Raw genomic sequence first — 144,179 nt, forward strand, 5'->3', positions numbered from 1 at the left:
CCCCTGGATAGCTCGTTCCTTTCCCCAGACGTATCCATTGCCATATTTTTTATATCCTTGTGAGGTACTTTATGAAAAGCTGTTATTTTGGAAATAGCGAGGCTCTGGCATCCAACATGCTTCACATATTCGGCTACTTGAAGTCAAATAGCATAAAAACTGTTTTAGATTTCTAATGCAAGTAACTCTTGGTCAAATCACTAACTTCATTTTCCACCTGCTTTCAAGAAAAGAGGCCAAAGAAGTATCTCGGAATAGTGGACGAGTACTGGCAGGGACTGAGGTAACTGGGGTCTGCCATGAAGTAGCAGAAATGAGCCTAGCTTCCCACCTGAAAACCGCAAGATTTCTAGACAATGTCCAAGTTTCCTTACAAAGGTAAGGGCCACAAGTCTGCTAAACAAGAGACTGATCACATCTCCTTTTCTCAAATCGAAGTGTAAGATAGGTACCCGATACATCTACAGGACCGTACATCGAAACTGACACTCCCATAGCCCAGGTGCTACCCACAGTCTGAGATTCTATGACATAGTCAGTGCAGTTATGACTCATCAGATCTTACTTTATTTTTTGAAAATTGGCAAACCTTCAATCAAATAGATATAGAAACATAAATCAGAAAAACATCACATCCCAAATATTCTTGATTAATCATACCTTATACATTATGCTCAAAGTCATGAAGAACTGGTCAGTTGCATCAATTAATTGTTCAGTAGTGCAATTAAGCCTTAAGATGTTGCCCATCCTTGCTATGTAGCGTATCAGTTCTTGACAGTTACATGTAGTTTTACAGTACGGTTATGGGTTCTAAAGCAAGCCTGCAGAGTTGAGTGGGACGATTTATAGCAAACTCACAATTGCAGATTTCCGAGTTCGCTCCCTGTAAGATTTATCCATCAGATCTGGGGTGAGGATTGAGAAGCACTCTCTCTTCACAAACTCTTAAATCAGTGGCTGCCCAAGCTGACTGACTACACATTGGCATCTCTTGGGGAGCTTTAAAAGTGCTGATTCCTGGGTTCCAGGCCCTTAGATTCTGACATCACCGGTATGGAGGTTGGCCTGGGCACTGGATTTCCCAGAGCCGCCCTGCTAATTTCGATGTGCCGCCGGGATCAAGAACCACTGCTGTAGATCTTGACCAGGACTGCCTGATTCTGGAAATCTCTTTGGGTCATCGGAAATCGTTTCCTTCTCTCATTTGGAAATGGTGTCATCTTCTCCCACATCAGCACTACTCTTTGCATGAAAACGAGGCCCAGTTGCAGGCTACTCAATGTTGATCTAGAGACCAGCAGCATCCACATCACCTAGGTACCTATCCCCTCACCAACTGAAACAGAATCTGCATTTCAACAAGATCCCCAAGTGTTTCATGTGCTCATTAAAGTTTAAGGAGCACAACAAAGAGGCCTCCAAGGATGCATTCTAACAACCTCCTGGGTGCGGTGACAGCCCACAGTGGCAAGGATCTCAAGCACTGAGCCCAAGATTTTTCAGAAAAAAAAAATATGGGAGACACTTGTTCTGTACTTCACGGGAAACCTGAATTGCACTCTCTGGGAACCTACCTTTAGAACAGACTGCTCATTCCCAGGTGATTATTTACATGAAAGGTTGATAACCCAGTGAAGCACATCCAACTTTTTCCCAGAGTAGGAGATATTTTCTCCTTGGAAAAGCCGCCAGATCTAATTGTTTAAGCGCTCTTCTGCATTTCACCTAAATTGGCTTAGAGGAAACAGTATTACTCTCTGAAGAAAAATAAATTGTCTCTTCCTTAGCCCTGCAAATAGCTGAAGATAATCTTTCCCCTACCCAGATGATCTTCGTAGTCAAGTTTAGATTTCTCAACAAATGCTCCTGTCTCTGTTTCCTACTCTTCTGGTTATCCCTCCAACCCTGCATTGGAAACCTAGTTTAGCACAGCCCTCAAAGTAAGCTAGTTCACACCAGAGAAAACCTCCAAAGTGAGCCACATAATATATAAATCGGATTGTCATCAACTCTGACCAGAACATTATATATTTTTTTTAATAATGCAGCTTGGGTTTCTTTTGGGGGTAGGTGGAAAGCTATGTATTATATTAACTCAATATTAAGCTTCTGTTTAACCCTAACTTCCATGTCCCTTCCCCTTGTATCATCAAAAGATGCTACCCCCTTCTTACACTTCCACAATTATTCATTGAACTTAATTAAGTATAAGGCTTTCTTTATAAGCCACATACATTTCATCACTGTGATCTCTGTATCCACGGCTTCAGCCTGACAAAATATTTCTGGTTATCAGTCCTGAATAAACGCTTTTGGATTCAGATTCAAGTCTGATCTCTACCACTCTGTTGTAGAGCCTTAAGCAAGTTCCTTAGCCTTTATAAGCCTATTCTTCATCTATAAAATGGGTACAATAATAGTACCTATCTTAAAAGGTGGTTATGAGGTTTCAGTGAGATATTGTAAAAGTCACTTTGTAAAGTACAAAGCTGTAAAGGTTAAGAAAATAATGATCTCCAAGCTAAAAGTAACTTACAAACTTAATAACTATAACACTGATTTGTTTTCAAGCCCCACAAAAAATAAGTCGCAGTCTCCAAATCCTCTGAAAAACCCATTTGTCTCCTTCCCTCCCATCACCGACCTATCCTAGTTTGTTTCCCTTTTGAAGAGTTTCTGTCTTCTGTTCACAAAAGAGGAAGGGAAACCTGGCCTGAGAACCATAAAACCACATACCAGAATTGTTCTCTAGAAACCAGCCACATGGGAGTGGATGAAAGCAGAAGACCCCTTCAATGTCCCTGACATGGGTGTCAAAGTGTCCAGACAGGGCACTCACTTCCAGTTTCTCACCGAAAGAGGAACTCAAAATTGCTGATGTCCCGGCCACTGGAATTCTATAGAGCCAGGGTTCCCAAGCTAAGGAGATATGATAACATATAATAAAAAAATAATATATATAATATGATGTAATACATCCATCATCATGAGACTTTACCTTACCCTATTGCCCAGAAAGCCCCTTGAAGTTACTCAGGGGCAATGAAGTTTCACACAGAAGCCTGTGAACTTGTACAGACCCCCTCCACCACCAACCCCCCTGGCCCCCGCGAATGGTAAAATTCCTAGATGGAAATGAGTAAGAATACACTCCAGGACCTATGTCATCGTTTATACCTCTCCACCTCCAAATCCTCTTTTCTTAAAATAGAGACAAAATAGGAGCCTAAGATTTACCCCCAAAAGACTAGGGAATGCTTGGTCATCTCTAACCCTTGGTCATCCTTCTCTCTGAATTTCCAAATACTCTTCCAGACACAAAGCTCTGCGAATCTGCATGATTCACAGGTCAGAAATGCAGAGATTTTTAGAATACACACATTTTTTCCAAGAGGCTAACCAAAGAGTTGTAATTTGAGCACATGTACAAGGCTAGTAGTAAATACACTCAAACTACTCAAGTAACAAACACCTAATATTTATTAATAAATTAGTACACTTGAAGGCATTTTTTCTGCTATCAGTCCCTCCCCATGACCCACAAACCCCGCCCACACAAAGGGAGTCCACGCCACCTTTGCATTAGAGTCTGGCAACTGAGCGTTATTAGAGAGCATGTTTATAAACGGGAGCAGAGTTGCAAATATATCAGACAAGAGCTCTTACAGCTGCAGCCACTTTTAATTAAAGTGATTGAATGACAAAGGACACCCACCAAGACCAAGGCCTCGAGGGCAGACTGGCAGACTGGACCTACCGACTACGTGTGTATAAAAAAACAAGACATCTTTTAAAGCAAAACTGAGCAAATCCCCTATGGAAAAAGGTGCCACGGGCACTCAGTTGTGACTTTCCAAAGTGCAGCAATACGTTCCAGAATAGCTCAATTCCTAAAAGATGAAGTTCAAGTTCTTTGGTGGCCCAGGTGTCAAGCCACTTAAATAGCAAGGTCTGATGGCTTGAGGATTTCATGTCTCCAGCCCAGAGCATCATTAGCATAAGAGGGGCACAAGTAATCAGGCATTCTACACGGTGCCCAAGTGAAAATCATACAATCAGCAACAGTGTGGTCAAGTTTCAGCCATGAATATGAACTATACAACAAGGCATATTAAAACGATAACTCAAAATCTATTGCATTACAGTAACGCAACGGGGTATTACACTTCTTTAACCCTTAAGAAAATTTGTAAATTACAAATAATAATAAAAAAAGTTACAATTAAAAAATAAAAAGCTGATGTGGATGTCGAGATACGAAGACTGCGTATAGAATTCACAAGATGCCATTACACTTTTAAGAAGTTCAGAGCCTCACAATCCAGTGTGCAGGAAAAGCCACACTGCATTTGTGGTACATTAAGTGAATTTAAAGTGCACAGAACAATTTTGAAAACACATAAGAAGTTGAAACAGAAAATATGGAACCTAAAAAACTTTAGTGGTGGGTATTTTTCAACAGTGACACCTTGAGTAAGGCTTATAAACTAACTTCCTAGAAGGGTTAAAAAAAGAAAGAACTCAAAACACTGGCCGTATACTCTGTTACACACACACACACACACACACACACACGCACACGCACGTGCGCGTGCACATGCACACACACGCAACTAGAAAAACAGAAACAAAACAAACAAAAAACCACCCTGCCACTAAATTGAGTAATTTCCAGAGTGCGGTATCCCTCATGGTCTACAATAGATCGGGAAGATGGCTATACACAGAGTCCAAGAGGGTCTGGCTGGCTTCCTGACTCTTGACTCCAATAATCTCAAATAGCCGGTCCAGCTTGTCCTCAGCCTGAGGAATCTCTTCAATCACCCGCAGCTCCTCAGGATTCAGAATGTGGAGCATGTCGTCAAAAATAGGCTGTAAGTCACAGGGGTCCAGGCGTACCTGCCGCAACACCGTGTCCTTCTTTTCTGCAGGGAGGACAGGGAAGGTAAGGGGCGGTCAAGGGACTGGACTGGGGAAACAGAACAGCGCTAGGAGGGGCAGTTCCCCTCTCCCAGGCCGTCCCCACCCCCACCCCAAGGTGTGTGAGTGAACCCCTGGCACATTTTAAACGATACAATAGTTTTTACTTGCATTGCGCTTAAGATAATAAGATCTGCCTAACAGAGAGCAGACAAGGAACCACTTGCATGGGTTGTTGACTGTCCTTAGCGCGACTTTTGTCTAGACCTAAAAGACTTCGGGATTCTTCTATAACTCAGCAGAATGCTGAAATACTTAGAGAAACTTAAGGAAACAAAACAAAAAAACCACTTTTCCATCTGCAATGTGTTTACTAAACAAAGATCAGTCCGCCCTTTTCCCCTCAAAAATTCCAAGTCCATGTAATCTGCTTATCTGACTTTCAAATTACATTGCCACATTTCAAAACTAAACTACAAGGGCAAAAGCACACAAATAAGAAAATACTGCTTCTTGGATCACACCTTACAATGAGACAAGGGACTGTAACGTATTTATTACTCCTCTAAAAAGCTTTCTCAAAAATATAATATGTAGCATAAAATACAAACTAAAATATAAATCTTTCCTATAAATATAAAATAGATAAATGTAAATAGGTAAGGTATATAAGAGAGAACATATTTTATAAACATAAACTACAACATAACATGCCTGCCATGAAATATCCGAAAGTGGGAAATTATTTACCAAAAGTACCAATCCTCAATGTTTAAAACCTTGTTCTCTGCAATGATTCTGAAGAGAGTGCATTTTAATTCGAGTCACTGAAACTTACACTTCTGACCCCCAAGATAGGTTAGACTCTAAATCCTTGGATTCTGCAAACCCGGTCTGGTAAATAATTTTCAAAAAAACCTGCCAGACAACATTTTATCGGACCTTCCCCAAAACACCTTCGATAGCATCATGAGGATAAAGGGCGACCAATGCAGGCTCTCGGCCAGATCAAAAGAGCCGTAAAGACTTCCTGGGTGGGTCCCCGCTGTCTGATGCCTCGGTTCCTCTGGGGCCAGCCTCACCTTGGGGTCTGTCATAGGTTTTCCTGGGCAGATCACTCCCGTGAGGCAACTATCTGGCTGTGAGGCTGGCCAGGGAGAAACCCCGGGGGCTCCTCTGGGGGAGGCTTAAACAATGAATATACCCCGCTGCCGTTCTGCCAACGTCTGTACCTTTGGTAATAAAGGAGCCCGTCCTGCTCAGAGCCGAGGAGCCGCTGGATGTGGAGTCACAGCGAAGAAGAGGCTCCGACTCATCCACGAAGAAGCCCTTGTTCTTGTCCAGCGGGGAAGGCTCCACCGTCAGCAGGGTGGAATTCTCAAGTTTCGTGTTGGGGCTGGGGATGGGGCTCGGGCTAAGTGGGCTGGGGCTCATCGGGAGGGCCAGTTTGTCAGTTTCCAGCTGTGAGGGGAAACAAACAAATAAAAATGTTTCTTATTATATACTTCAAAAACTGTAGAGGAAAACAATGAAAGCAAAACACCCTCTCAGATGCTATTTTTGTTCCATTTACTATTTTATAGATGAATTCTGCCATTCTGACAGCCTGTAACTTACATTATTGCTAGACACACATACACACACGCTTTTTAAACCGTCAAGAATATACGTGGTTCTGGCTAAGCGTTAAGCATTAAAAATTAGGAAGCATGTGCACGAAGCCATTACCTCACAGGAACGGAACTGGACAAGGGAGTGAACAGGAAGATCTCCAACTTAGAAAAAAATGGATTGAGCTGGTGTAGGTCTTAGATAACATCTAGTATGCCCCCTCTGTATGAGTTGAATTATGTCCCCCCAAATTCATGCTGAAGTTGTAACTTCCTGTACCTCAGAATATGACTGTATTTGAAGATGGGGCCAACTAAGTAAGTTTAAAAAGAGGTGATTAAGGTATAATTGGGTTCTAATCCAATAGGACTGGTATCCTTAGAAGAAGCCTTTAGAAGAGGCACACAGCAGAAAGACCATGTAAGACACAGGGTGATGGTTACCGTCTTCTACAAGTCGAGAAGCCTGAGGACACCTCAAACTTCTAGCCTCCAGAACTGTGACAAGATAAGCGTCTGCTGTTTAAGCTTCCAGTCTGCGATACTTTATTACGGTAGCCCTAGCAAACGAACACATCCTCTTTTTATAAGTAAGGAAACTGAGGTCTAGAGAAATGACATGACTTTCTTAATTATGGGCTCCCAAAGAGTAAGGGGCAGAGCTAAGACTCATTCCCATTTCAAAGCAGCTCAGGAGAACACCAGAGGCCAAAGCAGCTGGAAGAGAGTGAGGACCACCCCACTGGGGCCAGTATAGAGCTCCTAAGGACTTAATGGAGCCAGTGAAGCTTGCATTCTGGAGGGGAGGGTCAGAAAGACAAAAACAAGGAAGCAAACAAACAAGATGGTTTCACATGGAGATGGTGAGCTTCATGCCCATTGGCTGGTATGCAGAGAATGGATTTTGGGGGGCAGGGGAGGGCGGGCAAGAAACAAAAGAGAGAGCCCAGTTAGGATGCTGCTACAGTGGCCGGGTCAGGTAAAAGCATGGTTTGTACCTAGGTGTGCAGTGGGGAAATGATAGGCGATATCACCCCGTTTTACAGATGAAATGACCAAGGTCCAGAGAGGGGACACAGCCCTTGGGAGAAGGCCGGTGCTCAACTCAGGTCTGCTTAATACCTCTACTTAGCTTGTCATCTGACACTCTGCTTTAGAACTCTGGCAGGCATTTGTGGCATCTCTTAGTCCATTGACTTGAATCTTTTTATTGGCTCTTCTGGCATGGATGAAAATCTGGGGGCCAGGGGGCCAGATCGCACAGGGCAGGGTTCAGGGAGTGCTAATCACCACTTCTTAGAACCCTCATGACTTCACTCAGACACGACAAGCAAAACATTGTCAAGTTCCTCAATCAGGAAGACACTGACCCTCATTTCAAAGTATTGTGCTGAAGGGCTGTAAAACGCACAAGGCAAACACAGCTGCTTCTTTTACAACCTGTAAGGCCTGAGGAATTCTTGCAACTGACTGGAGATTCCAAAGACCACGGATTACTGCACCTGCCCACTGTTCCAACAGCAGTTTTCCTCTGCACAACCACCCACACCCTGCTTCTGCTTCCCAGTACAAGCTGAAGACTTGCATAACGCATTCCCAGCTGCCCCCTTTCTGATCCACAGACAAAATTTTATGTTTCTGCTTTTACACTTTTAATTCAATAGGCCTTGGCATGTGCCCCTCCTCTCTGAAATGCACATGGCCATTCATGCCAATACACATTTTTTATTCACTCAATTAGACAAAGAGCACTTGTCTACACTCTGGTTCTCAGGGACCACATTACATTGGACGACATGGTCAGTCAATATAGTGCACTGTTCTTGCTTAAAAAAAGAAATTCCTGCCCACAAATCACATGCCAACAGACTAAGGAGTCCACCCACCTATTTCCTGAACTTAGCTCAAAACTTTAAATATTTTATTTTTCCCCCACTTTGGCCAAAGGATCCTATCAGTGGAAATTAAGTACGTGATTTCCAACACAATTCAGTGAGACAGAATGCTGCAGTGATGCTCTCTTATAATCAACGATGAGTCCAGCGAATAAGAAAATGTCCCTAAGAGTGGTTTTACCGTCATCACCGTAGGGCTAACAATCACAGCCAAAGCCAGAGCTCATGTGACAATCATCTTTCTAGAAAATCTATTCAGCTACTAAATATAGGTATCTCTCCCTTTATGCAGGATACACAGCAGCTGGTTGATTTCCAAATTTCTCTAAAATTATTTGCACTTTTCCTATAAGGAAAAAAAAAAACGCTGCTCATAGAAAATTAACTTCTTTCCTCCCTTTACCTTACTATTTACAATATCCATCAACACTGGGTTACAACACAGCAACTCAAGCATTGTATTACCTACGATACCTATTAGATAGCTCTAAATGGAAATTAAGTCATTGAGGGTCACCTGGGTGGTTTAGTCAGTTAAGCATCTGACTTCAGCTCAGGTCATAATCTAGCGGTTCATGCGTTTGAGCCCCACATCAGGCTCTGTGCTGACAGCTCGGAGCCTGGAGCCTGCTTCAGATTCTGTGTCTCCCTCTCTCTCTTCCCCTCCCCTGCTCGTACTCACTCTCTCTCTCAAAAATAAATAAAACGCTTAAAAATTTTTAAAAAAGAAAATTAAGTCATCGGGATATGTGGAATAAATTAATTATTAATTCAGAAAGTTCATGTTCATTGTTGAGTTGATAGCAAATAAAGAATACTTATTAATAAGATTTAGATACTAAAAGACAAACACTCTAAACAAGAAAGCCAGAAAAGGGTCCTCTTGTTAAATCTTTAAGCATACACTTAGCCAAATATTCACAAAATAGATTATGAGGGACTTAATTTTTTCCTTATGCATCTTTGGGTCTTCCAAATTCTCTACAGGGACATATCAACTTCTATAACTATAAAAACAATACAAGTTATTTTTAAAAGAAGTTACCACAATGGGGCGCCTGGGTGGCTCAGTTGGTTAAGCAGCCAATTTTGGCTCAGGTCATGATCTCACGGTGTGTGGGTTCGAGCCCCACATTGCGCTCTGTGCTAACAGCTCAGAGACTGGAGTCTGCTTTGGATTCTGCGTCTCCCTCTCTCTCTGCCCCTCCTCCATTCTCTCTCTCTCTCTCTCTCTCTCTCAAAAATAAATAAAATACTGGGGTGCCTGGGTGGCTCAGTCGGTCGAGCATCCGACTTAGGCTCAGGTCATGATCTTGCAGTTCATGAGTTCGAACCCCGCATCAGGCTCTGTGCTGACAGCTTGGAGCCTGGAGCCTGATTCGGATTCTGTGTCTCCCTCTCTCTCTGCCCCTTCCCTGCTCATGCTCTGTCTCTCTCTGTCTCTCAAAAATGAATAAACGTTAAAATTTTCTTTTCAAATAAATAAAATATTTTTTAAAAATTTTAATAAATAAAATAAAAGCAGTCACCACTGATAAGTATATTTTCTATTTGCTAACTTGGAAATATTATGGCTACAGTAGCTCTTATTTATTTATATTGGTAGCCGAGGAACAGGACCACCTTGGAAGATCACCTACTTGGCAGAGCACCTCGCTATACTTCCGTTAAGTGTCCACAGGCACAAAAGGGTAACATTACCCTCCAATTCACTGCAGTGAGGTAGACACTCGACTTAAAAGAAAGGCCTCTGGAGAAATCTGGCCAATGAAGGCAATATATCCACCGGATATTTGAAGTCCTTTTGCAGAAACTTTAAAAATACAATTCTTTTTGCCTTACAGCCAGGAGACAAATCATGCTAACTTAGAAGACTCACTTGAGAAATGAGGTAGAGACGGTAAGACACACGGAAGGGGGAGGCAGCAGGGATAATGAGGGGAGAGCTCCCCAAGCAGCCAAAACCAGAACGGTTCTATTGTGCGGACTTCAAGAGCGTGCAATTTACTTTCGCCAAATGAGCCCCAAATCTCCTCCTGATGAGTTTCTATGCAAGTACACTTAGTCCTGCCAGATACTGTATTTATTAGTCCCAAGTGATAGGGGAAGGGAGATAGATAAATGATTCACCTACTCAACAGCTGAGTCACACCTAAAGGTCCACTGCTGACCTGATTGCTTTCCTTTCTGATTAGCAGAACCACCGAGTACAAGATACCATCCAAATGGATGAGGGAACGAAGGTATTGATTGAAATTGGTGGGCTTGACCATCCCGGGGCTGTAGAGGTTTGTAGCAGCCTTTGTAAGAACAGTGATTTAACTTGTATTTGGGCTAGACCGGGATGAGCCATTCATTTCCAGCTGTGTCTTTGCGACCCTCCACTCCTACGGCATCCAAATGAGCACCCACTCTGGGTGCTCAGCTCAACTACAACCTGAAACTGAAGCTCAGAAGTAATTCCTCTGTTTTAGCATCAAACCCCAAATCGCTTTCCTTGTTGACTAGCCTTGGGGATGGCGTAGCCAGGGATGGTAAAGGAAAATCCTTCCAAGCCTCAGTCATGGCAAAAGTGGTTTATAAATGAAATGAAATAAGGTTCCAAGACTACTCCCAAATATAGTCTGCAAACAGGAATCGGCCAGAGAATGCCAGCCTCAGAGGCTGTCTTTCCAGCATGCATTTCATGTGCCCCACAGTCAACTCCTCAACATCAAAATCATTAACATCCTGGAAATTCCACTGCAAGAGAGGAAAGGAAATCGACTTCCAACTAGCTGTGTGGTCTTGGAGAAATCACTTCCCTCCTTAGACCTATTTCCTCATTTCTGAACAAAAAAGATTAGACTAGGTCATCTCTGTTGAAATTATGTCTTATTTATTGTTTGCCATACTATGGCTATTTCTTTCTCTCCCCTCAACCCACCCACCCCCAACTCCCTTTCTCCTTCCAAGTTACCCCTAACTGGTTCACTCAACGAAAGTTTACCACTGAGTTATTTTCAATTACTACCCAATTATAATCTCCCTGTGGTTGCACAATCTGTTTTCATAAAACGAATTCACAACTTTGATGCATCAATGACCCCCTGAAATGAAGCATTAATTACCCAGCCTAGATGCTCCTTGCCAATCTGCTAAAATGGTTCAACTTAACCCCTTGGCTCCTGGCACTAGCCAGTTGGGATTCCACAAGATTTCATATCCCACCGATATGCCCGACAGCCTCAAGAAGAGAACTCCTCACAATCAAAAGCTACCCTTTCAGCTGAACTTTCCCTCCAGGCCTCCTCCAACACTTAGAAAGATGGGAGAATCCTATGTCACATTTGCGACGTTTTCCATCACTTTAATAATGGTGTTTAAAAGCCCATTTGCTAAATTCAATGAAAACTAATTGCTATTCCATCTGAGTTGACCAGCTTGTCACTCAGATCCAGCAAACAACAGGGACTTTAAGAAATAAACCATTACCAGTACTGTGCTTAAATGATTCAGTGTGAAATACACATATTCCATTTGCTGTGAAGGTAGCTCTTAGGGGCTTCATTTTACAAATGAAAAAACTGAGGCTCTAAGAGGTTTGACTACCCTGCCCAAGGTCATGGAGCCAGGATTCAAGATCAGGTCTTTCCAGTTTCAAAGCGACCCTCTTTGCTGAGCCATGTCACTTCTCTGTCTGGACCCACTACGTTTACAGAAAAATGACAAACCCCGTAACCTCAGTATGAGCAACCACATGACCACAAGGAGGTGCCCTGGCTGCTGAGCCAGAAGGAAGAAGCAAAAGGCGGGGTCTGCAAGGATCTGTAACTCAGTGGCAGAGCTTAGACTCCGGCTGGATGATGGCCCTGAGATAAAGATGAGAGAGAGATTCTGTAAATATCAGACACCTCAACGGTGGACCAATGACTTGCATTTGTATTTGAAAATATTTCCGATCCGACAGACCAGGGGCTGTTTAAAAAAAACAAAACAAAACAAACAAACAAAAAAAACACGTAATTTCCACTGAAGTTTTATCTCAAAGGAATTACAGTCACAAATAAATACATAACTAAAATTATTTGAGGATTATGATATTATCTCAAGCTTGTTTCCCCTGCTCTCCCAGCTGCTCGTGTAATCAAAATCAAATTAGATTTCATGACGTCCTATAGGTCTGGTAGATATGTAAGCCGGGGCTCTGATAAAAGCAAGTGCTATCTTCCCCGCCCATATAAGCATCTAGATATCTGAATCTTATGCAGTCCCTTTGTTTAGAGAACAGGAATCCAGATGATAAGGAAACCTTTGTCATCTAAATCTATGTGGTTCCAGGATTTCATATATAAGTAAGGTTCAGATAATGATGGTTACCAGCTGTCTCTCAAAAAACTTATCTGAATCTATTCAATTCCTAAGTTCAGATACTGAAGAAAACCTGAGAAATACAACGATTTCTCTCTTTAATAAATGAAATACGGTGGTGATCCCAACAACGAAAAAGAGAAAAAATGGGTGGGACACAATGGCTTTATTCTTCTGAGTGTGAGTTCTTATTAAATTCACTCAGAGTAAAGGTGTTGGCAGGAATAATCCAAATTTACACCTAGTAAAATTATAAAATTTTCTTTCCACAAACAAAAAGAAAAAAAAGGAAATGGGAAGATGCTGATTCCTCAGCCTTTAAAAGAAGTGTTATCAGTTGTTAAGAAATTTGGAGGGAAGTCTTAGAAATGGGAATATGACCCGGAAATATACATTCACGTATATAGATAAAGCAAAGACATTAAAATGTGAGTTAATTGTTAAATCTAGGTGGTTAAGCTTATGGGTATTTGTTGTACTGTGTTTTCAACTTCTCTTTGTTTCATAAGCCTTATTTTCTTAATTGGGAAAATAAATTTTAAACAAGGGCTAAGAGCCAAGTAACTATAAGACAAAAATTCCCCAAACTTTTCCTAGGCTTCTGATTTTTTTTTTTTTAATTTTACTGATTTTTGAGACAGAGAGAGACAGAGCATGAATGGGGGAGGGGCAGAGAGAGAGGGAGACACAGAACTGGAAGCAGGCTCCAGGCTCTGAGCCATCAGCCCAGAGCCCGACGCGGGGCTCGAACTCACAGACCGTGAGATCGTGACCTGAGCTGAAGTCGGACGCTCAACCGACTGAGCCACCCAGGCGCCCCTAGGCTTCTGATTCTTTAGTCTGTTGTCATTCCGTCTTTCTTCTCTTGCCCAGCCCCTGTCCCAGGAAAGGGAAACAAGAGGGGGCTTCCGTTGCATAAGCAGGGAACAGGGCTAACACTTAAATCTAAATCATCAGTTGGCAAGTGGGCATTGCTGGCCTCATGCTGTCTAGATCCCCCTAGGGCCACCGGAGGTCATGGGATGGAAGAAGGAACAGGAGTGCGATGCCAAAAAGCCCTGCTCGTCTTCCCTGGAAAGCCCGATGCCAGCCCACAGCAGTAGCAGAGCTCAGTGGACGCAGAGGTGTGCACTGTCCCCGAGAGCTGGGGACCAACAGCAGGACCTACAGTACTCATCCTCGGGAGGCTCATAGGATTAACTTGGCCCAAGAATGGCAAAGCCACCGGGAAATTATTTTAAAAGACACCTCACACCCACCCTAGATCTGTCCAAGCATAGCATCATGAAAGTATTTTGTATCGACTGCAACCTCAGTTAAGCCTATATTGAAACTGCATCCCAGGTTAGCTGGCCATAGTGTGTTTCTCCCTTAACTACGCCAAGCCCAAGTCAAGGCAGTTGCTACAGTCTTGTGTGTATATGTCATTTCTAAGAGTTAATTTCTAAAGGGAATCCCAAAGGCTACAAATCCACCCACATTTATGTGAAGGTGACTAATCCTTGCCCTAAGCAAGAGAACTGTTCCTCTCCTGAATGCAGAGGGGAAAAGCCACAGGAAGCCACAAGTAGTGCTGTATGAAGCTGCCAGAGCTGGTAAGAACCAGCTGGCTCTGGAAGGAGAAGGAAGGGAGGGTGAGCCCCGCCCAGCTGCTGGCGCTGTGTCTGCAAGCTGTCCAGCCTGCTGACATCAACGGTAACATTGCAGCCCTGAGCTGACTCACTGACTAGCTTTCTCGAAAAAGGAAGCGATGACAGAGAGAGTAAGTGGGTTCTCTTGGTTCCAGGCTGGAGCCCACTCACATCCAAACATACTGCTGAGCCTTACAAGAGCTCGGCCCCGTGGACACATGAGGAGGTCACGCTGCCGGGAATGACGTGGGTTTCCCTACATTTCACTCACTGAGAACCCATGAGGAAGCCTTTCCCACAAAAAAGTCTTTGACCAATTCTAACCATGAAAAGGAGGTGCATGAATCTGACAAAGCTTGCCTTAAGGCATTGTGGAAGACAGAAAGTAATTTCACAGGAAACTCATGATCTTGAGGTAAGAAGGCTCAAGCTCATCTCAGTGACTCAACTGTTTTGAACTTGCTAAGTTTGATTAAATTAGTGTTATTTAATAAAATCATTAGTTGGATGCATGCCATTAGAATTGGAATATACCTGGTACATAATTCCAAAAGGAGCTACTGTGAAAAATACTTCTCCCTTATTAATCTCTGACTCACAGTTCTCATCTACTAGGTTCCCCTGCGGGTGGTGATTCTTACCAATTCCTCGCGTGTTCTTCCTCCCAGTCGATACTTACACCAATAAAGAGGTATTATATAGTCTCTACCCTTCCCCACCTCTTCTTTAGTTGTTACTATTTTTCTCATTTTACTTTTTTTTTTTTTTAACACAATACTCGCTCCTCTCGACAAATGCATGCTGTTCCACTGTCCGGGCGTTCCACAACTTCTACAACCAGTTCTCTGTTGAAGGTCATTTATGCTGCCTCCACTCCTTTATTACAGATGACGTTACAAGGAATACTTTACTTGGGACATTCTACACACATGGCAGAGGCACGTGGGACTATTCGTAGGACATAGTCCTGGAAGTACCAGGTCAATCATCAACTGCCATATACTTTGGTAGATAATACCAGATGGCTCTCCATAAGGGTTGGGCTCACGTACACACACATCGGCAACAGACAGTATCCCTTTTTCTCTGTACTCTCACAACACAAAAAATGGTGTCATACCTTCTCCTCCTTACCAATCTAAGAAGTTAAAATTGTATCTCTGTGCAGGTTTCCATTTTAATTTTTCTTGTTCCGAGCAAGGCTAAAAAACCTGTATACCTTTAGGAACCCTCACGATTTCCTTTTTTGTGAACTGTCTTGTTCACAGACTGCCCAATTTTCTTTTGGGTCCTTGGTCTCTTCATTAATTTGTAAAAGCTCTTGATTTTTTTAAGGTTGTTAACCCTATGTTGCAAACAACTTCTCCCAGTTATTATTCTTTTGATTTACCTATGATGTTTTCTGGCTTATCCATTTATTGTTAAGTAGTCGAATCTTACTGGTGTGACTTCAGTGTTTTCTATCCTTCTCAAAAGAGACTGACCTACTGTTGGGATAATAAGAACAAAGAAAAATTCCCCCATGTTTTTTTCTAGTACTTTTTTGGTGACAAGTCATGTTCATGGTTGTTCACTGCAGACTGTCCCCTGACAAAGTCCAACTGTGGGTAAATCAAAAGTTTCTCTGAAAAAAAAAATTTTTTTAATGGGAAAGTCAGGAGTGAAAGCTACCTCTCCCAAAGAATATGAAGAATTAAGCATTGAAAGTGTTGAACTGAAATTAACTGGTATACAATAAAACCTACTGCTGGCCATGATGCAATTCCTCACCAGCACGTGTACCTGCGATTGGTACATGTGTGATAACAGAACAAGAGATAGTCTCATAAACATAAAATGGAGAAACTGGACCCGAATTGGAAGCTACTAAGCTTTATCAAGATATGAGTTTTGGCTTTAAAAATAAATTAAAAATATGATATCCAGCACTGGTAATTGATGGAGAAAATAAGCTTCTTTTCACCATATTGATTCTGATTTCATTTCAGTGGATTCTTTGAGAAAGCCAGTGAAGGTGTGGATTAAGAAATGGAAAATGTCATCAACTAATAGACTGCCTTTTCTGAACATGGAGATACCGTGCCTCTGGAAAAAAATAAAAGCCCACTTCAAGTCTACAGAATATCCTTTAACGTGGGGCTCAAATACCTACCCCTCCTGTAAAACTGTCAGCAACTTGAGGGAGGATTCCCAGGTTTTGTGTTTTATGTGTGTCTTATACGTAAATGTTTCCATCTAGTATCTCCAGTGTTGGACACAGGGCTCAAAACATAATGGGCATTCCATTAATGTTTACTAAATAAGTCGGTTATGTTAATCCATCTATCCTCAAAAGCAGTTTTAAAAAGAAAAAGAAAAAGCATGTGCAAACACGTGTTGGGAGAGAAAATGTATCAATCTCAAGATCCCCAAGAAGCTCCTTATAAACTATACACCTCAAGCTCAACTACCATACTGGATTAATCCTACGATATATATTTTTTCACATTTTAACATCTCTCAAATAGGGATAAATCTTACAACTATAATTGGCAGTGTTTTAATTGCTACCTTGGTAGTATATGCAATAATGGTGCATCTTACAATGGACATGGCCTTGAACTAAATACAAAATGATGTCTTAATTCTCATACCTACCTATACCCTGCAGAACGATGAAGCTTGCTAGATAATCACAGATGTAAAGCACCCAGACAGCATTTGGGACACAACAGATACTCAGCAAATGTTGGCTCCCTTTCTCCTTAATGTGCATTTATTGAAAGTAGAGTGGTATCATTTGCTCTTGAGTTAAAAACGGAAGAATATAGACTTTAATTTCAACACAGAAGATAGTAGCAAAACTGTATTGAGCCCCCACTGAATGGCAAGTGCAGGACTGGGTATTTACACTCCTGATCTCTAGTATACACACTCTGGTTCCAATCTTCCCCAGATCCTTAGAAGACAGCCATGAATTCACGAAGCTGAAAGTCAATTTGTTGGATCCGCCAATTAGTTCTATTAGTTCTTAAAGATTCAAAGTTCGAACTTCAGCACTTCCATGAAGTGGGGCATTGGAAACTTATTTATGTACCTTTAACATTGTGCAACAGTGAAAGCTTTCTGAACAGCTTGCGACGGAGCAAAACAAAACAAGGTTCTCAGTAAAACAAGTGTTCTTTGCAGAGTCAAAAGCTTGAGAAGCCCTAAGTGTGATTAGGTAGGGCTTCCTCAGCAGAAACCAGACAGAAAATCTCGGGGAAGAGGACCAAAATCCAGTCTTGAAAGAAACTACAGTCTGTTTTTTTAAGAGTGCCTTTTTTGGGGGGCACCTGGGTGGCTCAGTCAGTTAAGCGTCCGACTCTTGATTTCAGCTCAGGTCATGATCTTGCAGTTGGTGGGTTCGAGCCCCATGTCAAGCTCTGTGCTGACTTCGCAGAGCCTGTTTGGGATTCTGTCTCCCTCTCTCTCTGCCCCTCCCCTGCTCATTCTGTCTCTCAAAATAAATAAACATTAAAAAAAAAAAAAAGAGTACCTTTTTTTCCTTATTTATTTTGAGAGAGAAAGAGACAGTGTGAGTGGGGGAGGGGAAGAAAGAGAGAGAAAGAGAATCCCAAGCAGGTTTCACACTGTCAGCGCAGGGCCCAACGTGGGGCTCAAACCCACGAACGATGAGATCATGACCTGAGCCAAAATCAAGAGTCAGATGCTTAACTGACGAAGCCACCCAGGCGCCCCTAAAAATGACTTTTTCAAGTGGACAAATATACGTCTGCTATTGTTTTCTGTATTTTTGGGTAGGTCAGTACCCCTGCCTTCTGCTACAACCTTATAATTTCCTGTGTACCCTTCTGTTATAACATTTGCTTATCACACTGAATTGCACATTATTTGCACAAGAGTCTTCCTCTCGGTGACCGAGCTGCTCAAAGGCCTAGAGACCACCTTTCTTCTTTACAGAGTACCAGACACACAGCTGGTGCTCCACAAAAGGTTGTTGACCAACTGAATGAAACCCTGGAATGTGATAATAAGTAGAATGGCCTGAAATGACATTAAAAACCTAAAAGCTTATTCACAGAGCTTGCTTCTTTATACGCGATGGCCACCCTAAACACAAGCACCACGAAATGTACCTAAGCCTATCGTGTGGCAACAATCCCTTTATAAAGTCCCCTTGTCACCACACAGGGGTGTTCCCCAGAGCCCACAGTCACACCCTGCAAATTAAGTGACTTGACCTTAAATGACCCTCTATGCTGTGGTAACACGGCCGGCCAAGGGCAGGCGCGAGATACAGGCTGAGTTCAGCTAGCGTCTTAGGGCCTTGGGATAATAATCCCTATCTTCTCAGAGATGACCAACTGGTAAATTAAAGAAGAAGACAAATCTGAATGGCCAAAAAGCCAACAGTTGAACATACAGCTGGTATTCGCCTTGATTCGCCCTCACTATGTTAAGTGTCTGAAAAGAGCTGGTCTCAGTCAGACCTTAGGTAAGGACAGCTGCATCCTGCAGCTGGTTAACAAAAAAAACCCCCAGCAACTGTAGTTCCCTCCGCCACAGAAACAGTGGCAAAATCAGAATGCCCAGTGCTGTCCCCAATGCAGAGACTGTCCCAGTTGATTATACAAAGCAAAGCCATCCAGTGTCCAAACAGCGTCGACTATAGTTGGGGGCCGGAGGGGGGGAAGACTCTGCCTCTGGGACGCAGGTCTCCTGCATGGTTTCTGGAAGGGATCGAGAATGTCTAACAAAGAGTCATTCTATTACCCAGCAGTCCACAACAACAGCACTGGCTTCAAGTCCACTAGTTACATTACAGCATAGTTTTGATCGGTCTTATCTAATGGAAGGCGGGCAGGAGGGGTAAGGTACCCAACTCCCCTGCTGGATTAGCACCAGTTCTTTACATTTGAGGATCGCTGGTCAAAGCAGAGAGCTGAAGTAACACTTTACATTATTTTCAATTGTTGCAGGTCTTCTTAATATTATCATTCTGTAAAAGGTGCATAAAATCCCTTTTTCTATCCTTTATCAAACTGAGACAATAAAGGAATACTGAAATTCCAATCACAATTACTGTCGAACCTAGCCAGTAAGCATTGCTTTACTATGTCACTTTCTTACATCCCGCAGTTAAGTAAACAGTACCTCATTCAATTTTGATAACCACTCGATCTTCCATTTTAAATAGAAAAATCTGGGGCCTTCAGAAAAATCTGAACCCCGTGTCGGGCTCTGTGCTGACAGCTCAGAGCCTGGAGCCTGCTTCGGATTCTGTGTGTGTGTGTGTGTGTGCGCGCTCAAGTGCACGCACCCCTCCCCCACTCATGCTCTGTCTCTTAAAAGCAAATAAAAGTTAAACAAAAAAAAAAAAGAAAAATCTGAGAGGGGAGGACAGAGAGAGAAGTTGAAGGGAGGGGAGGGGTGAGGAGGGGTGAGAGTAAATCTAGAGATTCAGTTGCTCAATTTTGTTTCCCTTTTTCTGACAGCCACTGAGAAAGCAGACCGTTATCTTCACACATACCATCACCTTTGTTTCTTCGCTAGAGAAAACATCCCCAGCCTAGGAACATTCGCTCAGGCAGCAAGGAATAAATATTTACCATTAGTGGAATTTCCAGTTCTTGGGCACTGAACCCAGATGGCAACCTGATGCTCAACCGCCCACTTTAACCAGTGTTGGAATGGGAAGTACCTCCCCACCCGACACTAAGTGGATGGATTTAAAGGATCCATTATGTGTATGAGTTGGAGCTACTTAGGAACACTTTTTCCATCTCTCTTGCCTCTAGAGCCCGGGGAATAATGGCAGCCATGAACAGTAAACATTCACGAAGTGCTTACTGTGGGGGCACACTCACCTAGCTCTCACAACACCTCATAGGACAGGCACTAATGGCGCTCCCATTTCCTCAGGAACAAACTGAGGCAGAGAGGCCAGGGTTCCCCGCGACGTGCTGCCAGGGCAGGAACTTCACCTGGCACACATCTCCACACTGAGGCTCCGATCTGGAGCCTTACCGGCTGATTAGCTGTATATCCAGCAACCCCTCCTCCCACCCTTGTGGATTTATTCCCTCACACTCCCTAAGTATATAGAAGTTTCTCCCATTGAACCGTAAGCTTCCTTGACCGCACTGACTCTGTCTAAGACTGGTCTTTGCATTTGCCCCAAAAGTCCGGTATAATACTGCACATCTAGTCTGTTAGGTAATAGAGATTTGAACATAAAATCACATCATCTCCTTTGCTCTTTAGCAGAGGAAACTTACATACAGACATGAGAGCACTGGAAAGAAACAACGGTCCCACTAAATTCTCTTTTCCAGCTATCCTTCAAAACCAAAGGGCAAATAATGCAATTTATTTATTGAGTTGGCATTTTCCAGACACAGAAAAACAGAATTTATTGCCGGAAACCTACCCTAAGTATTCTTGGGGCCAAAGAAAAATGATCTCAGGTAGAAGCAGACGCTGCAGAAAGGAACAAGGAACAACAGAAAAGATCAAGATGCAGGTGTTATCCATGGGAATCCTGACGTGAAAAATCGTAATAATTGTGCCTTTTGGGGGCTAAGAAATGTGTGGTGTTAAAATTCAAGACAATAAAAAACATAATGCAAGAGAAGGATAAATAGAATTAAGGTCTCCTAAGGCCGTTGTGCTGTTTAGAAATAGTAAGAAGTACACACTTATGAAACATCTCTCATAATTTAAGTTGTGATCTCTACGGTAACCATTAAAAGTACAGTAAAACATGTGTAACTAGCAAGCTAAAAAAGGAAGAGAAGTAGAATCATAAAAAATACTTGATTAATCCCAAAGAAGGCAAGAAAGAGGGGGAGAAAAAGAGATAAGACAAATACAAAACAAATAATCAGATGGTTAGATTTAAACCCAAATACATGAGTAATTACATTAGAAATGTAACCACACTAGAATTCTCTAATTAAATGACAAAAAGCTGTCGGACTAAATTTTTTGAAACCTTAAATATATGCTACTTACATAAGACTTTCTTTAAATAATGCCACAGGGGGGGAAAATCAAAGCAAAAGGTTGGGAAAAAAGAGATAACATACAATTTGGAATGCTGTATTGGGGTTTTTAAATAGCTTTGGCAAAGTCCCAATAACTTCCGACTACAGCCCCACTGCTGCTTCTACCAAACGCTGATGCCCTGGAAGGGAAAAATAGATCCGATTCTAGAAGGCTTTAGATGTTGAACTCCAAGAAGAGAGTACTGAAAAACAACTCACACCTTAGATAAAGAAAGAGTCAGGTAGCTGAATGGATTAATAAACTGGTACAACTAAACACTGGAGTATTATTCTGGGCTAAAAACAAATGAGCTATCGAGTCATGGAAAGACACGATGGAATCTTAACTGTATATTGCTAAGTCAAAGAAGCCAATCTGAGAAGGCTACATACTGCATGATTCCAACTATATAACATTCTAGAAAAGGAAAAACCATGGAGACAGTAAAAAAAAAAAAAAAAAAAATAGTGGTTGCCAGGGTGGGTGGGGTAGGAGAGAGAGATAAACGGGCACAGCATAGAGGATTTTAGGGACAGTCTAAATACTCCACATGATGGTATAATGATGGATATGTACCATTATACACTTGTCCAAACCTGTAGAATAGACACTTAGTGAACCCTAAGGTAAACTATGGACTTTGGCTGATCATTGTATGTCAATGTAGGTTCCTCCTTGGTAAAAAATGTGCCATTCTGGTGAGTGATATTGACAATGGAAGAGGCTATGTATATGTCGGAGGAGAAGGTATATGAGAAATCTCTGTACCTCCCTCTTGATTTTCTTTTAAACCTACAACTGCTCTTAGAAACTTAAGTCTTAAAAAAAAAAAAAAAAAAAAAAGAACACGCCAAAAAGTGAATTTTATTATGTAATTTTTTTAGTACATAAAAACAATTTTTTTTAGGTCAGACTCTGGATGTGTTTAACTAAAACATGGCTAATAGGCCACCATGGTTAATAATGGCCCAGCTGTCCTTGCCAGAGGTAACTAAAAGGTACACCAGGCTAATCCTTTGAGTGGAAGCTAATGTGGGTGCTCTCGGGTTCATGAATAGCAAAAACTATTAACCATTTTTCAACATACGCACGCATAGTCATTTTTACACATTAAGCTTCCATTAACTCCTAGGGCAAAGTCTCAAGTCCCCAGCAGTTACCACAATACACCAAGAATACAAATCCATCATAAAGTGGGAAGAATAAGTCTCAGTTATGCCCCCTGCACTCTGTGTCTTGTTTGACTCAACTAATCTCAGAGATAAGCCGCAGACAATTATATACTGTGTGATTAATAAAGGCTGGCAGCCAGAAATCCATGCTCATTGGCTCTTAAAATGAGAGTCAGAGCTGGGTCCACAGGGTTGCTAGACAATGATGGCCATTATGAAAACACGGAACAAGAAGCTTCATATTGGCTTCTCAGACTCCATCATCACACATAGGCTACCCCAGAACTACAGGGAAAGCTAGGATGTGTGATGCCACTGTTCCTTAAAAAATAAATAACAAAATAGATATTAGAATCTTGTTGGATATAGAGGAGATAGAAGAAAAGCACTCAAGGGTACAAGAGTCTGGCACTTCGGGACTCAGTATTTTGTTTTGTTTTCGGATTCACTGACTCAGTGATTTTTGTTACAAATCACTCTCCTTGATACACAAACACAGTTGCCTCCACAGAAACTTTGGGGCCTACCTCTCCCAACACCTGTGACAGTGCCTGGAATAAAGTAGGTGCTCAAGAAACATTTATGGACCTCAACGGAATCATCAGAGAAACATCCAAAGGTCATTTTTTATAGTCAACACCCTACCACCATCACCACCACCCCCAAAAGAGAATTACCCTGAAGATTAGGACTGAGTTTTCTAAGTGATTGCTGAGTATGCACAGAGAAATGAAACAGACTTGCAGAAATCAAAAAGCGAAATAAGTCTCGGCGATTTTTTTGGCAAATCTAACCCAACATCACAAACCTCAAGTCAGTCCTTGTAAACATTTACAAGGAAGATTGTCACACAAATATGGTCACACTGTCTACTCTCCCTAAACTGAAACAGGATGGCCCTCCCTCTCTCAATTCAGCAGTCAAACAAAGCCCTACCTACCCTTTCACTTGTGCCCTTTCAGCTCAGTCATTTAAAAAATATTTTAATGGGGAACTTGAGACCAGAGAGGTTTAGTAATTTGTCCCAGATCACACAGTGGGTAAATTGAGGATCCAGAATTTGGACTCTACACAGACTGATTCCAGAACGTACTTTCTTCAAATCTATACCAGCGACACATCTTTCAATTGTATGATTGGGGGTGAAGAGTGGGTATCACTTGATTTATGAAATCAGTATGTGAGGATAACTTGAATATAAATAAGTCACATTTGGGGTGCCTGGGTGGCTCAGTAGGTTGAGCGTTCAACTTCGGCTCAGGTCATGATCTCACACTCGTGAGTTCAAGCCCTGCGTCAGGTTCTGTACTGACAGCTCGGAGCCTGGAGCCTGCTTCAGACTCTGTGTCTCCCTCTCTCTCTGCCTCTCCCCCACTTGCACTGTCTCTCTCTCTCTCTCTCTCTCTCTCTCAAAATAAGTAAATATAATTTTAAAAACTTAAATAAGTCACATTCTATTTGCCATTTAAATAAATAAACTTTAAATCACAAAAGTAATGTGTTTTCATTACAGAAAAAAATAAACAAGAAAATTCACTTCTCACTGTACCACCTGGATTTAATGACATAACATTAATGCTTTCTCATTTCCCTATGTTTATATTTTCCTACGCTTGCATTTTTTTTTCTAATAAGACACCTTCTTTTCCCTTAAAAATTCATCATGATCATCTTTCTACTTTACCAAAGATTCCACTCGACCAAATGCTAACATTGCATCGATCACAATTTACGTTTCTTGTAGGGATCATGGAAAAACCTAGAGGCTTATTCTCCAACATCTAAATCCTCAAGTCTCCTGCTTGCCCTGCCAGCTCTTTCCCTGAGTCAATATCCCAAGGAAGCCCGTTCATGTTTGCCTCTCAACTCCCTTATTCGAACGGCAGTCATTTCATCCAACTAGAGATTAAACATCTTCCTTTCCTTTCCCGCAGATCCAGCTAACTCGAAGCCAGCTTTAGTTGTGAGCCATACTTTTGGTCTCATTCTCAGGAAGTCACAAGACACTACTGTGTGCCTTTGAATGTTTACCACTGCATCTGTTCATAATATTTTTTTCTGGGGGCACCTGGCTGGCTCAGTCAGTTAAGCATCTGACTTGATTTCAGCTCAAGTCATGATCTCATGGTTGGTTCATGGCTTCGAGTCCCGTATTGCCTCTGTGTGACAGCACAGAGCCTGCTTCGGATATTCCCTCTCTCTCCCTCTCTCTCTCTCTACCCCTCCTCTGCTCACTCACACTCTCTCTCTCTCAAAATAAATAAATAAATAACAATAAATAAATAGATACTTTTCCTGAAATTCCACATTTCAAAGAAGCTAAAAATATATGAGGAGTTTAAAGACCACCTTCAGTACCAATTAGCACCTATAAATTTTATCCACTCGCTTCGATAAAAGAGCCACCTCTTGACTGTTTACTTCAATGGTGAAGAAAGACTACACTGTTAGTACAAAAAAATAAAAGCACTTGGACCTCTTGGATATATAAAATTGAGTCCCTTGATACACAAATTGGTACAGAACAGTAATGAGTTAGAGTTGATGGGGGGAAAAACTCTCTCCAGCTCTTTAGGTAATGAGTTTGGAGCACTGGAAAATAACATCGACACAATGGCCTTTTAAATTTTAAGTGGGTTTTATCAGGTCTCGGTGGCAACATTTTCTTTACTTTGGGAATACATTCAGAAACTTCAATCAAAGTTTGTGAGAAACAGAAGTCAATACTCAAATTTGTACTTAATTCACGGCCTTTCAGGGAAGCATATTATGATTAAAGGAAAGGCTAAGTAAAATCAGGTATGTTATGATCATAACTACCATTTGTAGAACATCTTCAACATATCAGGACTTCCATATACTTTATTTCTAATCTCAATTAGCCCTATAAGGCTGGCTTACAAATGAGAAAATAGAAGTAGAGAAAGGTGAAGTAACTTGCCCTTGGTCACCCAGATAATAAGTGTCACAGCCAGGATTCAAATCCAGCGCTGCCTGGCTCCAAAGCCAGAACTCAGTGACCAGTGACTATAAATAAGTCACACTCCTGGGTCCCCTCTGTTCCCGTCTGATGTACAGACTGAACAAGCCCAAGAAGAAGGATTGATCAATCCTGTTACCTACTGCTGTCAGCACCACGTGCAACCTCAGAAGGTAAGATTGAGTCCTCCTAAACTACATCACAAAAAATATCCCGGGGGAGGGTTGGGAAAGGGGAGAATAGGGGAAAAAAAAAAAAAAAGTCCTCCTTCTTGGATTTGTTCAGGTGTGTTGTGCAAAATGAGACCATACATGGGATAACGAGATCTGGCTGCGTAGTCTGAAGGCAGAACGTACCCCCAACACGATGATTCTCAACTCTGCGCCTCCAAATTAACACCATTTGGAGAGCTTTTTAAAATACTGATTTCTGGGGTGCCTGGGTAGCTCAGTCGGTTAAGCATCCAACTTCAGCTCAGGTCATGATCTCATGGCTTGTGAGTTTAAGTCCTGCGTCAGCTCGGTGCTGATGGCTCAGAGCCCGGAGCTTGCTTCGGATTCTGTCTCCCTCTCTCTCTGCCCCTCCCCCGCTCACGCACACTCTCTCTCAAAAAAAAAAAAAAAAAAAAAAAATTAAAAAAAATTTTTTTTTTAAATACTGATCTGTGGTGCTCCACCTACAGATTCTGATACGACTGGTCTACAGTAGAATCCAAGTACCAGAAATTTTTTAGAGTTCTCTAGATGATCATAACGGACAACCACCGAGAACCACACGGTCCCAGAAGGGGAGTGCGTGTGACCCAAACACCCAATATCCGTATTTTTCCTTATTATATACACCTGGTAAAATCTGAACACAGGGACCCAAAAGTTAGTTGGAAAGACCAACAACCCAGGGACATTACCTGGGCCGTATCTTCCATCAGTCCCCGAATCTTCTCCACGACATCGTTGCGCCGGTGCTGGCGCAGGGCACTGATAAGCTGGGCGAGGCTGGCCTCAGGCCCCCGGATGGTCCAGTGCTGCAGAGCTGCGTAGGCCCGCTCGTGGTCGGCCGTGTACCCGTTCGAGAAAGCGGCCACCTCCCGCTCACTGGCATTGCACAGAAACTGATAGATATCCTTCCACTGGCTTCCCACTTGGGCTGCTACGAGCTTCAGGATGTCAATCCCTAAACCAGAGAGAAAATAAAATGAAAAACAGACACAGGCACACGAGGGAAGGTCTTTATATATGGCGACTGTTTTAATGACCTAAAAGAAGCATGCTCTCCCCTTGTAATAACATCCAAGGGAGTGGACTGCCTTCTATAAGCACTTAACATACACAGCCCCTCCTAGGGACTAGCCAGGTACCCTCCTATAAATTTCACTTCCTGAGTATGGAACCAGAAGAAGGCACAATCCTGGAAGTACAATAAATAGCCCCCAAAACGATGTTTTGAAAGCCAAATCCAAACAAAAGAACCAGGGACTCCTTTGTTACTGCTAAAAACAAGTGCATCCACAGCTCCTGAGTGGCTCAGCTGCTTACGCGTCTGACTCTGGTCATCACGATCTTGCACGGGTTTACGGGTTTAAGCCCCATATCAGGCTCCATATTGAGAGTGCCAAGCCTGCTTGAGATTCTCTCTCTCCCCCTCCACTGCACACCCTTTCTCTCTCTCTCAAAATAAATAAATAAAACTTAAAAAAAAAAAAGTGTAACCAGAGGCCCCCGGACTAAAAAAGTGGTGAAATTAAGAAATTAAGAAATTCATGAAATTAAGAAAAAAGTAAGCCATGGATTAAAAGCGCAGTGGACTTTATCCAGCACCATCTGGGTAGAGTGTTCAGATTCTGGAAATAATGTCCTTTATGTCAACTGACGGTATGCCCAGCCATTCCAGCCCAATGGAGGCACTCCTTAAGAACCTCTGGCTCCTTGTGCTCTAATCCTATGCTCAGCAAGCAATTTTTTCATCTATTATTCAGTCTCCGAAGCTGACTTGCACAGTTAAAATGGAGACAACAACCAAAGTGAGACTATAATAACAATAGCTATTATCTCCCCGGTTTTATGTCTCAGGCACTAGCTCTTGGAACATCTTTATAAAGCGTTAACATTCCAATCACACGGATAAGACCACAGCACCTAGAAAAGTTAGACAATCTGCCCAACAGCACAAAGGCAGCTGGGTCGGAACTGAACCTGACTCACTGGGTCACGTATTATATGGTCACTCTGGCGGATCGGTCACTTGTAAACTCCGTCAGTGTGGGTCTACGGGACCCAGATCTGATGAACGCAGGGTGAAATGCTGAGTCAAATCCCGGCAGCTGCAAGCTCGAGGTGAGTGCCTGACATTGACCCTCTGTGAGGTGTGGCTCTCCCTTAGCAACACGCTTTGGTGTCTTCCTGTACACAGCACCTTCTCTCGGCATTTACACGTTGGCTTTGCCCAAATTGATCCACGGCATTACAGAGAACCTCACAGTTGGGGACCTGGCAGGCAGGTTTACCACAACAGGGGGTGAGCCCTCTCAGCCAGTACCATGTCTTTGAATGAGGCCATGCTCCCATGCCCAGATACCGGAGGTATTATAGTTAACTGTTATGTCTTTAAAACACTAACTACTCAAAAAAAAAAAAAAAAAAAAAAAAAGGAGTCAAGCTCCCACGTGAAGCTTAGGGGAAAAAAAAGAAAAGAAGAAAAGAAGAGAAGAGAGGGAAGATTCCTGGGATCGAGAACTGAATTTTTTAATTAATTAGAGGTTAACCAAGGGGAAAAAGTCTTTTTTTTTTTTTTTTTTTTGATTCAGTCAGTTCTTGGGGAAAATAATTATAAAACTAGCTCTCAATGTTTGCCTAAGAAAAGAGCAACACTAATTCCAGAAGTTTCTTTGAAAATGGAGAGCTTTGTGTTTCCTCGATGTCAATCCTTACTCTGCCATGCAAACCTATAGAGGCAGATTTATCTGCAAGATTGCATACATATCCTGAACCAACCCCCTGCAACTGGCTTTTAGAAATAAGTTCCTGGTAGAAGGCTGCTTTCTTGTCAATTCTAAGAGTAGAATGCCACAAATCGAGGCATTACTGTACTTTCCACACGATTTTCCCTGGGCAGTGTGAAATACACTTGAACTAGTTGCTTTTCAATTTTCATGGCAATGTTTAGCCAGATACAGAGCTTTTGATTTCAAGCAACAGACACCTAAAAAAAAAAAAAAAAAAAGTCTATGTCCTATTTAAAACCCTGCAGGTAACTTTAAGGAGACAGCCAGCTCTTTGTGATTGATGCGGTAGGTTCTTCCAAATACCAAGAGGCTTGTTCATCCCTGAATCTTAATTTAGGTTAATTTGACTAAGGCCCACAGTGTCTTACACGAAAACATGACTGCATTTTCTTGTACATGGGACTTTTGCCTAAATCTTCATAATGCCCGTGACAGTGTGGCTTTGGGCAAACCACTAACTGTCATGTCCATTTCCTCATTTGTACAATGGAGATACTCACTAGAGTCCCTGGGGATGGGCTGATTAACATTTTCTATAGAGTTGATTTATTTTTGGAAGCACCCCGTCATTATAAATGCTCCATATGCTAAACACTAAAACTTAAGACTAAATGCATTTCTGATGCAAATACACAGCCTTTATAGAGTAATTACAGAGTTTAAAAGGCTCAAACCTAACAACAGTTCCCTCTCCCCAGACCCAGTATTTATACTTTGTTTCAGTCACAAAACAAAGAAAAAGGAGGAAAAAAAGAAAAACACAAAGAATGGATACAATGAAACTTTCCTTCAACTAACTGACTGGAAGCTAAATTTAAGGCCCACCGATCAGGTCTCATTTTATTTCTTTATTTATTATTTTTTTAATGTTTGTTTATTTTTGAGAGAGAGAGAGAGAGAGCGTGAATAAGGGGAGAGAGAGAGAGGGAGACACAGAATCAGAAGCAGGCTCCAGGCTCCAAGATGTCAGCACAGAGCCCAACACAGGGCTCAAACTCACAAGCGGCGAGATCATGACCTGAGCCAAGTCGGACGCCTAGCGGACTGAGCCACGCAGGCGCCCCTCATTTTTTTTTTTTTTACCGTGAGAAAAAAAGAGAGTCAATGCACATGAGCTGCTCTGGGTCAGCAATGTTCTTCCCCACCACCACCCCTCCCATTGCACAGGGGATAGATCTAAAACAGCAGCCTTTCCACACCACAGGGGATCACAACCCAGCAGGAGACGGGCCAGTCTGAACTGGCCCAAGAGCCTACGGCCCCTGGTCCCCATCCCCACAAAGGGGAAAGAAAAACCTGTGGAGTATTTCAAGAATATTTGCTGAGCGGCCACTGCGGCTTACTGTGTTTGCTGGACTGATGACCCCTACAGAATTTTAATGCAGAAAGAATGATATCGCCAAGAAAGTGAAGTAATGCCAATGAAATGGAAAGTGTGATGGGCTCTGGAAGTGCTCTTTACTTAGAAAGGAGTTTTAGGCAAAACTAAGCCATACAACTATAGAGAAAAGCAGTAGGATAACTAAACCACATTGAGATAGTTACGTGGGGGCTGGAGGAGCGAGGCGGAGGTTACCGGGTAACGAAACCAGAAGGGACTTCAGAGGTAGTCACAAGGTTCTCTTTGTCAAACTGGATGCCGGGGAAATGGGTCCTCTTTTTATCTTGTTACTTTATTATTGGTTCGAGATCAGCTAGCCAGTTAGTAGTACCTCTACTGTTAATAGAGAACGTGGTGTAGGACAGGAGCTTTATTATATGCTGAAATTATGAATGCACTTGGGGTTGGATACAGTGTGTATGCTTCTTCCCGGCCTGTTATTACTGACCAAGCAGATGCTGGGAAAGTTTTCTGTGGGGCTAGTAAATTTATTTCTTTTCTTTAAAAATTATGGTGCCCTTAGGGGGAAGAAAAGGGAGGTCAGCACAGGTTTTCCGTAAAGGACAACAGTAAATATATTAGGTTTTGAGTACCGCCATGATCTCTGGCTGAGGTCTCTTCCTCGACTCTGTTGTAACGTGAAAACAGCCATAGATGATACACGAGTGTGCCTATAAGAACCTTTATTTACAAAAACTGGGGGTGGCCTATGTATGGCCCACACACTGTACTTTGCCACCCCCTGAAGCAGATGCACTTAAAAGGGACCATAGCTTGGGGCGCCTGGGTGGCTCAATCGGTTAAGCGTCCGACTTCAGCTCCAGTCATGATCTCACAGTTCATGAGTTTGAGCCCTGCATCGGGCTCTCTGCTGTCATGATTGAGCCTGCTTCGGATCCTCTGTAACCCCCCGCCCCTCCCCGACTTTTTCTCTCTCTCTCTCCCTCTCTTTCTCAAAAATAAACATTTAAAAAAAAAAAATAAAGGGAACATAGCTAGATTATCAAATGGCATAAAGATTTAGAAAAACATCTTGTTAAAAGAAACACCCTGCCGACACACACACAAGACAATGAGAGTTCTCGCCCCAATCATTAATGTGAAATGGGGGTAACTGAAAGAGAGACCAACCCTGGTCCTGGTCACCTGTCCTATCCAAGTCCCAAGTTTCTATCTATCCTGGAGACAGAGGAGCTGAATAGATGGGACTCATTTAGCTGAAAGGGATGCCACATCTCATTCCTTAGGTTGAAAAATAACACATCCCTCCACCCACGGAAGTGCTGACAAGGGTGTGAAGCTTAACTTTGCTCTTCCTGTGATGTCAGGTCCCAGAGCTCAGAGAATGAAGCTTCTAAAGAAATCAGCATAGGAGTCAAACAAGCCCTTAACTGCCAGATAGTTGCTAGGGGCTGTGTGTGAGAAGGTGGCCCTGGCCCCAGGACACGGCTTTTGAATTTTGAGGAGCAGGTAGCGGAAAGATCATGAACTTAGTCATCACAAGATACGGTTTCAAATGCCATGACTTGTTAGTTGTGTGACCTTGGGCAAATGACCACCCCTAAGATTCCAGGGTCCACATCAGTAAAATGACAATGCCACCTCTGATCTCATAGGGTAGGTAAGGAGATTTATGGGATCGGGTAGTAAAACCGTCAAGCCGAGAGCTTGAGTGCACATCGGTTTCGCTTCCTCTGTCCCCTCCACCTCTGCACAGACAGGTCGTCGGGACAAAGGACCTGAAAGGTGGCAGGGGTTTTGCAGAGACCTAGGGATTATAGGTCTACTTGACAATGAAGGCGAGCACCAGCATCCTGGCTTCCTGTGCTTTTTGGAACCTCACTGGCACATACCAGAAGGGGCACCGCCACACAGAAGGGCACCATCCACAGAAAGGCAGATGTGAAAGAAAAATGTTTCTGCCCCTGCAACATGCAGGGCATCCTATCAGTACTCACTGCTGACCTTGCCCAGATTGGCCACCAGGGAACTCAAGAACAGAGGCATGAAGGAGGTCATTGACTGAGCTATTGTGGAAGCAATGGCATTTTTCTAGTGCATCCTAAAATCCTGAATCAGATATCATCTGGGTGACAACATTAATTTGAGGCTCATTTTGTTAAGCCCAATGTCAGCTCCAATATGAAAAAAAAAAAAAAAAAAAAAAAGAGTTCCACCTCTTTTCATAAAAACCTGAACTGACCTTTATAATCAGAGAAGGTATTAAAGCTCTTTCCTTTTAGAGATAAATAACTGAAATGAGTGCCATCATTAAGAACCCACATTAAAGCCCCCCCGGACGAGGTATGAAGGACAGTGATGATGGAAACAAAGGCCATCTGTAACCCACAACACAGCACCTGGTTTCATGCCGTGCACCCGGCTTCAACAGAACGGGTGCGTGGAAAAGATGAGTAGGTTACAAGCTTTGTGATGGTACCAAATTCTCATCATTTAAAAGATTCGAGCATTCCCACTGCATCTCCCATACTTGTGAAATGTAATGTCTGTTCTCATTATTCTTCTTAGAAAGAGAGGTAGAGCGACAAATAATGAGAAAATTCCCATAGAGGCAATTAATACACAACTTCCTCCTCCCTGGACAGATAACTCCATAATTATCTCTATGCTGGTTTCTCTACACACAGCCATCTCCTGCGATGTAGACACACGAAAGAAAGAAGGAAAGAAAGAAAGAAAGAAAGAAAGAAAGAAAGAAAGAAAGAGCAGGAGAAATGAGCTCAAGATTATCTCCCTTCTACCATCATCCTAATTCCTACCCCCCCCCCCCCACATTACTCTTTATCAACACATGCTGTGACCTCAAGCTTACAAACTGCAGGTACGGGGGCAAAGATGGATACAGCATGTTTCAACGTATGTACAGAGCAATGTACAGCAAGTTGGAAATCTAAATAAAAGCCTGGCTTTAGCATTCCTAGAATTGATGTTCTTTCCTATCCAATGGTCATGTCCTCATTGGTGCCTTTTCTTACCTCCTTCTTCTGCCTGAGCCCCACATTGGTTGTGACTACCATTATCCCCAGCACCTGCCAGAGCCTAGCACATAACGGGAATTACAACGAACATCTTGAATGAATGAATGGGAGCCTTTTTTTCTGAAGTTTCCCCTCTTGGCTGAATACCCCCCCCACCACCACCTTTTATCATCTCATTAATCTCTATAACTGCAGCCATCGAGAACCTGAGGGGCCACATGCTGACACAGCCTCGTCATGTTACCGTGCCAGATCTCATGTGGTCAACAATGGGTGGAACCTGGGCTTCCTGGCACGGGGACCCCGTTCTTGTGCAAGAGCCTCTCCCTCTGGCAGTGCCCTCTTCCCAGTGAGGGTGGTCCGCCACAGCCATGTCAGGCACCAGAGGAAAAAGTCTCCCAGACTGTGTGCCCTTGCAGCCAAATCCTCCTGCGGAGAGAAGCTGTCTAGACCAAGGTCTGTCTGGCCCGATTACACAGTAAGTGCTTCTAAAAGCAACATACCCGGGGCGCCCGGGTCACTCAGTAGGTTAAGCGTCTGACTGCAGTTCAGGTCATGATCTCGTGGTTCGCGACCTCGAGCCCTGAGTCGGGCTCTGTGCTGACAGCTCGGAGCCCAGAGCCTGCTTCGGATTCTGTGTCTCCCTCCCTCTCTCTGTCCCTGCCCCACTCGTACTCTGTCTCTCTCTCTCTCAAAAATAAAACTAAAACAAAAAATAAAATAAAATAAAATATAATAAATAAATAAATAAATAAATAAATAAATAAAATAAAATAAAATAAATAAAAGCCACACACCAAAAACGTGCACCTGTGTTTGGTAGTAACTAGTATGGTTACGGCATGGTTTTAAAAATGGGATATCAACAGGAATCACTCTCAATGCATCACACAGGAAACTACTTTATCAGCACTTGGGAGCTTAGTACACCCCAAGTTAAAAATACTCCTTTCCTCTAGTTGAAGTACAAAAGTTGAAAGAACTGCTTAAACCTCATTTTAACTCGAAAAGTGACTTCCAAAGCAGAATTAATCACTATCTTGTTGAAGGCTCAATGGACAATCACTATAAGCTCAGATGAATCTCAAAAGCTACTAAAAAAAAACCACTGTGCAAAGGTCTCATAAAGCTAATGATGGGCCGTCTACCAAAGACAAGTTCTATCAAAACAGTAGACAATTTTCCAGATGGAAGAAATAGATACCACTGATGCTGTGGGGAAAACTAATAACCTTGTATTTCACTCCATGGAGGAAAACAAAAAGCACAAGGCCCAAGATGCCTCCTTTCTCCTGGTCTTAGTCTGTGTTTGAAGCTGTTCATTTATTCATTCGACAAAAACATATCGAGCCCTTATTCTGCACCTGCCACTGTCGTAGGCACTGGGGACACTGTGGTGTAACAGGGCATAACAAAAGCCTTTCCTGCATTCCACTGGGAGATATGGAAAGTAGTAAGATATTTAGCGTGATAGACAGTGAGGCATGCTGGGGAGAAAAATGTAACAAAAAGTCACTGGAGACGTTTGAACCAAGGAATGGCACCATCTGACTTCCATTTGAGCAGGGTCATTTTGGCTGCTGTCAAGAATACATGGAAGGGATACAGGTAGAATAGAAGCCACCAGTCAGAGGTCACAGCAATCTCCCCAGGGAAGGGACAGTCATTTGGGCCCGAGGGGCAAAATGATAGGAATATTACTATCTGAATATAGATATATTCAGTAATATAATATATTACTTCTGAATATATTTTGAAGGGAAGGTTGATGAGATTTGCTACTGGGTTTGCTAAATATGGGGGGAGATAGAAGGAGTCACTCTAACATTTTGGGCTGAGCACCTGGAAGGCTGGAGGGGCCTCTTTCTGCAATGGGTAACTGATGTGGAGGTGTGGTTTGAAATTCAGTTTAAACGTCTTAGGTGTCGAATGTCTAGACATCTGGGTCTATCGGGCAAGGGAGAGGATATTTGTATATTACATTCAGGTTCAAGAACCAAGATGCACTTGGGAATCACCAGCAGATAGACGGTATTTAAAGACCTTAGCCACCAAGGAAGGGAGAGTGTACAGGTAGGAAAGAGGTGCAAGTCCTGAGTTCTGGGGCTGTCCACTGTTTTATAGGTCAAGTTAAAGAGGAGGAACTAGCCAAGGAGATGGAGAAGGAATAACCAGAGAGGTGCGAGAAGAACCAGGAGAGAACAGTGTCCTGGAGGCCAAGGTAAAGAAATGTTTCAAGGAGAAGGGGATCAAGAACGTTAAATGCTGCCAATAGGCCATGCAGATTCAGAGGAAACTGAACTGAACAGACAAAATCATGTGGTCAGACTCTACAGAAAAGACACAAGATTGTAGCTAAAATACTGCCATATTTCACTGATTCTAAGACATCTGAATGCACATTTCAGTCAATGCCTTTTCATATCTTGGTTACAGTGGATTTTCTTCCTTAGTGGTATTATATTTTTAATGTTTATTTAATTTTGAGAGAGAGAGACAGACAGACAGACAGAATCTGAAGCAGGCTCCAGGCTCTGAGCTGTCAGCACAGAGCCTGACGTGGGGCTTGAACTCACAAACCACAAGATCATGACCTGGGCCAAAGTTGGCCGTTTAACCAACTGGGCCACCCAGGCGCCCCCCTTAGTGGTATTTTAAAAAATGTTATGTCACCATCAGTGGTGTCTTAGGTTTGATAAAATATAAAGAGTCATTATCTTTTTAACTTATAAACTTGAACCCGCCTATTTTTTACAATACGACACAGCATCCACACTTAATATGTCAAATTCTGTGCATACCCTGCAATGTTAAAAACCAATTACTCAAGAAGAACAACCAACAGAAATCTAGAAATTCCTCCTCCTCTGCAAAATCTGCTTACATAACACCTGACCAGGTTGATTCAAGGGCACTGATTTTTAAGGATTTTTTTTTTTTTTTTTTTTTGGTTTGGTTTCTATTTGTATTGTAGCCCTCTGTGGGGGAAAACACTAATTTGTTTTCCAAAGAGCTTAAATGCAAAAGCTGTTAGTTAGATAAATTACAAAATAAAATACACACTTAAAACTAAATACCATCCCCTTAAAGCCCAGAGGAAGCATCATCAGCGGGTGGGCCTGGGGAGGACAGCAGCCTGCGATTCCCAAGGGCAAAAGCCCATCCCTGGCCACTTTGTGCACGAGATAATGCTTTTTAGGCTCCAGTGATAAGAGGCTTTTCTCCTGCAACAGTTCTTTCTGCTGCATAATCCTCAGACATCCTCAGAGGTTAAACAGATAGGTGCTGTCGGCGGGAAATGGCATTAGTGGAGGCAGAGGTGGAAAAGGCAGCGGGGTAAGGGGGGGAGGTGGAAAAAACGTCTCTTCCTGCCACTGTAAAATAACTATGGTGGGGCAGCCCCAGCGATGGAGCAAAGGACACAGCGACCTCTTAAAATGGAACAATCTGCTCCCTTCAGCCCAGCTTCCCGGTGTTTACATTTCAAGTCTACTTCCCATAGGAAATTTGGGCTGACAGAGAGGTGACCGTCTGGAATTTTTAGTCAAGGAGGCTTGAGGCAAAGAAGGAAGGTTTCTTTGGTTGCAGCTGTCTGCTGTCTGGGGCTGAGAACAACACCAAGTTCAACAGATGTGGCTTCAGATTAGCAGGACTCCATCACCTCTGACTTATCTGTAACGGCCTTTATTTATTTATTTTTTTTACGAGAGCCCTCCAAGCCTAAGCTTAAGAGAAAAGTGAAAAGTAGGAAATCGGTGTAACTTCTACAGAGGAGAACTCATTATTGATGACAATTTTGTAGTTGTTTTATTTCAGACAAGTTGGGTTTTGCTAAGGGAAATAAAATTTTCTTAATAGAACATGATAAAAAAAAAAAATCAGGCATAGAAATTTAGAAGTTTCTAGCCTCAGGTGATTCATGGGAAATTTCAAAAAATCTCTCAAAAAATAAAAATCAAATACAAAATTCGTAGAACAGGATATGCCACTCAGTAAGCATGAGGTAAGTCTTTGTTGAAGCAAAGTAAACAATGGAAACTTAATGGTAACAGAAGCCTTTCTTATAAGGCTAGAAAAATATATTTACTAGTCACAGTTGTACCCCAGAATTACTCTCACGATCTTGCCTATGTCAGCACTAACAAGCATCCCGTAACATCACTTTAGGGGGAAAAAAAATGAGTCGAGTACTTATTATCAAATTCCTAACACACTTCACTTGTTCATCATTTCTGAATGCTGCATATGGTAGTTTCCATAATTCGATTGCAATGTTTTAAGTGCTCCCTGAAACCTGACTGAAGAAGTCTATTGATATTGTTCAAATATATCCAGGGCACGGCTTCCGGTTACTCAACCTCTGTCCCCTACCAACCACTGCAACCTTGGGGAAAGATTTATGCCAGAAACACAGTCCCAACTGGACTGCATCTGGCTGCTTTCCCCGGAAAGAGGATGAAGGCTATGAGAGCTGGGAATCCAAGAGACAGGTTTCCTTCACAACCCCTGTAAAGACCCATTCTCTCATACCTGACCCATCCTGAAGGAGGAACCACAATTTGGGAAGAAAGGAAACACATTTCCTAAGCCTACTGTTGGTATTCATAAGGACCTAGAACCAAGAATGATGCTCGTAAGTAACACTTAAAGAAGAGATAGGTTTTACTTATTTGCTGGGTAGTGCTTTGCTTGAGCAGCGAGGTAAGGATAGAGAACAGGATGGAAGAAACAAAACACATATTACCAGAAACTCAACCCCTAAAATATAGCTTTGTTCAAGGACAGTGTCTGAACTTTTTAAATAAGCGCACTGGCAAATTATGTCCGGGTTCTCAGGCAGCACTGTTTTCCCAAAGAACAGTCTTTACAGACAGACTGGGATATCAATCTTAGACAAATAAAGTTATGCAATCAAGTTATGCAAATAAGAGGTTTAACAACCAAGCCAGCTGAGCTGTACTTGAACTTGAACTCCATCTTCAGGTTTCAAGCCTGAGACACGGAAGCAGTTTGGTGTTTGGTCATGGGTCGTTCTTAACTTCACTGGTCAGTTTTTGCAGCGCCGAAGGACAGGATTTTGGAACGGAAGATGTTAGAGATACTTGAAGCCAAGCCCTTCATCCTACCAGTGAGCAAAACCGGGCTCCACAAGGTCACAAGGTCCTTCCCTCTGCATAGCCTCCCTCCAAGCCAATGCTGTCCTACTGCACATGTCCCCTGAGCATGGTGGGTTCCTCCCCCCTCCCCCTTGCCCCAGGCTGCACTGTCAAGGCGACCATGGGAGCAGGCTGGGTGAGCAAAACTCCTTCCTCTCGGCCTCGAGAATGCTGAGAGTCACAGACTATGTGCCACACTGTCAGTTTCTTTCCAGCTCTTTTTGTTCTGGTCAGTCGGGCTTTGAGGCACGTTATGGCCACCGTTCTTAGTGTAGATTTTTTTTTTTCCCTGCAGCCATTTCTCCTGACCCACAGGACTCATTAAATCTCACCCTCGATGGAGTTCTACTTGTCTTAAACATCGGATACAACTGTCCCTCCACCCTGGCCTCAGCTCTCCACGAATGCTTAGTACAGCTCAACTTCCTGACCTTCCTGTGAGGAAAGAGAAAGAGAAGCAAGCCGAGCTGGCAGCTTTATCAATATTTACATATGATCTCATAATTTAGTCTTCATCAACAACACCATGAGATAGGAGCTATGTCCACATTACAGATGAGAAAACTGAGGAGAGGTTCGGTAGCTTGGCATAGTTGCACAGTCAGGACGGAGAGTCAAAACCGCAGGTGAATCCACCCATCAGCCCACATCTCTCACTGCACCATGATGCCTCCCGGGACCAAGCATAGTGTTACCCACCCTGTCCTTCTTGAGTCTTGGTTGCTTCCCTGAACATAAATCTTTTGAATATGTGTCCCGCCAACCCCGACTCCCCTTCATGGGGTCACAGGAAAGGAGACAAGTGGAAATAAAGGAGAAATCGGTTACAATGATAGATTGACGATAGCCCAGGTTTCAACCTTCTGCCCACTCTTCCTCCTCCAAACAATGGAGAGACGTGGGAGAGGCAGCGGCACATGCTAGTGACCAGCTCAGAATCCAAGGCCAGCTGCGTGAGTGCCAGTCCTGGCTCACCACTGGCTTGACGTGTGGACCTTTGTCAAGTCATGTAATCCTTCTGTGCCTCCGTTCTTAATATGCTGTAGAATGGGCACGGTCCTGCCATTATAAGGTAGTTCTGAGAATTAAATGAGAAAGTACATATAAATCCCACAGAACAGTACCTGGCACACAGTAAGCATCTGATAACCCTGGTGTATTCTTTCTCTCCCTTCCTCCAAACCAGTGTGTCAATGCCAAGGCCTTACATAGGCTCCCTTAGAGCAATTTGCTTATAGAATAATCCTAGACGAGGACATTTTTGAGTAAAACCGAGTTAAAGTGAGAGGATGTCAAGAGCAGCCAGAAAGGTGCTTGAGTGCCTGAGAAGCAGGCCATGAGGGTGTAAGGAAAGGATCAATGAAAGGAGAATGCCTCTGCCTCTTCAAGGTCAAGGTGGGAAAGTTCCGTGTATATTGCAAGAGCTTTAAGAACTTCTTTACTTTCACCTGCAGCCAAGATCTAATTCATCTCCAGCTCCCAGCTTCTTCACCTCCCGCAGCCGGAAATCATCCAATTAAGAGGCTCAGCAAAGGTAGCGGAACATCGCCACCACCTGCAGCCCCCCAAATGAATGACCACCTAGGGACCATCACCATCCCCATGAAGGCAATCCAGGGAGACGTCCCCTTCTGAAACATGCCTTCGTCTCTCCCCGCCATCCACTTCTGAGTCCCTGTGGCCAAAGGGCTAAGTTCTTTTGCTCCCCCAGCCTCAGCCTTCAGTATCCTCACAGGCAAACAGCCTCTCCATGCTGTCATTTAAGAAACAGGAGTAATTGCTTTCAAACCCCGATAGCCTCTGAACTGAGCAGGACACTGCAGTCCTTTGACCAGAGAAGCAACACGTGAAATATAAAAAGCACTGTCCCAGGAGCCAAGAGACTCAGCCTTAGTTTCTTCTCTAAGCCTACTGGCCACACGACATTGGGCAAGTCACTGTTCTCGTCTGGCACTCAGTTTCAGCTTCTGTAAAATGGTAGATTAGACAAATACACACACACACACACACACACACACACACACACACACACACACGATCTCCAACTTGAAGCTCTCCCCAAATAAAACTAAACCAAATACCTTCTACGTTACTAAAGCCTAGTCCTTGGACCGTACCTTAACCTTGGTGTTCACACACACATAATTAAATGAAAAATAACAGAAGTCAAGCAGTTTAATAATGAGTCACGTTTAAAATTTCCTCTTTTTTTTCTTTTTTTTTTTTTTTTGCCTTGGGATTCCTTAAAGGTAACCCTGGTTACAAATAGGAAGAGTTTACTTCAGACACTATAGTCCCCTACTTCAGCCAAAGTACAGCTAAATCAGAATCAGGCAGATTGACCACTGAGTTCCTTTTCAGGAAAACAAGTCAACATCTGAATGACAACTCTGAAACGGGAGATAATACAGTAAAAGACTCAACAAAGAGGGAGAAATATGTAACTAAGATGAAGACTAGCTCCTCTCCAGTCTAATGTCTCTCATAGCACTTTCCCCTGAAGAAATAAGAAATTCCTGGCTGTCGAGGCGAAAGGCAAAACCTGTGGACAAGAGCTCTGCCTGGGCCTCTGAAGTACCCAGCAGGGTGCCTCGCCTATTCCCTGCAGGTGAAACCAGACTTGGACATTGCCTTTCTGGAAGCGAGATAAATTCTTTCTATAACCCCAGCCTTCCACTGATCTGTGAGTGACATTTTTTCCCTCATCCTCAAGGATTATTTTTGGATTATCCTGTAACATTTTAAGCATAGTCCCAACAAATTACAAAGCTGCACGGATCTGTGCTAAATGTGTAATTTAAGAACCCCTTGACAGGGAGAGTAATCCTCCCTGAGAACTAATAAGAACTCGTAAAAATATATATGAAAGTTAAAGAGAGTTTCAGCAGAAGTCTGAACTTATTCATTGATACTCAGCTAGACTGCCTGGGGGTATTGCCCCAACATGTATATCCTGGAAGCTGCCTTGACAGATGGATATGACAGGTGGATATGAGCTGCTGGCCGCCCTCCAGCCAGGACGAGAGTCGACTAACTTTTCCAAGGCAGGAAAGCACTTACCAGGTATGCTCTCTGTGTCACCAGGGTAAAGCTGTTCTCAGGAGTTCTGTTGGGAATGGAGTCCCTCGCCCATATGAGGAGACCAAGGCCTTCCTCAGCATAATAATTCAGAAATGGATGAGAGCCTTGGACACAGCTTCACCTTAGGCAATCAAGGTGACACATCTGAAGGGACTGAAAGACTCAAAAGTAGCTCCCCCCCGCCAGTCCCAACCACGCTACAAAAATGTCTCACATGCTCTCCAAAAGCATGCACGATTATCGCACGTTCCCCTGGTCCTCCCCAGCCACGTGTCCTGACTTAGGTGGAAATTTCCGCTGCCCTGACCTTACTCTAGAGTAAGCGCAAGGGAAAGCTTTACTGCGTGGCAGTGAGCACGCGGTCCTTCTTTGGCATCAGTTTGGGGTTAAGCCTGGCCTCTTATCTCGGCCTGGAAGCCCCTGTACTCCACTCTACAGCCCGCTGCAGGATCCATGAGGGCAGATCACACTGGGACAGACACCAGTGTGACGGCAGTGTCCTCGGTTACAGTAAAATGATCATGCAGACCAAAATCTGATGACCCTGCTGTGTTGGGTTCAAGTTTCCTCATTCTTCAAAGTTGAGATTCAAAGAAAGCAAGTCTTCCTCCCAGGATCAAGCAGCCTTTTAGTAGAAGACCCAGATCGGGACCTCAGGTGTCACAGTCCAGTGTCATTTCTGCTGCCGTGGCGCCTTCTGGGCACCGAGATCCAGCCTCTGAAGAACAAGCCCGTGGCTCCACTCAACCAGCTCATGCTTGTTGAAGGGACTGCATTTCAGATATTCTTACTCTGTGCAGCAATCCGGCATGCCTCCCTTCCAGCTCTCCTCAACACCACTATTCGGACACTGAACAAAGAAAATATTCAATGCAGCCGTGCACGCTCTCAGCTTCTGAGGAAAGAAGGGGCGCGCTGCAGCGTATAGTTGGTTGTGCGTGTCCACTGCCTCGCTCGGTCCCTCTCTCCACACAAAGCACATCGTCCCCTGAGCGAACGACGAAAGGTAGGCAACCAGACTGCACCCCAAACCACTGCCTCCTCCCTCTATGGCTCTGGTTTGCCTAAGAGGCAAGATATAGCAGGTGCATGGCAGGTACCCCCCATGAGGTGGACCCACGAGGTGAGACTAAGGTCTCTTGGCAAAAACTAGTATCTATCAGGAGGAGGTGGAGAAACCCTGGAGTAATTTTTCAGCAAAATACAGGGTAACTGCCACCTTTTCCTTGCCCCCCCCCCCCCCATATCCGATGGTCCTGTTTTATAACTCAGCCCTTCAGCAGTCAGACTGGGAAATAGTTGCTGCTAAACATAAGGTGGAACACTGAGGCTAGAATTCAAGCAGCTGTCCAAGAAGAACCAGACTGCTTCTCCAAGCCATACAAGGCACCGGGAGGCAAGATACAAAAAGAAGTGCTAAGAGGGGCGCCTGGGTGGCTCAGTCGGTTGAGCATCCAACTTCGGCTCAGGTCATGATCTCCCGGTCTGTGAGTTTGAGTCCCGCGTGGGGCTCTGTGCTGACACCTCAGAGCCTGGAGTCTGCTTCAGATTCTGTGTCTCCCTCTCTCTCTGCTCCTCCCCTTCTCACGCTCTCTCTCAAAAATAAATGAACATTTGGGGCTCCTGGGTGGCTCAGTGGGTTAAGCGTCTGACTTCGGCTCAGGTCATGATCTCATGGTTTGTGAGTTCGAGCCCCACGTCGGGCTCTGTGCTGTCAGCTCAGAGCCCAGAGCCTGCTTCGGATTCAGTGTCTCCTTCTCTCTCTGCCCCTCCCCCACTTGTGCTCTGTCTCTCTCTGTCTCTCAAAAATAAATAATAAATAAAAGTAAATAAATAAACAAACATTTAAAAAAATTTATTTTAAAAAAGCTGCTAAGAGACAACACTATGGTATACATCAGGGGCTGGCCAACTAGAACGTGCAGGACAAGCCCCCTATTTCTACAAATAAGATTTTCCTGGAACACAGCCACGTCCATCATTTACATGTTGCCTATAAGGCTGTTTTCATCCCATAAAAGCAGAGCCGAGTAGGGGCGCCTGGGTGGCTCAGTCGGTTAAGCGTCCGACTTTGGCTCAGGTCATGATCTCACGGTCTGTGAGTTCGAGCCCCGCGTCGGGCTCTGTGCTGACTGCTCAGAGCCTGGAGCTTGTTTCGGATTCTGTGTCTCCTCTCTCTCTGACCCTCCCCCGTTCATGCTCTGTCTCTCTCTGTCTCAAAAATAAATAAACGTTTAAAAAAAAAAAAAAAAAAAAAAAGCAGAGCCGAGTATAGCAACATAGACCTTATAACCTTCGAATGCTGAAATACGTCCTAGCTTGCCGACCCCAGTAGAGCGTAGAGAAAATATTACCATGGAAAGGATAAGTCCATATCTAAATATAAAGCCAATAAGGAGCCTTGTTTGATTGTCTATGAGGCTTTCTGCCATTTCAGAGAGCACTGCCTCCAGCAGCAGATTAAGTAAACCAAGAAGGAACCATACCCTGCATGGAGGGAAAACCACATTTCCAGTAAGCTCTTTTAAGGTAGCAGTTTTGACGCTATGTAAGCACAGCTGCACGCACTATAAAGGAAACTCGTGGCCATTATTTCTGTGACTGAGTCAGGAAACAAACCGAGAGACTACCAGAGAGGACAGAAGTGACGATGACGAGTCACTTCTCGACCATCCTCATCACCGCCCTCAACGCTGCCAGCACTTACAGACCACGGGCCACATGGCCGGCAACGTACTGAGCGCTGGGCACACACTCCATTCACTCCCACAACAAACGATCTGTTAGTATGATTCCGATTCTATACACATGGAAAACGAGGCACCGAGTGGCTAAATAACTGGACCTTGATCTTGATCACACAGCCACTAAGTGGAACCAGACTCCAGAGACCTTGCTCTGAAGTGCATATGAGAACAACTTCTTTCTAACCTTCTAAACAGAGGCCCGGAGAAGTGAAAGGTCTTCACTGAAATGGACAGGGAATGGCAATTCTAGAATTTTAGAACCTAGCTTTATTGCTGTCATTTCCAGGGTGTAGTGTAGTGTAGTGTTGCTCTCCTCCCCAAACCCCTGGCCTCCACTGCCTCTGCTGCTCTCACCTCCGACCCAACCAAGGGCCGCCTCCCACTGGCTTCCTTGCTTGAGGGCACCCACAAGACTAAGCCATTTGCATTCTGCTTAAATGCAAGCACCGGGAAGCATTCACGAAGCATTCACGAATTAATTCCCTCTCTTCACGTCACCCAGCTCTCCAGTGTCCAAGAGCCCAAGTGTTCCACATTGAAGAAGCATATCAGATGGAGGAATATCAGCAAATTTTGTAGCTGGTTTTTGCATATTTTAAAGCACTACTGTCACGAAAGCTTCCTTTAGCTCCGAATAATAACTCTTGGTATCTACTACAATTTCGTGTAAAGAAGCCACCTTAAGATCTTTATGTGAAATCCCTCACACCAAATATGATTATGAGCCAAAGGAAAAAAATCCAATATCTGAATTGAAAACAATGCAACCTGGAAAAGGATTAGGTAGATTAATTAGTTCATGGTTGCTCTAGACCAGTGTTATCCAATAGAACTTTCTATGATGGAAATGTTTCAGAGCTGTCCTGTCCAATCTGGCAATTACTAGCTACATGTGGCTATTGAGCCCCTGAACGGTGGCTGGCACAACTGAGGTACTGATTTTTTTTTTTTTTTTAGTTACTTTTACCTTTACGTGCCATAGCTCGGATGGCTACCACACGGGCCAGCTGGACTCCGGACCACCCGTCTGAGGGCCCTGTGCTATTGCCCAGGCCTGGGGACACACAATAAAACCCAGTGTCTGCTCTCTAAGAACTTAGAAACAATGTGGGGAGACAAACCACATAGACACAAATAGTTAAACAGTGCCAGACAATAAGAGCAAAAGGAGTTAAGAAATAGCATCTTAGAATCTAGTTCTACAGAATGAGTCCTTTACCCTTTTGTTGCGAAAGAGTTGCTTGAGAAAGAGTGCACCAGCCGCGTGTACTATTGTTTTTGCAGTCAATTTCTAGGAGATGCCGCTGTCCTTATATGTCATGTGCTTGAAGTAGCCACACCAGAAGGGCTCACTGTCCCTGGCCAATGCTTACTGTCTCCCCGAGACACAGAACTCAGAAGGTGCTAGTCAGGAGCCACGTTCAGTTTAAACGAGATAAATCCACTTCCTTGGGTCTCTCACTCTTTTATTCCTCATTTTTCTCCATATCCTGAAGTCTGAGAGAGAAAGGAAATACGATCGAGGAGAAATACTGTCCATTTTTTGTTCCCTTTATCACCTCGCAGAGCCTCCTGTCTGTATTCTCCTCTCTTATCCATAGAAGCATTTTTCAGGGTGACTTCCACTCCCCGCCCTGCCTTTCAAACTTCCCCTTCCAAATCCCTCGGACAATAGGTTGCTCGGGATCGCAACTTCACACTTTTTGCAAATAGCTAAAGAGAAGGGGGAATAAAGGAAGGAAGAAGAGAGAGAAGTGGGAATGGAGAGAGAAGGGGAAGAAAGGAAGGAAAGGTAACTAGAAATGGCCCATGAAGGAACAGCCATGAGAGAGCGGCGACAGATTCCCGTCGTCAGTCATCCCCTCAGCTACAGTTCTCTCTCTTCCATGGTTACCAGGAAGGGAATAGAGAGACTATTTTGAGACCATTTGAGCCTCTCGCATTGCAATGTATGGCCAGTTGTGCACAGGCTAAATTTCACTATCTTTGCTTTTGTGCTTTTTGTGACAAAGCAGATCAAACAAAAACTACTGTTTCCCATGTGACCTCCCAATGAATGTGAACCCACACCTCTCTTCATTTTAAATTAAATGGAACATTTTGGTCCCACCATTGACCCATTACTTTGGGGTTATACTACAGAAAGAAGGAACGTTTTTAAAAGTGACAAAATGATGACAAATGGACCATTAACAACAGACATACATCTTGAGGACACTCATGATGCAGTAAAAGAGAGTGACATAGATTTTTATGTATAAAACTTCTGGGGCGTCTGGGTGGTTCAGTCCGTTAAGGAGCCTACTCTTGATTTCAACTTGGGTCATGATCTCATGGCTCGTGAGACTGTGCCCCACATCAGGCTCTGCACTAATGGTGAACAGCTGTTTGGGATTCTCTCTCTCTCCCTCTCTCTCTGCCCCTCTCCCGCTCCCGCTCCCACGTGCATGTTCTCTTTCTCTCTCAAAATAAATAAATAATTTTTTTAAAATTCTGAAGGGACTTCTAATTCTGTTGCTGCAATAGACGCATTACAGGAAACCACAGTCCAGACCCAATCAACCAGACATAAAATTGCTACGACTTCAAAAAGGAAGTATACAAGTACCACAGCACCTTCGGTCTTCGAACCTCTTGGCCATATAACATCTCATCTGGTGTTTCCAACACTAGGATTCTGTGAACGCAGGATTGCAGTTTGCAGGAATTCAACTTTAAAACCCCTAACCTGGGGCGCCTGGGTGGCTCAATCGGTTAAGCGTCCGACTTCGGCTCGGGTCATGATCTCACAGTTCGTGAGTTCAAGCCCCGAGTCAGGCTCTGTGCTGATGGCTCAGAGCCTGGAGCCTGTTTCAGATTCTGTGTCTCCCTCTCTCTCTGACGTCCCCCGTTCATGCTCTGTCTCTCTCTGTCTCAAAAATAAATAAACGTTAAAAAAAAAAAAAATTAAAACCCCTAATCTAAGTCCATAGTAGGTAAAGAGGGGTGAGTGGGGCCAAATAAAGGAGAGGCTCTTGTTGGGAAAATGGATGGGAACCAATAGCCCCGCATCAGAGTGCTGAAGGTCTATAAGGCACTCAGGATCACAGCCAGGGTTGCTAAGGTAGGGAGAGATAAGTGATGTCCTACATGTACATGATCTCTTATAGAGCACGCCCCAGGGCTAGGTGATTTTATCCCCTCTCATCCTCATGAACAACTCAGTGTGAAATGGGTGAGGATCACAAAAAGCTCTTATTATACAGGATTATCTGCTGCCCAGAACTCACTGCAATCAGATCAACAAGGTATTGTTTCTAGAGCCCTCTCTGAGCCCCTGGGACGGTTATCAAACAGAACCTCGCTTTGTAATGGGATTTTACCTGGTTGGACCTTTGAGAATAGCAATTTGGAAAGAAGAGACCTTCCTTAGGTCTTCACACTTTTTGCAATATAAACATTGCAATGCAAAAACCTGGGGGAAAAGTTTAAATACGGGAAGAGATCATTGTACCCGAATGAGACTACTGTGATTTAGCTGGAAAAGCATAATCCCGAAGTACTGATTTGAATGCAGGAGTTATGGTTTTATTTGACTTGGCACTTCCATTCTTTTTTACAAGACAGGAGATTGTTTCAAGGACACAGGCATGGGACACAAGGGCACGGGACACAAGGTGGTCCTAAGAATGCCTAAAGGTCACTGAATTAAGCTGCTTTCTACTGCCGACCAGTTTTACTTCTTCAACTCGAAGTGTTCTCAAGAATTCTGACAGCTATGACCGCGATCTAATCTGTAAGTGCAAATACTACAGGAATGGAGTCACTTTTTTAATAAGGTAGGAGGAGGGTTCCGGACACTTACGGAATCCAGCAAGATGTTCTTTGCTCGTGTTCTCCTAATTAGATATATCAGAACAAGTGTCCTGACTGGCCATTTAGAGGGCAATTCAATGAAATAGCTGATCCTAGACCGATCCTGGACCAGAGGAAAAAGGTACGCTATCCATCGAGGGCTTTACTGGGTCAACTGACAGCACTGGAATATGGGCGGTGAATTAAAATACTGTATCCAAAAAATAAATAAATAAAGAAACCCAGGAGCTCTTGATAACGTTAAAAATAAATAAATAAATAAATAAATAAATAAATAAATAAATAAATAAAATAAAAAATACTGTATCCATGTTAAATTTATTAAGTTTGAAAATGACTACATTTTTTAAGGAGAGTATCCTTGGGGCGCCTGGGTGGCTCAGTCAGTTAAGCGTCCAACTTCAGCTCAGGTCACGATCTCACCCTTTGTGGGTTCGAGCCCCACGTCAGGCTCTGTGCTGACAGCTCGGAGCCTGGAGACCACTTCCGATTCTGTGTCTCCCTCTCTCTCTGCCCCTCCCCTGCTCGCACTCTGTCTCTCTCTGTCTCTCAAAAATAAACATTTAAAAACTTAATTTAAAAAAATTTAAAAAATATAGAGACTATCCTTACTGTTAAGAAATGTATACTAACGTACCTAGGCTTAAAGGACCATGAAATGACTCAGAAAAATTATTGTAGGCATGCACATATGTATGTAGGTCTTCCTTAACTTGTGATGGGGTAACATCCTGATAAACCCATCGCAGGTTGAAAGTATCATTTAATACAGTAAGTTGAAAATGCATGTAATACACCTAACTCATTATTCTCAACTAAGAGAAAAATACACCTCACCTATCAAACATCACGGCTAAGCCTAGCCTACCTTAGACATACTCGAACACTTACATTAGCGTACAGTTGGGCAAAATCATCTCACACCAAGCCTAGTTTATAATAAAGTGTTGAGTACCTCGTGTAATTTACTGCATACTTCACTTTCACTGAAAGTGAAAACCAGAATGGTTATTTGGGTACATCAGGGTTATAAGTGTATTGGTTGTGCACCCCCGTGACCACGTGGCTGAGAGATGCCTGTCACCCAGCATCATGACAGAGTATCATTCTGCACATCACTGGCCCAGAAAGACCAGAATTCACAATCTGAAGTACAATTTGGAGCGAATGTGTATATGTATCACTTTGGCAACGTCCGTAATGTCAAAACACCTGAAGTTGAACCATCATTAAGTCGGGGACAGTCTGCATATATACACTACGTATTATGTAACACTATTTTATATATATTATATAACATTATGCTATATGTAACAAACTCGTCTGTGTTATGTCACAACACAACACAAAGTCTGTATGTAATTTTATATAAAAAGAGCAAATAAGCAAAAGGACAAAAGTTAACCACCGGTCGATCTGGGCACAGGTATATCGGTATTCTTTGTACTATTGCCAATATTTCCATAAGTCTGAAATTATGTCCAAATAAAACTACGTTTTATGAAAAAGGAGGGGAGAATTAATTGAAGACTTCCTTCCCCAGCTGGGTTGCCTGCAAAGAGACATCTTATTCAAATCTATGCAGGCTCTATCCCAAACAGGATGTTCCCCCCAGTCTGATTTTCACTCAGACTAGCAAAAGGAAGCAAAATGAGTTTTGGGTTGTTTTTTTTTTAACTTTCCCTAAATTTCTGATTATAAAAATTGCATGAGCTTATTATAGAAAATTCGGGGAAAAGAACAGAAAACTAATAAAGAAGGGGAAAACAGCACTCAAACATTCCACTATACCCCACCAAACTGGAAGAAACATTATTTTTATTCTGGCGTATTTCTTTTCAGTCTTTTCCCAACATTTTAAGAGAACCAGGATTATATTGTGTAAAGTGCGTAGCCTGGGTTGGCTATGTTGTTTTTCTTTTAAGCTAGTGTAAACATTTCCCTATGTCGCGGGTAAAAAGAACAACACCTCATTAAATCGTCAATGTCAACACTGTATTCCACTACATGGATATGCCATAATTTACTTATTCATTTCCCTAAAACTAGGCCTTTGATTATTTTCAGTTTTTATTTATTACACAACATGCTGAGTTAAAAGTTTAAGGTCTTTGGGCTCAAATCTTTTTTTTAGTATTTCCGCTCTATGCCTTTATGAGAGATTCACAAAAACTGAATTACTGGGGCAAAGGGCATAAACATTTTTAAGACTCAACACAGGGGTTCCCGGGTGGCTCAGTCGGTCGAGCGTCTGACTCTTGATTTCGGCTCAGGTTGTGATCCCACTGGATTGAGCCCCCGAGGAATCAAAGAAAGGGAAATTACTACCACAAGTTAAAAACTGCACTCGTCACATCAAACTTAGCTGCTGGGACACGTCCTGTTAGCTGTTTTTAGCCTTCGAAAAAAGGAAAAACTGAAATATTCTACCCTGTATCAGCACACACTGACCACTCGGTAGAAGACACAGGGTCCAGCTTCGGATGATAACCAGTAGAGTAAGCTTTGGGTGTCTATAATCTAAAAGACTTTCCTATCCTCCTGATAGAAATGGGATCCTCAAAACACAAGGAGGGGAAAAGCACTTGTGAGAAAGTGACAGGAATCTAAAAGCAAGGTTCAGATTCAAAAAGGCAAACTTAACGAAGACAAGATGGGTTTTTCGCCCTCTATTTTTCCAGCAGCCTCGTATTGTAGAAGCAAGGGACCTAACAGTCAGGAGATACGGAGTCAGTCCCATCTGGGCTGAACAAACAACCAGCCTGGGTCAAGGACACAGCCAAACTTCCCTGAACTCTATCTCCCCGCTTGTTAAATGATACGGTTGAACAAAGTCCCTAAGGGTCATTCTCAGGTCTCTGATTTGTCAACATTCTCCTTTAAATGTGCCGGGGAGAAAAGGGCAGAGTGGTTATTGTCTGTGAATGTATTACGTCAAATGCGGACCACCTCATTTTTCATAGCACAACTAGAGCCAACAGCACATGGTATACAGTAGCTTCCAGAAACTTTGCATTTCCCACTCCTTCAGGCAGCAAGGACTAAGAAAGGACAGGCATGGGGATCTGTGAGCAAGGAGAAAAGAAGGCTCACCATGGCCATTGCAGTAGTAGATCCACTTCTCCCGGTTCTGGGTTGGGGTCATGGATTTCTTCAGCCCTGCCTTTTCCACAATGGCGCTCGGATCCTGCCGGGGCCCCTTTTTCAGAGTCCTTGAGCTTTTCCGGATACTGCATACCACTATCACCACAAGCACCAGCAGCAGGAAAAGCACAATCATCCAGGGCAAATGTTCATTGATGTCAAAATGCTTGTGTAAATTCTGTCTGGGGTGACCCCTCTTGAGGCCTTTGATGGGCGTGCTGGACTTCTCCCCCCCAGTGGCCTCCATGGATGGCAGCAGCTTCAGGATGTGTCTGTGGTGGGGGCCTTGCTGGTGGTTGACTACCTGGAGGTTTGGGAAGGTCTGGTTCACGCCTTCCTCACCCCTCGCTGAGCTTGTGTTGTTGGGGACTGTCCCTTCCTGGATGCCACTCGGTACCTTTGGTCTAACAGAGGCAGAAGAGCTGGATTCTGTTGAGTTCATGCCTAGAAAAAAGGAGTGGGGGAGAGCTTTTCTATATTTGGGGATCTGTATATTCCTCCTCTTCCTGTTCATCTTCAAACCAGGCCAGATAACGCAAGATGTGAACTGTTGGAGCTTAAGAGTAATTTATACTGCACGTTTTCGTAAGGACTCTAACGGCACTTTTACGTGGAAGGTAAAAACTAAACCTAACAGCTAAACTCACTTCCTCATGGCAAAACCAACAGCATCCTCAGGGACCCAACATCTGAGCTTCAGGGCAGCTTCTCCTACGCTTCACGTTCAGAGCAGACCCATGAATGTTCAGGGTTCTAGTCAACTCTTAATTGTGCTGATTATTCACAAAACTAATCTAATTCCTTTACTCCTCCTCCTTTTGACCATTTCAGGATACAATGGTAAAATTGAGACTATAACTAAGGTAGGGAAAAAGAGCTCAAACTCAGTTCCAAATCCAACCAGGGAAAGCTTTGGTGAGAAAAGTCAGTGAATAAAACAAAGCAGGACTTAGCATCTGCTATTAATAGATTAGTAAATTTTGGGCAGCTTAGTGGACTTCTTTCAGAGAAGCTTGCACATACTCCTGGTGTGAGAGCCAGGGATTTCGAGTCCCAAGAGACAGGACCTAGCCTGCATCCTTCACTGAGAAAACCTGGACAGTTCATTTGAGCTCTTTGAGCCCATTTCTTCATTTCAAAATGGCGGTTGTGAGAAGGCCCTCCTTACAGAGTTATCATGAAGGTCCAGTGTAATCACACACAAAGAGTATGCTAGAAAGCACAACTCAAGTTGGCTATCATCTCATGAAAATTAATCAAAAAGGACTTGGAAATAAATAATAAATTTTATATTCTGCCTGACGTCCAAATCCTAACAACTAGGATACTTGATGAAGGGCATAAAGTTAAAATAATTGGAAAAATTAAACTTATAGGCGCACCTGGGTGGCTCAGTCGGTTGAGCGTCTGACTTTGGCTCAGGTCATGACCTCACAGTTTGTGGGTTCAAGCCCCATGTCGGGCTTTGTGCTGATGGTGTGAAGCCTGCTTCAGATTCTCTGTCTCCCTCTCTCTCTGCCCCTCCCCCAGTGGCTCTCTCTCAAAAATAAACATTAAAAAACTTTTTTTAAAGAAAAAAAATTAAAGTTCTTATTTTCCAAATGTGAATGCCAGGTATGTTCAACATGCTACAAATGTGCTTGTTTCCTGAAACTTCTTTCTTTCTCCTTTTATGCCCCAACTTGTTTCTAATATTCATCCTTCCCTTCCAGGCATCATGGTATTTTCTCCCCTTATCCCTCCTTCTTTCCTTCTGGCTGTGTCTATCCAGGATTGATTCCATGTTGGAAAACTGAGTCTGGATGGAACCTTGAACATCATGTATTTAACAAGTTTGAAACCAAGGCCTGAAGAAGTGACTTACATAAGGTCACACACTATCTTTATTTCTCTCGTTCTTATTTTTAAACTTGATGTGACCTAGTTTTTAGATATTTGATTCCCCCCAACAGAAAACCTGAGTCTAAATGTTTCTAATGCATGCAAAGAAGCCAGATTAAATTAGCCACGAAATGGAGGCCCTTCCTCAAAGGGTGACTTTGGAATATACAAAACGGAGAAAACATCCTCCGTACAAGCCCATTTTCGGTAGTTCCACTGGGTTCAAAACCTTTTTCAAATAAGTAACTCATGAGGTTAAGTTACCTTTGGGAATATAGGTGGAGGAAGGGACTTCATGGGATTCCATGTGCTCCGGGTATGAAAAGATGGCTGTGCCAGGGGAAGGTGAGGTCGTGCTGGAGGACGAAAGTGTGCCACAGACGTTGTCTGCTTCCTTGGTCCCCGGCTTGATCACCACCAGGTTCTGACTCAGACAGTCTGTGTATGCTTTGCATTTCATCACACTAGAAGGCACATCAGAGAAGGTACCCCGAGCACACTGCTTACACCGCACGTCCTCGGTCTCTGTCCCTTTCTTCCGCACACCCCAACCCACAGGACACACCGTATGGGGGGTGCAGGTACCATTAAACTGGAACATGCCAGGTGGGCAAGTGCATTCTCGGTCAGTCAAGGCAGCACAGGGTAATTTCTCAACCATCGGCCATGGGCATGGCTGACTACAGTCATGGCATTTCTCTATGCCATTCTCATGCCTGGTAAAGGTCCCCACAGGGCAGCTACTACAGACACGCAGGCTTGTGTTGGTACAGTGCTCGGACACATACGTTCCTGCCGGACATTTGTCACAGGTTAGCACCTGGCCAGTGGCACGGTCCACATGGTGGTATTTGCCAATGAGATTTGGGGCCTTCTGTTCTGGCTGAGCTGTGGTGGTGCTAAGGAATCCAAGCTGAAAGAAATAAAAGGGGAGGGAGAAGGGATAAAAACCAAGAAGGTGTTAGATGGGAACAGAGGAGAAGAAAGAAAAGAACACCACAACCACCATCGCTCCCATTAGAGATCCAACCAGTCCCATAGCCTCTTAACACTACGGCAGCAACACAGTAGGAAGAGACCAAGACTCTGATTCCATCCTGAGGCCTGATTTGGTTTTGTTGCGTGACCTGTGCCTCAACTTCCTTCTTTTTCTGTCTGTAGTGACATGAAGTTGATAATACCGCTCGAATCGATTACAAAAAATCAACTGAGAATATGAACATGAAAACACTTTGTAGTTCATATTCAAAATGCTGTATAGGGGCGCTTGGCTGGCTCAGTTGGTGGAGCTTGCAACCCTTCACCTCAAGGTCGTGAGTTCAACCCCCATGGTGGGCATAGAGCTTACCTAAATTTTTTTTCAAATTAAAAAAAAAAATTGTTTTTAAATGCTGTGTAGAAGTGAAAAGTCCTAATGCAAGAAGAAACTAACTTCCTGAACAGTTGTCTTCCTTCTCCTGGCCCAAATGTTAAGTTGCCATTGCTTGGTACCAGGACAAAGCAACTGAGAAGTATGACAGCGTCTATTTAAGCTACTTCTGCTTATGGTACCAGATTACCCACATGGGGTTAACTGATAATGCATGATTTTTTCAAAGCTTTTCTCTATGCAACGCCAAACATTCTTTGGTTTTGTTTCATTTGCAAAACAGAGGCAGGCCCTTGGCATTCTTAATTTGCTTTCAACAATAGAGTTGATGCTTTTAGATGTACATCCTGTTCTGCTCAGCCTCTGAAGACCATGGTTGCGGGAGCATGGACCTACAGACACCTAGGGGGTCCAAACACAAAGCTGGGTCCAGCAGGGACTCAACAGATGTAAATTTAATTCATAGGACGGAAACTTCACCCAGCTAGATTTTACACTAGCTTCCAAACTGAAACCTTCAGAGAAAGTAAATTATATTTGTGGTACTAAATCTTGAGGTCCTTCTGAGAGGGGAGAAAAATATTTAAGAATGAATATTAAGAGAGAGCTTTTCTGCAAGAATGAAGGTTGAGAGGGTCCAACAAGAAAGTTCCCACTGCCCTCTTCAAAATGAAGAGAGGTCAAGCGTCAAGAAAATAATGGCTGCCTCAAACTACCAGATACCCATCAGGGCAATTTCCTTCTAAATTAAAACCAATAACTAGGAGAATGAAAGCAGAATTTTTTCAAAAATTGATCAGAATTCCTGTCTCCTTAGCACCCTGCAACTTAACCCAAGATTCAGTTCCCCTCCACTGCAAAATTTAACTAATTGAATCAAAAGTGTCATCCCTTACTCTCGCCCAGGGCCACCTCCAGTTAAACAACCATACTGAAAACAAATTTTTAGCTTGTGAGAATCTAGTCATCGTTTCTTTAATCTGAGACACACAAAAAAGAGCTAGTGGTTGATTTTTCTTGGTAAGAAACTTAACTGCAGGTTGGACTGTGAAGAAAAAGAATCTCCTGCTTAATAATGATAAATTCTCTACTATCATCCCCTTTTTTGCTTCTGGCTTTCTTTCCTTTTCTTGGTCATTCTGTTTGCAAAATCAGCCCAGCCACACTCTTCTGAGCATTGCAGACGTATTAGATTGAGGGAAGAAAGCCCATCACCAGCGTGTGGAGCCCCAGTTCCATTTGTGAAGCACATGAGGACAAATCTCGTCCCCATCTCCTTGACACTAAGGACCGACCCAAGAGGTCGCAAAAGTGGCCCTACTCTATGTTGCTCCAAGTTCCTTTATATGTAGCTTCTGAGTGCAAAAGCGCTTCTAGATGGACACAATGTTCTGGAAGTTTGAAAGATGTATAAACAACCCAAATGGCAGGTTATTACACTTGTGTAAAGGAGATAAATCGGAGAACATACGGGAGATCTGGCCAGAGAGTGGTGGTCAGGACAACCACCACCTTGCTGTGCAACGTATGGGCTCTGAGTCTGGCCCCTACCTGTGCAAGGCTAGACAGTCAGCCAGGCATCTACTCCAGGGTGGCTCTGCAGAACAAGCATAGTGGTGAATAGCAGTGTGTGTGTGTGTGTGTGTGTGTGTGTGTGTGTGTGTGTGTGTCCAGGCGTGGGGTTGGAGCTTGTCTTCTATAGCTTCACTTCACTCCCCAGGGTGCACCCTTCTCAGGGATGCATCAGCCCCTGACTACCGAATTACCAGAGGTCCCCACCCCTCCGGCGGCACACGAAACCCATTTCCAGATCCCACTGCACCCCCGCTCTTCGCCACTCATTAAGTAGATGTTTCAGTTCTCTGTTCCTTTAGAATAATTTGTCAGATTTCTAACTGAAGCAAAGCTCGGGGCTCTTTAACTGCATTATACTAAGTAACCCACTTTACAGACAATGGGGCTCTAAAAACGGACCTTTCAATTACCTCATGTTACAGGAGGCAATTCTGGCTCCTACACACGAGTTAACAATGATGCCTCAGCATCTCACCCGGACTGAATGCTAGAAATGAGATTTGTGCAGAACTAGGCATCTTGAACGCACTGGACAAACGTGCAGTGAAGACCTACTACGTGTATACGAGGCACCATGTCACCGGCTGACAACGGAGCCCTGTGAACTCCATTCCAGCCCCATGCAGTGCACCTTCTAAAGCAAGGTGGACAGAAACAACGAATTACATCAGGTATTACTTAATTCCAATTGAGATTACTGCTAAGGAGAAACACAGAGTCCCGTGAGGGGGAGGTTAGCACATGCTTCCTAGCTCAGGGATGTTATGGAAGTGTTTGGAGTCGTTCCGAAGGACAGAGAAGCAGAATTTAATTCTGCACAGGGGGAAGGGAGGGCAGATTAGGCAGAGGGAGCCCCACAGCAAAATTCTGAAGCAGAGGGGCGCCTGGGTGGCTCCGTCGGTTAAGCGTCTGACTCTTGGTTTCGGCTCAGGTCATGATCTCACGGTTTGTGGGATAGAGCCCTACATCGGGCTCTGCACTGACAGTGCAGAGCCTCCTTGGGATTCTCTCTCCCTCCCTCTCTGCCCTTCCCCTGCTTGCATGCTTTCTCTCTCTCTCTCAAAATAAATAAATAAACTTAAAAAAAAAACCTGAAGCAGAATAAAGCTTAGCTCAAGAACGAAAAAAGTTTAGGTGGCTCTACGTCAAATGCAACACAGTGGCCATAGTTAAATTTGGAGGGGCTCTGAATTTTGATCGTAATCCAAAACGCAATGAGAAGTCACTCTGCATTTATATGGGGGGGGGGGCGACATATAATCACATTTGTGAATAAAAAAGTTAACTGGCAGCAGAGTAGAGGGGGAAAGTGGCTGGGGGGAGAATGGATGAAAAAAGGTGAAAGCCAAAGTGAAAGTCAGGGGTGGCTGGGATTAAGGGGATGGCCATGGAAAGAGAAGAAGGCAATGGATTCGAGAGGTCAGAGCAGCTAGATTTGGTGAACAATTACCTATGGAAGGAGAGAGAAAAAAAATCAATCATCTTCATATCAGGCTTGAGAGCACCATTCTCGAGGCTGCCCCTGAAGCCAGGAGGGTGCACCTGTGGGCCATGGCAAGGTCAGGAGGTAGGGCTCCGAGCTCCCCATTTCTGCCCCAAACACAGCAGCTCTGATTTACCAATTTGCTAAGGGGGCTGGGGCTCCGAGTAAGAACTCATTTGAAGGAAGGATTACTCCTAAAACAAGTTTGCAAATCACTGCATTTGAGGGACCTCTAAGATCTCCTCCAATTCCAAAGTCAATGGCAAAAACCCATCTGAGCTACAAAGCTGGAGGACAGTCCGTTGAGTGTCCGACTCCTGATTTTGGCGGGGGTCATGATCTCAGGGTCGTGAGATCGAGCCCGGAGCCAAGCAGGTGTGGAACCTGCTTGAGATTCTCTTTCCCTCTCTGTCTCTCCCCTGCCCCTCCCCCCACTCACACTCCCTATTAAAATGAATCTACTATATAAGTATTGTCAGCCTGTGGGAAGACCAGACCTGAATAAGAAAGGATATGTGCACTAAGGTTTAGAAAACAGAAGACGTGTTTTTGTCCAGGTTCTGCCTTAAGATCAGTTGCACCTTGCCTCACGTGTGTGTCAAATTAGGTACGTTGTACTAGATCCTATTCAACTCTAACCTTCAAGATCATATTCAACTCTGTCTGCGGCTATAGGTCAAGTTCCACCTCCTCCACGAAGGCTTTACAATTACTCCTATGTCTAGGATTCCAAGCAGATGAGCAAGCTCTTCATCACATTTCCTGTTTCTAGTCTTCATTTCGGTGACTAATTACATCTTGCTGGTAATGTTTGTTGATGGCCTCATAAGTGTATATATTTATCTTCCCATAATGATTATAAGCAGCTCAAGGCCAGGGACAACCAACCACATGGATTGCATTTCCTTCCTTGCTGAACCACTTCAATAATGACGACCATGGAAATCATAAACAAAGCAACCTCTGAGCCAGGGGTCAGTGAACTGAATCGCACATGCTACTTATTCTTGTAAATAAGTTTTACTGCAATGCAGCCATTCATTTAGGTATTGCCTATAGCAGCTTTCAACTACAAGAGCAGAGCCGGCTAATTCCAAAAGAGACCAGATGGCCCACAAACTTAAAAATATTTACTATCTGGCCTTTTACAGGAAAAAAGCCAACTAATACCTGGTCTGAGAAGTCAAAAGAAATGTCAAAAAACGCAGGGACCAGGAGCCCACTCATCGGAACCCTCAGACCTTCTCTCAGTCTAACAATCAGTATTGAGTTCTTGGCTTCCTTTGTTGACACACACCAAATCTGATCCATTTATCCCCTGCTTAAAACAATAGTTTCGAGGGACGCCTTGTAGCTCAGTCAGTTAAGCAGCCAACTCTTGGTTTTGGCTCAGGTCACGATCTCACAGTTCGTGAGATCCAGCCCCGCATCAGGCTCTGCGATGACAGTGCAGAGCCTGCTTGGGATTCTCTCTCTCCCTCTCTCTCTCTGCCCCTCCCCTGCTCATGCTCTCTCTCTCTCTCTCTCTCTCTCTCTCTCTCTCTCAGATATATATAAACTAAAAAAAAACAAAACAAAACAAAACCTCAGTGGCTTCACATACGACTTAGGATGAAATGCAAAATCTTTCACAGAGATCGGACTTCCTCTGCAATATCATCCCTGCCCTTCTCTTCCTAACTTAAATCAGGTTTCACGTTGTCCCCTCCCCTTTTTTCCTATGAAACCCATAATTTTGCAGTGGTACATCTGTCAAGTTTAGGTGTGCCTTCCCACCTGGACAAGCTCCATGAGGACAAGGATAGAGTCTGTTTCACATACCGATGCTAACGCAAGCCCTCAAGGCCTGTACCCGATTCATGACATACCTGACGAGTGTTTATTGACTCAATGAGTGGATGTGCAGACCATAAACAATTAGAAGCAACAAATTACAGTGTGATGGTACAGAAGCGGCTGCTGGAGCACAGGTATGAGAGCCAACGTGAGAAAACCAAAAGGCCTCCACAATGTAGCCATCAGAATCCAAGTCTGGCAGCCTTCGGTGGGCGGGCACACAGTCTGTTTCACCTCCAAAGACACTAAGGACACATGACCGTTTTAACAGAACCATGCCTGATGTACAAGAATTACGTTGGGCGGGGCGCTTGCGATGACAACCGGATGTCACGAAGAATTTAAAACATCCCTCTTCCTTTTATAAAAAAAAAAAAAAAAACATCACAGTAATGTGAGACTTGGACTTGTGAGAGGTATAATGAGATTATTCTTCAGAAACTATTTATGTTCCATCCTAGTCGAAACTTCAGTTCTTGGGAAATTTTCATTTATCCGGGATGCTGATTTCACCGGCCATAATGGATAAATAACCAAATGTCAGTGTACCAACCCTCACCGTACAGGATGTGGGAGTGCTATAAATGCTTAATGAGTAGCCAAAAGGCAAACCCCAGGATAAAGCAAATTGCAAAAGAGGAAAGAGGCAGCTCCAAAATGACCAGCTGTAAAGGCCCCCAAGGCTGCCACACTCACCTTGGTGGCCCACATCACACCGGTCCTGTTGTCACTTCTCCTCTAGGGCACTGGGATGAGACTGAGGACCAGAAGCACCCAGATGTGCAAACATAGGTCAGATTGCTGATGTTTATAAATCTTGAACAAGTCTTATCCCATGACCTCATCCTTCAAACCAACGGGAAAGAAAATCCCCTGCGGTTTACCTGTACAATGTATTTATGCCATTCTTGCTCTGGATCAAATTCCAGTAATTTTTCATGGAAAATGAGTAAGCTCAAGGCAGTGACAGACTTCTGCCTATTCACAATGGGCAAGCAGGAAAGCTGCTTTTGAGTTTGCTAGAGAAAATGTTTAATGGCACGTCAAACTATTATTTTAAGAGGGATCTCAGTTACTGTGATATTCTAACAAAGACAAGGCAAGCAAGTTATTCCTGAGATGGTGACCATAAAGCCTGCCAACTGATGCTCAAAAGGCAAAAGCCAGGCAGAGCTAGGCACCCCCAGAATTTCTGACCATTTTATTATGAGAGTCACATCAAATTTATAAGCAGCAGACATTGCTGGGAATTCTCCAAATTTGAAGGGGAAAAAGAACGGTATGAAGAGGAAAGCTGCAAGGACAAAGCTTCCACAAAACACAGATCTGTTCCCAGGTATGTTATATAAATTTGGTCAGCTTCTTGCATTCCCTATTATCTACGCTGCCTTAAAAAGGTCTTCTGTTGCTAGGGCAAAAGCAGGGACTGCTGTTAACGTCGGCGAATATAAAGAAACACCGAGGCTAGAATGTGCTGACTCCAGGGCTGGAAGGAGGCGAGCTCAGGGCATACTGGGAAAAGGAAAAACACAGGCACAACTTAACCCAGATGCTGTCTGGCCTGGAACCTGCAATGCAGAGGAGTGCCCGCACCCAGCACTGAGTCCTTGGACCACAGATTTCAGTTCCTTCCATCTAGGCCAGTGGCTAATTCCGTGGGCCAGGACCCCCGCCTACATGGGGAAGCCACATTATAAACAAGACAGTGGTCAAGGTTTAGGGGAAACACTTTTCTGCGCTCCCTGAGCATTTATAGAATCCTCATATAAACCAAGGCAACACTAACAACACCAGCCAGGGCAACGGTCCCGGCAGGAGAGCATAAACAAGACCTATTTTAGCCTGGCGTGTGCCCTGCAGGCTGGCTCCACCAAGGTCCCGGCTGTAGGATCTTGGCGAGTGACCCAACCTGTGTCTCCGTGTCCCCATCGGTATAACGGCGAGAACTGCTCTCCCAAGACCGTTTTCAGGATTCGTTGTTAATACAGATAAAGCGGGTGTAACACGCAAGACACAAGTCAGCCCCCCGGATATTTTAGTTATTTTAATCATCACTCCTTCTACTTATCACATTACTCTACGGTAGCTTCATTCCCTTGGGATTAGACAGTCTCCTACAACACCCCAATTAAAATGCAAATGTCCAGTTCCTGAGAAGTGCATTAAAGACACCAGATTTTAGAGGCGTCTGGGTGGCTCAGTCGGTTAAGCGTCCGACTCTTGATTTCGGCTCAAGTCAAGATCTCAAGGTTCGGGAGTTTGAATCCCACATTGGGCTCCACACTGACAGCATGGAGCCTTCTTGGGATTCTCTCTCTCCCTCTCTTTGCCCCTGCCCTGCTCATGCTCTCTCTCTCTCTCTCTCTCAAAATAAATAAAACGTAACAAAAAAATTTTTTTTTAATTTTAAAAAGACACCAGATTTTAGAAAGCTGCAATCCTAAAACATTCCCTACTAGCCTTGGAGCATGCTACAAAAAACAAAAAACAGAAAACAAAATACAGAGTGCACGGTGAGGAGTTAAGAGACAAACAAGGGCCAACTGACACTTCAAAAAAGGTTTAACGTGTAAACAATACATAGCAAACGAGAAAACACAAGAGAGGAGAAAGGATTTACTTTCAATAAAGTGTACTTCAGACAAACGGAGCAGCAGAATTTCAGCAAGCATGTTCCAGAATGAGTTTCCCTGACCTGGTCCAACAGGATGCTCATGCTCTCGGGTCTGAAACTCGGGGGAGGAAACTCCCGCCAGTCCCCTGCTTTTTTATAGCCCAGTCCCCTGCTTTTTTATAGCCCACGAGCTAAGAATGATTTTTACATTTCAAATAGTTGCGGGCGTAGGGGGGTGGGGGTGGGGGTGGGTGGCTGGGGTGAGAATCAAAAGACGAATAAAATTTTGTGACACATGAAAATTTGAAATTCAAATTTCAGTGTCCACAAATCCAGGTTTACTGGAACACAGCCACGCCCATTCTTTTAGGTATTGCCCAGAGCTGCTTTCAAAGCACAAAAGCAGAGTTGAGCGGTTTCCACAGAGACCACATGCCCCTCAAAGCCAAAAAAACACTATCTAGCTCTTTACAGATAAAGTGTACCAACCCCTGGCCTAAAAGTTTAGGAAATACTCCTGATGGCAGCCCTCCCAGAGGCACAATTCACATTAGCCTGCTGTGGCTCCAGGAGGCTCCGCAGGAGGGCTGCAGAAAATAGTGACTTCGCTGAATCCGGCATTTCCCAAACTTTTTTGGGAACTGGCCATACAATCCTTCACTCACGCAAGATGGATGAACACCCCGCAGAACACACTGACGCAGTTTCCACCACCAACGTGCTGCTCGAGACCAGAAAAGTCAGCTAACCTGACGTTAAAAAGATCAAGCATAAAATTCAAAGCCGTCAGAATAGTCGGTTGAGCCCGACTGTAAAGAGATCCATTTCTGACTATTAAAACAAAACCAACGACAACCAAAGACACTCTCGGACACAAAAAAGAGGAGGTTTAAGAATTTACTCACCTAAGTTTTTGTTATTAAATATAATGTTAAAAGTAGAACATAAAAATGTGTGCCGTACACAGCTAACAAAAGCTTATAACCAAAAATGTAACGAATGAATGCAAACGAGGTTAACATAAATTCCACCCAACAGCTGAGACAGAGGACAACATGAGTAATTAATTACAAAGGTAATTATCACATGGACAAACTTATGACACCCTAGCAATTACCGAAATGTAAACGTGGGCAACCAAGGACCCTTACCTATCTATATTAAAGCCGCATAAATAAATTAAAATGATAAACTCCAATGTTGGCAGCCTTGTGGGATAGAAGGCACATTTATAGTTCCTGGTGGCACTTTAAATTAATTCAGTCTTTCTAAAGACAAATCTGGCAGTATGCAGCTAGAGCCATAAAACGGTTCATTCATTTCCCGTGACCCAGCAATCCACTTTGGGGAATACACCCCAAATATACCTCACTTTTGGGAACAACCCAAAAGGAAAAAGAGCGGTTGGTCTGTACAGAGACAAATTCATCAGTGCTGCTCGCTTGCAGAGCAATGCCAATAACCCGAGAGTCCATCAACGGCAGGGTGGCTCAACACATGGCCAACCGGAGGAGAGACGGCTATTTAAAAATGGCAAGCGGGAAGGCTTGAACTGCATGAACCACAGGCACCTCCAACTTACCAACACACATCCAAACTTTGGGTTCCCGAGCCCACCCACCCCTCCCCCAGCTTTCCCCTTCAAAGTAGTCAGACCACCAAAGACTCCACTCAGGAACCAGGGAGTCCAGCTTGATGACCGAGTGAAAGCTGTCATGCTTTCCTTCAGCTCCTGCCCCTTCACATCTCATGGTCAGTAAACCCTCTCCAAAATCTTTCAAATCTATCTAGTAATCCCCATCTTCCCTGCCACGACCCCAGAACCACAGTCTTTCCCCTGAACTAACTGCAAAAGAATCCAACTGGCCCTCCTGTATCTCCAGGTCCTTCCTTCCTTCCTTCCTTCCTTCCTTCCTTTCTTTCATGTTTATTTATTTTTGAGAGAGAGAGAGAGAGAGAGAAACACACAGAGCATGAGCAGGGGAGGGGCAGAGAGAGAGGGAGACACAGAATCCAAAGCAGGCTCCAGGCTCCAGGCTCCGAGCTGTCAGCACAGAGCCCGACACGGGGCTTGAACCCACGAGCTGTGAGATCATGACCTGAGCCGAAGTCGGACACCCAACCAACTGAGCCACCCAGGCGCCCCTACAGGTCCCCTTTCTAAGCCTTACTCCACAGAACCGCCAGAGTGATCTTTAAAAGAAATCTCATTAAGGGGCGCCTGGGTGGCTCAGTTGGTTTAGCAATTGACTTCAGCTCAGGTCATGATCTCATGGCTCGTGAGTTCAAGCCTCTCATCGGGCTCTGTGCTGACAGCACAGAGCCTGGAGCCTGCTTCAGATTCTGTGTCTCCCTCTCTCTCTGCCCCTCCTCCACTTATTCTCTCTCTCTCTCTCTCTCTCTCTCAAAAATAAACATTAAAAAATTTTTTAAGAAATCTCATTAAAATCATATTACAAGGTTGCTTACAACTGTATGCCCAACGACATCCTGACACGTTCACATCTTTAAAGGGCTTGTCCAACCTGACCCCTGCCTGCCTCTTCAACCTCAGCCCACACTCCCTTTGCCCCTACTCGCTGAGCACCAACTGCAATGGCGTTCTGCCTACACTCTGAACATGTAGACTCCTTCCTACCTCTGGACCCTTCTACATGCTGTTCCCTCTCACTGGCATCCTCTTCCTTGTGCTCTTTCAGAACATCGCCCTTCCTGTCTTCCCTAATAAACTATGAACTCCAAAAGGGAAGGAGTAAAAGGCCACGAAAGGCATTTTACTATCACACCCAAAGTCTAGCAATGCCTGACATTTTGCAGTGCAATTTAGCAATGTGTCGTAAATATTTATTAAATGAAGGAAAATGTCTCTATCAGATAAGATAGATGCATAAAGGAAAGCAGGATACAAGCAAGTATGTATACATTAGTTTTAACTATTCGTAATTGTGTGTATATCAAAGAAGAAAAATGAATTGGGAAGAGAAATCCATACCCACTTGTTTCCTCAAGTCTGCCAATTTGCTTAAGTTTAAAATGTCCTTTGTTAATAACTCAAATACCCTTCAGTTGTAGCTCAAAGTGTTGAGATGCAGCTCAAGACCCAACTACCCTCCAGCCTGTCTAGAATGAATGGTTAGTTTAGAGCGAGATCCTGGACTCCTAGAAGTAAAGGAAGAGCAAAAAGTGAATGATAACCAGTTAAATTATTCTGGAAACCTGTTACCATTTGCCTTTGAATCTTTTCCTCCCTCCCCAGCCCATTTCTCTTAATCCTGGTGAAGCCAACTTGGCCGTACCTAGGATGAAATCAAATAATGGTCTTGTCTCAAGAGTTCTTTGAGAAACCAGAATTCCAACCTCTTTCCCAGAACCAATGGTTAAACTTCTCCTCATCCTTGGCCTTTCTCTAGTCTACTCAGCATCTACAATCTAGGAAGAGCTATGTTTAAAAGCCCGCTTAAGAGAATGCTAAAAGTGAGTGTCAGAAACCACACACAAACACATGACTTACGGGACCATGCAGACCATGGAGTTCAACCAGTTTCTAAGAGAACTGCAAAGTTACTGAAGTAAATACTACTAACAGATGAGGCAAACCCATGCACTAATCCTACACAAATAACCAGGCTGGCAGCGAAGAAAACCCTACCAGGTCCTCAAGTTCTCGGGAAAAGTGAGTTAAAACTACTTGCTAAGCAGAACCTATGTCACACCGTTACTCACTAAGCAAATATTTGTCAAAATGACCCAAGGCGCAGGAAAGCAAGGCATCCATTCCCTAGTTATAACATTTCAATTTGCAAGAATATCTTTCCATCCTAACCATGGCACCATCGACCGTCCACTTTCAGTCCACACACACACACACACACACACACACACACACACACAGGTTGCTCTTACTTTATAATCAGCTGTTCTGGCTAAACTTCCTAGTGCCATCACAGGGCAGAATGGCTTGCCAGGGAGAAAGGGAAATGTTCGACTCTCAGGTAAAATCATTCCCTTAACGAGAAACAAAATTCCAATAAATGAAGGTTACTTGTTCCCTACCCACAACTTGGCCGAGAAAGCAGTGTGTATGAAGCCACAATGGCCTAGATGGGAATCCTCTCTCTGCCACTTGCCAATTGCTTGACCATAACTTCTCTCACACCTCAATCCCTTACTTATAATATGGGGCTAATGCTACTACATCACGGACTTGTAAGATATACTGAGATCATTTGTAGAAGGTATTCAACACGATGTCAATGGTAATGTCAATAAACAGGAGCTTACTAATATCCACATCAATGATTAATATGCACAGCCATTAATATTCCTCCTCTCTGGGCTTTCGGTGCAGAAGCCTTCTTGAATCCACAGCTACTCTCATTTGATTCCGGGACTCACGGACGCAAGCCTCTCCTGCCTCCTAAATCCATTAAACTCAGGTTCCTTCTCCCAAAACCGATCTGCATACAGCTCCAAGCGGATGACCCACCAAGCAGTTCTGGTGGTGAAAAGGCAAATGGAAAATGATATAAGATTGGGGAAAGAGCCCCTGCTATGACATAGCTTACAAAGCCCCCTTACTTCTCTGTTGTTTTCCTTTTGTTCTTTACTTTGCAACAAAGCCTTAGACAGAATTTCCAAATCTCCTAAATTTTGTTTAATGTTTATTTTTGAGAGAGAGAGAAAGGGAATGAATGGGGGTGGGACAGAGGGAGATGGAGATACAGAATCCAAAGAAGGCTTCAGGCTCTGAGCTGTCAGCACAGAGCCCGACGTGGGGCCCAAACTCACAAACCACGTGAGATCATGAACTAAGCCGAAGCTGGATGCTTAACTGACTGAGCCACGGAGGCGCCCCCATAATTTCCAAATCTTCTAAAGAGGAGATAGGGCTATAGAGGTCAGTGTCCTGACTACCCACCTATACCCGGCCCACTCTCACCCTGCTTGAGCTCCCTTGGAGCAAACTTTCCCTCCACTGCAAGCATCGGTCTCTACAAGGCCGGGATGCTGACCGGGGTGGGGACAGCCAGAATCCAAGGAGAATGGACCATTCCAGGAGGACTCTCCACCCCTCAGGAAGAGTGAGGTCAAAAGCGTAAATATCCCTGAAACCACGGCTTTGAATCAACAGCCTGAGTATCAGTGAGCCTCACCTGTCTGCAGCCCCAAGGTTAGGACACACTCACTGACACCTGCCAAGCTCCTCCCTGGTTATACCTCTGCCCGGGCTCCTCTCCCCTGGACTCAGGCCAGGAAACGGGAGGTGGTAGGAAAGCCAGGTGGCAGCAGAGAAGCCAATTTCAGACTCTTGTTTATTTTTTGGTACTTGACAAATACAAACACTCGGACAAAGCCAGTATTTATTCATGATCTAGCACCCCTCCCCAATTCCTAAAGAATCAAAGCTCAGCAGCTGCTACCCCAGCAGCAACAAAGCCCAGTGTCCTGCTAATGCTAAACACGAATCCAATTTGGGGGAACAAGTTGACTCCTATTAAGGCTTCTGTTTTCATTCCATCAAACACATATATCCGCGCCTGATGGCCCAGACTGAACCTGCTTCAAATGGTCATCGGGCATATGCCCAAAGGCGATGACATACCCTAGGCTCCTCCAGTCACAGAGCAGAAGCATCTGAGTTTTCCAGGAAGTTGCCAGTGACTTGGCCTCAGCAGAATTTGCCAGGCCTGTTTGGGGGGGAAGAGGGTCAACAGTGTTTAGTGTTTACTGGAAAACAGACGTTGCCATTTATGCAGTGATAAGTCACTCAATTCATACTGGCTCCTAAATAGTCTGGCGATCTGACTATTTCCTGGCATCCATCAATCAATCGATCGATCGATCAGGTTTACCCAAGCCAATTATGTGTTATAAAGAGCGGGTGGAGTACAAAACCAATGTGCAGCTTGTCAATGGAGTCACCAACGACTCACTTTCACCCCTCACTTTCACAGATGGACTCAAAGGCAGAGTTGAAGTGTGAGGTCTCCACATTCTGATCTACAGTGCAGAAAGTACACAGACCACCTGTTAGAGAGCCCCTTAAGCCACGCCTACTTGCCTCTATCCAATAAGGCATACCTGGAGAAAGTCACCTTCTTCAACCTGTCCTGGAAAAGAGGGCATTAACTGTTTGGACCACATCCAGCTTGGTAGCCTTTGTGCAAATTTAGCCACACTAAAACACATATAATTTCGCCAGTTGGTGATCTATGTCTATTTAGTCTCAGGTTTTTTTCCTTTAACTTAAGGTAGTGTACTTTCCACAAGGAATTTTTTTCTTGCTGATCTGGTTTGCCCGTGTATTTTATTTTACAGTAGATTTTTGTCTGTTTGTCTTGGACTGAACCTGAGGCAGATTCAGCCATATGCCTTTGGAAACAGTGCAGATTGAGAAAGCTTGATCCTATTCTACACATTTTGACAAGGGGGATGGGAGATTCACAGGGTAAGTCAGAAATCCTGAGTTCCAGTACAAGTCAGCCCTTCCTATTCTTCCGATTATAAGTCACTTCCCCTTCCAGTGCTAATGTAGGTTATTCTGAGACCTGGGAAGGTTTCTCTTCTGCTGGCTTTCAAACTAAACAAGCCAAAGTCACTTAAAGTAGTCTAAAGATTTTAACATCAACCACACGTTGTGTATTACTTTGAGTACATTCATCCACGGACTCCATATCAGCCCTCCTGATAGCCATGTGCATTTTACATACCACAGAAACCGTGCCTGAGGAGCAAGATCCAAATCCTAACTCACCCCTGGGTTCCCACTGCCTAGTACAGTGCCTCTCTCAGAGCAGGTGCTCAGAGTAGGTTTGCTAACATGGAAAGTAAATCAATTTCCCTAATCTAGGCTCTTGTCTTCCCTCCAGCTTTCCCTTGCCACTTTCCCACTCTATGATTTGGAAGTTATATTAAAGAAAGGAGGAAATCTTTTGGATATAATATCAGCTCTGATTCAGAGTTCTACTTGAACTTGCCATCAAGTGCTTCAGGACTTCAGGCCCCACCAGACCACTCCAGGCATGCCTAGCCCAATAGCCAAAGTCAAGTGCCAAGAAGCTAGATGATTAACTTCAAGAAGCGAAGGGCAAGAGGTGACACGAAGCTAGATATCCAGTCTCAATGACCCTGGCATTACTTGGTACTTTCTAGGCCGGCACACGGCTGAACAGGCTCCTAGAACGAACGCCCCTCTATCTGGAATTCGTAATACATGCAGAATAGCAGTTTCCAAAACTTCAGACTTCATTTCCTTATCCATTACGGTTCCCTTGTCTTCTGACTGCCTCCCTGCCAACATTCTATCTGTCTGGTCAAAGCAAGCTCCCTGAGAGCAGGAGACCCCTGTGAGTGTGTCCTTCCTCCTGGGCAAGCCTTGTAGGGCATTCCTTAACAACGGCACAAACTTCAAGGTCTCACTTCTCTCCAGACTTTCGGCCTGGAACACATAACATTTCATCTCTCAGTTTCTGGTTTACTTTCCAATATCACGCCGACTCCTCAACCCATCAGAAAGAGAACTGCAAGGAGCAGGAACACTTTCTTCCAAAGGCACTCGTGTAACTCTCATTAATACTCTGCAACAAACCAAACCACCAGTCTCAACTTTCCTCCGGTGAGCCTTCGGTTGCTACACTTCATCGTCTAGCAATTTGGAGTTGTGAAATGGGTAAAGTGGCACAGGAGTGAGCAAGAGTACAAGCCGAGGAGTCAGGCGCTGCTGGGTCCCGGCCCAAGTGCCATCACTAGTAAGCTGTGTGGCCCAGCACAAACCAATGAAATTTTTGCAGCCCTAGGTTTCCTCATCTGTAAAATGGGCATAACACCACCTGCTTTGCAGAGATGTTGGGAGTAAATGAGATACGGTATATAAAGCTCCTGACACAGTGATTTATATATATATGTGATATTGTATGTTATGTAGGTATCATAAGTTTTTTTTAAAGCTTATTAAAGAGATATGAGATTTTCATACAGTTAGCCTGTCATCCCGAAAAAACAGTGTCAAAAATGATGACAATAATGGGGTGCCTGGGTGGCTCAGTCATTTGGGCTGCTGACTTCAGCTCAGGTCATGATCTCACAGCTCGTGAGTTCGAGCCCCGCGTCGGGCTCTGTGCTGACAGCTCAGAGCCTGGAGCCTGCTTCAGAATTCTGTCTCCCTCTCTCTCTACCCCTCCCACACTCACACTCTGTCTCTCGCAAAAATAAACATTAGAAAAAAATTTTTTAAATGATGACAATAACAATTATAGTCATAAAAAGAAGATATTTGAAAAACTAGAGTAACTGAAAGCCATAATAAAAAGAATATTTTATTGAGTGCACTCTTTTTTAATCTAACTGCAATATGTGGGTAGAACACTAACTTCCCCACTTCCCCCATGAGTGTTCTGAGCACCTGCCATGGTTCGCTGGGCTCCAGTGCCTGGTGTCTGCCATTTTCACATGGCTAAGAACTCCAAAGGGATAAATAATCCTATACCAATATCATGAGATCATCATTTTACACATTAGCAATGCCTATCCTGAGGGCTGGGGCTTGCAGAGTGGGGATGGGAAAAAAATAAAAGACATCACCTCGTTGGGTGTTAGAGCAAAATCCCTGGTGACCCCTGGTACACCCTCTCGGTCACCCTCAGGACAACTGGGTCAACCCCAAGCCATTTCATGGACTGAAATTAGTTGCCAGGAGAATAAGGACTCTCACTTGAGTTAACAGCCTGAGATAGCCTCTAAGCCCCCCTATAAATCTCATTTTTAAAAAAGACAGCTACACTTAAATTCTCAGGTCTTTCGTTGCAAATCCAGGGCACAATTTTTAGATAAACTGAGTTTAACAATTTCAGAAAAGGAGCATGGTTCTTTCTCTGACGGTTAAAGCAGTGGAGACACTTTCATTATGTGGAGACCTTCCTTTAAACACCTATCTCATGCTCAAATGTAAAATGAATGAAATATCACACGGACTTAGGATTTAACCTAGGCATGGACTGTGTGGGGCATGTAATAATCAGATATGTCAGAGGGACCAACAGGCATGTGGTGGGTAGAGGAGCATGGAGAAATTCAAGGACTGATGTAACTCCACTGATGTTAGGGTCAGTGTTCCCATGGGCCGAGATGGGTTTCTCTCCACACCAACACTGTCAACCCAGGTCCATTGCTTGAAGAGCCGCCCATCCCCACCCCCTTATGCTCAGCATCCCTCCCACTTGTTTCAAGGATACAGATCTTGACTTTGCCATTACTATTAATGGGCAGAAAAGACGCTGAAAGGAGACTGGGACTTGCCTCATTATAAATGCTAACAGCACCAAACTTTTCTTTAGCCTCTCTTTTCCCCTTAAAACCTACACTCACACAGGGAACCAGAGCGTCTGTAGGATGAATTCCCAGGCCATAGCAACTGCAATGCCCTGGGATCTAAGAGATCTTGGCTAACCAGCCATTAAGCCCTTTTCGGGAAGGAGACAGCGAGCCTGCCTTTCCCTTACACAGCCCAGCCATGAAAATAGGCTCTTGTCTTTTGTTTTTGTTTGGGTTTCAGCTAAGAATCTCTGTCCTCCCTCCAGAGACAAAAAGACAGGCATGGGAAGCTTATGGTGGCTCAAGGGCTTGATCTCAATTTTTCGTCCACCTGACTCGCCCCCTCCCTTCTAACATTTGGAAAGGGGAAGGGATCTGGGGAAGTTGAGGATAAGTTTTAGGTCGAGGGTGGTTTCAGGCTTTGACCAGGTAAGCGAAGGAGGACTAGGTCCAGGACACGCCCTGGAGGCTGAATGCGGCTCGGGTGAAGAACGAACCTGCTCCCCTTTGCAGGGAGGGTCACCTGCCTGGCCGCAGGTAAGCGAGCGATAGGAAAGGCTGGAGCAATTCATCTTCCTTTATGTGGGTCTCTCCCCCTCCCCCCACTCAAGTGGCAGCGCGCTGGCTGGCTGGGAGCCGGCGCTTCGGAGGCGCCCGACAGCGGGTCTAGGGGTCCTTTTTTGGGCACGCAGAAACTGCGACCCACCCGAGGCGCGGAGGAGAGGTGGGGGAGGGGCGGCCGGCGCGCCGCTCGGGAAGGCACCGCGCGGACGCACCTAGGTCTCCGGCGGCCGGGGCGCACCGGAACCGCTCTCCCACTGCGGTAGCATCCCGACACGACACTGCAGCTGCAGCACAGCGGCGGCCGCCGCCCCCGGCGCCCCGCCCCGCAGCCCCCGCCCCACGCCACGCGGAGGGCGCAGCGGCCGGTGCCTGTGCAGGTGTGTGGAGGGGGTGGGGGCACAGGGGGCCCGAGGTGCGGGAAAAGCCCCGAAATGCGCAGGAAGCCGGGGGGCCACCTCTAGCGCCTCCTCCAGCGCAGCCAGACCGCGAGGAAAACAGTTCGCCTTCATTCCAGAGTCCCGGCTGAGCCCGGTGGCTCCCCCAGACGACCCGGGTACCTTCCCCTCGGCCTGCACGCTCCGCCACCCCCACCCCCACCCCCACCCAGCCGGGCGGACCCCGCGCCCCCCGCAGCCCCGGCCCGGGGACCCGCCCCGCTCCCGGAGCGCGGCGCCTTGGGCTCCCGCGCGCCCGCCGCCCCCGGTCCCCCCGCGCGCTCACCAGGAGAAAGGAGCCCGCAATCATCGTAGCTCTAGCGACGCGGCTGCAGGAGGCGAGGGCGGTGCTGCTGTTCGCGGAGGTCCCCATGGCTGAGCCCGGGGCTCGCAGAGGCGCCCGGGGCGCGTGGCCCCCTGGCAGCTGGAGTCGGCGGCTGCTTCTGCCCAGCGCCGCATCCACCGCCGCCTCCCGGGCCGGGAGCCCATCTACCTCCAACACCCCATGTGCACTGCGGCAGCCGGGCAGCCGGGCAGAGGAGGGAGGCGGCGAGGGAGGCTCCGGGGGCGCTCAGCACCTGCCCAGCCGCGCGGCCACCCGGGCGGGGAGAGGCAGCGGCGGCTGCAGCCCGCGCCTCCCTGTGCTCTCCTCCGACAGCGGCTGCGGAGAACCAGGGAGGAGGGCTGGGCGCGAGAGAGCAAAGGAACAACTTCCCATAGCGAAGCCTCCAGCCACTGCCAACCACCCTCCACCGCTGCCCAGACCGGCCGGTGAGGGACTGAGTCGGGTGGCCGCCGGGCGCGGGGACACACGTGGTGGCGCCGAAGGGGCGGGGGATCGGCCCTTTGTGATGTCACCCGGGAGGAGGCCGGGCTCTTTGTGCGATCAGCACCGGGAAGGCGTTCCAGGTCGAGCGGGGAGGGAGAGGGTGCCCCTTGGCGTTGGCTGAAGGAATTGCAGCTGCTTTTTGACCCGGGGAAACCGCGGCGAAGGTATGCCCACCCCTGGCCCAAATTTACTTGTTTTTTCTAAGACGATTCTAAGTAAATTATTTCTGCGACAGGCGCCCATCTGTGGTTTTTGACGCAGTGATCAACAACAGCCAAGCACCCTAGAACACGTAGATGAACTGCGTGCCAAAAATATACCAGTGAGTTGGTTCTCAAACCTGGCTGCGTTTTCGAATCACCTGAAGAGTTGAAAACACACGTATGCATGCCTGATCCCACCCCAGAGATTCTGATTTAATCGAAAATGGGGTGTGGCCCGAGCATTGGGATTTTTAAAGGTTCGCCAGGTCATTTTACTCTGGAGCAAACTCCGAAAACCTCTGGGCTGATGAGCACAGTTAAGGAAACCCAGACTAAGGGTTCCAGACTCAGAGTCTGTGTAGTTGGGTCCGTGGGTGGTCTTTGTGAGGCCTTGGAAATCCTTGAGATGTGTGGGCAGGTGCATCTTTCTAATTAAAGGATCCAGTGTTTTGAATCAGATTATCACCGAGATGAAAAACATTTCTTCCCCCCCCCCCCCAAAAAAAAAAGTGTTAACATTTTGTAGTTGAGTTTCAAATGCCGTTGTGGGCGGGTAGAAAGGAAGTTAGTTAGCACAGTGCTTCAGAAGTAGGAACAGCCAGAACGTTATCTTGGATAGTTAACATCTACATTTCTGAATGTGAGATACGACCCAGCATCCCTTTCTTTGGAGGGAGTTCGTCCCCTGACTGTGACCACCTTGTCTGGTACCATGGTGTCCATCGTCTAGATACTGACTGCTCATAGAATACTGTATTGAACCTGCCACTTTCACTCTGTCGTCCTCATTTGTGAGCCCTGTGGTGCTGGGCTTGTTCTAGCTTTCCTTGACCCCTTCTAGTTCAAGGTACACACTTTCTCAGTCACCTGCTTCAAGACTCCCAGTACCCCTGAAGATAACCTATTAAAACAGAGGTGTGAACTATTCATTTTTTGATTGACATATTTGTGCTTTGGCCATTGTTCTGTGCTCTCTTGGAAGATGATAAAAAGATAGATAGATAGATAGATAGATAGATAGATAGATTCATTCCAGTCTCTTATTTCAGACATCTGTTGGTAAAGAAAAGGATTATCCATAAATATTAAAGGGGGGGACCATAATGTGTAACCTCTGGTGAAATTAAAAGAACGTGTAGAAAATATTACCACTCAATATGTAGTTTGGGGAGAGGGTAATGTTTGGATTTGAATGTCTCTAGCTATTTCCAGAAGTTCAAGAGAGTGAGGGTTATTTATTGTGTCTCCATATATAAGGGTTTCAACTATTTCTTTAAAAACTCAAAGGACTGGTCAATATCATCATGTTTTTTTAAAAAGTTACATGGGTGTAAAAAAATGGGGGTGGATGGGTGAGAGTGACAGCCCTTGTTTGTTAGCTAGTTCGTGTAACTCCTCACAACTAAACCTACCTTACTCAAAGCCGGAGCTGATTGATTTGCTTCATGAACTTGGGCAAATTTCGGGTTTAGGTTTTGGGTTACTATGCAGGTGTAAGGAGTCCTGTCTTAACTGTCTCTCTTCTTAAAAGAAGTTTGAATTGTGATTTCACCACTCACAAATTTTATCATTTCCCGGTGTGGTATTGATCACATCAAGTTGAAATTAAATATCCATTTTGAGGGATGAAAAATTCACGCAATCCTGTTTACTACTAACATTTAAGTAAATGTCCCTCTATAGGAGTCATAAGTGGATTATGGATAATTTGAATCTAAATGGGGTGTGAAACTGTTACTTTGAATTAAAATATATGAATGATCTTATTTCACTTCGTAAAAATTCTTCAACTATTAACTCATTGCCACATTTTCAGTATAGTCACTCAGATATGTTTATTTTCTGGGAAAGGATGGAAATCCAGTAACCCATAAGGATTAGCTTTGTCATGTTTCTGCCACATCACCCTCCAACTCCCATCTCCTCATACACATCCCAGCTTTGGGCTTTTTTTTCACATTTCTGCCATTGCTACACATTTCTTCTAGGCTTCCAGTTTCAAAATCATTGTTGATTCTTTTCCCTCTGTTAGCACATTTCCAGTCAATCTGCTTCTTCTATCCTCCTATATATATTTTTTCCATTTTCTTTGTCTTGCTGGCTAAACCCGGATTATATATTTGGACGCTGGAGAAATCACCAATACTACCATCTTGCCTTGAGTTTTGCCTTATACTGTTATTTATCCTGCACACCTGGGGCGGTTCTAATAAAATTCCAGTTTTCAAAAAGGTGAGCATGCCCAAAAATGCGAGCACCCAGTTTTTATAATGAAAATAGAAGTGGGCCGCATCCTGAGTAGAGTATGGCCAATATCCTGAGCTGATCCTCGGTGAAGGAATGGCAGGAATTGACAGGAATAGGTGTGAGCATGCAGAAGGTACAAGAATCAAAGGAAGCCAGGCTCAGAGAAAGAGCAGGAAACTTGTCTAAGCAACAGCAAGATTGTTTCATTGCAACACGTATCAAGTATCTATTCTGTGTCAGGCGCTGTTGGGTACTGCAAAAACAATACTAAGTGATACTGTCTGAGGCGTTCACAGTCTCCAGGAGAAATAATAGTATAGCAGGCGTGGGTGGTAAAGATTGCTTTGTACCCCCATTACAGATGCACACCTACTGCAGGGGTCACGCGGCTGCCCACAGTAAGAGTCGACCTTTCCCAGCCTACGGCGCTCCTAAGCATGCACGTGTCTCACATTTCAGCGAAGCAGAATTGTCCCGTGTGTCTTCTGAAAAACATTCCCATTGGCTAGAACTTATTCATCACCCCTCCCATTCAAACTTCACTAAAACCTGCTAATCCTATCTCAGTCAAGTCTGATCTGGTTCCACATCGAAAATTTCCCCCTTGCTCCTCCTCTGTAAACCTTCTGCCTCTTGCCTAGGGGGTTATGCAAACCTCCTGATTGCATCTCTGCCTCTAGTTTTCCTGGACCCCCTCGGTTCTGCAATAAATCTCTTCTTCACACCCTAAGGAAAAGGAGCTTGGTAGAACCCAAATCTGATCATGCCCTTCCCTTGCCAAAAGCCCAACAAAGAACCCTCATTAGGCTCAATTTGAAGTTCAGAGTCCTAATAAAACCATTCATATTCTGAACTCTGCTTATGATTCAACTGTCACCACTGATACAAGATTGAGTAAACAGGCACAAATATGGCACACAGAGCCTTTACGTCCTGTATCCAGCTCAGATTTCCATCCCCGATGCTACCAGTCCCTGCAAATCCCAAGGTCTACATACTAATCCCATTAGATCATTGTGTTTCCTGACTACTTTGTCCCTGTGATTCTTCCAGACCTTTGTTAGATGGTGTTTTCATTTCCCCTCCTCCGCTTTTGAATTCCTGTGAATCCACTCTTTAAGACCAACCTCAAACGGTACTTCATCTAGGAAGCCTTCTGTAATGTCCTCTTTTCACCTTCTCTACCCTCATTTGAAAGATTTAGTTATTCCTTCCTTTCATTTTTTTTTTCCCAGGCAGCTTTGTTACAGCATGTATGACATTATATAGTTAGCTTACTTCTCTGTGTCCCCAGCCAGATATTGAGCTCTTTGGGGCCAAAGTTGATATCTTAATCATCTTCATATCTCCATAGTCAAGGTTCAAGATATTTACCTGCCTCAGTAAATATGTGTTGAGCGAAACAAACTTGGAAAAATTTGACAAGCAGCAGAGGAGTTAACATACCAGACTGTACATTTCCTTTTTCCAAGTCTTAATTTAAACATCTTGAGTTGTGTTATTCAACAACAGGTTTAATCTTGTATATTACTAAAGGGCCGCGTCCCACACTTGGGTTAAACATATTGTCCGCAGGCTCTGTTTCCTTCAAAAATTCATTTACCAACTTGCTGTGCTTTGGCCTAAGAAGGAATATCAGCCATTCGGCAACAGATTGCAAGATTAAGTGCATGAGCATGAGTTTGATCAAGTCTCCATGGTGACATTCTACAAAGAAGGCACTCTTGGATAAGATCAAATGGGAATAGAATTGCAAAGCAGGCACAGTTCCAGAAGCTTCCTTGTCTCTTGGAGGATAAGAGAAGGATGATTTGGAAAATAAAATAGACAGCCCTTTGAAGGGACGGCACCTTTGTCTCACTCTGAAGAGCAGGGAGGTGACTAAATTAGTTCCCTTCCCTGAAGGAGAGAATCTATAGAGCTGGGAATAGTGGGGCTCACCTCGAAATGCCCATCATCCATGCACTTTAGGGTTCCCCACCCGTAATGTTTTCATTTTGCCATAAGCTTTTTCACTCAGGGCCCTAAATAATTTTTCACTTCATGTGAGAGTTGATGAGAAAGTTTAATAATTTTATATATAATACTTAATTTTTTAATTTATGTATTTATAAATATATCATTATGTAATTTTATATAATAATTTCATGTATGATAAATTTATATTTTTATATTTAACATTTAATAGTTTAATTGAAAGACAGTGGGTTTGAGGAGTGACCAGATATGGGATCAAATCTCTGTTACACCACTTACTAACTGGGTGGGTATGAGAAAGTCCCTTAACCTGTGTGAGCTTCTCCATGTGTAAGACGTGAGAACTATCTCACAGTGGTGATATGAGGAATAAATGGAATAAAATATGTAAAATTCCCAGCACAGTGCCTGTCCTTTCGTTTGTACTCAATAAATCCACTCCTTTTCTCCAGCTCCCTTTTGAGAGGACAGTATTTTATAAACTACTCTAACTACAGAAAAGCTGGAAAGTGTAATATTTCTTCCTAGACACATTAGAATTTGGCGTTGGGACAAATAGAAAAATTGCTTACTCTGTTAGGATGCAAAGTGGTGTCAAGAAAGGTGCAACGGGGGACGCCTGGGTGGCTCGGTCAGTTAAGTGGCTAACTTCAGCTCAGGTCATGATCTCGCGGTCTGTGAGTTCAAGCCCCGCATTGGGCTCTGTGCTGACAGCTCAGAGCCTGGAGCCTGTTTTGGATTCTGTGTCTCCCTCTCTCTCCCACCCCGCCCCTGTTCATGCTCTGTCTCTCTCTGTCTCAAAAATAAATAAAACGTTAAAAAAAAAATTAAAAAAAGAAAAAAAAGAAAGGTGCAACGGGACATCTGATTTCTGATCTTGGCTCTGGCAGTAGCCAGCTGTGCGAGTTTGGACAATTCACTGCATTCCTCTGCATCTGTTTGGGTTTGTTTAAGCTTCCTGGTGTGCAAAATGGTAAATATGAACTAAGTAATCATTTATGATTCTTTCTACTACTAGGATTCTAATTGGCTCCCGTAGCATACTTTCTCCTGGCCGAGAGGGGTTCAAGTTCTTTAAAATCAGAAGGCAGAGAAGATTGACTGAAGAGAGGATTGGGGGAGGAGGAAGTCGAAGCAGATGCAGGGAGGGGTGCGAGAAGCATAGAGCCCAACTAGTTTCTGTTCAGGGTTCACGTTCAACATGCTCGTCCAAGTTGGCAATTTTCAAGTCATTGGCTTCTCCCCTTTCCTCACTTGCTCCCTCTGATGGACCTTTCATCCGCTCAGTGACTCAGTAGTTACGGTGGACATTCTCTGGCTTGGTCCTCACCACTCGGTGGCAATCAGCCTTTTTTCTTTTACTTCTGTTTCCCTCCAATCTTCTCTTTCCCACCTCCTGGGCCCCTTGGCCCTCATCAGATCACCTTGATGTAATGTGAGCTTCCTCTGCTCCCTTCTTCCCAAGCCTGAATCATTCTCTACCCTCCCTTCCTTTTCTTTCTTTACTTCCATTTCAGTGCTTGAAGCGCCTGTCCTTGGCTAGGCTGACGCTTCCTTTTAGGATCTTGACTTCACTGCTTCTGCCTCTAAAATCACAACTCCTTCTCGCCCTGCCTCTAGAAAATCTCTCTTTTCTGGTTTTCCCATCCCTATAATATCCAGAGACCTTCATCCTTAAATATGTAAACCAACAAGTAAATAAGCAAATACACAAATAAAGAAAACCCGTACACTTCTCCATTTCTAAATCAACCAACACCTCTTTTTTGCAAGGACTGGGGGGGGGGGGGTGCTGTTTTTTGTTGGCTTGTTTTGTTTCAGTGGCACCACATTTTTCTCATCCACAGCTCTGGATTCCCAAACCATCCCTGAGTCCTCCTTTTCTTTGCCTTCTCTCTCCCACCTCCCAACCCTTGCGTCTACGTTGCTGCTAAGACCTGTGCTTTAGCAAAGTCTCGCGTGTCTTTGTATGTCTTTCCATTTCTCTCTATAATCAATCTCATTGAAGTTGTTAACATCTCTGCTTAGCTGAATTCATTAGTTTGATGACTGGGCTCCTGGCCTTTAGCTCATCTCCCCTAACACTCTGACACAGCAAGGCCAAATTTGCTTCCTAAATCACAGGTTTGATCATTCCTGCCGACGAACACTCAATGGTTCCCCATTGATTGAAAAGTTAAGCATGAAAATTTCATTTTGGACTTCAAAGTCTCTACAGTATGGCTTCATCCTCCCTTTTCTGCATCATCTTCTGCCACTCCCTTAGCTATAGAGAATAAAAACTTTTCATCATTCCTAGCACACACCGTGCATTTTCCTAAGTGATTTTGTGTCGTCCGTTTTCTCTGCATGCGATCTCTACCAGTTGAAATCTCAGTCAAGACTCACCTTAATATTTCACCTCTCTTATTTAGTTCCATTCAATTCAGCAAACATTTACTGAGGACTATGTTCAATGCGCTAGGCTAGGCAATGTAAGTCATACAATGGTGAATGAAGGTGACTTCTGCCTTTAGGGGCTGGCAATATTATTGAGAGACATGATGTTGGAAACATACAAATGGCATTCAGATTTTCACACTCTGCCTTAAATGCCTAGCTAGGGCCTGGCACCCAGATGATGTGATGCGTGTTTGCTGAATGACTAAATGATTAAGCGTTCTGTGAGATGCAAACATAGTGCAGTAGTAGAGTATAGGAAGCAAAGATTCATTTCAACTGGGAGCACATCTGAGAAGACCTCAAGAGTGAGATTTCCAGGAGAGGGAGGCCCTGCAGTGTAGTGGTTAAGATCATCGGCACCACACAAAGTTGGATTCGATGCTGTTGTTCTAAAGTCTACTTGCTTGTCAAAGGGAGCCAAGGGAGTCAGAAGGAGGCCAGCAGCCTTCTCTGTCCTGAAGATTCCCACCTTGCTTCTGGGCCGGCCCTCTCTACAGAGTCCTTTCCAGCATCTTTTCTCAGCTTCCCTGCCCTTCCCCCAAACCTTTCTAAGGTCTCTCCCAAGAGAACCCCACTTTATTTTGCATGGAAAAACCTACACATCGTAGGGAAGAAATATTTTGCTTTTCACATCCAGCCCTTTGGCTTCCTGTGTCTTGACATGGAGAACCTTGCCTTGCAATTAGGCATTTTGCAAAGCAAACAGCAGCTTTCCCCTTTTGCCAACTTCAAATGAAGAAACCTGATTCCATTTATGATGAGAGCAAGGAGAGGGTTTGGGGCAGTGTAATCAGAGTAACACTAACCGTCAGCAGCATGTATTGAACATTTACCATATACCAGGCACCATATAAGCCGTTCACGTATAGTATTTTGTTTGATCCATACAATGGGGTACGTATTATTAGAATCATCATCTCCCTTGCACAGGTGGGCAAACGGAGTCTTCCCGAGGTTTTATAATTTGCCTGTGGTCACACACCCAGTCATTGGCGGAGACCGGATTTGAACCCAAGTCTTGTGGCTTCCTAGCTCACCTGCTCAGCCAATACACAGATTCTCTCACAACGGTAGGTTGTTGGTTGTAGACGATCCCTTGGAAAAGGAGATACTGCAGCACCTCTCTTAAGCCATTTTCTCAGCTTTTATAAATGGTAAAGGCAGCATTAAAAGCCTCTGACAAATGGACAGACAACTTCATCAGCAAGAGAAAACTGGATCCAGGGTCATTTAAGCAATGGAAATTTAGGTAATATGATCTCATATTCCAATTCACCACCCCACACACCCTGCCTCACCCCTTCAAAGGCCTTTGGGGTTTTCTGGATGATTGGTCTTTGCTGCCCTGCATGCAGCAACTGATCTCAGGGAAAGGGATTTTTTTTTTTTTTTCTTGAGAGGAAACTTCCCCTTCTGATTAAATCTTTTTTTGCTTTTATTCCTCACAGCACTTACTAGGTAGAAGGTTCTTACAGAGAGTGCCCCCACAGGTCTTAGTGCAGTTTCAAACTTCAACGCTTGCAGAAGTCTATGTTGCAAACTTAATCAAAAAAACATTCCAAGGTTTCATTTTTAAACTTTGTACTGTGACTACATTTTTTAGTCTTTGGAATAATACACATTTAATTTGAATTTTGGACCTAACTGAAAATGGCAAACATTGATCAGAACACACACAAAAAAATTAAAATAAAGCAGTGATTATTCAGAATTCACCAAATTGCATAAAGGTAAAATAATTGAAATGATAACACTTTCAACCAATTCGTTATTGTTTGTAACACATACGCTTTTCCAGCAATTAAATCTTAAAACCACAGTAAGGTATGGGGACATCCTATACATATTATGCCTTAGGCTCAGTTGAAGTCACTTGCTTGAATCTGAAATCATTTCCCAAGCAATGTGGACAACCAGAATGTGCTTGGAAAAATAATCATTTCACTGAAATATCTAAAGTACTTAAAGAGCTTAGTTTAACCAAAAATGTTGTCACTGCACAGTTTTCAGCCATCCATCTGCACAGCACTAAAACTAATGCTACATAAAGAATTCATAATGATGAGCACAAGGGACATTTGTATTGTAAAGTAGTTTATTTCTAGAAATGATTTATGAACAGTGTTACTTGAAAACCCATCCTCCTTACACGTCCACGAATCAGTTAAACTCTGTCTTTAACACGGAGCTGTTTACTATTTTAAAAAGTAAAGGGTTGTAGGGGCGCCTGGGTGGCTCAGTTGGTGGAGCGTCGGACTTTGGCTCAGGTCATGATCTCATGGTTTGTGGATTCCAGCCCCGAGTCGGGCTCTGTGCTGACAGCTCCAGAGCCTGGAGCCTGCTTCGGATTCTGTGTCTCCCTCTCTCTCTGTCTGCCCCTTCCCCACTCATGCTCTCTGTCTCTCTCTCTCTCTCTCTCTGTCTCTCTCAAAAATAAACAAAAAAAAATAAAGGGGTTGCAAATGACTGTATTGGTTGCTAAGTTGCTGTCTTACACAATTTTTCTTTTTGAAGTGATTGTAAAAATGAGTTTCATGTTAAGGCATTAAATTATTGTTTCCCTAAAAAAAAAATAATTTATCTGTTTACGAGCCATGAAAAAAATAACCACACCCTCATTTCTCTTGCTTCTTTTTCAAATTCTTCTGTCAGTGAGCTGTGACGGAAGGATATGGAAGGCAGAGGACAGAACTGAAAGATGGAGAGGCAGGGTTCAGGGATGGAGTGTTATCTCTGTAGAGCTCTGAGAAGGTTATAACTTGAAATGTCATGGGTCAGCAACTTTAGCTTGAGGGAATACTATATGCCAGATATTTTCGCAGATATCATCTCGTATTAATCCTATGAGGTAAAAATCCTTAACCATATTTTACAGATGAAGAAACAAATTACCAGAGAGACAAGCAACTGGTCCAAGCTCACATAGCCAAGTGATGACGCTAGAGTCCTTCCCAGCCCCTTGGGGAGGACACCTGTTGGTGGCAGGGACAAAGGCACAGTTTGAGAAATGCAGTGCTAGCCAGCTAAGGATCAGATGAGATCAGAGAAGAATCTGAGCTCTGTCTCTCCCTGACTGGTTGACCCCTTGCTGAAGACAGGTCTCCAAATTCACAATGTACATTGCCCCCAGCCAATATATATCCAAAGTATTCAGATTTTTACCTTCTCGTCGATACCTTTACTATCTATTCATTTCAAACATTGATTAATCGTCCACTATGGGCCAGCCATTTTTCTAAGTTCTGGGTAACCGACAGCAAACAAAACAGACACCTACCCCTGCCTTCTTGGAACTTACCAAGAAGCAGATAAAAATAAATACTTAAGTTATTTTTAGGGGCTGAATTGTGTCCCTCCCACCCTCCCCCCAACTTATATGTTAAAGTCCTAATCCCCAGTATCTCAGAACATGGCTATATTTGGAGATGGGGTATTTTAAGAGGCATGTAAGGTAAAATGAAAACATTGGAGTGAGCCCCACACGACTAATGTCTTCATAAGAAAAGGAGATGAGGACATGACACGTACAGAGGGAAGACTGTGTGTAAATGCAGGGAGACGGCCGCCATTTAAAGCCAAAGAGAGAGAGAGCTCAGAATCGACCGACCCTGTGGACACCCTGACTTCTTACTTCCGGCCTCCAGAACTGTGAGAAAATAAATTTCTGTTGTTAAGTCAGTCTGTGGTACTTGGTTACGGCAGCTCCAGCATACTGATATGGTTACACGGTATGATAGTGACAAGGCAGAGCGGAGAAAGATTGCAATCTCTAAACGAGGTGATCAAGGAAGACCATACTTGCATAAAGATCTGACACAAAGGGAGGGAAGGAGGGAGCCAAGCAGGTGTCTGGGAGAAGCAACACCCGCGGTAGCTCTGGCAGGAATGTCCCCATTGTTCTGGAGGAATCCCAAGAAAGCCAAGTGTTACAGAGCTGCTAGAGAGAGCTCAGAGAGAAAAGAGGGACAGGACCGTGATAAAACATTGGCTTTTTCCCAGTGAATCAAGAAGCCATGAGCAGAGTTTCATGATCTGATGTGTGTTTGTCCAAATCGGCCTGGCTGTTGTGTTGAGGACAGACCGTGGGGGAGCTGGAATACCAGTTAGGAGGTTACTGAAATAACCAGACTAGAAAGGGCAGTAGCTCGGACCCGGGCTGGCATCAAAAGTGCCAACTGTGTCCCACATCCTCATATCTTCTGTAGCTATAAAAACCTCAAACACAGGGAGAAAGGACAGTTAGGTGATTTGGTTCTAACTCAGTCTCTTTTTATGCATGGATGTCTGCACTGCATTATGGTCATTGTATTTCCGTAAGATTATATGTGAATGTAGCTAGAGTGCGAACCACTTGAAAGTAGAGACTTTCCTTGCTCATCTTCGTATCATCTCATGGCACCTGGAACAATGCTTTCTGTACAGAAGCTTGAAAAACTTGTGCTTATTTAACCAACTCAAGATTAGCAGTATATCTAATCTTTTTTCTGGACTACATTACTTGACTTGATATAAAAATATGTTTGCAAAACTTGCCCTTCAGGAATTTATATTCTGAAAGGGGGAGAGGGGAGGAGAGAGAAAGAAAGCGGTGGGGAAGGAAAGAGGAAAAATTACGTAGGCTTTTCCTGCCTTGTTTTCTTCCTTCCTTTCTTTTTTTTTCTTCCTTCCTTTTCTTCTTCTCCTCCTCCCTCTCCTTGTTATTGCTTTGAGTTTGGTATGACACCCATTATAAACGCTGACACATTTCCTTAGAAAAATGTCAGCATTTTTATTAAATTCTTTTGGTATGTTTGTACTTTCTAAGTATCTTTGGAATGTCATATGGCTCCTTAAAGAATCAGAAAGAAAAGGTGGAGAGAGGAAGGGAGGAAGGAGGAAGGGAAGTTAAAAAGAAGTGAGAGTGGGCCTTACCTACACGTTAGGCAACTTGCTAGACATATGCTATTAGTTAATCCGTGCATTTGTAAGCCACATATTTTTATCCACATTTACACCCAAGAAGAACTCCTATAGGAAGAAATGTAACTATGTACCTAAAGTTATACAGTTGTTAAGTTCCAGAATTAAGACCTGAACCCAGGCCTGCAAACCTACTCTTTGAACTCTTTTTAGAAATATATCAGAGTCCAGGTGCCTGGATGGCTCAGTCGGTTAAGCGTCCGACTTTGGCTCAGATCATCATCTCACCATTCAGAGTTCAAGCCCTGCATTAGGCTCTGTGCTAACAGCTCAGAGCCTGAAGCCTGTTTCAGATTCTGTGTCTCCCTCTCTCTCTGCCGCTCCCCTGCTCACACTCTGTCTCTCTCTCTCTCTCTCTCTCTTTCAAAAAGAAACTTAAAAATATATATGTAGCAGAGTCATGAGATCTGTCAAAAACAAAAAAGTTACATTTTGTTTTTGTTATAATTGTTATTATGAATATTTGATTTCACCTTTTCAGTCCTCAATTTTGACCAGTGTAATTTTAAATTACAATTTTAAAACCTGGGGCACAAATATATACAGACATCTATTGCATTTCTGTAACAAACTATCAGAGAGAGAAATTAAGGAAAAAAATTCCATTTATAATGGTATCAAAAAGAATAAAATACTTAGAAATACTGGAAACTGTAAGACATTGATGAAAGAAACCGAAGACACAAATAAATAGGAAGATATTCATGCTCATGGATTAGAAGAATTAATGTTAAAATGTCTACACTACTGAAAGCCATCTACAGATTCAATGCAATTGCTCTCAAAATTCCAACAACATTATCACAAAAATAGAAGAATCCTAAAGTTTGTATGGAATCACAAAAGACCCTGAATAGCCAAAGCAATCTTTGAAGACAGGAACAAAGCTGGAAGCATTACACTCTCTGATTGCAAACGCTATTACAAAACTCTAGTGATTGAAACAAAAACAGATACATAGATCAATGGAACAGAAGAGAGGGTCAGAAATACACCCATGCATGTATGGTCAACTAATTTACGATAGAGAAGGCAAGAACGTACAATGGGGAAAGGACAGTCTCTTCAGTAAATGGGTTTTGGAAAACTGAATAGCCACAGGCAAAAGAATGAAACTGGACCCCTACCTTACACATACGCAAAAATTAGCTCCATAAAAGTGGATCGAAGACTCGAATGCAAGACATGAAACCAGAAAACATCTTGAACCAAACAGGCACGAAGCTCCTCGATGTTGCTTTTGGTGATGACTTTTTGGATGTGACACCAACACAAAGGCAACCTACCAAATGGAAAATATTTGCAAATGATATATCTGATAAGGGGCTAACATCCAAAAATACATAAAGAACTCCTACAACTCAGTAACAAAAACAAAAAACAATCCAATTAGAAGATGGGCAGAGAAGGGCTCCTGGGTGGCTCAGTTGGTTAACTGTCCAACTTCCACTCAGGTCGTGATCTCACGGTTTGTGGGTTCGAGCCCCACTTCAGGCTCTGTGCTGACAGCCCGGAGCCTGGAGCCTGCTTTGGATTCTGTGTCTCCCTCTATCCCTGCCCCTCCCTCACTCACACAGTCTCTCTCTCTCTCAAAAATAAATAAACATTTAAAAATTATATTAAAAAAAAAAAGACAAGAGGGAACAAGTGCTGGTCAGGATGTGGAAAAAAGGGAACCGTCATGCACTGTTGGTGGGAATGTAAGTTGATGCAGCCGCTGTGGAAAAGCCAATACGGAGCTCCTCAAAATATTGAAAATAGACTTATGTCACAAGGTACCAAAGGTGCTAAGAAAACATAAGGGACAAGGTCATGGTGTCTAACTCTTTGCTCCCATATCATTTGCAGATTGTTTTAACATTGGAAGAGATTTGGGATTAGATCAAGGATTTAAAATGAATGTTCCTTTGGCTGTTCTCCTTTTTTTAATTTCTTACAGCAACACTGTTCAGAATGTCTGTCTTTACGTAGCTATGGTCCTAGTTCCTACGATAACCTATGGAACGACATAAAATCAATAAAACCTTGATGATTCTTCAAGCAAACAAGCGAAAAGCAAAAGCCTAACGCCCATTTTTCCTCCTCCACATCCTCAAAGGTGAGCTCCCCAGCCCTCGGACGTTTCAGCTGCAGGAGGCAGACAGGACTGTGCCACCGCTGGTGGGGACAGTCAAGGACATCCGCTCTAGCCCCTGGATTGGGAAGAAAGCATTAACAGCAATGGTGTGGAAGTCGATTTCTCAGGGGGGATCAGACTTCTCTCCCTTGCTCTATTTTGTTTCTTTACCCTTGCTTCAGTATGCTCTCAACTTGTCCTTCTAAGCTCCCACCTCCTCTCTGACCTCCCCCTGGCACCTTCTATGCTTTTGGGACCCTCTTCACCCCGTAGGCCAAACGTGCAAATCACGTAACAAAGGAAATCATAGGAGAGGTCAACAAAACTAGACAATGGAGGAGAAAGCAACATTTCTTTTCAAATATAGCAGAAAGAAGAAAATCCTCTAAAAAATCTTGACATGTGGTGGTGACTCATATATTGGAGTTTGGGAAGAGATGTGTCATTTCGACTCTCACAGAAAGGTAGAGCTGGTCCAATGCAGAGGCGGAGATCTTGAGAAGTGGTGACTTGCCCGAGGGGAGGTACGCAAGAGTCCAGGGCGAATACCGGAGGCTGTGATCAGGTATGCCTCCAGGGCATCCAAGAGGACTTCCCAGCAGAAGTGACAGAGAACAGGGCTCTGCTGAAGGCAGCTCAGCTCTTCGGTTGAGAGGAGGAGAGGGGCACCTGTCTCCCTGACCAGAGGAGAGGCTGAAGACATAAAATCCTTTGAGAAGACCCTCCCTGGAGACCGTCCCAGCTTCATCCACCACTCCTGTCCATGCCACACTCACTTTCGTGCTGTTCCTCAAAGTCACCAAGCAAATCCTGCCTCAGGGGTTTTACACTTGCTGTTCTCCTTGCCTGCCCATCTCTTTGTGAACTCCCTGGCTGCATCCTGGGCTCACAGGCCACCTCCTCAGAGAAGTTCTAATTCCTCTTTCTGAAATAGCAATCCCTTGGAGTGCCTGGGTGGCTCAGTCTGTTGAGCATCTGACTTTTGGCTTGGGCTCAGGTCATGACCCCACGGTCTTGGGATCAAGCCCCACGTGGTACTCTGTGCTGAGTGCAGAGCTTGCTTGGGATCCTCTCTCTCCCTCTGCTCCTCTCCTGCTCATGCTCTCTCTCTCTCTCTCTCTCTCAAATAATAATTTAAAAAAGAACTTAAAATAGCAAGCCCTGTTATTCCCCATCCTCTTCCCTGTTTTATTTTTATCAGCATTTTTCTCCAACTGGCATTATTTTTTATCTTTATGTGTATCTTTATTTGTATCCTTATCTCTATCTCATTTCCTGTCTCCCCCATAAGAATGTAAGCCCTGTACTTACATGACCTTTTCCCCAAGCTTCTTAGCAGACCTGGAAAGATTCCCTTGTTTTGAGTTAGCCACACAACTTTCCCTCTGCTGTAGAATTCCATCACCGAGAGGGCGTCACATAAAAACTCTTCACTGTCAGGGCAAATGTTCCTCACAATTCACTTTTTAATCCAGTTGCATTGTCTTATCTCTATTTAACATCATCTACCTTTTTTCCCCTCTCCTTTACTAATTATCTCAAACTGAATCATTCTACCTCTCCCTCTACCCCAGTCTGTGCCCCGGGGCATGTCAAGAGCTCTGCCATAAGGCTGAGGGCCCACTTCAGATTTGGGGTAAAAAATATTAGGCAGGACCTGCTAGCAAAATTGCATTTTTCTCCAGACTCATTTTGCTGCTTGGAGAAGTTGAGTTAACCGGGGATGAGGCTTACAACAGAAATGAGAGCAAGGGTGTTGAGAGAGTATACAATGGAGCCTCACAGACCGTCCAGGAATCTACACTGGGGAAGTGGGGAGATGGGGACAGATGACGGATGGTTGTGGTGGGCCGAATAATCTCCCCCTCCCCCCCCCCACCAAAATATCCACATCCTAAGTCCCAGGACCTGTGAATATTGCCTTATATTGCAAAAGAGACTCTGCAGACAGAAGTTAGGCATCTTTAGATGGGGATATTATCCTGGGTTATCCAGTGGGTCATAAACGTAATCACTAGCATTCTTATAAGAGGGAAGCAAGAGGTCAAAGAAACAAGCAGGCAATGTGATGACAGAAGCAGAGATTGGAGTGATGCACTCGGAAGATGGAGCAAGGCCATGAGCCCAGGAACGAAGATTGCTTCTAGAAGCTGAAAAAGCCAGGGGAACAGATTGTCCCCGCCCCACCACAGCCTCCATGAGGAACCAGTCCTGTTGACATTTGATTGCAACATTCTGACTTCAGAAGTGTAAGAGAATAAATGTGCGTTGTTTGAACCCCACCTCCGGAAGGAAGAAAGGAAGAAAAAGAAAGAAAGAAAGAAGAAAGAAAGAAAGAAAGAAAGAAAGAAAGAAAGAAAGAAAGAAAGAAAGAAAGAAGAAAGAAAGAAAGAAAGAAAGAAAGAAAGAAAGAAAGAAAGAAAGAAAGAAAGAAAGGAGAAAGAAAAAAAGGAAAAAAGAAAAAGAAAGAGAATTCTGCCTTCGGGCTGCTTGAGCACTGATAACTCCCAGGGTGTTCCCTGAGTTCAGTCAGGAAGCCAGTCTTCTTGAATCTCCATCACCATCCATATCATTAGCGTCTTTGGGCTCAACATTGCTACCCCCCATGGCAACATGCTCAGGTTTACTGAGCAACTGACCTTATACCAGGTTCTTCGATAACTATTTTACATGCATTATCTAATGCCATATTTATGATAGCCCTATATGGAAGGTACCTTAATCACCCTTAATTTTATTTGGGCTTCATTGGAGGATGTGACTATTGCAGTTTGGATTTCTGCTGAGCTGGGAACTTAATAAATAGAACCCTGACCTTGAACCTGGATCACAGCTACCCCAACCTTGGGATGGTTTTGTCGGCTGTTTAGCCAAGCAAACTAAGGTATTTCATTCTGAGACATTCAGTTTCCAGAGATGAAGACAGGCACGTGTTTGGGGGCCATTATTCAACCACCACATCGGGAAATGCAGATCAACCCAACCTTAGACCGATAGCCCGAGTCCCTCCCTTCAAATCTGGCTTTAGATTCCACATCTTATCTCACTATCCACCCTGTACCACCGCTGCAATTGGCCAAATTCACAAGAAATTCAACAATAAGTAGTTACGCAATGCCCTAACACGAGCCAGTCACTGCGTTAAGCTCCAGGAATTCCAGATCACATGTGGTACACCCAGAACCTGCTCTCCCGTCATGGATGGGAAGCAGAGGAAAAAAACAAGTAACAGTAACAGAGCAAGAAGTAAAAAAAAACACAAAAAAAATTTGCAAATTTTAGCAAGTTCTAAAAAGTAGCAACATTTTGTGACATGGTCAGGTAAGAAATCTCTGAGGAACGTTTAAAACTGAATCCTAAAGGAAAAGAAAGAGCTAGGTCATGGAAAGGGTGTGGAGAAGGGGCACTGGGATGGCTCAGTCAGTTAAGCATCTGACTGTTGATTAGCTCAGGTTATGATCTCACAGGTTCGTGGGTTGAGCCCTGAGTTGGACTCTGCCCTCTCAGAGCCTGGAATGTTTGGGATTCTCGCTCTCTCCCTCTCTCTGCCTCTCCCCTGCATGTTTTCTTACCACCCCCTCTCCGTCTCAAAAAGAGTGTGGAGAGGAATATTCTAGACATAGGGAAAAGGCCTAATTAAGACTTTTTAGAGAGTCTGGCATGGTTGAGCCACAGAAGGACGTTAAGCAAGGGAAGAGTGTCACAAGATGGCTGCAAAAGCAGTCTGGGGACAGATGGTGTGGATAGTGTAGGCCCTGGATACCATTCTAAGAGTAGTCAGAAGTCCATCGTGGGGCACCTGGGTGGCTCAGTCGGTTAAGCATCCGACTTCGGCTCAGGTCATGATCTTGCAGTTCATGGGTTCAAGCCCCGTGTTGGGCTCTGTGCTGACCCCTCAGAGCCTGGAGCCTGCTTTGGATTCTGTGTCTCCCTCTCTCTCTGCCCCTCCCCTACTCATGCTCTCTCTCTCTCTCTCTCTCTCTCTCTCTCTCTCAAAAATAAATGAAAGATTAAAAAATATTTAAGAGAAAGAAGTCCATTGAAAGGAGAATACGGTTCAAGCAGAGAATGAGAAGTGGCCGATGATATTAAAGGACCAACCTGTCCTCCTAACTCTGGTTACACATTTCTCCAAAAAAAAGTTGGACAAAATGGAAGTCGGCCCTCAAGTGGGCTCCCTTCCCATGAGAGAGGAAACTGAATGTGGACTCATCAAGTTTACCCCGTACTTGGGAAGAGGGTCCCACATCTTCTTTACCACTCCGTCTCAAAGAGAACTTCTTTCTTTGCTGGAAACATCATCATGCTTTTTGGCTCACTATTTCTAGATCTGGGGATCTACCTTAGGGAATAATAATTAATGTAAATAAGGATTTACGTAAAAGAATATTTACATCATCATTGCCATAGCGAAAACTGGAAAACAACTTAAACATCCACCGGGAGGGAAATATTTAATTTATACGCTATACTGAAGTGGTGGAATATTATGTAGTTTATTAGGATAACATCTTTTGAGAATAATATCTTTCTACATCTTCAGTTACATAAAAATTCTTATAAAGTGAAATTAAGACAAATAGAATATTAATACATATGTATGCATATACACACATATTCTCAATTTTATTTGAAACATGAACGAAATAAATGTAAAAATAAAAACACTCACAGTGGATATCTCCATGGGGGCTCCTTAGTTCTGTGCACTAATTGGCATTTCTTAAATACTACCCACTCCATAGTAGGCATTATTGTGGGTTCACAACTCTCCAGGAATACAAGTGAACTCATTCCAGGTCTGTGAAAGATAGTGTACCTCTGCCTTGCAGGAGAGTGCGATGGGTAATAGAATGTTCAAGAATTCTTTAAATTAGAAACATTTTCCCTTCACCTTGTATTGCATGAGCTTCTTCTGGAGCGTAAGAAGTGGTTACATGTGCCAGTCTCAACATCCCTAATCTGGGTTGTGCCCAGAAATTTTATTAACTTCTTAATCTTCATCTGTGAAATAAAGGTGGTGGTGACAGAGGAGATGATGAATGTAGAAGAGGCTGGAAGCTCTACTTACCGGCATACAAAATAAGTTGCGGTTTATATGGTAATTGGAGCGCCCTGGAAAATTTGCTTCCTCCCAGATTCTTCTTTCCTTCTTGAGCAGCCTAAGATGCCACATTAGAGGGTAATTTGCTCAGCTTAAGGCATTGTTAAAATGTAAATACCCAGGGAAGTAGACTAAGCCACTCTTAGTTACAATTACTTTTTCGGGGCCTTTTCAATAACTCCAGGCTCTGAGCGTGGGCCTTGCTCTGTGGGAGAGCGAATGCACCAGGAGGCCATGCACAGCATGAGAAGGTAAGGGGCAGGCAGGTGGTAAGGAAGAAATACACGAACCATTGGGAACCCAGGCGAGCGTGGCATAATAGAAAGGGCGCTGAACTAGGAGTCTGAACCTGGATTTAAGCCCTATCTTAGTCACTAATATTTATGGAGGGTCCGCTTGGAGAGGAGGTTGGTTCAACACGGCCACCTGCACAATCCTGTCTTACGAAAGAAAACTCCTGCCATCCTGGCCACAAGGGAAGGGCCCATGGATAGCTGATCCACAGGCCAGGTGGCAGTCTCCAAGAAGGGCTGCCACAAGAATTTTGTCCACAAGGAGTAACTATGAGACTAAATGAACCGGTCAGTGCCTCTCAGGGAGACTGAAGGCTAGACAGAAGGAGAGAGAGTTAGCAACAGACAAGCTTAAGGTTCCACAGAGGGAACCAACAAGCAGAAACCACAATCAGGAGACGCCAAGAGTCAGCATAAGCCCTAAAGAAGACAGATGAGGTTTTTTTCAAGTTATTAACATGAGGTGATAGAAGCAGCTGGAATAGTCAAAGCAGAGATCAGGAGGAATGGGGATATGGCAAGGCATACCCTTAAGTAGGAACTTAGAGTTCCTGATGCTGAGGGCATGGCCAGCTGGCCTGGATTCGGTGCTGATTCAACTTCTGCAGAGCCTAAAGAATGTTCCAGCATCCATAAGCCTGCCTGTATGGCTGTTGGGATTGCATGTTACCTTTTCCACTTTCCCACATAGCCCCCGGGCTTCCTACCCCCCACTCCTCTACAACACACACACACACACACACACACACACTCCCACAAACACACTCGCACACACTCACACTTTCTCATACTCACTCACACACACACGCTCACACATATCCCCCACTGATTAAGGAACCAGAAAGTGCTCATGTTGTTTTCAACTGCAGAGACTTGTTGACTTTAGATAAATTTCTCTGAGACTTTTTTTTTTTCTAAAATGAAGGAGGTGGATTTCATTACACAGCCTCTAAGATCCTGTCCAGATCCTTACAAGTTCATGAATCTAATAAAGATGTGAGGAGATTAGGATCAGACCATGTTTTTATTACAGTACCTTCCCCTACATTAAGGGAGATAGGTTCTAAGAATTTACCCCTTCCTTGTTATAGCAATCCAATGAATATTATGGCTTGCCCTAACAAGAATCAAGACCAGACAACAGGAAAGAGACCCACTTATACGAAGTGTATGTGTGTGTGTGTGTGTGTGTGTGTGTGTGTGTGTGTGTGTGTAGTAGGGGAAGGGGCTGAGGGGTGTGGAGATAGGGAAGGAGAAATTCGCTAGGGAGACAGGCTGAGAAGCAAAGTGAGCTGAGCCAATCAGGACTGAATTAGGAAGGTCTGAGTTTTGCTGCTCTCAAACTAGTCTTAATCATGTTATTTGAGTGTGTGTAATGGGTCTGGTGCCTTTTCTCCAAATGATGTTGACACATGTCTGCTCAAATAAATTAATGCTCCCATCTCCACTGACTTATTTGGTGGGACTGACAAGCACACATGCTGACTGGAATAGAGAGGAAGAGAGGGCACAGCAGTGGGGTGCCACAATTAATCAAACCTTCCCCTCACCACAGGATAATACCCAAGCTCCCAGCTGTGTGCCTGACTGGCCCCGCCTCATCTCCCTCCATCTTTGCCATCCAACCGTGCATCCTATGATCCAACCATATTAAGCATTTTGAGTGCTTTAATTATATTTCGTGCTATTTCTTGCCTTTGTGCCTTTGTATGTCCTATTCTCTCTACTGGAAAAGTCTTGACTCCCTTACCTGCACAGTGGACTCCAATCCTTCCTGCAAGATATGAATCAAAAGTCTATTCCCCTACTGGAATATAAACCTTGGTAGGGCACTGCTCTTGCTGTCTTATTCATGACTGTATGTCAAATGGCTAGAACAGTGTCTGGCACATAGATGATTCTCAGTCCATGTTGGATGGATGGATGGATGGATGGATGAGTGGGTGGATGGGTAGATAGATAGATGAGTGGGTGGGTGTATGGATGAGTGGGTGGATGGGTGGATGGATGGATGGATGGATGAGTGGGTGGATGGATGGGTGGATGGATGGATGGATGGGTGGATGGATGGATGACTACTTATACAGCTTTCCCTTAATCCCCACAAGTCCCCTTGGGTGCAAGTCTCTCCTTTCCTGATACCCTCCCAGCACTTGGCACACATCTTTTTTTTTAATTTTTTTAATGTTTATTTATTACTGAGAGACAGAGAGACACAAAACGTGAGCAGGGGAGGAGTAGAGAGAGGGAAGACACAGAATCTGAAGTAGGCTCCAGGCTCTGAGCTATCAGCACAGAGCCTGACTCAGGGCTCGAACTCATGAACTGTGAGATCATGACCTGAGCAGAAGTCAGTCGCATAACCAACTGAGCCACCTTCCCTTCCCCATGCTCATGGCCCTCATTTGGGACCCCAGCGTCTCCCATGTTACTCTCAGGCTGCTACAATAGCTTCCTGACTGGACTAACAATTTATCGGCTCTCCATCGCTTTCCATCCTACCATCCACGAATCTTAAAATGCCATCTTGATTCTGCTCTCACCTGTGCCCTCTTATTTGAAGAATTAAGAATAGACTATGCACTCAGCATGTCTCCTGGGCTTGTTCTTCAAGTCTCCACTACCTCGGGCAGAGTTTAGTTCTTTCTCTTCTCTAGACTGAGTGCTTTTTACACTCCCTGACTGTTAGAATTAATTGTTTGTGTGTCTGCTTCCCCACAAGACCGTGATCCCCCCAGGACAAAACTGTGCCTCAGTTCTCTGCAGCTTTGTGGCTCTGGGCCACCGCACACACTCTATGACTACCTGTTGAGGGAAGGATGGGCATGAAATAAATATCGTTTAAGTAATTAGGAAGCTACAGTATTCAAAGCTCCCTGCAACTTGGAGTGAGACCTTTGTGAGGCAGCGGCAAAATGAAGACGTGGGCTAGACAAACCCAAGTTTCAATCGGATCTTTGTGCCCAAATAGCTGTGTTGGATGAGTGCCAAACACGCCCCACGCCTCACGTACTTGGACTTGGTTGTTATGAGGATGGGACGCAAGCTGTCTGTTTTCAAATCCTGCCTTGACCACTGGCCCGCTCTGAGATCTTGCACAGGTGATTTCCCTTCTTTGAGTTTCAGTTTCTTCACCTGAAAATGAGAATATAATGGCGCCTATCTCACAAAGTGGTTTGTGATATGTACATGCATGTGATATGCTTGGGAAAGTGCCCGGAAATGCAAAGTCACATTAGCTCTTGTTACTACAATACCCAAGCATACCCCATGCACGTAAGCCTCTTACCTTTGTTTATGCTATTCCCGCCTTACTATTTCTGTTGAAATCCTACACACTTTCTTCTTTGAAAAGTGTTTACTTATTTATTTTGAGAGCGAGAGGGCATGCATGTGTGCGGGGGAGGGGCAGAGAGAGAGGGAGAGAGAATCCCAAGCAGGTACAGAGCCTGCTCATGAGCCGTGAGGTCACGACCTCAGCCGAAATCAAGAGTTGACTCTTAACCGACTGAGCCACCCAGGCACCCCCAAATCCTACACATTTTCCTGATTTTCCAAGTCAGAACTTTTAGCTAGCTAATTTTTGATTGAACATCTATTTGGAATTTATGAGAAGGGCCGTGAAAATCATCCCCAAACTTGGCTGATCATAAGAATCACTTATGGCACTTGTAGAAAATACAGAGTCACAATCCTGTCCCAGAATGTAATGTGTGTTTTTTTTAAGTGGGTTCCATGCCCGGCAGGGAGCCCAGCAAAGCCCTGAGCTGAGGTCAAGAGTCGGGTGCTCAACCGACTGACCCACCCAGGCGCCCCTGTGGATGTGCACTTTCAATGTACCAGGTGGCTCTTCTGAAGAACAGGTTTAAGAAGCATGGTCATATAGCATAGCTCACAAATACTCTGGCTTTCAAGTCAGACCCATCTGCTTCTTGAACCTCCCTCTTTACCACACCCCAAGACCACCATAATTTCATCAATGTAGACTCTAAGTCTCGGTTTAGAGACTTATCCTTATCCGTAAACTGGGGGTGATCATTATACATAATTAATAAGATTATAGTAAAGACGAAATGCAATAGTATGTAATGCATTTCCCACAATGCCTGGCAGAGTAAATTCCCAATTAATGTAAGGTTATATCAAGTGCCTACTGGGTGCTCATTCTTGGCCCACGACCTCTACTGTCCCTGCCGAGGTATCATCATCTTCAGTGTGCAGATAGTACTGACCTATCTACATACTGAATGGTTACTATGAGCAAATAGGTTCATACAATTTGGCTACCTTGTCCACGATCATAAAGCTAGCCACTGGCAGAGCCAGGATATCAGTCTAAAACATTTGTTGCTTCCAAGTCCACCACCTTGACACTGAACCACACTGAGACACACACAAGAGCTTTTCTTCTTTAAACTACTACAGCACTGTTTTTGTATCTCTCATGGTGTTACTCTGTTTCTGTTAAGTTTTCAACCTATTTGTGGTCATGTCTTGTTGCCTCTGTAGCCCAGTGTTCTCAACCAGGGGCAATTTCCCCTCTGAGGACATTTGGCAACGTCTGGAGGTATTTGGGAGGGGGCAGGGGGAGACAGTGCTACTCGCCTCTAATACATAGAGGCCAAGGATGCTGCTAAACACCCTAAAGGAGCTCCTGGGTAGCTCAGTCAGTTGAGCATCTGACTCTTGATTTCGGCTCAGGTCATGATCTCACGGTTCGTGACATCGAGCCCCGCGTCGGGCTCTGAGCTGATGGTGCAGAGCCTGCTTGGGATTCTCTCTCTCCCTCTCTTCTCTCTTTCTCTCAAAATAAATAAATAAGCTTAAAAAAAAAAAAAAAAACACCCTACAATGCACAGGACAGCCCTTCCCAAGAAAGAATTATCCAGCTCAAAACGTCAGTAGTGCCCCGGTGGGACAGCTGTAGACCGTGAGCCCCCTACGAGCAGGTGCTAGGAACCACTTGTGTTTGTATCCTCCACAATAGTCCTTCTCAACAACCTTTCACAACCACTTGCGAAGCTGCCTAAATCACCCCGAAAAGTCTGACTACCTGGGTCTGGGTGGCCTGGGCATCCATACTTTTTTTCAAAGCTCCTGACATGATGGAAACGTTCCAAAATAGGATTGCCACAATGTTCACACAACTCTGCAAATGCACTACAAGCCATTGAATCGTACGCTCAAAATGGGTAACGTTTAGGAGCATGTGAATTAAACCTCCACAAAACTGTTTTGAAACAAGGAAAAGAAAAGCTCACCAGGTCTTCTTCTAGTCCCTCCGTGAGTGAGAACTGCTATCCATATGCGTCTACATAATGCTTTGTTCATGGTACCCACTCGGCAAACATGAATGTTGTTCATTGAAATGTAACTGGACTGATGTAAATGTATGGGATAAATGGCCTGTATGTTAAAGCCAAAATAGAATTACTTTAAGTTCCTTTGAGGGTTCGAAGCGCTTCGTAGAAATCTGTACTACATGAGGAGGAGAAAAGACCTTTGATTGGAGAGCCTGGGTAATTGGACAGCCCGGAGCTGGCCGAGTGATTGGCTTCCTGGGAACCGCTGTAACATGGAAACCGAAAAGGCAGCCCGTGTGCATTCCCACCAGCCAGGGCACCTGGCTTTCTGCACCCAGGAAAATGGGGATCATCTCTTTTCCCAGTGAATCTTGAGGAAATGCGTCGATTATATAGCCATGAGAGCATCCATAAGGCTTAAAGATTTTATAAGAAATTTAGCTATCATTCCCTTCCCTTACAAGTTAAACTGTATTTTTTTCTGATTGGGAGCAGTAGGATGACAGTGACCTATTTTTGTGCTTTGGTATATCATAGGCCCATGGGAAATTATGAGTTTAAATGAACTAGGAAAAGACAAGCCTTTTGACTGTGAGTACTGCCTTATTATCTGGAGAAAAGAATGATTATCTACTTTAAATTTATCATGGAAAAAATAAATTGTCCACCTTCCTTTGTGGCTGCAGATAAGGAGAAGTTGAGTCACCACTATGTGTGTGGAGGCGAAAGAAAGACGCAATTTTTTATTTTAGAGAGAGAAAGAAAGCACACAAGTGGGACAGGGGCAGAGGGAAAGAGAATGTCAAGCAGGCTCCACGCTCAGTGAGGAGGCTGACAGGGGGCTCGATCCCACGACCCTGGGATCATGACCTGAGCTGAAATCAAGAGTCAGACGCTCAACCAACTGAGCCACCTGGTGCCCCCCCCCTCTCTCTCTTCTTTTTTCCCCTACCACTGATCACCAGTGGGGTATGTTAAGTCAAATGCAAAGGCCCCTCAGTTTGTATCTATTCATGATAATAACATGCAGCCAGGTTCCTATCCTAACGGGTTCACTCCCTAGCAGTTTACACAGGCTGGATTGTACACAGTCTTCCTCTATCCCTCTTCCTTCTGGCAAGGTGGGTTTTTCTTTTTCTTTTTTAATGTGTATTTATTTTTGTGATAGAGACACACAGACAGAGTGTGAGTAGGGGAGGGGCAGAGAGAAAGGAAGACCCAGCATCCAAAGCAGCCTCCAGACTCCTGAGCTGTCAGCCCAGAGCCCGACGTGGGGCTTGAACCCACGAACTGCAAGATCATGATCTGAGCCGAAGTCAGACGCTTGACCTACTGAGCCACCCAGGCGCCCCTGACAAGATACGTCTCTCTTTAATGCCTGCTGCAGTTTTGTGATCCTGCCTTCACGGGCTGGTAGTATCCAGTTCACCTGATTAGGAAGCTTCCTGAGACGTGCTCTTATGGAAATGCTCATCTCCCCCCACCCCGCCCCCCTAAGATTCCCTGGGGTCCCCTCTGACCATGTGAGGCCATGTGGGGCCAGGCCCTGGAGAAGTGTCCTTGCCAGCCAATCCCTGGCCCCATCAAATCCGGTTTCGAGGATTGGATGGAGAATGAGATTCCATTTTACCCATTTAGAAGTCTGAGGGAAGGAAGCTTCTAAGGGAAGCATTCCCATGCATTAAGACTCACGAGACGAGATAAGATTTTCTCTTCCTTATTTAACTGTGAGTGGTGGTGGAGCAATGGATTAGATTAGGCAGTGGAGATAGACCTTATGCAAGTTATGCAAGCTCTCTGTGCCTCAGTTTCCTCAATTGTGAAATAGAGGTAATGACAGTTCATATCTCATGGGCTTAAGCATAAATGGTCCGTAAGAGGGAGGTAATTTTATTACAAGACAATATAGAAATGGAGGCTTTGCCAGCAGAGTGAGGCGACAAAATTGTCCCCTGAGCAGGATTTTACACTAACAAAAGAAAGGTTTGTTTATGGCTCTGAAGTACCCCCTTCTGAAGAATCCAAAGGATGTAAAGCCTCTTTCAACCACACCCAGGGAACGTCTACAGATACTCTGGATGGAGCCACTAATGATTCCCAGGGCACAGAGACCCAGAAAGTGCTTCTCTGGGAGTCCAGCAGAGCGCAAAGCAAGGAAAGGTTGGGAGGGATCGTCAGGGAGGAGAAAAGAGGAACCAGTTGGAAAAGGCCTCTGGTTGCCCAAGGTTGGCATTATAAGGACTAACTGTGGGCACACACAGAAGTACTTGGCACCACCCGCTGCATTGAGGTCGTGTGCCCAACAGTGACATTTTGCTTCACTTTCTGATAATAAACTTTTCCTTCACACCTGTCCAGACATGTTGCCCCTGACTGGGATGTTTTCCTGGAGGCCTCTGGGAAGGCTGGGGGCATCCTCATCATCATGCCCACAAGGGTTTACTGAGTGCCAGGTCTGCTAGGCACAGGAGGCGGGAAACAGGGAGAAGAGGCAGGGGACAAAGTGAGAAGAAGGAAAAGACCGTCATGCCAAGCTCTTCCTGGTGAGATGAGATTTACACCATGAAATGAGATTACCATCAAGACAGGAGGTTATTGAGTTGCACCTACTTGTGTTGGGAAAACTCCAAGAAGGGAGAGGTGGACGGGGACAAGAGTAGTCAAGGCCTGTGAAGGGGAAATAATGTGTAAGTATTGATTTGAGCATCCGCTCTGATTCTTTCATTGCCACAACTTGAAAGTTAGGTATGTCCCATACCCCCGCCATTTTACTCGGGAAATTGCAGCACCGTGAAATTTAAAAGTATGCCCAAGTTCATGCAGCCAATAAGAAGTGGAATCTAGATTTGAACCCCAGTTTGTCTGTATCCAATGCCCTTGCTCGTTCCACTCTCTCTTGGACTTGAGATGAAATTTGAAGAGTGATTATGAATTGGATGGGTGGTGTTGATCAAGCAGGGGCACTCCTGGATTTAGTTCAGTAGAAGTAAGTTTAGTTTGGACCAGTGTTTTATGAAGGAAAATGCTCATTTTCTCTACTTTGGGAATTACTGTGCAGAAACAAGAAAAGAAGAGTGAAAGTATCCTAGTGGCCTTCTCCCCTTAGAAATCCTCCTGATGATCTGGTGCCACAGAATTTTGTGGAGACAGTTCAACCCAGTGCTGGAAAGTTCCAACAGCTTCTCCATGATTTTATGAGCAGATGGCACCCTTTGGACCAAGACTTAACAGATTTTGTCCAGGAATTTGTTTCATTTTCTGTGTGTAATTCATAAGCACCTTGACAGCTTGCCTTACTGAAATATTTTCTTTTTTTAAACTCTACCCTCCCAGGGACACTTGGGTGGCTCAGTCAGTTGAGTGTCCGACTTTGGCTCAGATCATGACCTCACGGTTCATGAGTTCAAGACCCACATCGGACTCGCTGCTGTCAGCCTGTCAGCACAGAGCCAACTTCATATCCTCTGTCCCCATCTCTCTGCCCCTCCCCCACTTGCGCTCTCCCCAAAATAAATACATATTTAAAAAATAAAAATAAAAAAGATAAACTCTGCCCTCCCAGTTGCTCTCTACCTGACTAAGCCACAGGCCAGTTAAAACGAATAACTAGTAATTTTTATAATAGTAATTCATGTCTAAGTTTTACAAACGTAATTCAAACTGTAGTTTTCGTGGGAATCTTCACGAGTGTTTCTCGAATGTTTATCTAATCACTTATACATACATTATCTCATTTTATCATCATCAAAAATATTATGGGACTCGTGGGCACACAGAATTGCATAGGACCAACTAATAGGACCAATCAGGGGCTCCTGGGTGGCTCAGGTCATTGTCTCAGAGTCATGAGGTCAAGCCCCACATCAGGCTCCACCCTGAGTGTGGAGCCTGCTTAAGATCCTCTCTCCCTCTCGCTCTCTGCCCCTCCCCCACCAAAATTTAAAAAAATTAAAATTAAGAAAAAATAGGGCCAATCATATTCCTTAGTTTGGAGCATATTATTTGGAGCACTACCAGCAGTCTTTTTTTTTTTTTTTTATTCCTCTGTGCCTTTGCCTAATCCATTTTTAATTTAATTTTAATGAGTTTATGTATTTATTTTTTTTTTTTGTCATCTTCCCTTTCCCTTACCCACTGCCATTCACCATCTGATCTCCACCACACATAGCCTCATGGGTATTATTTCACCACCCATATCTTTCTTCACAAATCTGTGTAACAATGGACAACATAAAGTATCTTTTTATGTTCTGCGTCAATTATGTCATGCCAAACATTTCATTTTGCTTTTCAGTTTTCATACTCAATATCACATCTGTAAACCATCTTTACTGACATATCTACTTCCTTCTCTTTTGTTGATACACTTATTTGATAACATGCATATACCACATGGGTTCATCCATTCTCTGTTGATGCACTTTTGGCAGATTTCAAATCTTCACTCTAACACATATTGATAACAACGCTGCCATGAATCACCTTCCTCTAGCTTCTCTGGGAAGATTTTCCAACGTATTTACCAGGCATGAAATTTCCTGGGTTGTAAGCTAAATGCATAATTGTTTGTATTAAATACCACCAAATTGCTCTCCAAAAGCTTAATCTCACCAAGAGTCTGTGAGGCTTCTGTTCCCCATTTTTCATCAGTATTTGACACAAAATAACTTAATTTGCCCTATTATTTGGATTAAAGTAAATATTTTAATTGCATTTTTAGGACTGCGAATGAGGCTAAGGCTCTCGTTCTGAACTTATTAGCTGTAAGAGTTTCCTCCATCTCTGAACCACTTATTCTCATCCATTGCCCATTTTTCTGAGGTTCCACATCATTTTCTAGCAGATTTACAGGAATTCCTATGTATTCTGTATATTCCATTAAAAATACACCGTATTTTATTATTCATGTCTTCTGTAATTTTTTCTATCATAATTTGCCATCTGGTAGTCACCAGTTAACTACTTAAATGCCATCCATTCTTGAACAAAAACCTTTCATTCTAATAGAGTAAACACCAGTGAATTCCCCCCTTTATGGTTTTAGTTTTGTTTTAAAAAAAATCATTACTACTTCCAGTTCCAGAATGGCAGCATGAGGAGCTCTGTGGAAGAGACTCAACAGGAAACAACTAGAATTTGGCGAAAAATATGTAAAAATGGCCATTTCGAGTTTCTGAAAATTGTCCTAATGGCATACAACAAATGAAGAAGCATTTATTCAAGAAAATCTACTAAGTAATCTCAGTAGTAACACCAAGGATCTGTGGCACTTGAACCAACCCGGCTCCTTTCTACCCTCAGCTGTAGCTCTGTGCAAAGACAGAGGCTTCAGTCCGGATGGGTGTGGCCAAGAAAACAAAGCTCCCTTTCCTCCCAGCTTCCCATCAAGGAATACAGTACCTTACCAGAAGGAGCAAAACATCATCATTTCTCATTTCCCTCCAGCTACAAGTTGCTGAACTTAAATTCTTGGTGAGTGTGACCAAAAGATAGGGGAGTCCCTTCTTCCATCCATCTCACACTTACAAGGGCACAGACTTGGCCCAAGATGTGTCACGTGGACAATATTGAGGCCCTGACCACCCTTGCCCCACCTCACTCATAGGGCAGAGATTCCATGCTGGGAAAAGCAAATGGAGAAGACCAGAAGCTATTACCTCCATCCAGTGCCTTGCTTGTTAGGGAGCAATATCGTTACAAGAGACATGAGCCACTGTTTCTATATCAAAAGCAGGAGCTCAGAGATTTTGAACAGGGGGAGAGGCAGTTCCTAAGAACAGAAAGTTCCAAGGCTACTCCCAGAGGAACCGATTTTATTTAAAACAGATTATGGGGAAGCTTAGGTTTACATTCACTCTTCAAAACATTGGAGATTTTGGGGGTAGCAGTTAAGAGGGAAGTTGGTAATTCCATTGGAGTAACATCTTAAACCACAGATCAGCTAGTTCATCAAAGAGAACCAGGAAAGCATAGAGCTAAGGAGAGCCCTCCAGGGGTCAAAACAAACCTCGAAGAATTGCCTCAAAAACTATCTCTGTGAAGGATTCAAATTTAGCTGGCTCTGAAAGACAGCAAGTTAACAACCAGGGTGTCTAAGCAATAGAGCAATCAACCAGCTATGAGAGGAGTGGGAAATCTGGGTGTAAACCCCCCAGAGGCAGACAGCTTAACAGGGAGATCAGGGGGAGGGCTCAAAGCGAGTCCCAATGAAATCACTATCATCCCAGGTGTGACAATTTCATTTACAATAGTATCAGTAAAATAAAGTTCTTAGGAAAATGTTTAACCAACTTTTTGTGTACAGTGAAAGCTACAAAACATTGCAGAATGAAATTAAAGAGGCCCTAAATAAATCTTCATGGATTGGAAGACTTGCTATTGTTAAGACAGTAATATTGACCAATAGTCTAATCTGTAGATCAATTCTGCCTTTTTTGCAGAAATGGACAAGTTGATCTTAAAATTCACATGGAGGGGTGCCTGGTTGGCTCAGTTAGAAGAGCATGCAACTCTTGATCTTGGGGTCGTGAGTTTGAGCCCCACGTTGGGTGTAGAGATTACTTTAAAAAAAAATTGTAAAATAAAACCACAAACCTCACATGGAAATGCAAAGGACCCAGAACAGCTAAAATAATCTTGAAAAGGAGACTACAGGGCACCTGGGTGGCTCAGTCAGTTAAGTGTCCGACTTTGGCTCAGGTCATGATCTCATTCATGGTTTGTGAGTTCCAGCCCCACATTGGGCTCTGTGCTGAGAACTCGGCCTGAAGTCTGCTTCAGATTCTGTGTCTCCCTCGCCCTTTGCCCCTCCCCCACTCACACTCTGTCTCTCTCTCTCTCAAAAATAAACATTAAAAAAAAATGTTTTTAAAGAAAAGGAAACTACTGAAAAAGTGAAAAGGCACAGAGAAAATATTTTCAAATCATTGGATCTGATAAAAGTCTATATCCAGAATAATAAAGAACACTTATAATTTAACAACAGAAAGACAAACAACACAATTTAAACATGGGCAAACAATTTGAATAGACATTTCTCCAAAGATATACAAATGGCCAAGAGACACTGTGCCTCTCTGTCTCTCAAAAATAAACATTAAACAATTTTTTTAATATATGAACGCAGGTGTAATTTTAAATTTCTTAACAGTAACATTAAAAAAAGGTAAAAAGAGGGGCGCCTGGGTGGCTCAGTCGGTTAAGCGTCCGACTTCGGCTCAGGTCATGATCTCACGGTCTGTGAGTTCGAGCCCCGCGTCAGGCTCTGTGCTGACAGCTCAGAGCCTGGAGCCTGTTTCAGATTCTGTGTCTCCCTCTCTCTCTGCCCCTCCCCTGTTCATGCTCTGTCTCTCTCTGTCTCAAAAATAAATAAACGTTAAAAAAAAAAAAAAAAAAGGTAAAAAGAAAGTGAAATAAGCCAGTCAGAGAAAGACAGACATCATGATTTCACTCATATGTGGAACTTAAGAAAGAAAGCAGATGAACATAGGGGAAGGGAAGGAAAAATAAGATAAAAACAGAGAGGGAGGCAAACCATAAGAGTTTCTTAAATACAGAGAACAAACTGAGGGTTGCTGGGGGGCTGTTGGGTGGGTGGGATGGGTGATGGGCATTAAGGAGGGCACTTGTTGGGATGAGCTCTGGGTGTGTAAGGGATGAATCACTAAATTCTATTCCTGAAACCATTATTACACTATGTTAACTAGCTTGGATTTAAATTGAAATAATAACAACAATAATAAATACAGTAAAAAAGATAAAAAGAAACTATTTCAGGTTAACTTTAATAATATATTTCATTTAAGTCCATATGTCCAAAATGTTAATATTTTGACATGTAATTAATATAATACAGTTATTTATGAGTTAGCTTACTGTGTTTTTGTTTTTTGTTTTTTCTACTAAGTCTTCAAAATTGGGTGTGGGCTAGGGGCACCTGGGTGGCTCAGTCGGTTAAGCGTCCGACTTCAGCTCAGGTCATGATCTCACGGTCTGTGAGTTCGAGCCCCACGTCAGGCTCTGTGCTGACCGCTCAGAGCCTGGAGCCTGTTTCAGATTCTGTGTCTCCCTCTCTCTCTGACCCTCCCCCGTTCATGCTCTCTCTCTCTCTCTCTCTGTCTCAAAAATAAATAAACGTTAAAAAAAATTTTTTTTAAAAATTGGGTGTGGGTTATATTCATAGCACATCTCAGTTTGGATAACCACAATTCAAACACTCACTAGCCACATGCGGCTAGTGGCTGCTACATGAGACCACGTATTTCTAGAGCAACCCACGCTCACCCTCCTCATAACACCTATCACGCAGGATTGTTATTCTGCTCTCCTAGCCTATCCCCTCTTGGGCTATAGCCCTCTGAAGGCAGAGACCATCTCAGGGCTGTTATATCCTTGGCGTTTGGTACGGAGCCTATGTGTTTGTTGAGTGTATTTGGTTAGAAAGTAAGTGTGCTTCCTAAGCATAAGTAAAGTAATGCACTGACAACTCAGAGCCTGGAACCTGCTTCAGATTCCGTGTCTCCCTCTCTAGCGGGAGCTTCTGTGTCTCTCTCTCTTTCAAAAATAAACTTTAAAAAAACAGAAAAAAAACTTAAAAAAAAAAAAGAACTGAGCAAGGAACTAGGGAATCAAGGATAGAGGGTGTGGACGGTGATAAGGAAAAGCAAGTCTCATTCTACTTGAGATTTTCACCTGTGTGGTCTTCACTGCCTCAGGGTACTCAGAAAACCGGGACTGGGGAGTCCTTCCCTGGAAGAAATGCCATTAGCACCTTCTCTGGCTAACATTAATATTAATCATCACTACTCTCAGCCACTTTCAGTTTTTCATTATGTTATGTGACACAAAGTCCCTGTGAGATGGGTAGAATGTGTTTATGCTCCCTCCCCTAAAGGTGAAGAAACTGAGGCTCAAAGATGTCAAGTTCCCTGATCAATACCCAGTGTTGTGCTGACACATTATTTAGCAACAAACTTTCTGGGGAGAGAAGTAGATGAGAAAGCCCTGACTGAGAGCATTTGTCAGTTTCCACGGTGTAAATAATCCCACCGCAGCAAATTCCAAGCCACCAACAGTGTGTCCCTTCAACATAAAGGGGAAGCGACGCATGCAACTCACCCTAGCTCCAGTGTGGGCCGATTCCCAACACGTCACTATATGAGACAGAGGATTTGTGGGAAGGATGTGGCAGCTGATGTTTTTTTAGTACCTGCTAAATACCGGGCCATCTCCAAGGTGCTTCACCAACATTATCTTGCTTAATCGTGGCAATAAACATTTGAGGCCGATACTCATTATCCCCCCACGTCAAAGCTGGGGAAAATAAGACTTTGGTGAAGTAACATGCCCAAGGTTGCTTGCTAATGTATGGGATGGTATCTTAGCTAAGCCAATGGCAAAACCCCCTCCTTCTCCTTTACTTCTCAACTGTCTCCATACATATTTTGGGTTCTCCATTCCTGGCCTTTGTAAGAGTTTTATTTTTACGTGGACTTCACTTCTATGCCAGCTGCCCAGGACCAGCTTGCCTCGCAGAAGATTCTAATAGCAGCAGCAGTCTTGCTCCAGGGAACTTTAGATGTTCTTCTAAAATATTCTAGGGATTCCACTGAACAGAAGGCTCAGGGAGGCTGAGGTGAGAAGCTCTCAAGGCCGGCAAATAAAAGTACCTGTGTGGTCATTCTGGTTCTAGAATATCCTTCCGCAGGCTTGCGTCCATAATCAATGTCCATGTGAGGAGGAAACGTGTGGAATAAGACAACATCACCAATGTGCACGGCATGAGAAGAGAAACCCCTCAGGAGGACACAAGCTTACATTTCATTTTTAATGCATTTCCAGTAAGCTCAACTGTAGCCAAGGGTGAGTCGACACGAAAGATGTTTCAGGAGAAAAGCAAAACCAAATGAAACCGATAGGCAAGGGACTATTTTTGAAGCAAAATTTCATCTTCAAAATCTATTTCCCAGTTTAACTGGTGGATAATAGTTTCTCCCAGCACGTAAGAGAAAAAATGGGCAACTTTCTTCCACCTGAACGTACAACAGGACTTATCACACTTAACCTGCTCTCTCCCCCGAGTGTCAGAAACAGTATCAGCTAGTAATTACTGAGCGGTACGACAGAGTTTTGGTTTACATACAGGTTTCTAATTCTAGTTCTAGACTGTATGGCGATCCCTAGTTTAGTCTTGGAAATAAGGATCGATTATTAAAGTAACTTACAGAAAGACCCTCATCTGGGATTTCAATCTGAGCCTGCCTAACCTCCAAACATGTGATGGCTCGATCACACCATCCTGAAACACAAGACCCAGACCAAAGCTCTGCTACTCAGCAGCCTCTCTTGGGCTCCTTTCCTGCTTTTTTGTTTCCCCGGTTCCATGCTTCGTTGCTTAGCTGGGCCATTTGATGCCAATCTCAGTTTGAACACTGGGCGACTGGCACCTGGCATGTGAGCAGACAGCTAATTAAAAAACACTTTCCACCTCTCCTATGTTCTCTTTGGTTAGGCAAACAGCAGCTTAATGAAGCTGACGTCAAAGTTATAGTCCTTTGGGAAGGTGTGGCGTTCACACACCCATTTCATAGATTGGGCAAACAGAGGACTAGAGAAAGAACCAGACACACTCAAAACAAATAGGTGGGAAAAAGCCTAGTGGTTTTTCCCATTGCCTCATCATTAGCACCTGTTCTCATAGATTATCTTTGAGATAATGTCAGCACTCCAAAACGTGACATCTAGAGGTACATTTCACAACTTTCCAGAGGGACAAATTATCTAGGGTACATGAATGTTTTCTGCCCGGACTGTCTAAGACCTAGCTAATGTGATTCAGCGCTCCCTTTCTTTCTTTTTTTTTTTTTTTTTTCTTTTTCAAAGTTTATTTTTATTTATTTTAAGAGAAAGATAGAGAGCAAGAGGGGAGGAACCCCAAGCAGACTTCACACTCTCAGCACAGAGCCCCATGCGGGGCTCAAACTCATGAACTGTGAGGTCATGACCTGAGCTGAAATCAAGAGTTGGACGCTCAACCCACTGAGCCACCCAGGCACCCCTGGAGCATGTAGATTATTATCTTTTATGGCAAAATATGTGATTAAGTTAAGGGCCTTAAGAGGGGAGCTTATCTTGCATTTTCCAATTGCACCCTGAATGCAGTCACATGCATACCTCATAAGAGAGAAACACAGAGCAGGAGACATCCAGGAGAGCAGGAGGCAACAAGTGACAAGAAATGCCAACAGCCTACTCAAAACTGGAAGAGGCAAAGAAGGAATTCTCTCCTGGAGCCACTGGAGGGAGTGTGGCCTTGCTGAGATCTTGATTTGGGGTTTTTGCCTGTAGAACTGTAGGAAAATAAATTTCTGTAGTTAAGCCACCTCACTTGTGATTTATTACAGCAGCTGTAGGAAAGCCTGGGTGGCTCAGCTGGTTGAGCCTCTGACTTCGGCTCAGGTCATAATCTTATGGCTTATGAGTTTGAGCCCTGTGTTGGGCTCTGTGCTGACAGCTCAGAGCCTGGAGCCTGCTTCGGATTCTGCGCCTCCCTCTCTCTGACCCTCCCCTGCTCACACCCTGTCTCTCTCTCTCTCTCTCTCTCTCTCTCTCTCTCTCTCTCTCTCTCTCAAAATATAAACATTTACAAATTTTTCTTAATTTAAAAATAAATAAAAATAAGAAGTAATTGAGTTGCCATCAATTTTCCTAAGGGCCTTTCCTAATCCTTTGGCATTCTGATCCATTTCTTGACAGTCTAATCCTGTCATTAATGTTGATCTTTTTTTTTCCATTGTAAACCAGCGGTGCCCTGCCAGATCCTGTTTACCAAGGGCTTTCGCTTATGACGTAAGCAGTTTCCTATCAGTGAGGTGGGTGATTAGGTGGAGATTAATCTTATATAACGATATATATTTATATAATGATCCACTCTTTAGTAAATACTGCCAAATTATGACCACTTTTGCTCTCCTGGCCCAACTTATAAACGGAGACTCGGAATAGAGGACTTATCTTGTAAGGAAAGATCAATGTGGGCTCCATAGAATAATCAGAAACGTCCACAAAGAAACACTTGGCCTGTGTTCTAAATGATGGGCCAGGGGTTGGATTAGGGAGAGAGGGAATTGAAAAAGGGCATTCTAGGCCGTAGGTGGTTTAAGATCTGAGCCACTTCCCTTGCCAACTTTACTTGGTAGGTTGCCATGAAATGCCTTACTCAATCAAGCTATGGCTAAGGGTAGGAGGCTCACTTGGGCTTTGGTGATGCAGGAAGAATCAAAAGCAGAAGAAACAGGTCTGGGAGGAGCTTCCAGCCCACATTTTCACTCTGTTTACCCATCTCTTTCTGAGCACCTGGAGGGTGGCAGATGGGCGCCACTTAATTGCCTTCCCAGAAAGGAAGTGACAAGGGCAAACCCAGTTTTGATCTGCAGGCAGGCTCAATGGCATGTTCTGTTCCCTCCACCTACTGAACTCAGCTGTGCTCTGCCACCGGAAGCAGGCACCAGGGTCCCGACCCAACATAACAAATTGGTAGCATAGCCCTTTCATCTATTTTGTAGGTGCATTCCTAGGATAGCCTGTCACTTAAGTTGATACAAATTGAACCTGATTTCCCCACATTTGGACACAGCATTGGATGCCAGAGTCAAAAATCTAGGTCAAGTCCTGGTCAATTTCATTTTCTAGATATGTGACTCGTAACTTTCTCGAGTCTTGGTTTTTCATGTCTAAAATGGTTACTCTCCCTCTCCCACTTAGATCAGGCGGATCGCCATTACATCTTGGAAACTGTGCTGTGCATCCTCATGGGTCCCTGGGTGTTTTGTGGATGTTCATTCTTTTTCCCCAGGAAGGGGTTTTCTCATCTGCCTTTATAGGTTTTCCGAAGCCTCTGTCATACTTCAGGTTTTTTTGCAAAAAATACATATCTGAAGACCCCTTCATGAGTAAGTAAGCCATTCCCTGCCATGAAAGGGGGCACCAGGGGTGCCTGAGTAGCTCAGTCCATTGAGTATCTGACTCTTGTTTTTGGCTCAGGTCATGATCTCACAGTTCGTGGGTTTGAGTCCCGCATTGAGCTCCATGCTGACATCGAGGATCCTCCTTGGGATTCTCTCTCTCTCTCTCTCTCTCTCTCTCTCATTCTCTGCCCCTCCCCCACTTGCTCTGTCTCAAAATAAATACATAAACTTAAAAAAATCAATAGGTTCTAGGGATTAAGACATAGAAACATATCTTGGGGTCCACCATTCAACCTCTTACAGTGATCATGTTACAAAACTTGATGACACAGCAAAGAATACGTTTATTGTTCTAGCACAAAATCTTGTGAGGAAAGAATTTCAAAAGCAACACTTGAAGAGTTCATCCTTGTTTTTAGTTGATGATTGGTACTCATATCTAAGTGTACTAAATATAGGATAAAATACATCAGTGACTCTAAGAATGTGGTGATAGGACACTGATTTATTCTGCTGATTACAGAAGTGTGAAAAAAAGGCATATGCATAAGAAATACTACCGGTATTACTTTTCAGAGTATCCTCCTGCCCCCTCCCCCAATGGCAATACTCCTTCTTTCATTTGGTGATTCATTCAAAACATCTGTTGAACCCCAACTATACACTAGACACTATTCTAGGTCCTGAACACAGGTGAGCAAGAGAGCAAGGTCTCTACCCTCATGGACTTATAGTCTATAGTCTAATAACCAGTAATTAGACTATGATAACCAGTAACCATTGTTTTTCCTAGTACAGCATAAATAATAAACAAATCAGGGAGTCCACACTCCCATCATCTGCTCTAAATCCCCTTACACAATTCTCTTAGTCTTGCCCATGTTCAACGGTCTATGGTTGCAAAGTTTACATACTGAATCGGCTGAGTCATGTTTAGAGGCCTTCAAAACCTAGCTTACCTCTCCGTAGCCAAATTTCTAACTAGTTCTTTAAGCCATGACAAACAAATTGGTTAAACAGAAATAATAAAGGCGGATCAAAGCTATTTATTAATTATTCAAAGGAAATTCAGGAAATAAAACAAAAATAGAAGGCAAAGCTCTTGTCCCTGCAGAAAGACATAATTTAAATCACAAAGAAAACATGCAGGAGGAACACAGGAATGAGCATCAATTTAGAATTCTAGGACTATATGCCATTCTGTTCTAGGCATGAAGGATAAAGCAACGAAGTAGGTAATGTCCCTGCCCTGGTGGGTCTTCCATTTCAGTGGGAGACAAGAGCAAGAAATAAATGATCAAATAATTATGTAATACGATGTCAGAGGTTAAGATGAAAAATTAAGTAAGGTCAAGAAACACTATTGGTTGGGGGATGCTATGTTATAAAAAGAAATCTGAAAAGGGTACGCGGTGTACAAAGCACGAAGCATGAAAAAATATCTGGGAGAAGACAGTCTCAAGGGGAGACACAGACCATAAACCATGGTTGACATTTCAAGAACCAGAACAAAGACACTGAGGACAGAGGGGAACGCGTGGAGAGCCAAAGCCAGATTTTGTAGACTCTTTTAGGTCATGGTAGGGATTCCATCTGAAGACCTCTGTCCACCAGGAGCTGCATCATCCAGGTGTCGGGGCCTCTTGTATTCCTTTGCCAATTCTTTCAAAAGGTATTGTTTTGATCTTCAATCTGAGAGCAGGAGAACAGATGTTAAAAACAGGTCATAGTCTACCATTAACGGAGTCAATTATAGGAGCGCCACTGGAGAGTTTGATTTTGAGGTATGGATTATTATCCTCTCCCACTTTCTTATCTCCAAATGCCTGCACTGGTAGTTCATGGAACAGAGAGAGACATCAGCCTTGATGAGCTGTACTTCTGTTCAGAGGGTTCCTACTTCTCAGGTCCTCATTAGTTTTTAGGTACGTTCTAAAAACTATTTGCGGATAATTTGATTAGCCAGATTCATTAGATTAATCTTCAGACAGCAATCACTTGATGTATGACATTTCTATTTGAAAGATAATAAAATTAAGTTTCAGGGAGGGCTGGTTACCATTCCAGTGTCACCCAACAGGACTGTGGAAGAGGTCTCAATACAGAGAACTCTGCTTCCCACACCAGGAGCTCTAGATGGTTTCAAAGTATGAGCTGCATGAGCGGTTGGATCCAAGTACACATCACTCAGGGAGAGGCTGACAGTTGTAATTACTTTAGGAAATGACAATAAAATACTACCAGCTGGAAAATGCACTTAAAAGATTTGAGAAAAACACCTTAGAGGAATTTTTTTTTTTTCTGTAAGTGATTTTGCACCTTATCGGACCCCATAGTCCCCTTATATAATAAATATTTCGTAATGTCCCTCTCGCTACTCCGAAATAAAATTTACGGATGATATAACCTCCTGGTGGTTTGTAAAATGGAGATAAGTTCTAGCCCCAGATAATGATAAACAGGTTTTTCACCTACATCAATGTCCTAGGAGACATATGCAAGTTGGGTAGGATTTTGCAAAGTTGTATATAGCACATGGGTCAGCCCTTTTTCATTCAAGAGGTTCCCACACAGGGCAAAGTGATGAGCGTCCCAAACCCTCGCCCACTGTACCAGTAGTGTCCCCAACCGTCCTAATTCCCAATTTCCTAAACTCCCCCCTATGTGACATTACATTCCACGTCAAAGTTCTTTCCCTTTGATAATTAGTCTATTTGCCCTATATGAGAAAGCTGGAACATTTACGGTTAACCATTTGTAAGGGGTTAATGGTGGCTCCCAAAAAGGTACGTGAATGTTCTACCTTCTGGAATCTGTGAATGTGAACTTATTTGGAAAAAGGATCTTGACATGTAATTAAAGAATTTGAGCCGAGACCATTCTGGATCATAAAAGTGGGGCCCTAAATCCAATGACGAATGCCCTTATAGGAGAAGAGAAGACACAAATAAGAAGAGAAGGCCATGTAACAACAGGCAGAGATTAGAGTTCTGTTCCCAATAAGACAAGGAATGAAAAGAGCCATCAGAAGCTTCAACCTTAGAGCTTTGAGAGGAAACAGAGCCTTGCTGACACCTTGATGTTGGACTTCTGGTCTCCAGCACCATGAAGGCCCACAAAGAGCCCTGAGCTCTCAGCAGTCTTTGAGACTAGCCTTCTGCTGAAAAGAGCTACCTTGGGGCGCCTGGGTGGCTCAGTCAGTTAAGTGTCCGACTCTCGATTTCGGCTCAGGTCATGAGCCCCACGTTGGCTCAATACTATGAGCAATACTACTGTGCTGAGCACAGAGCCTGCTTAGGAGTCTCTGTCTCCCTCCTTCCCTCCCTCTCTCTCGCTCTTTCTAAAAAATAAAATAAAATAAAATTTGAAAAGAGCTGCCATAACCCAGCTCGTGTCCCTTCTACACCGGAGCACAGATTGGCATAGGAGACAGAGTCCGGCTCCCTTGCTCCAGCTTGGGACCACTGGGAAGAGCTATCTCAGTTGCAGAGCCCCCTGTGAAGTTGGCTCAGGCCTTTCTTGAATCTGAATCACATCTGCTAACTTCTCCCTCTGCTTAATCCTACTTTCTTCCTTTCCCTCTCCAACCGATCCCAAAAGAACTCCCGAATTTAAACACACACACACACACACACACACACACACACACACACTATGCAGTGTCTTCCTCAGATCTGCGTTTCAGAGAATGTAAGCTGCAACACAGACTCACAGGTCTCTTCATACACAAAGATTAGTGGGTAGAACCACAATTGAAAGAATATTGAATGAACTGATTTCTTGGGTTCTTTCTTTTTCTTTTTTTCTTTTTCTTTTTTTTTTTTTTTTTTGCTGTAAAAGTAATGGATTTTTGACTGAAATCCCCCTACTGCCACTAATGAAACAATCAAAATGCTGAGCAAATAAACTTAGGTTTGCCAGACACACATTTACAATATATTTGACACTGTAGTGCTTTTCAGTCAAAGGTTGTACCATCCTTATGAGGAGCTTTGGGAATTGGTAACAGCGTTTTTTTTATATAATTTTTAATTATTTTGAAAGAGAGACTGAGAGCGTGGGCTGGGGAGGAGCAGAGAGAGAGGGAGAGAGAGAATCTCAAGCAGGCCCTATGCTGTTAGTGCAGAGCCCAATGTGGGTTCCCAGTCCGTGAACTGTGAGATTCTGACCTGAGCCAAAACCAAGAGTTGGACACTTAACTGACTGAGCCACCCAGGCACCCCTGTAACAGCATTTTTGTGGTCACCATGACTAATAGCAATTAGTATGTAGTGTTGAGGTTCAGAGATGTTACACATCCAGGACTAATCAAAAGAGTCCCAAAAGTGGAGGGATCTTCTTTGCTGAAGAGAACATAACGAGATATAAGATACAGTCTTCTCTATCTGCCCTTATGGAGTTTATTTTTTAATCCTGGAAAAAGGGAAAGTACTAAATATGAGAAGTGTACCAACAGGATATATATTATGTGATGATTAATTTTATGGTCAATTTGATTGGATCACAGGGAGGCCGGGAGTATTTGGCTAAACATCATTTCTGGGTATGTCTGTGAGGGTATTTCCAGAACAAATCAGTATCCGAATCAGTGGACTCAGTAAGTGGGCCCCTTCGTCAACGTGGGAGGGCATCACCCAATCTGCTGAGAACCTGAATAGAACAAAAAGGCCAAGGAAGGAAGAATCTGGAAGAATCTGGCTTCTCCCGCCCCATTGCTTGAGCTGCCATATTAATCTCGTTCTGCCATTGGTACCCGTGGTACTCAGACCGAATGTCACCACTGGCTTTCCTGGGTCTCTCGCTTGCAGATTGTGGATTGTGGGACTTCTCAGCCAATTTCCTTATAATAAATCTCTTCCTATATATACCTGGTTGGTTCTGTCCTTAGCAAATCCTCACTAATTTATATTAATAACCAAATGGTTTGCATAGATGGTAAATACAAAAATGATTTAGAGGTTGAAAATATTATTACAATGGATTGGGGTGTGCAGGAAGAGCTACAAGATTTTAGAAATTGGCAAAAAAAAAAAAACAACTGAATCTTTAGGGATTTAACTCACTGAGAACTTTGTGTCTCAAAATTCGGGTCTCATAGTTTTGTGACAAGTTATATATGACTCTGCTAGTAATTGAGGAAGCCTAGATTTAAGTTCAGGGCTGTCTGATTCCAAAGCCTATTCATGCTCTCTCTGCTCTGCTGCTTTTATTTATGATATTTTAGTCTTTAAAAGTCCCACATTCACTTAACAGTGAACCTGTCCCCTCTCCAAATTGAAAAGTAATTGTTCTTCAGAGGAGACATAACTCACTTCTGTTGGTCACTACAGAGGATGCTGGAGGCCAGCTCTCCCTAGAATGCACTGGCAGGAAGTGTCCAGCTGTCAGTGTGGATGCTCCCGGATCCTGCCCCCATGATCTCTGCAGATATCTTCTGTGCCCATAGATATCATGGTGCTGGGGAAATGGCCACGTGGGCATGTTCTTCCTCACAGCTAGAAATCAAAGTCACTACGGTGATTCCAGACGCCAGCTTCCCGCACTGCTATCCACCTGAACTGAAGAAAAAGAAGTTGCCAGAATAACAGGAAGAGCAAAGATGTCTGAGAGTGGGAGTATAACATACCATTATGCCATATTTTTAGGTTGTTAGCTTCATGCCAGAAAGGTTATTTCCTCTTGAGCTGTGTTGCCTACTGAAGGTCTCCAGACACCAGGAAAACAGTCATGGGTTTGGTTAAGCTCCCGGAGAAACAGGAATCCTTTGCCATGGACGTGGTTTGCTTGAGTTGGAAATTTTGGCGTAAATAAAATAAAAACAGAACTACATATAAAAATAGCTAACTCCATCAAGTATTACTAATCTATACTAAGTCTGTCAACAAAGGATTAAGAATAGAAACAAATATTTTGTCTTTTCTTCACTCATTCTTACTAAATTCTTATGGTTCTAAATCATTTTGCATTGGTCCACTTTCCTCCTTATGTGCCAAGAAACAGTTAACCCGTTGTTCTCACTCATTGGACGCGATTCTCAGAATTTTCCCAGTGGAATCACTGAAGTCTGTGGAATTTTGGGGAGTAAAGACCCAAATTCTCCAGAGCCTTCACAACGAGACAGCCCTCGGTCTCTCTCTCCCTTACTGGAAGCAGATTGGCCGGGATAAAGACATTGCCCTTTCTCCTGTGCCTGTCTCTTAGCCCTTTCTTAGTTTTCCTTACAAGACAGAAGCTAGAAAGCTTCTGGTGCCCTCCAACACAGAGGCACAGAAGATATTAGGTTATCTTCCCTTTTCACAGGTTTCCAGACAGCGTGTCACTTTGGAAAGAATCAAGTGACTTCTCTTGTCTTAGCTTTCTAGATGCCATTAAGAGTTTGCTTAAACAAAGTCATGTAAATACCGCATTTTTCTCCGCTGACAAGATTAAGCCTGGCAAGGTGTTTTCACATATTAACAGCTACCGTTACTTTTTGAGGCAGCTTGAGCCTAGGAACAAATTCGAGCAAACACCAGGACAAGATTGTTGAAGTAAAGTTTAACAAAGTGTCTTTTTTTTTTTTTTTTTTAACAGATGTCTGGGGTTTCGCATCCTTTGCTATCTGTTAACTGACTTGGATGTAAGTAAATAAATTATATCAATAAATAATAAAAAGAAAAAAAGGAGTAAACATATTCGGGAAAAAAAAAATACAAAACAAATCCTAAATCTGCATCCCTATGCAAGGACTACCTAATCATTCTGCAGATTCCCTGAGTTAATTCTCTCCACGAGCATCCACCCATATGTGTTGCCAGGTTACAGAATGTCTAGTCCTTTGGAAGTTCCACACAAATGTCATTCACACCCGAGCATTTTGTGCCTCAGGAACTACAGGCAAGGCCGCATCATGAACGGGCCGGCTTCTTCGTGCATAGGCCATTCCTTAATACCCCCACCACCGTTCTCCCTGCTTCTCTGCCTTGGAGTGATGGGCACACTCTCCCCCTGTTATCAGCAGAATAGTTCTTTATTCGGATCCTGGAGGCTCATCTCCTTTCCGGGCGTGGCTTTAAATAAGCATCTTCCCAGCCATGGCGCATCTCAGTCCATAAGGAAACCTGTACCTGCTGCTATAAAAGTAGAGATCCTCCAACTCACTGTAAAAAGTCGAGAGGGTTCCGTGATGGGAGTGTCTGGGTATCCCCGTGTGAAGTTGAGCCACGTTATTCCGTTGTATAAGACTGGATTACCCAGGGGCACCCGGGTGGTTCACTCGGTTAAGAGTCTGACTCGTGATATGGGCTCAGGTCCTGATCACACGGTCTGTGAGACAGAGCCCCGTGTCAGTCTCTGGGCTGACAGTGCAGAGCCTGCTTGGGATTCTCTCGCTCCCTCTCTCTCTCTCTCTCTGCCCCTCCCCCACTTGAGCTCACTCTCTCTCTCAAAATAAATAAATAAAGATTAAAAATTTTTTTTTTAAAAAAGACTGGATTATACAAATGGAAGGTGTGTCCTCTTTGGGGCTATAAAACATTTCTTCCACCAGTCTGTCACAGCATCTGTAGCTCCCAACTTTGTTTATATATATATTATTATATATGTTAGTATATATTATACTATGTATAATAGTATGTATTATACTATGTATAATATTATATGTTAGTATATATTATACTATGTATAATAGTATGTATTATACTATGTATAATATATAGTATATATATGTTATATATAGTTATATATATGTTATATATACATTATATATACATATATGTTATATACACATTATATATACATATATACATATATGTTATATACGTTATATATACATATATGTTATATATGTTATAGGTAGTTATATATATAGTATATATATACTATGTATAATATATAGTGCATATATATGTTAATATATATGTTAGTACATATTTTATATATGTTAATATATATTAAAATACACACACACACACATACAATGGCACCTGGATGGCTCAGTCATTTGAGCGTCCAACTCTTTATTTCAGCTCAGGCCATGATCCCAAGGTTGTGGGATCAAGCCCCATGGTGGGCTTCTCACTGAACTTGAAGCCTGCTTAAGATTCACTCTCTCTCTCCCTCTGCCTCTCCCCTCTGATTCATGCTCTCTCTCTCTCTCAAATAAAAAATAAATAAAATTAAAAAATATATAATGTGGAAATACATATAATAAATATATAAATATATAAAATAAATATGTATTATGTAAAAATATGTCTTTTTAATATATTTATTTTATATATATTTGTGTGTCCATCTATTACATATGTATGTTATACATATGTATTTAAATACGTTATCGAAAAAGACCAAGCTCTGAAATATTGGTGTGCGTGATTCTGGCTATCCCTTTGGAAAGAGGGGAGAAGGGCATGAGAAAAGGCACCAGTAGAGACCAGGTCCATGTGGAGCGACTGAAAGAGAGAAACAGAGAACTCTGTGAAGATTGGACTCTTCACACAAAGGCCAGGCAATGGTGGAGCGTCTCAGTAAGGGATAGCTCTATTGGCCAGGGCTCTTTAGGTCACAAAAGAGGAGAACTAAAAAGGGAAAGGTGTTGGCTCACTTACCTGGGAAGGATACTCGGGCTATTCACATGCCTGAAGAGTGAGCTGCAGAAACCAGGCCTCCGAGAGAATTCCCTAACACCAGGATTCACTCTCTCTTCCTCCCACACCCAACACCCATCCTGCTTGTTTCTCCACACAGCCTCCCTCCACCTCACACAGGAAGATGGCTTCCTGGAGCCGTAGCCTCAGATCCACCCACAAAGAAGACTTTTTTCCCACCTCCCTTAGGTGAAGTTCAGATACGGCCCTGATTGGTCCTGCTTGGGTCACAGGACTGTGGGGGTGAGGGGGTGGGAATCCTCCTCACCGGTGGGGGAGGGGACCCTCACCAGGATCACCAGGAAAAGAGGGAACAAATACCAAACAGGAAGAGTGCTGTAACCTGAAGAAGGAGGATGAGAAGGTATGATAAGCAGACAAAACATCCACCAGCTATCACCAACCCCCCCACGAGTTGAGATTAGGCCTGAGAGCAGGAGGCAGCCAGGAAGAAGGTGTGCTGAAAGAGGGTGGTGCGAGAAGCAATGCTCCAAAATCTTTGAAGAAGCCATACCTCTCCTTGACCAGATGTATGCAGATGTCAGGAAATCTGAAGATGCGGCTTAGCGTCTTTTGTGTTGCCCAAGAAGATGCGTCCCCGGAGGAGTAGTTAACCGACAAGGTCCTGAAGAGTTGAAACTGGAATGGAAATTTCACAGTGGGAAACAAATGCTGAATAGCAGCTGGAGACTCCGTCTAGAAACCACTATTTTCCAGTCCAGCAGATGGGGAACTTTCACAACTCCCTCTACTGTTGTGCAGCCAGGAACAGCTCTGAGATCAGAGGCGGAGAGAGCATGCCTGACATGATGATGTTGTGCCCCCTTCATTTTATATTCACGTACACGTGTGCATCCCTGAACCAGATGGTCATAAATGAACTGAAGGTATTGGGGCCCCTGGGTGGCTCAGTCGGCTAAGCATCCGACTCTCGGTTTCAGCTCAGGTCATGATCTCACACTTTCATGGGTTTGAGCCCCGAGCTGGACTCTGCTCAGGCAGCGTGGAGCCTGCTTGTCCCCCGCACGCCTTGTCTCTCTCTCTCAAAATAAATAAATAAACTTAAAAAAGAAAACTGAATTGAAGGTATTGTCCTGCCACTTGCTATGTCTGTTCAGCACTCTGCTTTTGAGATCTACCCATGATGATGTAAATAGCCCATTTCTTTTAATGACTCTCTAGTATACTCCATCACACAAATATACCAGCGCTTATTATCCATTCCCTTATTGATGGTCAGTTTGGTTAGCTGCAATTTTTTTTTTTTTTTTTTTTACTCTTTCACTATTTTTACTACTGTAGTTTTAGGGAGGGCTAGAATGAGCATCTCTGAATGTTTTTCTCCTTTTGCAGACAAGTGTACGAGTTCCCCTTGAAGCATATTTAATTGCTGCACCAGGAAATGAACACATTTGGGGAGTTTTACCAGAAACTCCCAAATGGTTTCCAAAATGCTTGTACTTCATGCTCTTATACTTAGTCCCTGAGCACTTGGGAGAAAACAGTAAAACATTTACATTAAACTTTCTAAAGAGACTCTTGTTCAGGTAGCACTAGGTTGCAAACCCCCAGCCTCTTTGAAGGTGGAAAATGAGGCTCAGATTTGCAACAATGGGGATGGAACTAGAGTGTATTATGCTCAGTGAAATTAGTCAGTCAAAGAAAGACAAATATCATATGATTTCACTCATATGTAGAATTTAAGATACAAAACAGATGAACATAAGGGAAGGGAAGCAAAAATAATATATGAACAGGGAGGGGGACAATACAGAAGAGACTCTTAAATATAGACAACAAGAAACTCTTAAATACAGAGAACAAACAGAGGGTTGCTGGAGGCGTTGTGGGTGGGGGGATGGGCTAAATGGGTAAGGGGCATTAAGAAAGACACTTCTTGGGATGAGCGCTGGGTATTATATACAGGGGATGAATTACTGGATTCTACTCCTGAAATCATTATTGTGCTATATCCCAACTTGGATGTAAATTTTTAAAAAAGAAAAAAAGAAAAGAAAATGAGGCTTAGGTTAGCCCAAGAAGCTTCTAGGCTTGCCATGTGTGGCTGGGAATAGAATGCAGCTGTTAAAATTGGATCTTCAAACACTATTGAAAGCATACAACATGGTAATAATATAATGTTTAGTAAAATAAATAAATAAAAGCCGCAAAATAGTCTTACATTATATCCCGATTTTGTGAATGCATATGTATCTGAAAAATGGCAGAAGAACTAATCACAGCGATAACAGTGATAGTAGTCTCTCTTTCTGGGTGAGTTTTTTGTTTTTTGGTTTTTTTTCTTTGTAATTCAACCTCCCCTGGGCACATGTGCCCCAGGCGACTCAAAAATTTTCACCCACCGCCCCCCTCCACCCATGCCTGTCTGCAAATGACCACAAAAGCACTGTGAATAATGACTTGGGGGTTACAAAGAAATTTCAGCAAATAAGCAAATTTGCAAATACAGAATCCATGAATAATGAAGAAGAACTATATATACTTACGCAAATCAGTCACACAAATTATAAATGGTAGCAATATCTAAACAAGACCCTATTATTAAAACCCAATAAGTTGGGGGTATTCATTCAAGCGACAGACATCGACTGCCCTCAGTCCTGCTGAGACTCCTTCCTGTGGCATTTAGCTGACCATGTCACTTGAAGAGCCCATCCACTTAGCAGGTAGACATTTTGCACCCATGTCTGGAACACCCCAAGCCTCATGGGTCTCCCTTTTTTTTAATGTTTATTTATTTTTGAGAGAGACAGAGACAGAGACAGAGCACAAGCAGGGAAGGGGCAGACAGAGAGGGAGACACAGAATCCGAAGCAGGCTCCAGGCTCTAAGCTGTCAGCATAAAGCCCAACGCAGGGCTCGAACTCACGGACTGTGAGATCATGATCTGCGCCGAAACCGAGTTGGGCGCTCAACCGCCTTAGCCACCCAGCTACCCCTATTTATTCTATTAAAAAAAAATTCTTGTTTTACATTTATTTATTTTTGATAGAAAGAGGCAGAGCACAAGTGGGGGAGGGGCAGAGAGAGAAGGAGACAGAATCTGAAGCAGGCCCCAGGCCCTATGGGGGGCTCGAACTCACAAACTGTGAGATTATGACCTGAACCAAAGTCGAATGCTTAACCGACTGAGCCACCCAGGCGCCCCTCATGGGTCTCCCTTTAGTCTTTCAACATAAAATACAATCAGGATATTTTGTTTTCAGGAATCTTTTCCTATTTAGAGAAGTCAGGGCTGTATATATTGGTCTTTGCGTTGGTTATTAAAATTCCACTCTACTTATTTTTTGTTGTAAGCAATCTCTGAATTTTCAAGTCTATAAAGGATCCCATGTGTACACTTTTAATTGGTTTAATTTCTCCCTGTATAAGGGAGAATAAATTTTAAGAGAAGCATTTTTAAAATGAGACACTGAAGAAAGGAGTTAGCATACCAAAATGCAACCCACCATTTTGAAAGATTTCAGACCTCATATCTATTTTTTCGGGGCCTCTCGGTGGCTCAGTTGGTGAAGCGTCTGACTTCAGCTCAGGTCATGATCTCGAGGTTCATGAGTTTGAGTCCTGCTCGGGCTCTGTGCTGACAGTGAGGAGCCTAAAGCCTGATTCAGATTCTGTGTCTCCCCTGCTCTCTGCCCCTTGTCTGCTCATGCTCTGTCTCTCTCTTTCTCAAAAATAAATAAACATTAAAAATTTTTTTAAAAAGACCTCATATCTACTATTTTCAGGTGTAGCCCTCAAAGATGGATTACCCCTACAACTCTGCCAGGAATATGAACTAAGAAATGTTATTTGGAAAAAAACAGTCATTCTCTCACAGCTGACCTCTGTATGCCTGCCAAACTAATAACAAAACTTCAAACACAAGGGGCACTTGGGTGGCTCAGTAGGTTTAGCAACCGATTTCAGCCCAGGTCACAATTTCACGGTTCATGAGATCAAGCCCAGGTCACAATTTCACGGTTCATGAGATCAAGCCCTGCCTCTGGGTTCTTACTGAGTATGGAGCCTGCTTGATATTCTCTCCCTCCCCCTCTCTGTGCTCTTGCCCCTGCCCTCCCCTTTTGCCCCTCCCCTTGCACTCTCTCTCTCTCAAAACAAAACAATTTCAAACACTATATTTTCTAATTTTTTTTTTTTTTTAGCAGCAGGCAAGTTTATTAGAGTATAAACTCAGAAAATAAGAATAGTGTGAAAGCTCTCTTTGCAGAGAGGGGACATTCGAAAGTCTGAAATTTTTTAAGATTATATGCTTGATGAAAATTATCTTTTAAAGCCAGTCTAATTTTTAATGATTTTAATCATATCGTAGATGGGTAGCTTTTCTTTTTTCTTTGTTATGACTATTCTCAAGTCCTAAAGCATTCCAAGATAAAATTGCAGGAAAATGCACTGGCTCCAAGAGCTTTGTGGAAAGTCCCCTAGAAACTCATTGATATGGAAAGGATGAATATTGAACGCGGTGAAAGCAATCACTTTGGTGGAGTCCCAGAAGATTCAAATGCATAAACATAAGCCTTGTGATGTTTGGGAACTACAATAGGCAATATAAATAAATCATCTGTAAAACGGTAACATGAAAAAAAATACAAGAAGAGATAGAAAAATGAAAGAAATTACTTTTACCAATATGTTTCTCAAATAATGGGAGGGAGGATGAGGAAATAAATCAGAGACTGTGGTGTTTTTAAAAAAGGCTTAGTAAAAATTGAAGTACATTGTTTTAAATTTCTGAAAGTTACAGATTTTTCCACAGAAAGTCAGAGTTTGTACAACCCATGTTGATGATTTGTCTGACATTTGAATTAACACACACACACACACACACACACACACACACACACACACGTGCATTTTTCAAGCCAGGTCTTTTAAAAATCTCCTGTTAAGAAGACTTAATAAATGGAAAATGGCGTGAATTGTTGACTTACTTTACCCAAGCAATGAAAACCATGCAAATGCTTAACTTTTTGGTGCAGACATATTTCTGCTGTCAGGCCCTCATGTTTAGATTCAATGGCATCAATGCAGTTCTGTCTACAAATCTGAAATGCAACCCAGGCAATAGAATTAAAGGAACAGACTGCCTTGGACAGCAACATCAGAAACCGAAACACAGAGGTGCCTGGGTGGCTTAGTCGGTTAAGTGTTCAACTTCAGCTCAGGTCATGATCTCGCAGTTTGTGAGTTTGAGCCCTGCTTTGGACTCTGTGCTGACAACTCAGAGCCTGGAGTCTGCTCTGGATTCTGCGTCTCCCTCTCTCTTTGCTCCTGCCCCTTCACACGCTGTCTGTCTCTCTCTTCCTCTCTCTCTCTCAAAAATAAAAATGTAAAAAAAAAAAAAAAGAAAGAAACTGAACAACACATGACAATTTAGTTTTTAAATACATACAATATCCCTGAAGGCAAGTCGACACTATATGTTAACTCAAGAATAAAAAAAGTAAAATAATAAATAAATACATACATACATACATACATACATACATAAAACATCTATGATTTCAAAGTGAGACCATCGCCATGATTTTCAATTTAGGAGAGAAGTAGTAAGTTAGGGACCTGAATGTAGGAGAATGAATACCCAAAGAAGCAAAGACCACACTAACTTTGGTTCTAAAGGAGTACAAGTCAAATGAGGACCAAAAATTATAATGTTGAATCGAAGGATCAGAACTAGTTTGTAAAAGATGTAATCCTAAAGAATCAGGGCAGAAGAACCAGAAACTGAAGAGTCAGAAGGGTTAGACAATGTCTGGGGTGCTCCACAGTCAAATTGCTCTCCTCTCCCTGTGATTCCTTTAGCTCTGAAAGTTGGTTTGATTAACCCAGTTTCAGTCCAATTACCTTTTTAATTCTTCACATTTACTCTCGGCTAAGGTGCCCAAAAGCTTTAATTTCTTTCTAAAATTACCTCATTGTTTAAAAAAAGTGTCTTTAAAAACTCAATGCCTCTAGAAGATCTGTGTGAGCAACAAAACATCTTTTTCTTTTGCAAGTCTACTCACAATGAGTCTTGGGAAATAACCCTAAGTTTACCGTCAACATGAGCAGCATAAGCAAAACACAAGTGCTTGGCCAAGTGCTCCTAATGACACCAAAGGCCACAGGAGGGCAGGTCAGCACGTACCTTGAAATGATGACCATCCTTTGCATTTGCACAGTATGGTTAATATCTTTAGGGTCTGCTTTTATTGACTGGATGTTAAATTACAATGTACGTTCATTTTAACAAATAAAAGCCTACAGAAGCATGCTATAAAAGGATAGCAAAGTTACTAATCCCTCCTCTCATCACTTCCATTTCAGCCCCCTCAACCAGCACAGCCCCTCTCCCACTTCCACACCACTTTGAATGGCAGTCAAGTCAAGGGCTCTTGACCACCCGCAAGTGTCATTTAGTGCAGGGTGGAACTCAGGTATAAGGACCCCTTCTTCTCTTCTGGGGATAGACAAACTTGGGTTGGGTACAACTAGACACAGCATGGGGCTGTGCTCCAGAAGAGGGACCCCACCTCTCTCTGACCCTTCCTTTTTATGGGGCAAGTATTGAGATGTGCTCACAAATAGGGGAAAATAGCCTTGAGCTTGGGGACCAAAAGGATGAACGTGGGTACCAGCTCCTTTACAAGATTCTAGGACCATTATTGCTGGCAGCTGGTAGTCTTATGAGAAATTGAGTTGGTGTGCCAATTCACCACCCCATCCCTGGGGGAGGAGAAATCCCTGTCCTGGCCAGCTTAGTGCCAGTAACAAAAAGAGATACTCAGGGGTCAAAGATCCAAGCATTCTGTGCAAAGCTTGCTTTGTGTTTATCCGTGTATGCATATTTATATCTTCATATAGATCTAGACATATATGTATGGGTCTGTGTGTGTGTATACATCCTCCCTATCTCTATACAGTTTATGTATGCGACACAACACAAATAGAAAGGGTTTGCTTTTTATATTATTGAAACAAAGGAGGAAATAGGATCATACATTATTCTGCAACATGTCTTTTCACTAAATGTATCATGACTTTCCTGATTAAAGCCGAGGAAATCAGGGACCAGAGAGGTAAAATGAGTACTCCGTAACTGGAGATCATTCAATGACCGAGCAGAATTGAAATCCTTATGCCCCGGTCCGCTACACTGCCTGGCCTGGACTCTCCCCTCAGTAGCACGGGCCCTGCCCGAGATGGGGTTCGGTAGATGTGAGACCTTTGTGGGTGCAAAGCTGTACAACTTCTGCTCCTCTGCAAAAGCGCGATTTCATTCCAGATCCCGCAGAGCTGAAGCATCTGACAAGACAAGTCCACTCTTTTTGTTTTGTTTAGCCAAAGGAAGACAAGTCCCAGGGAAGGTCCTTAGGGCTAAAAGGGTCAGGCGCCTCAGAGGCCGAAGAAGTAAGTGGTACCAAGGAATCGACTCTAAAAATTCCATCTTCTCTCATCCTTGTCTCAAAGAATGCATACATCTATTTATTATAGTGGAAGATGGCAGCTTTGTTTCACGAACCTCAGAGACGACAGTCCGAAAAATTTGTTCTCAGCACAGTACTATTTCTCAGTTTACGGGAGTGTTTTCTCGGTGTCTCTATCTTGTTATTCTGTATAATTTAGATTAAAAAAAAATCAGGGGGCAATTGTCCGGTGGCACACTGTATTTCTCAGGATTGTTTAAGAACAGAGGATGTGTATGCCCATAAACAACGGTGCCCATGATGAAATGAATAAATGATATTAACATGTACACAAGACCTTCTCAATGAACTGTGACATATCATATCACAACACTTGAGAAACAACAGTCTATTAGTAAATTAGTCTACCTGCTCTTCTCACACATCCTTTCAGTACATTCTCAACATAGTAACCAGAGTGATGCTGTTAAAACAGAAGCCGAACCCGCCCACTGAGTCCCAACTATGCTACAGTGGAGGCAATGCTGAGTGCTTTGAAGAAAAATAAAACAGGATGAGGGACTAGAGAGGGAGAGGCACTCCTTCAGATAAAGTAGTCAGAGACGGCCTCACTGAAGAGGCAGCCCTGGGGCAGAGTCTGAGCCCAGTGAGGGAGTGAGACACGGATAGGGAGCTGAAGGAAAGACAATATGTGAGTCCGTAGCAGACAAACAGCAATCTCAGTGCCTTACTTATAGAAATGTACTTCTCTGTAAATGGGCACTAGTTATTTTCCTTCCCTACACAGTTAGCCACACCACTGTATCTTCATATCTGCTCCCCAAAACGGTATTCAATGAAAAGTTCTCATATAACCGATGCCATGGACTCTCATCTCCCCTGGAGTAAATGCCAAAGTTCTTTCAATGGCCTCAAAGTCCTCCCACTCTGACCTGCCTCCAAGCCCCCACCCCCTTGCCCAATTCCCTCTCTGGCCCTCATTCCCCCTACCCTCCCCCTCCTCACTCAACTCCACCTCTCTGGCCTCCTTAGTGTTCTTGGAACATTCCAGCTTCAGGATCTTTGTACTGTGTTGTCATTTGTCTGGAATGCCCTTCACCTACCTGGTTTTTATGACTCGCTCCCTCACCTCTTTCTGGTCTTGACTCGAATGTTGCCTTCTTAGGAATTCTTTCCTGGCTAACCTTTATAAAACTACAGCCCCACCCCACCCCCCTCCACACACACACACACACACACACACACACACGCACAGGCACACACACACTCTCTCTCTCTCTCTCTCTCTCTCTTTCTCTCTCTCAACTCCTTATCTCTCTCCCTTTCTCCCCTGCCTTATTTTTCTCCTTATGGCTTCACATTATCCAGCATACTACAGTCTATAATCTTATCTAATTTTCTTATCTCTCCATGAGGTCAGGGATTTCTCATTCTGAAGGGGGTTTGGTATTGTTCGGTTTTTTGTTGTTGTTGTTTTGTTTTGTTTTTTTCTCCCTCACTGCTTTATCACCAGCACCTAGGACAGTACCGTGCAACGTGTTAGGCACTCAAGAAATACTGGTTTGTCGAATGAATGAGTGACAACTGTTGTCAACAAAATGATCAGCGTTTTTTTTTTAATGTTTTTAATGTTTATTTATTTTTGAGAGAGAGAGAGATTGTGAGTGGGGGATGGCCGGAGAGAGAGGGAGACACAGAATCTGATGCAGGCTCCAGGCTCTGAGCTGTCAGCACAGAACCCGATGGGGGGCTTGAACTCACAAACAGTGAGATCAGACCTGAGCTGAAGTTGGATGCTTAACTGACTGAGCCACCCAGGCGCCCCTAAAATGATCAGCTTTTTGACGCTATTTAGCATTTCGGTGAGTGACACCAGAGCCATGGACACCTGAAGCCAGTCTTTCCAACCAAAAGCACCCCAGGTGTCGTAAGAGTTAACCAGGGTTTAGTTTACAACGGGTCAAATGCACCACGCGTTTCTTATATTAGGGTTTGCCAGGGTCCAGGATGGTTATAAGGTTGGGATGTTAAGCCAGCCAAATATTCCAAGGGGAGCCAAAGCATGAATGGACAAAGCCCTTGTACAGGGTAGTTCCAGCTGGAGGGCTGTGTCACTCTCTAGGGAGAAAGGCCTCTAGCTGCTCGGAAAAGACTTCGTGGAGAGTGGGCTGGACACTGTTAGGTTGGCTCCCAATAGAGCTGCTCCTCAAGGCTCCCATCCAAGAACCCTCATTGTAGTGGGTTCACATCTGCCCCTTTTCCTCCTCCTCCTCCGTGCCCTACAACCAGAGTCCTCTCAACTCTGCTCCCCTTCAGGAACGTGTTGCTACCCTCCAATGGAAGGGTAGATAAGACCTATTTGTCTTTATTGCACTGTGAGCAAGGCAGACCCTGGTAACTCTGTGGCCTCCCTACAACCAGAAGGAAAATTGACCCCACCCAGCCACTAGAAGAATCTTCTGAAAATCTTCACCCCTTTGTTATCATCCTATGGCATATCTAACACTCTTTGGTTTCCATAAATGCTGGTTCATGAATTAATGATCTATTACTAATGTCTCCGGTCAATATAGAGCATTTATTTATTCCAGAGTTCTCTGCAAGACTGCGCGCATTATACCTTGTCGGTAATTAGATTATGCCCTAGGGATCTGTGGGTAAACCTAAGCCTGTCTCAAATGTCATGTTTCAGAATCCGAAGTATAAAAATCCATAATTGGCTGGCTTCTTAAGAACAAAGAGAATGATAGCTTGTCTGCTCCAAGAAGGATACGCGAGAGGAACACAAACAAAGAATTGTTGTATAGGGAAATGAGATTTTAAAATGACCCGAGAAAAGCTGATGGTCTGGTGCACGTGAGTGAACCCTGCTAGTATGAAAACCTAGCTAGGAACATGGCTAATCAATGCATATGCAAATGCTCTCAGGAAAGCCCTCTGAAACTAGTGTGAGCTCTCTCTGGATGCTGGAGAATTGTGAAGATAATCACCTGTGACACTCAGCCTTTCCTTGAGACACAATTTTGAACAACTGACCTTATTTCTGAGCTGAGTGGATGCCAAAATTGAATTTCTGCTCAGCTGGAACCAAATTCACTCCCAGCCATCTCTCAAGTGAGTTGGCAACACTTGCTTTGAATTCTTTGTCCCACTTATGCAGAATTAATTTGGAGTCATTTTGAAGTCTTTCCCGTTTGGACCGGGCAGTGCCGAGGAAGAAGTGTGGTGTCCATCGGGTCTCATATTAACCTCTTTGTCTATGTGTCTGCTTGGCTTTCTATTAACTTTGGAGGCTTGTTCACTTAACATGGTGAACAAGGCTCCTCTAGGGTTCACCTGAATTCCACAAATATTTGTGGAGTAATCACCCCAGGTCGGGTACTCTGAAACACGCTGGGGTGGCAGGGCTGGGGTTTACAGACAGTGTCATGCAGGAAAGGATCTAAACTCTGGAGTCAGACTCTGGCTTCTAATCCTGGCTCCACCCGCAGACCCGCGGCCGGGGGTAGGTAATGAACAAGTTACATGCGCACCACAAGCCTTTGATCCCTCAGCTGTGCAATCGGGGTGACGATCCCAAATTGGAAGACATTGTGAACAAATTCAAAACAGCGTAAAACAGAATAGCGAACAGCCCTAAATGCAACACGTAATAAAATGAGCTGTGACTTTGTATCTTCAGTGCATTGTTAATCCCTAATCTCTAGAAGCTGACACACTCAAGCAGAAGGGAGCAGAGGCCAAATGATGACATTCATATTAGCCAGGACAGGAAGGAGCAGAAGGAAGGGAAGCCCATGTGAAAACATACACTAAAGGACGTAAGTGCTGTGAGCGCCGGGAAAGCGCGTCCCAGTCCCCACCTGGAGACCTCCTTCCCAACATTCACCCTCCAAGCCTCTCGCCACATAATTAGAAAATGTCTTCTTCTCTCTGTGGTGAGCATGCCTCATTTAAATTCCATTGCATTCCAGTCCAGTCACATGAGATCAACATATAAATTAAAAGCAGTTTGAATCTCTGAGATGAGATGTAATTTTTGACTTTTCTACTTGAGGGAACAGAACAGCATCATTGTTACTCTACTGAATAAAAAAGATTTTTTAAAAAATGTAAAAATTTAAAAAAATTAAAAAAAAAAATCTTCGAGCCCCCCTCCATGCTCCCATGGATGGTAAGGGGAAAGGACAGAGAAAATCATGCCTAAAGTTTCACTGAGGAGTAGTCTGCTTTATTAATAAAATTTCTCCCCATTGGTATAATTTTATAATGCACCACCATGAGTCTTACTCTAGAGAGAGAGAGAGAGAGACAGAGAGAGAATATATATATATATAAAGTGTATATATATATATATATATATATATATATATATGATAGTAAGGGCGCCTAGGGGTTTCATTTGGTCAAGCATCCGACTCTTGGTTTTGCTCAGGACACGATCTCATGGTAGGTGGGTTCCAGCCCCGCAACCAGGCTCCATGCTGACGCTGTGGAACCTGCTTGGGATTCTGTCTCCCTCTCTCCCGGCTCCTCCCCTACTTGCTCTCTACCTCTCTCTCTCAAGAATAATAAACATTAAAAACAGAAGCCTTTAGGGGTGCCCGGGTGGCTCAGTCGGTTAAGCGTCCGACTTCAGCTCAGGTCATGATCTCACGGTCCGGGAGTTCGAGCCCCGCGTCGGGCTCTGTGCTGACCGCTCAGAGCCTGGAGCCTGTTTCGGATTCTGTGTCTCCCTCTCTCTCTGACCCTCCCCTGTTCATGCTCTGTCTCTCTCTGTCTCAAAAATAAATAAACGTTAAAATAAATAAATAAATAAAACAAAAGCCTTTAAAAACTAGCAATATATATCTGTATATGTGATACTGTATATGTGCATGCATGTATATGTGATCGTATAATAACATAGCCAACTATTGTCAATGGACAACCTCTACAGTGTAACCTTTGGCCCACGTGAAGTCCCTTAAGGTCAGTGACCCTCTAAATGTAAAAACAGTACACGTGAAACCCCACTTATGGTTTGTTCAGAGCTCCAGGAAAACAGGTGACCTGTGAGTGAAACAGGTATTTAAGGCATCGACTATCCTCCACAAGTGAGCATTTCTGGGTTTCTGACTTGAAGATGTGGATATTTTCCACCTTTTGATTCCAAACTGCCTTATTCTTGTCTCCCACGGCGAGGCACACACCCTGCGAACCGGGCCCCCTCACCCAAGAAAAACAGCCTCGACAGGCCGCCTCCTCTTCATCTCACCTGGCGCTTGTGCATCTCAGCTTGTGCATCTTTCCCTGACATCGGCACGTTGACATGCACACAAATGGCCACGTCACTGAAGCTCCCAAACTGTCTATTAAAAACTAATTCTCCCTTAATTTAATAACACCAGTCTCTCTTTTAAGACCAGTTTCTGGCCAATAAAATGCTTGGGTCAAATGATTGTGTAATCAAATTCTTTCCCTGTCCTGCTAACACAGCTTGATGATTTTAATCAATGGCCGCTTTTAACTCCTTCATGCATTTTTGTTTTTCCCCTAAAGCATTTGTGATGCCAAGATTTCAAATAGAAATTTCCCCTTCCGGGCAGCTTTGGCAGACCACACCTTCCCCCCACCCCCGCCCCTTCCAAGGTGAGCTTAGGTTGACTGTGATTTCATAATATCACTGATACAGTGTTCCCTTTTTAAGGAGGTGGATTAATTGAAGGTGTGGGGAAAGCTTAGATGTGTAGAGGAGGAAGCGTTCTCTTTTTACACAATTATTGAGTAACTTGGGAGGCACTGCAGAAACTATTTACATCTCCTCTGTAAAATGAGGGGGCTGAATTGAATTTCCTTTGTGTCTCCTCCAGCTTTGGCAGATTGTGAGTCCACCAGGCCCTTGACTTTGAACTCCTGGGGAGCAGTCAACAAGAATTAATCATCCCTGCACTTCCAAAGCCTCTCCCGAGGTCTGGCACCCAGTCCGGCCTTCGATGTTAGTAAATGAATTAATCACCTTGCCTTTTTACAGGCTCCACTCCAATTCATTCTGACTAGAGCAAGAATCATAGGTTGCCATTAATGGCTCACAATTCCGTTCCAAAGATCACAGAATCTTGAGTGTAAAATTTTCCTCTGTTTTGCGTTTTATTCTGTTGCTGGAGGGCGCAGGCACGTTTCCTACGTATTGACGTAGTGCTGACGCTTTCTCTCGAGATGGACTCGTTCGTTAGTCCACACAACAAATATTCGCAGACACCTGCGAGGCAATAGTATTACAGTGCTGAACTACACACGGCTCTTTCTATCAAGGAACTTACAGTGCGATGAAGAAGTCAGACAAGTTAACATAAAACAAGTTCTATGAAGGCTAAGCACGGGTGCCGTGGGGACAAAAGAAGCTGACTGGGTCTGAGGACTTCAGGGAAGGTTTCCCAAAGGAAATCATAAACAAACTCAGAACTTTCAGCTAAATAGGAGTTAGCAGAGTGCATGTGGTGGGGAGGATGGATGGCATTGAAGGCAGTGAGCGTGACAGGTTGCTGAATTGGTCTTTATTTACAGGCAGCAAAGGACCCTGGAAGAAAGTTCAAGCAGGGACTTGACATGATCTAAACTGTATCTTGGAAAGATGTTTCTAGCTGAAGTTAGAAAATTGGAAAGGGACGAGACCAGGGGCCAACGGCATAAGAAGGCTTTTAGGGGGGGCACTGAAGATAAAGTGGATGGCAGTGGACATGAAGAGAATTCAGTGGATTCTGGCTATATTGAGAAAGGTGGATGTACATGTGTGCGTGTTGGAGGGCGAGGAGAAAAAGACAAGTCAAGCCCGGTTTTTGCTTGGAGAAACTGGGTGGACGGGGTGTCATTCACTGAGATCAGAAACATCTTCTAAAGCAACAGTACTTTGGGAGGCAAGAGAAGTGATGATGAATTCCATAGGGCGGCCAAGGGATAGTCAAGATGAGATGCCCAGCAGTCAGTGGATTAGATGGGTCTAGATCTCAAGAGAGAGTTTGGGGGTGAAATATATACAACTGATAGCCATCGACATGTCGACAGAAACTGAAGCTATTAGAATGAATGTCTTGAGGAGGAGAAGAGCGGCTGGGGAACCTTAAGAAATGCTTTAAAGTCATTCAAATACTTTGCTCACTGATTATTGTCACCTGCTTGGTCCCTATTGCAAAGACACCGTTTGACTCTAAGTCTTAAAAAATCTGGCCAGTCACTTTCCATTGTGGTCCCAACTTGGAGCTCTGTGGAGGACGGTGCCAAGCTCTAGGCACTTCAGATGTCTCCCATAAATTGTCAATTGCTCACCCAAAAGAATTCGCAAATATTGCTTGGTCATATGAGTGCGGAGAACAGGAAATATTACTATGAAACACGTGGGAGCTAAAACGTGTTCCTGAGTTTAATGCAAGAATGTTCTTATTGATTATATCAAACACTAGAGACGGAAGATACAGTATGAAAACAATTCATCTAGGGCAGAGATTCCTTGTGTCTGTCACTAAACTGTTCCTGGGGGGGGGGGGGGGGGGGGGTTGCGGGTAGGGCAGAGGCGGCACAATTCTCTGCTTTTACCATCTTCCCAAATCACAGACACAGTTTAATCAAGGAAGAGGAGAAGACGGCGGCTGTGATGTAACAGCCAAAGTGATGTCCACAAAGAACCACAACCAAAAACAGCACTTACACCCCTGGTAACAAACTGAAATCAAAAGCTTTTGGCATAATCCTTGAGTCGCATATGTATGATGTCTCAGTGGTCGTAAATGTGGGTCTCGGAGGCATTTTAGTAAACAGGGTTAGGCAGAAATTCATAGCCAAGCAAATAATAATTCCTTTCACCATTTTATGAAACCCTGGGGAGATTGAAGTTACTTTTTATTTTAGTTTGTTTTGTTTCACGTAATCTGAAGTATTCCAGCGCCATTTAAGATCCCATCTGTTGAGAATTTCAAAGGTTTTGTCAACTTTGCAACAAATATTTTGATGTTCTAAGGAGCTTAAATCAGATAAGAGATTCCGGGGAATACAGAACCATCCAAAAATTGTTATCCCAAAAGATTTAGTTATTTTCTTAATCATGCATCTGCTACAAACTCATATTTTAAAGAGCTAACTTTTTGCGGGCAATCCAGTTCTGAGGATATAATGAATCCCTAAGATTAGACATCCTGGTAAAAATAGACATGTGGATTAGTGGCAAATAATAGGGTGCCGAAAATGGAATCATATATCCTGCTGAAAAACTTCTCCAAGTGTTGAACTCTTTGAACTTTAACAGGAATGTGGGCATTGCACATTGGTCCAATGATTTTGTAAATAAAAATCCATCACTCTTAATTTTCTTTGTAGAGGGATGTTCTAAGTAAAATGAATCTCTACTTTTTTTTTTTTTTTTTTTTTTGGTCTAATACTGGACGTTTCTTATATTTCAAACACTTAACATTTATCAACACATCCAATCCTCACAGCCATACAAAGTAGGCACCATTATCAGTCCCATTTTCCAGATGAGTAACCTGAGAGACAGAAATGCCGATCAATTTCCCCAAAGCTGCATAGGTAATAACTAGTAGTATTTAGATTCTGACTTTAAAGTCCTCATGCTGAGTCACTGGCATCCTAGAGGCAACAGTTCCCCCTGCGTTGTCCCCCACAGGACACACACATCAGTGTCACCTGGGGAGCTTGTTTAAAACTCCCAGCCCCTGGGGAAAACGACCTCTCCGTTCTCTACCTCACGGGGGCGGGGGGGGGGGGGGGGTCCCACCTTCCCTTTTCCTTCTGAAGCCTGTGGATATCATATGCCAACATGTCTCAGATTTGGGCTCATTAGAATCACCTTTAGAGTTTGTTAAAAATGCAGGTTCCAGATATTAACTTTTTCAAGTTTATTTCTTCCCTTTAAGTAATCTCTACATCGGACGTGGGGCTCGAACTCATGACCCTGAGATCAAGAGTCACATGCTCTTCCGACTGAGCCAGCCAGACACTCCTAATTTTTTTTTAAACCTTTATGGTTATAATGATGGAAAACTTCCAGTTTTCCTGTTTCTTCAAGAAATGTACATTTTCTCCTATTCTGTGTTTAATCCTGCGGCTGTAGGGCACACACACATATACCAAGTGTATATGCAGTGCTGACACTTTTGCTTGAGGGGAACTCATTCATGCGTCCATGCAACAAATATTTGCAGAGCACATACTAGGCAGTGGTACTACGAGGCTCAACTACACCCAGCTCTTTCTTTCAAGGACCTTAGAGAGTAATAAAGCCATCAGACAAGGAGAGAGGTTTATTGGATCTTTCCACGGTTTACACCATCGCAAGAGTCCAGGTACGGAGGTTGGGATGGAGCCGGGGAGCTGGCTAAGTGCAGTAACATAGAAGTTTATCTTCATAGTGAAGGGAATTGCGTCTCTGAAGATGTTTTTTCCTGCAGCTATGGGATGAGGTAAAACAGAACAAGCGCCAAGAGGTCTGATTTCTCCGTAGGGGAGATATGCTCAGGTGCACCCCTGCTGAAGGCAGATCTACTGACCCCTGCAACATCGTGGCCGAAGTCTAAGGAGGCAGGAGGTCCGTGGAGCCGCGGCAGATGTCTGCTTGATGAATTAACAACCACTCTCTAGTTTCACGGTGATTTCGTCTTATCTCCACTATCGGCTTATTAGTTACCTTGTTTTTAAAATTCTGTTAGTGGTTGCTGCATGTACCTTTTGGCATCACAGTCTGCTTTCAGATAAAATATTACTACTTCAGGCACAGTGTGAGAACCTTATAGAACATTCCTTCCAATTCCTCTTCCCTGTCATTTGTGCTATATTTTCCCACATTCCTCTCGTACATGTATTATAAACTCCATTATACATCGTTGGCACGTTCGCTTTCAACAATCTACTATCTTTAAAGTCATTAAAACTCTCACTCCTCTCAAAATAAAGACACTTAAAAAAATTGTCATTCTATTTTTCAAGGGGAAAAAGACTTTTCTTTTTATCCCTGTTTTTGCCATTTCTGGTGTTCTTCCTTCTTTTTGTCAGGTTTCCATCCGAAATTTCTGTCTGGATTCCTTCTGCCTGAAGACCTCCTTTGATATTTCTGTAGCACGAGTCAGCTGGCAGTTAATTCCCTCAGCTTTGGTTTGTCTGAAAATACTTGACTGCGCTTCCAGTTTTGAAAGTTGTTTTTATCACGTGTATCACTTCAAGTTGACAGTTTTTCTCCCAGGATGCCAGAGATATTGTTCTGTTGTCTTCCCGTTTGCTCACTTTGTTGAGTTGTTGGGTTTTATCCTTGCTCTCTGGGATGAATCTCCTCACGGTCTTCAAGATGGTCTCATTATCTTTGGTTCTCTGTGATTCAACTATGTTTCATCCAGATGTGGGTTTTGTTGGTTTGTTCATCTTTTACTTTTCAGCTGTTTTGGGTTTTCAAAATTTTTTTTTATGAAGTCAATTCTACCCCCAACAGGGGGCTTGAACTCTCGACCCCAAGATCAAAAGTGGCATGGCTCTACCTGAGCCAGCCAGCCGGGTGCCCCTATCTGTTCTTCTGTTTGTTTGTTTGTTTGTTTTTTACTTTACGTTTATTCAGTTTGGAGCTATCTGAGCTCCTTGGTTCTGGAGTTTGACATCTTTTACTGTTTTTGTAAAGTTTTGGCATTATCTTCCAAATATTGCTTCTGCCGTTCTCTCTCTCAATTCCTCTTTCCCCTCTTCTCCTCTTCTTTCTTCTGGGATTCTAATTATACATATATTAGACCATTTAACATTGTCCCACATGTCTTGGGACCTCTTTCCAGCTTTTTTTTTTTTTTTTTGCTTTTTCTTTTTTTCTCTTTGTATTTCCATTTGGGTCATGTCTACTGAGCTATCTTCAAAGTTGCTGATTCTTTCTTCAACTCTATCATGTCCATGGATAAACCTGTCAAAGGAATTCCTTATCTCGGACATCACATTTGTTTTTATTTCTCACATTTCCGTGTGACTCTGTCTTACAGGTTTCTGATCTTAAATCATTCCATTGTTGTGGCAGATGGTTGTTTTTGCCTGCCCTAAATCCATTCCTTCTTTTTATTTCTTGTTTATACGCTGTGATTTTTGGTTGGTTTCTGTTTGTTTGTTCAGTTGTGCAGGTAGAGAGCAGACATGTATGGGTATAAATTAGTGGAGGCCTATACACATTAAAATTCTACTCTAAGCTACTCACATTTTATTGATTTTTTTTTTTTTTTTTTTTTTTTTTTTTTTGGTGAAGACTTTTGGAAAAGCTCTTTGCTAATATCTTCTTAACATTTGATGAGTTATTTTTGGCTTTCCTAGAACTTTTTTTTTTATTATTTTTTTTTAACATTTATTTTGAGACAGAGAGAGACAGAGCATGAATGGGGGAGGGTCAGAGAGAGGGAGACACAGAATCTGAAACAGGCTCCAGGCTCTGAGCTGTCAGCACAGAGCCCGACACGGGGCTCGAACTCATGGACCGTGAGATCATGACCTGAGCCGAAGTCGGACGCCCAACCGACTGAGCCACCCAGGCGCCCCTGGCTTTCCTAGAACTTTAAGGAAACACTTTAATCACTAAATACACCGAGTCTAAAATTCCTGGCCTGACATTTTTCTTGCCAGTGTTATATTGGTAGTATCTGGCAGACCTTAAGAGATTCATATGCTTGTGTTATTCTGTACTCAATCGGGGTGATCGTTTTTCAATTATGAGATTGAATTTATATTTATTGAATTAATTTCACTTTTCCAATCACTGATGAGAAGAATTCCTGCCTGGTCTGAAATCATGACATGTTTTTCAAGATTTCTTGGAAGACCTTGGCTGTGTGACATCCAGCATTTTAAATGTTCTCATTTCAGGGGTGCCTGGGTGGCGCAGTCGGTTAAGCGTCCGACTTCAGCCAGGTCACGATCTCACGGTCCGTGAGTTCGAGCCCCGCGTCAGGCTCTGGGCTGATGGCTCAGAGCCTGGAGCCTGTTTCCGATTTTGTGTCTTCCTCTCTCTCTGTCCCTCCCCCGTTCATGCTCTGTCTCTCTCTGTCCCAAAAATAAATAAACGTTGAAAAAAAAATTTTAAAAAAATGTTCTCATTTCAGAGAGTAGTTTTCAGAACGTAGTAGGTGAGGGGATGGGGCGAGGGGTCTGGTGATTACTTGTCTCATATGTTTTGTCTGGGCTTCCGGGAAGGCAAGAGTCAGGACTGCTGAAAGTGAAGAGACGAGATTTGTGTACAGAGAGCTTGGGTAAGGGTGTGGGGAAAACTAGGAGAGAAGAAGGTAGCATGTCACCTGTCCCTCTGGGTGACGCCTCATGTACAACCTCTTTGATTGTATCTTTCTCCAGACTGTGAGCCCCTGTCTCCTAGCACTTTCTACAATTACATTTGTGTGTGTGTGTTTGATTAATTTTTGAGTTCTCCAGATACAAGTTCTGTGATTTTGTTCACTGCTTATTCTTAACCTCTGAAGTTGCGCCTGGCACATAGTAAACACTTTGCAGTTACTTGTTAGATGGATGGATGGATGGATGGATGGATGGATGAGCCCCTAACTTATTCCTGCTAGAATCTGATACCAAAGAGAAATGCTTAAAACTGCAAATAGTGGAATATTGATAATGAAGAAGGTTATACATGTGTGGGGGCTGGGGGCGTGTGAGAAATCTCTCGACCTTCCACTCCATTTTGCTGTGAACCTGAAACTGTTCTAAAAACTAAAGTCTATTCTAAAAATTGCAAATAATTATATGATTTTAATTGTTTTCTCACTAGATGATCGAGATTAATAATCTTCAGCTACTATTACAAATAGTGTTGCTTTCTAACATGAATACAGCATTCAGTAGTAGAAAAATTTTGCTGTCATGAGTCTCTGCTCTAAATGTGCCATGATATTCTGGGGCACCTGGCTCAGTAGAGCATGTGACTCTTGATCTCAGGGTCGTGAGTTCAAGCTGCACATTGGACGTGGAGCCTACTTAAACAAAAAGAAAAGACAGAAACTGTAAATATGCCATGATATTCTGCTATTGACTAAGATTATAACCTATATTTCGTGAAACAGAGATTAAGCTGCAGCCCTGGGGTATATCACAACCCCACCAAGCCCCATTTGCGTGGGTTACAAGTGAATGTTATCCCCTGGAGCTGTGCAGTAAGGTCATCCTGGTTAAGGTCCGAGGTAAAACAACTGAGCTGATGATGCACTTTGGAGACTTTGGGGTTGGGATTGAAAATGAGGAGTCACTTCAAATAAGGGCAAAACTTCTTTGGGAGCTGATGGAAACGTGCTAAAATTATTGCTCTAAAATTATTGTTGGGATGCCTGCCTGGCTCAGTCAGTAGAGCACGTGACTCTTGATCTCAGGGTCATGAGTTTGACCCCCACATTTGGCGCAGAGATCACTTTAAAAAATTAGATTGTTGTGATGGTTGCGTAACTTTGCAAATCTACTAAAAGTCATTACATTGTACACTTAAAATGATTGAATTTTTTTTAAGGCAAATTTATTTTTTTTTTAATTTTTTTTTTAACATTTATTTTTGAGACAGAGAGAGACAGAGCATGAACAGGGGAGGGGCAGAGAGAGAGGGAGACACAGAATCTGAAACAGGCTCCAGGCTCTGAGCTGTCAGCACAGAGCCCGACGCGGGGCTCGAACTCACAGACCGTGAGATCGTGACCTGAGCCGAAGTCGGACGCTTAACCAACCGAGCCACCCAGGCGCCCCTTGACTTTTATGTTGTGTAAATTATACTTCAATTAAGCTGCTCTTAAAAAATGAGCAAACAAGGGGCACCTGGGTGGCTCAGTCGGTTGAATGCCTGACTCTTGATTTTGACTCAGGTCATGATCCCAGAGTCGTGGGATCGAGCCTGGCTTTGAACTCTGCACTGAACATGGAGCCTGTTTAATATTCTCTCTCTCTCTCTCTCTCTCTCTCTCTCTCTCTCTCTCTCTCCCTCTCCCTCTGCCCCTTTCCCCTGCTTGCTCTCTCTCTCTCAATCTCTGTAAAAAATTAAAAAACAGGGGCGCCTGGGTGGCTCAGTCGGTTAGGCGTCCGACTTCGGCTCAGGTCATGATCTCGAGGTCTGTGGGTTCGAGCCCCGCGTCGGGCTCTGTGCTGATGGCTCAGAGCCTGGAGCCTGTTTCAGATTCTGTGTCTCCCTCTCTCTCTGACCCTCCCCCGTTCATGCTCTGTCTCTCTCTGTCTCAAAAATAAACATTAAAAAAAAAATTTTTTTTTTTAAATTAAAAAACAAACAAAACCAAGCAAATAAAAACTACTGGGAATTCTCTTCTATTCCTGCCTTCAACCCTGTTCTCTCCCACCCCCTACAGGAAATTATGTTTATTACTTCTTGGTATATACTACCAGTTTTCCTTTGACAAATGCCAGCAAATACCTATTTATTAATATTTTAAGTGATTTTTATTTATTTTTTTTTAAATTTTTTTTTCAACGTTTTTTATTTATTTTTGGGACAGAGAGAGACAGAGCATGAACGGGGGAGGGGCAGAGAGAGAGAGGGAGACACAGAATCAGAAACAGGCTCCAGGCTCCGATCCATCAGCCCAGAGCCTGACGCGGGGCTCGAACTCACGGACCGCGAAATCGTGACCTGGCTGAAGTCGGACGCTTAACCGACTGCGCCACCCAGGCGCCCTTTTTAAGTGATTTTTTAAATGTTGCCTTCAATACCGGTGACTGAGAAAAAGCGGATTTAATTGAGAGGTGAGGAGAAACACCGTTTAAACTTTATGAAGATTCTGAAAGAAGAGAAATTCTGGGGAACGCAAAAAGGTTTTAATTTGTAACGTTGGTTTCCATTAACTTGAGCGAGGGAGTTACGAATTAAGAAAAAAAAAAAGAAGGACCAAGAAGGAAATAACAAAATGGCCTTGTGGGAGAGCAGAAAGAAACAATTAGCACCAGTTGGGAGGGAAAATTATAAGAGGAGTTGAGTGGTGTGGGTGGGACTTGCTGGGCTGTGAACCGTGGAGAGCGAAAAGAAAATCTGGTATATTGCAAATTCACCATGACTGAGGGAGAAAGAAGGCAGGTTGGCACCTGACAGTTCCCCGTATTGGCCACCAGGTGGCGGCATCCACCCAAGACCGTCCCCTCCGGAGACTGCGGAAGGAGGCTGTGGGGATAAGTACACAATACTTCAACATACAGCATACTTTTTTTTTTTTTGGTGGTGGGGAGGCTTAAACAACAGACATTTCTTTCGCATGATTCTAGAAGCTGCGAAGTCCAAATCAAGGGGCAAGCAGACTGCGTGACCGGTGAGGACCTGCTTCCTGGTAAACAGTCAGCCCTCTTCGCTGTGTCCTCCCTCGGAGGAGGGAGCTCTCCGGTGTCTCTTTTATGAGGGCACTGATGATTCCATTCATGAGGGCTCCTCCCTCATGTCCTGGTCACCTCCCCAAAGCCCCACCTCCCGATACCATCGCACTGGAGATGAGGTTTCTGTATATGAACTGGGGGGGGGGGGGGGGGGGGGGGTAAAAATATTCAGTCTGTAGCATTACCATTACTTACTTTCATTGCCCCAGATTTGGCCAGTGGAAACCCCTTCAAGACGGCACCCGTCCCTTTGGACATGCTCCTACAATTCTTAGAATACTTCCCTACTTTGTGCAGACAGGAGAAATCTTAGGATCAACTTGTACTTTCCCTGCCCCAGTCCTTGAACCAGTCATTTCTCCAAGAGTTGCTTCCTTTTGGCGGAGAACGGATTTAGAAAGCAAGACCTTGGTGCCAGGTAGGCACATTTCCCCTGGTGTATCGTTGCTTCTAGGCTATCTTAGCAGACATGGTAGAAAAGATCGGAATATACATAACACACACACATACATGTACATATTTCTGTTATTGTTTCTATACAGCCTGTCAATCAAAGACGATGGGTGGCTCAGTTAAGCATCCGACTTCCGGGGCAGGTCATGATCTCACAGTTCATGAGTTCAAGGCCCCCCCCCCCCCCCCCCCCCCCCCCCCCCCCCCCCCCCCCCCCCCCCCCCCCCCCCCCCCCCGTCTGGCTCTGTGCTGACAGCTCAGAGCCTGGAGGCTGGTTCAGATTCGGTGTCTCCCTCTCTCTCTGCACCTCCCCTGCTTGCAGCACTTTTTTTTTTTTTTCCAATATATGAAATTTATTGTCAAATTGGTTTCCATACAACACCCAGTGCTCATCCCAACAGGTGCCCTCCTCAATACTCATCACCCACCCTCCCCTCCCTCCCACCCCCCATCAACCCTCAGTTTGTTCTCAGTTTTTAAGAGTCTCTTATGCTTTGGCTCTCTCCCACTTTAACCTCTTTTTTTTTTTCCTTCCCCTCCCCCATGGGTTTCTGTTAAGTTTCTCAGGATCCAGGTAAGAGTGAAACCATATGGTATCTGTCTTTCTCTGTATGGCTTATTTCACTTAGCATCACACTCTCCAGTTCCATCCACGTTGCTACAAAAGGCCAGATTTCATTCTTTCTCATTGCCATGTAGTACTCCATTGTGTATATGAACCACAATTTCTTTATCCATTCATCAGTGGATGGACATTTAGGTTCTTTCCATAATTTGGCTATTGTTGAGAGTGCTGCTATAAACATTGAGGTACAAGTGCCCCTATGCATCAGTACTCCTGTATCCCTTGGGTAAATTCCTAGCAAGCACTTTTTTTTTTTTTAAACACACTTTATTTTTAGAGCAGTTTTAGGTTTATAGCAATGTTGAGCAGAAGGTACACAGATTTCCCATATACCCTGTGTCCCCCACAGGCATACCTTTCCTGCTATTAACATCCCCCCTACCAGAGTGGTGCATCTGTTATCATTGGTGAACCTGTATGAACACATCATTATTCCCCAAAGTCCTCCTTTCACATTACGGTTCACTCGGTGTTGTATGTTCTATGGGTTTGGACAAACATGTAATAAACGGGATGCATGTATCATTAGAGTACGTACTGATACTCACTGCCTAAAAATCCTGTTTTCTGCCTATTCATCCTTCCCTCCCCTAACCTTACGCAACCCTGATATTTTTACTGTCTCCATAATTTTGCTTTTTCCAGATGTTAGGCAGTTAGAGTTATACAGCACGTAGTCTTTCAGATTTCTTTCACTTAGTAACATGCATTTACAAGGCATTTACATGTCTTGTCACGGTTTAAGTACTCATATGATATGTACAAACTTAAGAACAGAAAGCCAGACGGGTAAATGAAAAGCAAAATCTCTTCCGTGGTTCACATTCACTTTTCCTCTCACTAAATCTTCCAGTTGAGGGATTTCCTGACATGAAAATGGTCATGGTCCCCCAAGTGAGAAATGGGAAGTCATTTTGTCTTCCAGACGACGGAACCTATTTAAACTGTAATCTTGCTGCCAGCACTTAAGAAAGGAAGCATCACATTTTTACGTTTCCGTGGGGAAGGTGTTGATACAATTAAGCATATGCCGAGAGACTATCCTCTCCTGTCCCCACTCCGCCTGGTCATGGGGATTTCTTCCGCTCAAAGCCAGAGTGGCAACTTGCAGTGCCAAGGATAAGAGGTCTGGTGGGCTCTTTTTTTTTTTTTTTTTTTTTCTTCCCATCTCATCAGGGTGGAACCATCAGCTCCCATTTTCAATGGTGTTTCCAAGAGGATTTTAGT

General features: G+C 43.6%; 1 protein-coding gene across 1 annotated transcript; it reads right to left on the minus strand.

Annotated features, from left to right (window-relative positions):
- Nucleotides 1-4,668: 4,668 nt before the first annotated feature.
- Nucleotides 4,669-72,825, minus strand: TNFRSF21 (TNF receptor superfamily member 21). The gene is made up of 6 exons (XM_042938996.1): nucleotides 72,306-72,825; nucleotides 53,100-53,748; nucleotides 50,904-51,398; nucleotides 26,498-26,763; nucleotides 6,156-6,384; nucleotides 4,669-4,928 (listed from the first exon to the last, which is right to left on the minus strand). Exons 1-6 carry the CDS (start codon nucleotides 72,390-72,392, stop codon nucleotides 4,699-4,701), a joined length of 1,956 nt encoding a protein of 651 aa, XP_042794930.1. The 5' UTR covers nucleotides 72,393-72,825; the 3' UTR covers nucleotides 4,669-4,698.
- Nucleotides 72,826-144,179: the final 71,354 nt, after the last annotated feature.

This window comes from Panthera leo, chromosome B2 (genome assembly GCF_018350215.1).
Source record: "Panthera leo isolate Ple1 chromosome B2, P.leo_Ple1_pat1.1, whole genome shotgun sequence".
NCBI classification, from domain to species: Eukaryota; Metazoa; Chordata; class Mammalia; order Carnivora; family Felidae; genus Panthera; species Panthera leo.

What these genes read in the sequence shown, in the direction of transcription:
- TNFRSF21 (XM_042938996.1), bottom strand. Translation starts at nt 72,392, where the DNA reads ATGGGGACCTCCGCGAACAGCAGCACCGCCCTCGCCTCCTGCAGCCGC. An exon ending in TTGCGGGCTCCTTTCTCCTG is followed by an intron (nt 53,749 to 72,305) that starts GTGAGCGCGCGG and finishes TATTTCTTTCAG; the next exon opens with CTTGGATTCCTTAGCACCAC. An exon ending in TGATGGAAGATACGGCCCAG is followed by an intron (nt 6,385 to 26,497) that starts GTAATGTCCCTG and finishes TTCCCCTCACAG; the next exon opens with CTGGAAACTGACAAACTGGC.